Below are 127446 nucleotides of genomic sequence, written 5' to 3'. Positions count from 1 at the left end.
TACCCTTATTCCTATTGTTTTTTTTTATATCTTATACCTCTTCGATGTTATGCTTATCAACTTATTTTCGTTTCTCATAATTTTTTTCTCTTATCCATCTTTTTTTTAATTTACCAATACATTTATCGAAAATTTAAAATTGATAAATCACAACGACCTACATATTGTATTTTCTTTTCTTCCCTTTCATATCACTATGACCGACATAACACTCTAACTTTGGTCTTCTCGTGAATTTTTCTATCTAGTTTGAAAATTCACGACTAACATAACACTCTAATTTTGCTCGTTCTAAGAATTTCGCAATCTCATTTGCAAGTTCAATGAGTAATTTCATTTGAGCGCTTTTTCAATTTTTTGTTCGATTCATAAACTCAATTGCCATTTGTATTTTTTAAATGTATACGAGTCATAATTAATAAAAAGAACAATAGATATCAAGAGGTTTTCTTCAAATAGGTCACATACATCAATTTTAACATAAAATAAAAACAATTAGAAAGTTAAATTTTTTTTTTTTGAAAATTTACGATTTTTATTTCGAATTGTTGTGATTTATCAATTTTAAATTTTCGATAAATGTTGTTGGTAAATTAAAAAAAATAGACAAGAGAATTTTTTTTTTTTTTATGAGAAACGATAATAAGTTGATAAGCATAACATCGAAGAGGTATAAGATATCGAAGAAAAAAAAAATAATAAGAATAAGGGTAGTTTTGTACATTTAAGTACAAAAAAAGGGGATATCCCTAATATCTAATTAAAAAAAGGGGTATCTCTAATATCCAATTGAAAAAGGAGTATCCCTAATTGGACATTAGGGATGAGGGGGTATCGCTAAATACCCAGAAGCCTTTTTTTCACATCATACGAGGGCAACTTCACTTATTTCCAAGATATAGATTTCGAAAAGTAGTCATCATTATGATATGAAAAACTTATCTTATCTATTATCACAAAGCATCTTTAACCGTACATAGAGAGAGAGAAACGAATATCATTAGGAAAGAGACAATAACAGAGGGTATATTTTTAGTAGTATTCGATCAATCATCGAGCCAGTCCGATATAAATAATAGTATCATAGTCATAGAATCAGTGTCCCATGCATATAATTATAATGTGCTCTTAAATTCGCTAGTTTGAAATTGTAACGTTCTCTCTAGATTGGTTACATTTTTAGTAGTATTCGATCAATCAGTGAGAGAGTCTTATATAAATAACATCACAGTCCATTGAATTAGTGTCCAATACAAATAATTATAATGTGCTCTTAAATTTGCTAGTTTTTTTTTGTTGAAAGATTAAATTCGCTAGTTTGAAATTCTAACGTTTTGTAGACTAGTTACATTTTTAGTAGTATTTGATCAATTGCCGAACTGTGAGAGGCGGTTTAGGTGACTTGTGGCGGTTTGTCCAATGGCGGTTTATGGAGCCAATTTGTGGCAGTTTCCAATTGTGGCAGTTTCTAATTGTGAATTGGATTCACAAATTGGACCCGGCTTATATTATTATAAATAGGGGGTTAAGGGCCAATGTATAATCATCAACACAAGCAACAACAACTCTTCTTTAGAGAGAGCTAAAGAGAGAGAGAGCAAGTGAGAGAGAAATTTTTTGTTCATAGTTTTGAGCGGTGTTAAATTTCTCGGTCGTCGAAGATTTAGTATAGAAGGTTATTACTATACGGTACCATCTTGGGACGAACTTGCGGGTTGTGTGAGTCGTCTACATCTATCCTTCAATAAAGATTTCTTGTTCGCCCGAGGACGTAGGCTTTAAAGCCGAACCTCGTTAAATTCTGTTCGCATATTTGATTTTGGCTTAGCTTTTCGATTAATCTTCATAATCGGATCAATTTCTAGGATAGGTTCGAAGTAGTGGTGATGTTGTGGTGATGTTGGGTCTACTAAAGCTCAAGTAGTGGAAGTAGGAGCCGAAGACCAACGGGTTTCTAGGAATCATGATCAGGTGGAGCATTAGGATAATACTCAGGATGAGGAAATTGATGAACCCGATCATGAGGAGGTTCAAGGGGAAGGTACACAAGTTTTACAACAACAACAGCAGAATGTTTCGGTACACACTAGGCCGAAACGGTTATATAAGCCGGTACAGAGGTTAGGGTCAGACAAACCTCTTAGGCATTACGGGCAGGCAAATGTGGTTGAATATGCACTCTCGGTGGAAGACGACGAGCCGGTCACCTTCAAACAAGCTATTATCGCGGAGGAAAGAGAGAGTTGGTTGGTTGCTATGCAAGAAGAGATGAAGTCTCTTCACAAGAACAAGACATGGGAGGTTGTCCCATTGCCCGAAGGTAAGTCTGTTATTGGTTGTAAATGGGTGTACAAGAAGAAAGAGGATTCTTCCGAAATCAAGGGTACAAGGTATAAGGCAAGACTAGTGGCCAAGGGATACGCACAGAAAAAAGGGGTCGACTACAATGAGATTTTCTCACCGGTCGTGAAACATACTTCTATTCGGGTGCTATTGAGTATTGTTGCTCACAGGGATCTTGAGCTGGAACAACTCGATGTTAAAACCGCCTTCTTGCACGGAGATTTGGAAGAAGAAATTTATATGGCTCAACCTGAGGGATACAAGGTTGAGGGTAAAGAAAATCAAGTATGTCGTTTGAGGAAATCTCTTTACGGATTAAAACAATCCCCTCGCCAGTGGTACAAACAATTTGATTTTTTTCATGCTAAAGCATGGTTTTCGCAGAAGTGACTATGATTGTTGTGTATACATCAAGAAGCTTCGCGAAGGTGACTTTATTTATCTCCTTTTGTACGTGGATGACATGCTTATTGCTTCTGGAAGCATGGTGGAGATAAATAAGTTGAAATCTCAACTCAGTCAAGAGTTTGAGATGAAAGAAATGGGCGCTGCAAAGAAGATACTGGGAATGGAGATTAAGAGATAGCGATCAAGTAAGAAACTGTACTTGAATCAGAAAGGTTACATCGAACGAGTAGTTTCTCGATTTAGGATGCAGAATGTGAAGGCGGTGTCAACACCTTTGGCACCACACTTCAGGGTCTCGGGAAAACAATCTCCCACTACTACGGTGGAGAAGGATCATATGGATCGTGTACCGTATGCTAGTGCAGTTGGCAGTTTGATGTATGCTATGGTGTGTACTCGTCCGGATATTTCACAGGCGGTCAGTGTGGTTAGTAGGTTTATGGCAAACCCGGGGAAGACACATTGGGAAGCTGTGAAGTGGGTCTTGAGGTACTTGAAGGGTACCGTTGATACGGGGTTGTGCTTTGGTGGAGACACATGTCAGGTAAGCGGTTATGTTGACTCGGATTATGCTGGCGATCTAGATAGAAGACGATCTACTACTAGTTATGTATTTAAGGTACATGGTGCTCCAGTTAGTTGGCGATCGATGTTACAATCTACAGTTGCGTTATCTACTACGGAGGCCGAGTATATGGCTATGGCCGAGGGTGTGAAGGAAGCATTGTGGTTGTGGGGTCTTCTGGATGATCTAGGGATTAAGCAAGAGTGCGTGGATGTATGGTGTGATAGTCAAAGTGCGATCCACTTGGCGAAGAATCAGGTTCACCATGCTCGCACTAAGCATATCGATGTCAGGTATCACTTTGTACGAGATGTCATAGAGGAAGGTGATGTTTCTCTCATGAAGGTACACACAGATGAGAATCCCGCGGACATGTTGACTAAAGTGGTGACGTGTAGCAAGTTTCAGCATTGTCTGGAATTGCTGCAAATCGGCTCGTGTTAAGTTGCCCGAAAGGGCGTAATGGCGACAAGGTAATCTTTATGTGAAGGGTTGGTAGAACTACGGTAGGCTTGATCCTGTAAAAGGGTACGTAGGCAGCCATGGTCATATGGTGCAGTCGGATGAAGTTACAAGAAGCAGATATATCTTACAAGGAGTATCCTGGTGTTCGTCCAAAATTTGAAGTGTATCAAATTGTGAACGAGGTGGAGAATTGTGAGAGGCGGTTTAGGTGACTTGTGGCGGTTTGTCCAATGGCGGTTTATGGAGCCAATTTGTGGCAGTTTCCAATTGTGGCAGTTTCTAATTGTGAATTGGATTCACAAATTGGACCCGGCTTATATTATTATAAATAGGGGGTTAAGGGCCAATGTATAATCATCAACACAAGCAACAACAACTCTTCTTTAGAGAGAGCTTTTTTTGTTCATAGTTTTGAGCGGTGTTAAATTTCTCGGTCGTCGAAGATTTAGTATAGAAGGTTATTACTATACGGTACCATCTTGGGACGAACTTGCGGGTTGTGTGAGTCGTCTACATCTATCCTTCAATAAAGATTTCTTGTTCGCCCGAGGATGTAGGCTTTAAAGCCGAACCTCGTTAAATTCTGTTCGCATATTTGATTTTGGCTTAGCTTTTCGATTAATCTTCATAATCGGATCAATTTCTAGGATAGGTTCGATAGCTTCCGCGACTTTTAGTTATAACACGAACTAAGTCCTACATAAATAAATCACAGTCCATGCAATCAATGTTCTATACTGCTATACATATAAGTCTAATGTACTCTTAAATTCGTTGGATTATTGAGTGAAAAATTAGAAACTTAGTATTTTTTTTGTTGTAATGAAAAATGACAAGAGTGGGACGGGATAATTTTTGCAAAAAGAAGAAAAACACAGCGAATTTACGAAAATGAAAAGACATTAACCATCACCAAAATGATAGTAGTCAGCTAACCTAGGGATCCCAATAATGTAAGTCCATTTATAAATTACTCTCCCTATATCTTCTAAGACCTCTCCTTCTATCTCCTTCCTCTGTCTATCATTCGTACCACCACAGCAGAGCATCTTTTTCGTTAGGAAAGAGACAAGAATAGAGGGTACCTTGCTCGTAATCTGAATTTATCTCTATATAGGCTAGGGTTTCATACTCTCCCTCTCTACTATATATATATATACACATAGGGGTAGATATATCACTGGCTTAACCTTTTTCCTTCTCTCTCTCTCTCTTTATACTGTATTCATCATCTTCTTCTTCAAGCTATGGTACTTTTCCATTTTTTTTTTTGAAGTTGTCTTCATTTCTTTTCTCTCTACTCTCTGTTTCTACTCTATGTATAGGGTTTCTTCTCTCTCTGTTTCTACTCTATGTTTTTTTAATGTGTATTTAGAGTTTCTTTTATTGTTGGTTTCGAAATAAAATAAACTAACTTAGATTTCTTTTATTGTAGGTTGACACAAGACATGCAGCTGTTGTTCGTGTGTTTAGAGTTTTATTCGTATTTTTTCCACCCGGTTGCTGTTATGCTTTTCTTAAGCTGATACCGAAATACAAGACACTCTTAGCTCTTTTTGGCGTATATGATCGCGTATTGGAAGTAGGCCTTCCTCTTGTAATTAGTATCTTTCTCTTGTCATTTGTATGCTTGTTTAAGCTAGCTCCTCTTCCAAATACTATGGATTTTTTGGGTTGGTTTGGTACTTGTGTTGTTTATTGGTCTAATATCCTCAATGGCGTTATTGTTTATAAGATCTGGAATTTCACCATCGCATCTACATCATATGTAGGTGTGATGGTCTGTCTCATCGGAATCTATTTTAATTCCGATGGGTCCGGTTTTATCAATGCCGGTATAATGAGCTCTGTAATGACAATGGGTGTTGCTCTCATTCCGTTCGTATGGCAGGAGTTTGTATTGGGGTTGGTAGTGATTATACTTTGTGGAGTAAGGATTAGTAGTATTATGTTCAGGGTGTTAAGTTTATATTTTAAATGTTAATTTTTTTTTTAAGGAAATAGAAATAAGGATGGTTAATTTCTTAATTTTGGTGTAATAGGAGTAAGGATTAGTAGTATTATGTTTAGGGTGTTCAGTTTATATTTTAAATGTTGGTTTTTTTTTTAGTTAAATAGAAGTAAGGATGGTTAATTTCTTAATTTTGGTGTAATAGGAGTAAAGATTAGTAGTATTATGTTTAGGGTGTTAAGTTTATATTTTAAATGTTCTTTATCAAAAAAAAAATTTATATTTTAAATGTTTTTTTTTTTTTTTTTTTTTAATGAAATAGAAATAAGGATGGTTAATTTTGGTGTAATAGGAGTAAAGATTAGTGGTATTATGTTTAGGGTGTTAAGTTTATATTTTAAAATGTTGGTTTTTTTTTGTTTGTTTTAGTGAAATAAAAGTAAGGATAGCTAATTTCTTAATTTTGGTGTAATAGGAGTAAGGATTAGTAGTATTATGTTTAGGGTGTTAAGTTTATATTTTAAATGTTGGTTTTTTTTTTAGTGAAATAGAAGTAAGGATGGTTAATTTCTTAATTTTAGTGTAATAGGAGTAAGGATTAGTAGTATTATGTTTAGGGTGTTAAGTTTATATTTTAAAATGTTGGTTTTTTTTTTGTTTGTTTTAGTGAAATAGAAGTAAGGATAGTTAATTTCTTAATTTTGGTGTAATAGGAGTAAGGATTAGTAGTATTATGTTTAGGGTGTTAAGTTTATATTTTAAATGTTGGTTTTTTTTTAGTAAAATAGAAGTAAGGATGGTTAATTTCTTAATTTTGGTTTAATAGGAGTAAGGATTAGTAGTATTATGTTTAGGGTGTTAAGTTTATATTTTAAATGTTGGTTTTTTTTTTTGTTTTAGTGAAATAGAAGTAAGGATGGTTAATTTCTTAATTTTGGTGTAATAGGAGTAAGGATTAGTAGTATTATGTTTAGGGTGTTAAGTTTATATTTTAAATGTTAGTTTTTTATTTTACTTTTTTAGTCAAATAGAAGTAAGGATGGTAAATTTCTTAATTTTGGTGTAATAGGAGTAAGGATTAGTACTATTATGTTTAGGGTGTTAAGTTTATATTTTAAATGTTAGTTTTTTATTTTACTTTTTTAGTCAAATAGAAGTAAGGATGGTAAATTTCTTAATTTTGGTGTAATAGGAGTAAGGATTAGTACTATTATGTTTAGGGTGTTAAGTTTATATTTTAAATGTTGTTTTTTTTTTTTGTTTTAGTGAAATAAAAGTAAGGATGGTTGATTTCTTAATTTTGGTGTAATAGGAGTAAGGATTAATAGTATTATGTTTAGGGTGTTACGTTTATATTTTAAATGTTGGATTTTTTGGGTTGATTTGGTAAATGTGTTGTTTATTGGTCTAATATCCTCAAAGGCGTTATTGTTTATAAGTTCCGGAATTTCACCATCGCATCTACATCATATGTAGGTGCGATGGTTTGTCTCATCGGAATCTATTTTGATTCCGATGGGTCCGGTTTTATCAATGCCGGTATAATGAGCTCTGTAATGACAATGGGTGTTGCTCTCATTCCGTTCGAATGGCAGGAGTTTGTATTGGGGTTGGTAGTGATTATACTTTTTGGAGTAAGGATTAATAGTATTATGTTTAGGGTGTTAAGTTTATATTTTAAATATTAGTTTTTTTTAAGGTAATAGAAATAAGGATGGTTAATTTCTTAATTTTGGTGTAATAGGAGTAAGGATTAGTAGTATTATGTTTAGGTGTTAAGTTTATATTTTAAATGTTGGTTTTTTTTTTTTAGTTAAATAGAAGTAAGGATGGTTAATTTCTTAATTTTGGTGTAATAGGAGTAAGGATTAGTAGTATTATGTTTAGGGTGTTAAGTTTATATTTTAAAATGTTGGTTTTTTTTTTTTTTTTTTTAGTGAAATAGAAGTAAGGATGGTTAATTTCTTAATTTTGGTTTAATAGGAGTAAGGATTAGTAGTATTATGTTTAGGGTGTTAAGTTTATATTTTAAAGGTTGGTTTTTTTAGTGAAATAGAAGTAAGGATGGTTCATTTCTTAATTTTGGTTTAATAGGAGTAAGGATTAGTAGTATTATGTTTAGGGTGTTAAGTTTATATTTTAAATGTTGGTTTTTTTTTTTAGTGAAATAGACTTGATGCTTATTTATTTAAGGATAAAAAGAAGGAGACTAACAAAAAGGACGATGACGAGGAAGGTAGGGTTCCATTTAGGTCTGAAGCTGCTTCACTCTCAGCTCCCACTATCATGCAAACTATGAATCCATAAGAAATGGTATAATCTTAAGGTTTTTTTTGTTTTAGTGAAATAGAAGTAACGATGGTTAATTTCTTAATTTTGGTGTAATAGGAATAAGGATTAGTAGTATTATGTTTAGGGTGTTAAGTTTATATTTTAAATGTTGGTTTTTTTTTCGTTTTAGTGAAATAGAAGTAAAGATGGTTAATTTCTTAATTTTGGTATAATAGGAGTATGGATTAGTAGTATTATGTTTAGGGTGTTAAGTTTATATTTTAAATGTGGTTTTTTTTTTTAGTGAAATAGAAGTAAGGATGGTTAATTTCTTAATTTTGGTGTAATAGGAGTAAGGATTAGTACTATTATGTTTAGGGTGTTAAGTTTATATTTTAAATGTTGGTTTTTTTTTTGTTTTAGTGAAATAAAAGTAAGGATGGTTAATTTCTTAGTTTTGGTGTAATAGGAGTAAGGATTAGTAGTATTATGTTTAGGGTGTTACGTTTATATTTTAAATGTTGGTTTTTAGTTACTAATTAATGAGTCGTTTTAGTTTTTTCTAATTGTTTTTTCCACACCACTTTGTATATTGGCTGACGTGTCTCGAAGGACGAAACAAACTGAGTGATACATACAACCGTTTAGTTAGCAATTGGTTCTAGAATGTAAAATTTGACAAAAGAAATGATGAGACAGACCTCTCCTACATGAGGAATTTATCAATGACTACACAAAACGTTGCTAGATAAGAATCACAAATAAGTTAAAATTAGGTACCAATACTCCTGGATTGCAACAAGTTCAAAATATTACAAACAATCCCGTAAGAATTCTAGTATCTTCTTCAACTGCAACAAGGCTAAAATCAATCAAATGAGGGAGGTCGTAAAATGAAGTTAAGAGTACAAATGTAGCTCAAATCATTGTGAAAGAATATTAACTCCAATCCATGCTTCTACAATGCCGGTGGCTCAAACCTTCCACCCTTTGTTTTGTGAATCCTCGACGACAATAAAGATAGTTAACATAATTACAAGCTTGAGTGATGCTAGAACAGTAAGTTCTTCATTTACTAAGCAAGTTACACTATTGAGAAACTAGGAAGAACGAAAAAGAAAAATGAAGTAAAAGTAAGCAAACCCACTACTGGAGAATTTTCTGCAAGCGATTGTTAGAACCCCTAGGACATTGAATTGTTAAACATAAGAATTTACGGTAGCTAAAAGCAGAAATGTAAGGGTATTATTATAAACAACATCGAGTATATTACTTAAATATTGAAATTTCATGACGAAGTTGTCTGATTACATAAAATATTTCCATGGCCACAACCTTTGGAGTTTTACATAGCCGACAAAACCCGTATTTACGATCGCAGTCTTTATACAAGCATAGATGCCTGCACGGCAACAAAAGAATGCAAACCTGATTGACTCGGCAGATATTACAAGGCGTTGACTGCTTTAAGTTCTTGTTTTCCTTCCCAATCATGTTAAAAAGGGTATCCCCCATGTTGCAGCAAGAGGCTGTATCATCCTCACTATCACCACACCCTTCTTTACTATTTCCATTATTTACTAATATTTGTTGAAGATGAATTTGGTTGTACGTCATTTTGACCCACTAATTCGACTAATTTTGAGTAAAAATTGTTTATCTTTAACCTAATGTGGTTTCAATATTAAAATAATAATAATATTCCACTTTCAACTTACCTGATACAATTAAAGATATTTTTATTTGACTCATGATATATTTCTTGTTAATAACATACAAATGCGTAATATGGTCCTTCTAATAAGCATTCAGTCATATCTTAATACATAATCATCATAATAAAAAACATTGTTTCGGAGTTGTCCAACTTGATAGTTCAAAACATTGTCTACCTTTTTGGATTGTGGACTCCCTTTCTCCTCTAGATTTCAGTTAATATTAGTACATAATCATCATAATAAAAATGCAAGAAGAAGTTGAGAAGTGTTGGGGACACCTACACACCAAAAGGAAGAAAAAGGAAGGGCCCAGATAAGGAAATTGTTAAATGCACTCACCATTTTTGACATATGCACTCACTTCTACTTTTGACTTGAACAAGAAATACCCTCTATTCTTGAGCCGGGCGGAGCGATTATTCCTCCCTGGTGGTGGCGCCTCCTGGTGGCGGTTACCGTCGAAGAACTTGGCAGTTCCTGACGGTTACCGTCGAAGAACTTGGCAGTTCCTGACGGTTACCGTCGAAGAACTTGGCAGTTCCTGACGGTTTCTTGGGCAATCTTCATCTGTTCCTTTTCGACTAGAATGGTAAGTTCTCGTCTTATTCTTCTTTTCCTTAACATACACTCTTATTCACATTATCTTCCTCTTCAGACTCAATTGAATCTTTAGAGTTCTTCCTTTTCTTGGATTTTGATAAACCTATGGCAGAAAGGTTTTGAAGTTTTTCAGATCCGGTGAGGTTTTGGTCGAATTCTTGAATATGTTTAGGGTCCATAGATCCGATCAAGACAATGAACCCAATTAGGATTTTGTATATGTTATCCATTGAAGATTAGAAGCCAACGTGAAGTCACATATCGGGTGAGGGATTAGTTTATGTAGGTTTGAATCTAATTGGGGCAGGGGTTTTGGTAACTCTTTTCTCCATGAAAGCAAACTCTTAGATCTGCAGAACGTATAAGAAATAACCTATAATGGAGAGGCACAAATTAGTTATTCATAGTCGATCTATTCACTGATGTGATTCGTGGAGAGAAAATGGAATTTGGTTCTGGATCGTGTATGAACAATAACGAAGATCTGAGTTCAAAGAATAAAATCTCAAAACGGGAATCGACATCGTAATCTCTATATCGGATGGTATAAATTCTAGTATTGTCATACTACTACTTCTATCTAGTATAATATTATTATTGTTGATCTTATAGGATCCTTAATTCGTGACCTTTAGGGTCCTTAATTCGTGACCTTTAGGGTCTTTTTATTTATTGTTGCTATCTTGTAATCCTTAGAATCTCCTTACTCTTCTTTCGAACTCCAAAACTCGGGGGAGTTTGGGTTTAGATTTAGCACAGGATCAAGGGATTCCACGAGATATAATGAAGTCTGATTTCAAAGCTTTGGTATCTTCATCCTCGAAAGGCCTATATGACATCCCTTGGAGACTAGGGAATGAAAACCAAGCGTCAGGAGAATCCAGACCATCGATGAACAAGGGCTCAACATGTGTCTTATTCTAGGTAGGCTTATACTCAAAATTCTTTTAGGGGTTATTACGTATTTTATCAAGTTTGCGTTACTGTGAACTCTATCATAACCATCCGTGACGAATACGTAAGTTTGTATGTGAATTCTCGTAAGGTTTTAACCAAAATCCTAGTATAGCCTCCTAAATGATCCAATCTTTTAGTTTACTTCTTGTTGCCTAATGGTTTGTTTAGATTTCATCCTTGAACCACTATTGATTACTCCTACTCGAATCATGATCTCATCATTCGATTCATCAATGGTTTTTATAGACCCTATATTCTAAGTATTATTCGAGCACATACTCGTTTATGCTTAGAAACAAGAATCGATAACTTATCTAAAGGCAATACTATTCTACTTATTCACATATATACATATACATACAAAATATATGACATTCATAAGATAAAGTATGTATTCTAGATACGTTTGTAGGTTTCGCTATGTTTCATATAGCTATTTGCGGGATATTGTGACATCTCTATGTCTAATGTGATTCTAAGTCTATTTTCGTAAAATTCAGACAAATGACCCATTTTGTTTCTTCCTTAATGATTTCTTAAATCAACTTTGGAAAAAACTCCGTTTTCAGCCCTCGGATGGCCTAGGTCTATGTTGGAAAAATATAGTTAGAATTCAAAGAAGATTGGAAAACTCCTACTCGAGTCGAGGCCCATTAAGAGCATGAGTCAAAATCGGAAGACCCGAGTCAAACTTGGTCAACCATCTATGAGCCACTCGCGGGCAAGCCCAATTGGGCTCATAGACAATGGTTTGGTACCTCTCGGACTAAGGGACAAAACGTTCCAAAACGTGTTGTTGCCCTCGGCCCGGACGCATCCTGCTCAGGCAGGTCGTGTCCTGGTGCAACAGACGCGTCTAGCACAAGTCTCTGCTCCATAGACGCGTCTCGATACCAAAAGGCGCATCCCTGATGCGTCTCGTAGACTCAGATGCATCTCGGACGCGTCTCGATGGCTCAGACCGTCCTAGACGCGTCTCGATTGAAGGATATATTCCCTCGGTCAGAAGGAATGGTATCCTTCCGAAGGAATGTCCTTCGATCAAGGTTGCAATGTGTACGATTTGGCGAATAGGATCTTAATGACCTTACTCGGAAGATCATTAGTCCGGTCCAATTAGGGGTCGTAATACTTAGCTAGAAGCCAACTACAATTGTCGGATAACTTCGGTCATCCGCGGCTAACATAGACCGGATCCTACAAGGGTTACACATAAGAGTAATGATTTGAGCAGAGAGAATTGACTAGAAAGAGAATGGCAAATAAGTGGATTGGATCCATTATTGGTAAGTCCAATTAGTGTGGAGAAGTCCGAAGAGAGATAAACATGTCCGGGGCCGAAAGGGAGGCCCGGAAAGGCTTTAGGTGGGCCGGCCATGTGATGGCCGACCAAGGCAAGGGGCCAGCCATTACATGGCCGGTTAGGCCCTAAGTGGGCCGGCCAAGGAAGCCCATAAAGGGCTATGTTGGCCGGCCACTCAAGGGAACCCTAAAAGTGTAACTTTAGAAGTTATCCTATAATTAGGTTTTAGGAATCCTAGTTTGGCTCTAATACCTTTTCTAGGGATTTCTATATATACCTAATTAGACGACCTAAAGAGAGAGATTGAATTCTCAAGAAAGACAATTCTCAAGAGGAGAAATTCACAACACAATTCAGTGTGTGAACTGTCAACTAAAAGAGTTCAGAATATACATCTTAGAGAGAGAGAGAAAAGGAGTTTTCTCAGCTATCTAGTCAAGAAGAAGGAGTTCTTCATCTCAACCTTCAAGAAGGTCCTAGCTGACTGAAAGGAGGGAGTTCAAGTTATATACTCGGTGTCTCAAGTAGAGGAGCTACACTTGGAGCTCTTATCTTCCGAATACTGGTCGGGATTTAGTTCGTGAGAAAGCGATTAAGAGGTAATCTTCTTTCCATTCTAGTTCATTGATATGTTCATGTATAGATCCTGGAAACTAGTGTTAAACATATAGATGTTTGAGATTCCGCTTACAACACTAGACAATTAGGTGTATTAGATACACTCATAACACTTCATCGATACCTCAGACGCGTCCTAGATGCGTCCGACCATCTCTCGGGTGGAGTTCATCTCGGACTATAGAGTCCGAGATTTTCAAGACTGTGACAGACTGGGACTCTCAATCGCGTCCTAGACGCGTCTAGAACGCGTCTGGAATGTCCGAGATGCTCGCATCTCGGACTCCCAGTCGTACTCGGATTGGGATTTCATCCCGACCCGAGTATTCCGCGTCTCGGGAAACTTCCCGAGACATGCGGTACCGGCCAGACGCGTCCTGGCCGGTCAGCACATGGACAATTTCCAAATTTTTAGAAACTGCCAATCCGAGTTGCTTCTTCTTCATCCAACCTACTGTTTTCATGGTGAAAAACTATTGTTTTTCACTATTCAACACCCAAAATTTATGATATTGAATCCCGTTTTTCAAAATCTATAATCCATTAAATCCGTTTTCGAAAACCCTTTTCAAGAACATCAAAAATCTAATGATTCTATGTATTGAAACTCTTTCAATTACGTGTTTGATTACGTCTAAATCTAATTCAAACTAATCAAGAATATGTCCGAATCTCTATTCAAACAAATCTATCTATCAATTTCAAGTTCGAATCTAATCGTTCTAGCCAAACAGAGTTTCATGCAAACGGCTCGTGATGCCACTGTTGGGAATTACATGTCTCTAAGACTACCCTGATCATCTAACTAGTATTCATAGCGGAATCTCAAACATCTAATGTTTAACACTAAGTTATCCAGAATCATATACATGAACTAACAATAAACTAGAAGGGAAGAAGAGTACCTTATTCGCTTTCCCACGAACTAAATTCCGACCAGTATTCGGAAGATAAAGAGCTTCAAGTTTAGCTCCTCTACTTGAGACGCCGAAATGCATAACTTGATCTCCCTCCTTTCAGTCAGCTAGGATCTTCTTGAAGGTTAAGATGAAGAACTCCTTCTTCTAGACTTGATATATAGAATGAAACCTTTTCTCTAAAATCTTCTTCTCTCTAGGATGTGTGAGAGAGATAATTTTCTTCTAGGAAAATTCCACACCTTTTCAGAACTCTTAACAGGTCCTTATACAGGCGTTACCTTAGTAGAACTCAAATAAGAAATCCTAAAAGTCCCTCAAAAAAGATAAGCTTCAGTTAGAGACAAAACCTAATTAGGGTTACCCCTCAATGTGGCAGGCCAGACTAGCCCTTAATAGGCTTAGTCTGCCCAGCCCACACCCCCTTTATGACCGGCCAAGGATCTCCCCTTAAGTGATTCCCTTATTGGCCCAAAAAGTGGGTTTTGCTCTTTTTTCGGGCTTCCCTTTCGAACCCGATTCTTTTCTATCTTTTAAGCGCTATTAGACAGGATCATATCCATCTATATGCTAGTTCCCATCAGTATATTCCCACTGTTCAAGTTACCATTCTTATGTGTATCCCGTTGTAGGATCCGACCTATGTTAGCCACGGATAACCAAAGTGATCCGACAATCGTAAGCGGCTTCTAGCTAAGCATTACGACTCTTAATTAAACTCGAGTGGTTGATCTTATTAATAAGGTCATCATATCCTATGAGTCAAATCGTACGCATTGCCATCTTTGTCGAAAGACATTCCTTTGGAAGGTCATACCTTCAGACCTTTAGGATATATAGACCTTTAGGATATATATCCTTCAACAACAATAGCTTGGTCTTAGAGACCGAGATAACTGCTGTGACTCGAACTTGACCAGACGCGTCTGGGTGTCCTAGGACATCTCGGTTTTACCCGAGATGTCGAAAAGAGGTCCGGTGTTTGACCAGACGCGTCTAGAGCAAAGACTCGCGACCTAGTGCATGCCCAAGACCTGACCTAGCCGAGATAGACCAGTGTCATGTTTGTTTATTTATTCTGCTAATTCACTGGTGTGTGTGATTTGAATTCTGTAATGACTTGCGGTTTATACTTACAATGTTTGCACCGAACTGAAAGAGAGTGTTCACCCAAATTTTCTTAATAAGAAAATACTTAGTCACTGGAAGTGGACACTTGTAAAAGCTTGGCTTTAAACAGGGTGTACCCTACCTTGAGACACAAGAACATTCTTCTCCTTTGGTGGATGTTACCTGTTAGGAGGTCTCTGTTCTTATAGCTTTGGGAGCCACCCAGATCACTTAATATTATTATAGGTCCATGCATATATTTGGGTATTCTTCGAATGGTTAATGAATTACCTTACGAGGGAGCGCCAGATATGGTCGGAGGTAGGACGCGCCTCAAAACGAGATAATTGTATCGTCGTGGGTATATGGTTCTGCTAAGCGACGATACTCTTATAGTTGTGGGTAAGTCATGACATATTCTAAGCGTATCATTGTTTGGGTGGGATTTACTATTCGATGCGTATTGAGATCACAAGCCAGCCCTATGGGCGATGATGACAGAGGGAGAGTTACGAAAGCTCTTACAGGGGTATTACGTGGATCCGTGTGTACACTGCAGTAGTCAAACGTTCGATACAACGCTGCCTGCCTACACACTAACAAAGACATACCGGTTCTTCCAATCCGAATAGTAGGTGACCCTGACTGAGGGCATATTCAGTCGTGATCTTGGTAAGCTAGAAGAATTATCTTGGTATATTCCTTTGCTTCGTGTGCATAATGATATTTCTGTGTATATACATATCGCCTATAACTATTGATATATGAAACTGTTGATGTGTGTGGTGCGGGTAGGATGTCTAAGTTTCCTACTGAGCTGACCTTCGGGTTATCTCATTCCTATTTGTTGTTGTTCAGTTGTAGGTATTGGTGACCCGGAATGATATAATTTACTTCGACGACTCGCATTATGTAAGAATAGAATTTCTATTATATTTTCAACTTACGATTTTATCACAACGTTAATATTATGTATGTATCATCTAGAACAGTGAGAATCGCTTTCTCACTTTGTGATTGTACACATGTAAATGTGATGCACATTATCACTTTGTATTTGATGTTATTGATATGTTATGAAAAATGTATGAATGTTTGACAGTTTTTTTTAGGTTTGATTTGTTTCGATTTATAGAGGAGATTCTGCCCAATTTCAGTCTCTTCTGTGAATTATTCAATTCAAATTGTCTTTATATGTATGAAAACTATTCTGCGTTATACGTTTTCCGAACATATTTTCAAAAGGTTTAAACTATATTTGATTTTCCGCTGCGTTTGTTCTTCATTTGTAACTCGTGATGACAGTTTTGGCTTGGATTTATATTTGAAACTGGTTTGAGTCAGTATTAGACTCGAATTTTTTTTATAAACTATCTACCAAACCGTGGTTCGGAACACGGGATGTCACAGTAGATGGATGCTGAAACCGGGTCATTAGGCTGCGTGGCACGGTGGTCGGTGAAACCGGGTCGATTGACCCAAAATACATATTGACAAATTGCCAACATCAGAGACATTAAATTGGATGAAAACCGTTCGAAACTTTCACTTTAAATACATCTTATAAATTCAAGATATTTTACTTATAATGCTAATAATGTACACAAATAGTATATGATCCATGATTATTAATATCATAACAAAATCGCTTTTTTTCTTTCGATTAATATCTAGGCAACCGTTGGTAACCAAGTGGTTCCAAGGTGTTGACATAAACTCTAGAAAGCCCTAGAGGTCCCAGGTTCAAATTTCAGAGAAAGTGGAATCTTTGGTCATTTGAATTGGGATTATGAAGGTATAAATATTGTTGTTGGGCTTCAGGCCATTGTCTTGTTGGGCTATAGGCCCATTGAGTGGACGGTTATCGAGCTTATCACATCTATGATGTATCAAATGCCAATATCACGACGTACGTAGATCGTAGTCGTCTTCCAAAAATAAAAATAAACAACATATCTAAACTGTCAAAGGAAATAAACTAGTACAATTTCACCAATTCCTTTTAAAATCTTATATCATATGATATATTACGGTAATACAACATTGGTTCCTGTTCAAATATGACATCATTATCACCGTTGCCACCATAACCTCCTTCACCACCATCGTGGTCACGTTTACCGCTGCCGCCACCAACACCACAACCACCCCCATTATTTGTAAAAAACATTCTCCAAAACCAGTGTTGCTTCCAAACTTTGGACGTTTCTTCAACGGATAAATCATTGTTTTCAGGCCAAAAGAAGACAATAAACACAATCAATCCGACAAATGAAAAAATTACACAGTAAATGCTCAAATTGAGACGGTTGATCATGAATAGGAAGACGAAAGACATGATCGAGTTTGCTATCAAATTAGCCGCAGCATTTTGACTCCATTGGATTGCCAAAGGTATTTTAAGGGTTCGGAGTATCACATTAGATACTAACCAAACTGAACCCCACGACCAAGCGTAGCATGAAATGTAGATGCACGTAGCTAGTATTATAGAGTTGGCGTACTCTTTGGTTGAGATTAGAGCTAAGATTCCAACGACTATCTGAAAAATAATATTTTAGCATTTGTTAGTTATATGAAGTAGTTAAAAAATTAAAAATGTGGTGAAGTTATAGACCTGACAGACAAACATCAAAGTTGTTCCAGTTCTGAGCTTGAACTTAGTCGGCCGTCTGTCCCCAAAGAGAACAAAAACAAAAGTGGCAATAACATTGACTCCTGCTACGAGAACGCCAGCCATTAGAGAGGCATTGGTATCAAACCCGATTGCCTTGAAGGTTGAAGGACCATAAAACAATATAACATTGGCTCCAGTTAGTTGTTGGAGTAGTGCAATCAGTAAAACCAGCATAAAAGGTCGTGGGTGCCCCGTTGATTCTTTCTCATTAGCATGAGACTGTACCAAATTAAAGAATTTATTGTCAACTTCGTAAACATTCTTCTTCCCATGAATTAACGAGAGTATGTCTCTAGCTTTTCCTGATTCACCCATCTCTATCATGTAAATGGGGGTATAAGGGAGTCGAAAATATCCGGTTGACATAATAGAAGCAGGGATGACGACTAAAAAGAAACTCCAATGGGACCAAATATTGTAGTTAACAAGATGTCCAAGAAAGATTCTGATGTAGACGCAGCGGAATAATTAAAGAACAATAAAATAAACTAAGAATAATTAAAGAAAACTGTAAGAAACGATAAAATAAACTTAAATTCTTAATAACTTCAATGGTTTTTCTCTTCAAGGTGAATAATAACATAGACTAGATCTCCTTTTATAAGATAATAAACCTTCCTAGATAGACTCAAACTAGGATTCCTAAAATAATAAACTACTCAAACATAGAAACTTTAAAAATAAAGAAATATCAAATTAAAGTAACTTCTCCTATACTAAATAAACTACTATTATAACCAAATAGGATGTGGGCACGCGTGGACGTGGGCCCACACGTTTATGCGCCTGCATCAGCACCCTGTTCCCCAGAAGGTTCGTCCTGAACCGATTTCGATGAAGAAAACAAGTTGATGCACCCGCAGACGATGAACTTTGACATGGCGATCCGTAATTCCCACTTCGAACGAAGTTTGTACTGGAATGGAAGGATACTAATGTGCAAGTAATCGTCAACCTCGTACCCAAACTCATATGCCAATGATTCTCGCAAAATTAACCTTAGTGAATAAATAATGTTCATCTCGCCATCTTCCCACGGTAGGCACAACCACTTAATCTTCAAGAAAGTGTGAAGTACTATGAGCAAGTGTGAAGTAAGAGTAATTGTAACAAATTTCCAAAATACTTCATCAATAGCCAAAGTATAAGCATAACCATCGCTAACTAAGATATCGATATGGAACCATGTAGTGTAGATATGCCACGCAAAATTGACTTTTCCAAGTTCATCTTCATGTAGTTTATGTACTCTAACGTGATCAATACCTGGAGCCCACTGTTTGTTTTCTTCAATTGATATGTGAAACCTAGATGGAAGTTGTTCAATTGGTATGTGATCTTTGACCATTGAGTATAGGTTCATTGTAAGAATTGGGAAATTGATCCTCTTTTGCTTAATTGTTTGAAGAAAATTTGGTAGGAAGAGATTTGATAGAGAAAGCGGCGATGTGGGACATAATTGATTCGAAAAATTCTGGGTTGTTTTTCTTGTTCCTCTTTTTCTTAATTGTTTCTCTTGTTGTTCTTCTTCTTGGTTGTGATGGGTTTTGATAATTGCTTTTTGTTCTTCTTTTCCTTCACTAAATTCTGGGTTTGTATATGTGTGGTGGAATGTTTGGTTGGAGAAGGGTTCCTGTAGAGAATGAGGAGAGAGATGATGTGAAGGTGCTTGTAGTTGTTGTTCCTCATTGTAAACTTGTGGGTGGTTATAAGAGTTGAATTGGGAGAAGCTGAGTTGGTTATGGGTTGAGTGGCCCAGGGTGGTTAATGATGTTGTAGGGTATGTGGCAGTGGGTAGTGGGTTTTCGAAAAAAGTAGGGTTTGGGGGCTGATGGTCGGGTATGTGATGGTATATTAGCATAGGTTGGCCAATTGTTCCAATGCTTGCGGAAGATTCGAGAAAGAGTGGGTTTGAGAATGGAGGGTAGGGTGCGGTTATGTGGGGGCTAGTAATGTTGTGTGGAGTTCTATTGGTGGTCTGAATTGGTGTAGATGTGGGTGGTATACTGTTGTAGGTAAAGTGGAATGGTGGGGGTGTTGTGGGACATGGGTTGTATATTGTAAAACCAAAGAGTGTGTGTGTAGTTGGATTAGTGGCATAAGTGTTGGAACTTCCTGGGATGTTGAAAGTGTTGGTGGGTACTGTTGGTGGACTAATGGAAGTCGGGTAAGAAGTGGGTTGTTGGGCGGTGGATGGTGGTGGTGTCGGTAGAGATGAGGGTTCGGGGTTGCGGTTTTGGTGGTGGGTTTCGAGTGGAATGGTGCTTGGTGAATAATATTGCCGAGGGGTCTGGAATGGGTATGGTTGGGTTATACTTGGGTTGGTAGTAGATTGGTGGTCGTTGAAGGAAAAAAGTGGTGTGGTTGGAGTGGTTGTAGGGTTTATGTATGTTAATGGGAAAACCGGGAAGAGTGGTGGTGTAGTGTTGATGTGAATCGGTGGGAGGAATGTGGTCGGGTATGGGTTAGTGATAGGTTGACCGAATAGGGGTATTGAAATTGGTGTGGTGGTTGCAACGGTTGAGTTTGTGGTGGTTGGAAGTGGTTGTGGTGATGATGTTTGAATGGAAGTAGTAGATGAAGGAGTGGTGGTAAAAGAGGGAGACTTACATATGCCTTCGAGTTGTTTAGATAACTTCATGATGGAATCATTGACTTGATCGAATTTTTCCATATTTTCCTTTTTGTAATTTTCGAAAGCTTCTTCCAATTTTGTAACCGAGGATAACTTCTTGTTGATGTTGTCCCATTCGGAGGCAAAAGTTGGTGTCTTCTCTTTGATTGTTGGAGTAGGAACGGTAGGATTAACCATTGTGATTGGTTAAAAAAAATGGCTCTGATACCACTTGATGTAGACGCAGCGGAATAATTAAAGAACAATAAAATAAACTAAGAATAATTAAAGAAAACTGTAAGAAACGATAAAATAAACTTAAATTCTTAATAACTTCAATGGTTTTTCTCTTCAAGGTGAATAATAACATAGACTAGATCTCCTTTTATAAGATAATAAACCTTCCTAGATAGACTCAAACTAGGATTCCTAAAATAATAAACTACTCAAACATAGAAACTTTAAAAATAAAGAAATATCAAATTAAAGTAACTTCTCCTATACTAAATAAACTACTATTATAACCAAATAGGATGTGGGCACGCGTGGACGTGGGCCCACACGTTTATGCGCCTGCATCAGATTCCCATTGGTATCATCAACTCGAAGCTGAGTATGAGAAAATGATGACAACTACTAGGAGCCATCTCACACATATACCTTGGCAATTCAAATGCAAAAAGAAAAGCTAGATAAATCAGACACCGTCCCATATGTAAAGGAAAATCATAGATGTGCCTACTCATATAAAACTTAGTCGACTCCCAATCAAAAAATATACCTCCTAGCACTGACGCAACATATAACACTTTATCATCTTTGTGAGGTTGTTTGGTTGAACAGTAGAGTAGAACTATGGTGTAGACAATACATAAGGGTAACCACACATTGACGAAGTGCTTCAGTTTTCAGAAGGACCTTAGGAACGGAAGCAAGACCACCATCTATAACAGCCACATACCCGATGATCAGACCACCACAAATACCCATCACCCAAGTCATAACCATATACCTGGTTAAGTACCGCCACAACGGTATGAAAATAGTCATTTCACCATCATCCCTCATTCTCATTGAGAAAAATGTCTTTTCATCGCGATATCTCATTCTCATTGTTCTTTTCTCACTACAAAGCATCAACAATAACAAACAACACTAAACCCCATTATAATCAACAAAACACAAAACAGTAGACTAATGAAAATTAAAATTAAAAAGGAAAGGAGGTAAATGAGGTCTGCTTCTTACCTCAAATAGATTATAGTACTCAAAGGAGAGAGAGAGAGAGAGATGTGAACAAACCTAATAATTTGTGTAATCAAGGTTTAATTTGATCAAGGGAAAAACTCCAAATTTCTAAAGAAAAATTAGTTTGTTCCTAAATACAGGGAAACCAACCCACTAACTCCAAATTAATAGGAATTTGGTGTATGTTATTGGAGACTTAGTCACTTGCTAAGACTTATTTAACCCTTCCCAACTAGACAGTGTCTCATCCTAGGTTAATTTGTTGCATTAGCCCGTTGCACTAAAATTCAACCCATTGAATGATACATTGTGTATACCTCACCCAAACTAAATGACTTCATAAAAGGGTGCGACCATACGAGTAGTCCTATGGTGAAAAGGATGTCACAGTGTATAAATTTTATAATAACATAGAGTGCTAATACACGACTATACGAGTAGTCCTTCAACACAACTCCCTTCTTGTACATATAGTTTTGTTATTTTAACAACCCTAGCTTCTGCTTATGAACATTTCTACCTCCAAAATCATTTAATTTATAAAGTTTCCCTTAAATGTTTAATGCCTTGTTCGATTTTTATGTTATAATATGAACAATGTATGATAGTACAAGAAGTTCTTACACTATTTCGACACTAGCTCTGTACTAATATATATAGATTAAGCTCAAAAGTCGTTAGTGCAAAAAACATGAATGAATAATCAAACATCTACAACCTTGAAGTTCAACCTTCTTAGCCAAATAGAATGAATGATCATATGGAAAACATCATATCTTTTAGGAGGTCCATTTATAACAAAATGTCTTTGAACTTGTTTCACCCTTCTCTGCAATTTTAGATACCTAGTTTGAGAAATTCCCATTAGAATTCTCTTTATGTTTGGTATATCACTGATAGAAATCTGAACCGAAAATGAATTCCAGTCAAGAACATCGCTAAACGGTGGGACGTAATTATCGGAAATTAGAACGGGAACGCATTCTGCATAAATTGCTTCAACAATTCTTGGACTAGCAACTTCATATCCACTAGGACAAAGACAATACATGGTATTCTTGTAATAGTCCCACATTGCTCACAAGAGTGTCCAGAGACTGGGCTATATGTGTAAGCTCAAGCTTAGTAAGTACCGAGGCCTTTTGGGTAGGCTTGTGGTGCCTTCGCCAAGGACAAAACCCCGTACCTGTGTGAGGTGGTTAAAGCGGGGACAATATCGGCAACTGCTAAGGCTTGGGGCGCTACAAAGTGGTATCAGAGCTCTAGGTTTAGTGGTCCTAGGGTTATATTGTGGGTTTGATTGTCGTCGTTAGACACGTCATTGTTATGAACACTTTAATTAGTGTCTTGCAGAACTGGTTGAATCTAGAATGTGCTTTTGGAATTGCTTTCTTGTGAAAACTTGAAAGAAGTTGTCTTTATATTTTGGGAATCTAAATTGTGATTGCAAATTTTCCATGGGAAGGATAATGGCTATTGATGTGATGTACTTTTTATTTGTGATGCGTGCGAGTAAATGTCTTATTTGACCGTGATGTCAAACCTAAGGTATGTGATTGTGATTGTAGCAATACATATATTTATGATATACATGAGGGTACTGAAAATCCCTACTTTTATGGGGTTTTGGGTTGTTTGAATGTGTGTTGTATGATAGGGTATCAGTTGATTATGAATCAACTTAAAAATTTGTTTCGATGAGAAAATGTTAACTGAGAATGGTTGGCTCGACATGTGGGTCGATGCAAACACGAATTTGTTGTCGTGATAGTGGACAACCTCGTGGACCATGATTTTAAGTTCTACTTATTGGATTGAACCAAGAATGGTTGGCTCGACATGTGGGTCGATTGCAAACACTAGTTACTAATGCGATATTGGATAACTTGGTGGACCATAATCTTGAGTTTCGTTAATGGATTGAACTAAGACTGGTTGGCTCGACATGTGGGTCGATTGCAAACACGGGCTTGTCAATTTGATATTGGACAACCCAGTGGACCAGGGGCTTGAGTTCTAATATGGATTGACGATTATAATCCATAAGTGATCGGTGGTTGGCTCGACAGGATGATCGATGCAAACACAAGTTCATTCTTGTGGACCACATACTTCTAGTTTGAGAAGTAATAAATTGAACTAAGACTGGTTGGCTCGACATGTGGGTCGATTGCAAACACGGGTTTGTCAATGTGATATTGGACAACCTAGTGGACCAGGGGCTTGGGTTCTAATATGGATTGACGGTTGTAATCCATAGGTGGTTGGCTCGACAGGATGATCGATGCAAACACAAGTTCATTCTTGTGGACCACATACTTCTAGTTTGAGAAGTAATTTACCAACTAGAGGTTGGCTCGCCTCCTGCTCATATGTAAAGTGCTCGTGTTGCACGGATCCCCTCTTTGGGAGGTATCAATGGTTTATTGAGAGGTTTAAGTCGATGCAAACACGGATGCTAAGTGAAGCTATCTTGTGGACCTCAAAAATTGGTTATGCCCCTCCAAAAGGGAAGTTGTATTGTATGAATCTTTTCAACCGTGTAACAGGTTGACTTCAGTTGTGTTGTATTTCTTGTGCTTGTATAACATTTATGTTCTAGCATTTGCTATACTTGATTGCATATTGTTTGTGATTGTGGTATGTTTGATTTCGAGGACGAAATCCTCTTTTTAGGGTGGAAGATTGTAACACCCCTATTTTCTTGATATACCAAATTGGGTGGAAATAATAAAAGTCTAGGTCAGTTTTGTTTAGATGAAATACTGGTGGGTTTAAAAACCCTATTTCTCTTCACTTTTGAGAAAACCCTATAGAAAAGAAAGAGGGTGCAGTCGCTCCTTAGTGATGGGAGGAAGAATAAAGAAGAAAAGTGATGGAAATAGAGTTCTCGAGTGAGAGAACAAGCCATGGTTGTGGTCTTAAAGTCATCTAACGCGAAAAGAGGTAGATTTCCTATCTCCTAATTTTTTTGTAGGCTCTTTCAATTTATTCCATGATAGGTATAGTATTGTTAATCACATGAAAGAACGATTAAATGGCTTAGAGACTAGTTTTATCTAGAATTTCATAAAACATATAGAGAGGACAGTATTTTGGTCTAAATTCAACTTACATCTGGTATTGATATATGAAGAATCTCGGTGTGATTCTTATATTTTTGGAAAGGTCTGTTTGTCTACTTTCTAGTAGTTCAAACGGTTTGTTAATCCGAGTTCCGAGTAAAGAGTTACGATAGTTTTCGTACAAGGTGTCAGAACAGTGTCTACTGCAGTCGGTTTATATTAAAATTAAATCTGGTGTAGATATATAACGAATCTAAGTGTCATTCTTATATGTTTGGAAAGGTATGTTTGTCTACTTTCTATTAATTCAAACGGTTCGTTAATCCGAGTTCCGAGTGAAGAGTTACGATAGTTTTCGTACAAGGTGTCAGAACAGTGTCTACTGCACGTCGGTTTATATTAAAATTAAATCTGGTGTAGATATATAATTAATCTAAGTTTGATTCTTATATGGTTGGAAAGTTCTGTTCGTCTACTTTTTAGTAGTTCAAACGGTTCATTAATCCGATTTTCGAGTGAGAAGTTATGATTGTTTTCGTACAAGGTGTCAGAACAGTCTCCGATGGACGAATTTATTGAGATAATTCACATGGTTTCTGTTCTTTAGGCAATGTATCTCCTAGGTAGATACCTTCTAATGGTGAGCCTATGTTTGTTAATTAATATTTTTATTTGTTTGTTTGAGATTGCGATCCACGTGAGGATCTACTATAAGCATCATCCCTTCTGACTTGTCATGTGTTGTTGACTTGAATTGTTCGGTGAGTTTGTTTGTAAGTCTTGATAAGAGTCTATGTTTGTTGTGTATTGGTCTGAGATACCTGAACAAGAGTTTGATGATTGTGTCTTTCGACATAATGTGGTTGTCGACGTACATGTCAAGTTTGTGGCCATAAAGGTTTACCTTAGTTAAAGGCATGATATTTTCTATCTGCTGAAAAAAAAAAAAAAAAAAAAAGATCGTTGTATTATCAGGGTTAGTATTAGATTAAAATAATACGAGAACCGAAAAACCTAATAATTAATCAAATGACATAAATTATTAGTTTCGAGAGAGATTGGATAAATCTGATATATTATGGTAGTATTCACGGTTAAATTTCAGATAATGCCAATAATGAATATGAATGCAATGCTTCCTTGATTGGGGATTGAGCTTGCCTACCCGAGACTTAGGTTTGAGGAAATCTACTGCAGTTGGGTTTTAACCCAGCTATTTTGTTTTTCAGGTAATTATTGTGCACTCATGGTAGGTGTTGCTCGTGGATCCAGTTTGAAGGTCTCAAATCTTTGATTTCAAGGCGGTTAGCTTGAGATTTGGGATTTGGGGCGCTACAAAGTGGTATCAGAGCCGAGGACGACTCTTCACTGAGGGTGGGGGATTGTAATAGTCCCACATTGCTTACAAGAGTGTCCAGAGACTGGGCTATATGTGTAAGCTCAAGCTTAGTAAGTACCGAGGCCTTTTGGGTAGGCTTGTGGTGCCTTCGCCAAGAACAAAATCCCGTACCCGTGTGGGCTTGGGCCTGGGTGGTTAAAGCGGGGACAATATCGGCAACTGCTAAGGCTTGGGGTGTTACAAAGTGGTATCAGAGCCGAGGACGGCTCTTCGCTGAGGGTGGGGGATTGTAATAGTCCCACATTGCTCACAAGAGTGTCCAGAGACTGGGCTATATGTGTAAGCTCAAGCTTAATAAGTACCGAGGCCTTTTGGGTAGGCTTGTGGTGCCTTCGCCAAGGACAAAACCCCGTACCTGTGTGAGGTGGTTAAAGCGGGGACAATATCGGCAACTGCTAAGGCTTGGGGCGTTACAAAGTGGTATCAGAGCCGAGGACAGCTCTTCGCTGAGGGTGGGAGATTGTAATAGTCCCACATTGCTCACAAGAGTGTCCAGAGACTGGGCTATATGTGTAAGCTCAAGCTTAATAAGTACCGAGGCCTCTTGGGAAGGTCTGTGGTGCCTTCGCCAAGACAAAACCTCACACCACCTGAGTGGTGGCTAAGTGAGGACAAAATCGTGTATGTGGAGGGTCCACGATGTCGCTGCGTGCTCTGATAGGTCGGGCGAATCGCGTGTCTTCGCCCAATACCGAGGCCTTTTGGGTAGGCTTGTGGTGCCTTCGCCAAGAACAAAATCCCGTACCCGTGTGGGCTTGGGCCTGGGTGGTTAAAGCGGGGACAATATCGGCAACTGCTAAGGCTTGGGGCGTTACAATTCTTCACCATTTTATCGCAAGACACTCCGTCTGGGAGATTTTCGTACACTTGAACATCTTGATCTTTGTTCTTCCATTGTCTAAGAAGTAGAAATCTTATATAACCACCCACAAAGAATGCAAGAACATAACGACGAGATGGGGAAGGACCACCTAAAAGACCTGTAATTTCTCCTGTTCTTAGATGAATTTCAGGAAAAGATACATCTTTTGAAGGTTTGAACCCTTCGGAAGTGTTTGCATTGCATAAAACCCGAATAGATTTATCAAATAGTTTTGGAACATAAGCCGATGCTCGAGGTCCCTGTGAATTATTGCAAAAAACATTGAGTCTTGATGTAAAAGACAGATGACAAATGAGTTTGTTAAGTTCAATTTAGTTACCCAATCATGGCAAGAAAGCATGAAATGATCAGCACCAAGGCTTCGATTCCAATACGGATATTTTGCCGCGAGGATATCTACGTACTCGAGAATAGTCCGACCGATGGCATCGATTTTATGGGAATCAGGCTCATAGAGATACTGAACTAGTTTAACAACACTAAAGGGAAGAAAAAAGACATGAGCTTGGTTAGGATCTCTAGTTCTAAATTTAGTTTCCATCTCCATTTGATGAATAAACATTCCTTCTGTTGAATATATACTTTTACATGGACCATCGTGGAATATCGGTGGCTCTCCCTCTTCATAAACGAATATCTTAAACCTCTTCTCCATCTCAAGATCATTATTAAGAACAGTTAACATGAATCTAGTCTTATTCGAGATGAACAAGAACGAATTTTACCGATGAAACGAGTTTGTATTTCTATAAATGGGTCCTTGAGGAACATTTTTTTGATCATCAACTTGGGTGAGTATTTTATTTTCATTCCTCTTAGTAGCTTCTCTCATTAAAGCTCTAGCCCTAACAAGACCAACTTCAATCCTCTGTTTTTTCACCTCCATTGTTGAGTTCCCACTAGTACTATAATCTTCATCAACACTTGAAACCTGTCATGAAACGAATTAAGTAAACTTAGTTGGGAATTCCCACTAGTACTATAATCTTCATCCACACTTGAAACCTGTCATGAAACGAATTAAGTAAAATTAAGTAAAACAGAACAGAATGTGAAGATGAAGAAGAGACAAAGGAAGTAGAGGTGGGAATGCAATATCTTTTCATCTCTCTCTCTCTAGAGTCTGAATTTCTTAACAATGATTTAAGTTGTTGTGATTATCGATAATGTAATTTTGCCATCCTTATGATTACATGGTACAATTTTATTTGGTAAGAGGCCTATAATTTTAGTTAAGGGGTAAAAGAAGCAATGGAGCGATAACAAATAAAACCAAACTCGTCAACAACCCATGGTTGGAGTGGTAGAGGTATATTCTTCCACCCTAGAGGTCAAGGGTTCGAGACACGCTGAACCATTCAAAAAAAATAAAATAAAATCAAACTCTACAACGAAAAGAAAATTATTAAAAGTGGACAAAGTTAATCTTCACACATTTACCGGCGGGATTTATTTATAAGGCTTATTTATTGAAAATCATATTTGAAGAAAACTCATATACTACCCTATAAACTTTAAAAGAAAATTCGTAACTCTCAGAATCACACGAAATTTGGACCAATAATATAAAATGACTTCACCCTCAACATCAGGGTCGTCATGTTTGAAGGTTAAGTTATAATACTTATTTCTTGAAAATCGCATTTTGAAGAAAACTCGTGTACTTCCCTATAAACTTTGAAAGAAAATTCTTAACTCTTGGAATCACACGAAATTTGGACCAGTAATATAAAATTACTTCCCCATCAACATCCATAGCTTCACCGTGTTTTAAGGCTAAGTTATAATGCTTATTTATTGAAAACGATGTTTTGAAGAAAACTCGTGTACACTCCTATGAACTTTGAAAGAAAATTCTTAACTCTCGGAATCACACAAAATTTGGACCAGTAATGTAAAATTAATCCCCCATCAACATCCATAGCTTCGCCGTATTTTAAGACTAAGTTACAACGCTTATTTATTGAAAATGGTGTTTTGAAGAAACTCGTGTACTATACCCCCTACGAACTTTGAAAGAAAATTCATAACTCTCTGAATCACATGAAATTTGGAGTAAAATTACTTCCCTATAAACATCCATAGCTTAGCCATGTTATAAGGCTAAGTTATAATGCTAAGTTATAATGCTTTTTCATTGAAACCCTTATTTTGCAGAAAACTCGTGTACAACCCCTACGAACTTTGAAAGAAAATTCGTAGCTCTCAGAATCACACGATATTTGGATCAGTACTGTAAAATTACTTCCCTATAAACATCCATACCTTAGCCATGTTTTAAGGCTAATTTACAGTGATTTTTCATTGAATCCCTTATTTTGAAGAAAACTCGTGTACGACCCCCTGTGAAATTTGAAAAAAATTCGTAATTCTCAGAATCACAAGAAATTTGGACCAATACTGCAAAATGACTTTTCCATAAACATCTATAGCTCCGCCACGTTTTAAGGCTAAGTTATAATGCTTATTTCTTGAAAATCATATTTTGAAGAAAACTCGTGTACTACCCCGTATTAACTTTGAAAGAAAATGCGTAACTCTCAGAATCACACGAAATTTAGACCAATACTGTAAAATTACTTCCCCATAAACATCCTTATCTTCGCCACGTTTTAAGCCTAAGTTATAAGGGTTAATTATTGAAAACCGTATTTTGAAAAAAACTTGTGGACTACCCCCCTATGCCCTTTGAAAGAAAATTCGTAACTCTCAGAATCACATGAAATTTAGACCGGTAACGTAAAATGACTTCCCCGTCAACATCCATAGGTTCGCCAAGTTTTAAGACTAAGTTATAATGCTTATTTCTTGAAAATCGTGTTTAAAGAAAACTCGTGTACAACTCCCAATGAACTTTGAAAGAAAATTCTAAACTCTCGGAATCACACGAAATTTGGACCAATAATGTAAAATTAGTTCCCCATCAACATCCATAGCTTCGACGTGTTTTAAGGCTAAGTTATAATGCTTATTTATTGAAAATTATATTTTGAAGAAAACTCGTGTGCTATCCCCCTACGAACTTTGAAAGAAAATTCGTAACTCTCTTAAATAACATGAAATTTGGATTGGTACTGTAAAATTACTTCCCTTTAAACATCCATAGTTTAGCCATGTTTTAAGGCTAAGTTATAATGCTTTTTCATTGAAACCCTTATTTTGAAGAAAACTCGTGTACTACCCCTTACGAACTAGGAAAGAAAATTTGTAGCTCTTAGAATCACACGAAGTTTGAATGAGTACAGTAAAATTACTTCCCCATAAACATCCCTAGCTTAGCCATGTTTTAAGGCTACCCTATGAACTTTGAAAGAAAGTTCATAACTCTCGGAATCATACGAAATTTAAACCAATAACGTAAAATGACTTCCCCGTAAACCTCCATAGGTTCGCCAAGTTTTAAGGCTAAGTTATAATGTTTATTTCTTGAAAATCGTGTTTAAAGAAAACTCGAGTAGAACTACTCCTAATGAACTTTGAAAGAAAATTCTAAACTCTCGGAATCACGCGAAATTTGGACCAATAATGTAAAATTAGTTCCCCATCAACATCCATAGCTTCGACGTGTTTTAAGGCTAAGTTATAATACTTATTTATTGAAAATGATATTTTGAAGAAAACTCGTGTACTACCCTTAAATAACTCTCTTAAATAACATGAAATTTGGTTCGGTACTGTAAAATTACTTCCCTTTAAACATCCATAGCTTAGCCATGTTTTAAGGCTAAGTTATAATGCTTTTTCATTGAAACCCTTATTTTGAAGAAAACTCGTGTACTACCCCTTACGAACTGTGAAAGAAAATTTGTAGCTCTTAGAATCACACGAAGTTTGAATGAGTACAGTAAAATTACTTCCCCATAAACATCCCTAGCTTAGCCATGTTTTAAGGCTACCCTATGAACTTTGAAAGAAAGTTCATAACTCTCGGAATCATACGAATCTTAGACCAATAACGTAAAATGACTTCCCCATAAACATCCATAGGTTCGCCAAATTTTAAGGCTAAGTTATAATGCTTATTTCTTGAAAATCGTGTTTAAAGAAAACTCGTGTACAACTCCCAATGAACTTTGAAAGAAAATTCTAAACTCTCGGAATCACACGAAATTTGGACCAATAATGTTAAATTACTTCCTCACAAACATCCATATCTTCACCACGTTTTAAGGTTAAGTTATAATGCTTATTTAATAAAAACGGTATTCTGAAGAAAACTCGTGTACTATACCTAGGGGTGTACTCGAGTCGAGCCGAGCCGAGTAGTAAGATGTTCAAGCTCGGTTCGTGTATTTGACTGTCGAGCTCGTTCGAGTAATTGTCCACTTGTTCAAGCTCGGTTCGTATAAGTTTGAAAGAGCTCGAGCTCGAACTCGAGCTCGCATTGTTTTAAGCTCGTTTATCAAAATACTTCAAATTAAAACTTTCTAAATCATCAAAATACTTCAATGATCATTTGTCACATACAATAATAATGATTAATGATTCATATTCCGATAATTTTTTAATGGTTGATATTTCATGTACAAGTTTCAATACTAATACGTAATTATGTACTATACTATTATAAGAGTATGTTAAACAAGTTTTTCACGAGTAGCTCGTGATACACTAAAGAATGTTCAAGCTCGGCTCGTTTATGTAAACGAGCTTGATTTTGAGCTCGTGTTAAGCTCAGGGTCGTTAATATTCGAGTCGAGCACGAGCAATAGTCGAGCCGAGCTCGAGCAGCTCGTTAAGAGCTCGGCTCGTGTACACCCCTAACTATACCCCTTACGAACTTTGAAAGAAAATTCCTTACTCTCGGAATCACACGAAATTTGGATCAGTACGGTAAAATTACTTCCCAATATATATCCATAGCTTAGCCATGTTTTAAGGCTAAGTTATAATGCTTTTTCATTGAAACCCCTATTTTGAAGAAAACTCGTGTACGGGTCCCCCTACGAACTTTGAAAGAAAATTCGTAGCTCTCAGAATCACACGAAATTTGGATCAGTACTGTAAAATTACTTCCTCATACACACCCCTAGCTTAGCCATGTTTTGAAGCTAAGTTATAATGTTTTTTTATTGAAAACCTTATGTTGAAGAAAACTCGTGTATTACCCCCTATGAACTTTGAAAGAAAACTTGTAACTCTCAGAATCACACGAAATTTGGGCCAATCTGTAAAATGACTTCCCCATAAACATCCCTATGCCCTTTGAGAGAAAAATTTTAATTCTCGGAATCACATGAAATTTAGACGAGTAATGTAAAATGACTTCCCCGTCAACATCCACAGGTTCGCCTAACTTTAAGGCTAAGTTATAATGCTTATTTCTTGAAAATCGTATTTTGAAGAAAACTCGTGTACTACTCCTTATGAACTTTGAAAGAATATTCTTAACTCTCGGAATCACCCGAAATTTGGACCAGTAATGTAAAATTACTTCCCCATCAACATCCATAGCTTCACCTTGTGTTAAGGCTACGTTATAATGCTTATTTATTAAAATGATATTTTGAAGAAATCTCGTGTACTATATACCCCTGCGAACTTTGAAAGAAAATTCGTAACTCTCTGAATCACATGAAATTTGGATCGGTGTTGTAAAATTATTTCCCCATAAACATCCCTAGCTTAGCCTTGTTTTAAGGCTAAGTTATAATACTTTGTTTTATTGAAAACCTTATTTTGAAGAAAACTCGTGTACTACACCCTATGTACTTTGAAAGAAAATTCGTAACTCTCGGAATCACAAGAAATTTGGACCAATACTGTGAAAGAACTTCCCCATAAACATCTATAGCTTCGCCATGTTTTAAAGCCAAGTTATAGTGCTTATTTATTGAAAACCGTATTTAAAAAAAAAAACTCATGTACCCTATGAAATTTGAAAGAAAATTAGTAACTCTCGGAATCACACGAAATTTAGACCACTAACGTGAAATGACTTCCCCGTCAACATCCATAGGTTCGCCAAGTTTTAAGGCTATGTTATAATGCTTATTTCCCGAAAATCGTATTTTGAAATAAACTCGTGTCCCTATGAACTTTAAAAGAAAATTCTTAACTCTCAGAATCACACGAAATTTGGACATGTAATGTAAAACACTTCCCCATCAACATTCATAGCTTTGTCGTGCCTTAAAGCTAAGTTAGAATGCTTATTTATTGAAAATTGTATTTTGAAGAAAATCGTGTACTATACCCCTACGAACTTTGAAAGAAAATTCGTAACTCTCTCAATCGCATGAAAATTGGATCAGTACTGTAAAATTACTTCCCTATAAACATCCATAGCGGAGGCGTGTTTTAAGGCAAAATTATAATGGTTTTTCATTTAAAACCTTATTTTGAAGAAAACTCGTGTACTACCCCTATGAACTTTCAAAGAAAGCTTGTAACTCTTGGGCTCACACGAAATTTGGACCAATAATGTAAAATGACTTCCCTATAAACATCCATAGCTTGGCCAGGTTTTAAGGCTAAGTTATAATGCTTATTTATTGTAAACCGTATTTAGAAAAAAAAAACTCGTGTACTACCCCCATGCCCTTTAAGAGAGACTTCTTAACTCCCAGATTAACATGAACTGTGGATCGGTACTGTAAAATTATTTCCCTATAAACATCCCTAGCTTAGCCTTGTTATAAGGCTAAGTTATAATACTTTTTTTTATTGAAAACCTTATTTTGAAGAAAACTCGTGTACTACCTCCTATGTACTTTGAAAGAAAATTCGTAACTCTTAGAATCACAAGAAATTTGGACTAATACTGTAATAGGACTTCCCCATAAATATCCATAGCTTCGCCATGTTTTAAGCCTAAGTTATAATGCTTATTTATTGAAAACCGTATTTTTTTAAAAAACTCGTGTACCCTATGAACTTTGAAAGCAAATTAGTAACTCTCGGAATCACACGAAATTTTGACCTGTAACGTGAAATGACTTCCCCGTCAACATCCATAGGTTCGCCAAGTTTTAAGACTAAGTTATGATGCTCATTTCTTGAAAATCGTATTTTGAAATAAACTCGTGTCCCTATGAACTTTAAACAAAATTCTTAACTCTCGGAATCACACGAAATTTGAACCTGTAATGTAAAATTACTTCCCCATCAACATCCATAGCTTCGCAGTGTTTTAAGGCTAAGTTATAACGCTTATTTATTGAAAATTGTATTTTGAAGGAACTCGTGTACTAGATCCCTACGAACTTTTGAAAGAAAATTCGTAACTCTCTCAATCGCACGAAATTCGTTTCAGTACTGTAAAATTACTTCTCTATAAACATTCATAGTTGAGTCATGTTTTAAGGCCAAGTTATAATGCTTTTTCATTGAAACTCTTATTTTGAAGAAAACTCAAGTACTACCCTATGAACTTCCAAGAAACTTTGTAACTCTCAGAGTCACACGAAATTTGGACAAATAATGTAAAATGACTTTCTCGTCAACATCCATAGCTTCGCGAAGTATTAATGCTAAGTTATAATGCTTATTTATTGAAAACCAGGTTTTGAAGAAAACTCGTGTACTATATGAACTTTGAAAGAAAAATCATAACTCTATGAATCACACGAAATTTGGACTAATAATGTAAAATGACTTTCCCATCAGCATCCATAGGTTCGCCATGTTTTAGGGCTAAGTTATAATGCTTATTTAGTGAAAACCGTATTTTGAAGAAAACTCGTGTACTTCCCCTATGAACTTTGAAATAAAATTCGTAATTGTTAGAAGGACACGAAATTTGGACCAGTAATGTAATATGTTTTTCTCATAAGCATTTGTAGGTTCGCCATGTTTTAAGGCTAAGTTATAATGCTTGTTTATTGAAAATCTTATTTTGAGGAAAACTCGTGTACGATCCCCAATGAACTTTGAAAGGAAATTCGTAACTCTTGGAATCATAGAGATATGGACCAGTAATGTAAAATGACTTCCCCATCAACATCCATAGCTTCGCCATGTTTTAGGGCTAAGTTATAATGCTTATTTAGTGAAAACCGTATTTTGAAGAAAACTCGTGTACTTCTTCCCCTATGAACTTTGACATAAAATTCGTAATTCTTAGAAGGACACGAAATTTGGACCAGTAATGTAATATGTTTTTCTCATAAGCATCTGTAGGTTCGCCATGTTTTAAGGCTAAGTTATAATGCTTATTTCTCGAAAATCGTAATTGGAAGAAAAACATATTTAGATTAATAGGACACGAACTTTGAAATAAATTTCGTAACTCTCAGAATCACACGAAATTTAGATCAATACTCTAATGGTGTGTTTGGTTGCAGGATTCCTAAGTAGGATTCCTATCAAAAGTGGGATTTGGTAGGAATCATGAATCCTTGGTCTGTTTGGCTACCAAGAATCCTAGGACTCTTGAATCCCAAGGATTCCTAATTCCAAAATTTGTATTGAACCAAAATCCCACCCTACCCCCTAGGATTTGTTAGGATTTTAGATTAATAAACCTAAATTTCAAACTTAAAATCAACAAAAATTTATTTCCTTTCTACAAAATAATTATTTTTAAAATCATTATTTTTTCAAACATCATTATTTTTTTAAAAAATCATTATTTTTTTCAAAAATCATTATTTTTTTTTAAAAATCATTATTTTTTTCAAAAATCATTATTTTTTTCAAAAATCGTTGTTGTTTTTAAAAATCAATATTTTATTCAAATTTTTTTTTCAAAAATCATTATTTTTTTTCAAAATCTTTTATTTTTCAAAAAATCATTATTTTTGAAAAATAATTATTTTGTAGAAGGAATAACTATTTTTTGAAAAAAATAATGTTTTTTGAAAAAAAATATAATGATTTTTGAAAAAAATAATAATTTTTGAAAAAAATAATAATTTTTGAAAAAAATAATAATTTTTGAAAAAATAACTATTTTTGAAATTTTCTTGAAAAAAATAGGTTTCATGAAATTTCAGTTACCGGAAAAAAATAGGTTTCATGAAATTTCAGTTACCTAGAGACAATATTTAGATAAAATTTTGTTTTTGGGATATTATTCATGAATTTGAAGGCTATTATTTTAATTAGAATCTTATTTTATAAGAATCCAAATATAATAGACAAACAAACCAAAAGATTTTAAATGAAGGAATCAAGAATCCTAGAATTCTTATTGGTTACCAAAAAAACCAAAAGAAATCATTTGGATTCATGAATCCGTAGAATCATGAATCCCAAGGACTCATGAATCCACATGAATCCTGCAACCAAACGCACCATAAAATGACTTCCCGATAAACATCCATAGATTCTCCCTGTTTTTCATTTCCTTTTATATCATCTATACTAACTTATTTCTCTCTCTAATAAAATGGTATTTCTCGTCTGATTTTCTCTCTTTAGTTTTTCCTTGTTATACTTCTACTTCGACAGAACTTGGAGCGACAGAAAAATACAAAAACCCTAATTTTTTCATTTTCCTTCAATGGCGTGAACGCCATATCTTCTTACAATTTTCTTCAATGGCGAAGAAAACACCTACAGGGAGAGAACTATTGGATCGGTGGAGAGGTATTGAAGAAGATGATGACGACGTTTGGTCTGATCCTACGAAGGATCGTCAGATTCTCCAGACAAAGGAAGAATGGTTGTCTATCTACTTCATCTCTCTATTTATTCATTTATTGGAACAATAATACCTAGAAAATTTGAAGTTTGAGATTTTCATTTTAGGGCTTTTAGAGATCACCAGTTTATTGTTGGAAATGCAATGCATTAAGTGAATTGAATGCAAATAAACTAGTTTGTTTTTTTTGCTATGGAGTTTATTATTTGTATAGTGGTCAATATTGTGTTCTTAATGAAATGCATTAGTAAAATAGGGTTTAGTGTTACATCCCTAAAGCAGGGTTTAGTGTTAACAGTGTTATAATGCAATTGTCTCATGATTTATCCGATAGTTTAACGGTTGAGTACTTCTGATTACTTCCACCACATGTTCTCTCTTCTTTCTCGCTCTACCTGTTGATTGGTGGCTTCACAATTCTCTTATTTACTGGGAAAATTTGAAATTAGGTCTTCCATTTTAGGGTGTTTCCGAAATCATCAATTTAAGTTGAATGTAGCTTATCTAAATCAACTAAATTTTAGATAAGCTACTAGGTTTCCTAAATGATATAAGGTTTGTCTACAGAGCTTATTTTGTTACGTTCCTTTGATCATTTCAGTGTTTAAGTCGTAGCTTTTCTCGAATAGGCTACTATGTTTCTCAGACTTCTAGGTGAAATTTTTTTGTTGTCAAAAAGGATGGGAGTGTATATAGGCCAGGGGTGGCCATGACCATCCCTGACCTACCTGCTCTCCAACTCGGTAAGAAGTAAATTTTGGCACCCACCCTCACTCGAATAGAACTGCCCAACTAAGCCTTCCATAGCCCAACTAAGCCTTTGACTTTTCCAATCTCCTGAAAACTAAACCCAGATAACCCCAATCCTACAAGCCTTAGAACAAACAATGTCCTTTTGTGCATTAAACAAATAAAACTGGTATGAATGAACCTTTTCCTTTGTGCTACCTGTTTTGTTTTCAGATTTTTGTAATGTTTAGTAGCATTATTTTTGTTAAAAACTCTGATCACCCCATACTTCTCCCCCATCTCGTAGTCTGATATAGCGCGACTACATCAGGTGGAGAACACCGGGGTATACATTGTTATAATCTAAATAGAGTTTTCACAATATTGTCTAATAAGTCCTCCCAATTATGTTAAAATTACTCCGCCATCCCTCATGATTTATGATAAAATTGTTGCGTGTCCCTTATGTTTTAATCTGGATCGCCAATCATCAATGGATGGTACATACTAGAACAAATAAAAGGTGATGAAGCAATTTTATCATAATTCCGCAATGGTGGCGGAACACTTTAATAACAACCGGAAGAACTTATTACGAATATGCTATTCAGCTTCCGACGAGGCAATACACCAACCATCTTCAAACGCACCACGTCAGACGCCATGATTCGGTCGGAGTAGCATCAGGATGATTACTATTTTCAAATGTTTATATTTTTGGTAATAAGTTTTACTTTTTATGACTCGGAGTTTCTCGCTTCCCTCAAACAAAAATCCACATCACGCCCCTGGTCGTCAATTTTGTGTCTTGATGGGGAGGATGCACACAATCATGTCTAAACATCTACTGGATTTAGTCTCATCTGATTGTGTATCTGTTTTATGATTTATTTGTCAATCCATTGTTGAGATGAAAAGGTCCTATTCGCTGCTTTTATCTGAAAGTTCGTTTTTTGTTTCTACAACTTGTTTATCAATTTTGTTCCCAAATCAATTTGTAATTGTTCTTATGTTAATTTTGTAACCGAGTTCAAATATCAAAATTATGGCCTAGGTTTCATAGAAGACGCATTCATTTATTTCTTAACTAGCGATTCCAGTTTTTATATAATAAAGTCACTTTTTGCCGCTTTAGAATACTGAGAAGCCAAACGTGGCCAGGAATCAGATAATCTTTAGCTAAAATTCTCGAAAACTTCCAGAAGAACCCTTAGGTCATTCAGGAAATGCAGACGAGTGCTGTGGGTGATATTGACTTCCCATGGTCTAGGAGATGTGTCATTTAGCTGCTAGCTAACAGTTTCACAGGGGCCTTCATGTTTTGCAATGTCTTCTCTCATTTACTTGTATGACTAGGATTCTTATATTCAATTTTCTGCTTATTAAAATGCCAAAAATAAAGTTCTTGCCTGCTTATGTATTTCATGTAAAAGTGAAAAGATTGTATACCGTTGACACAACATGGACAAAGACAATTCTTATGCCTCTGATCCGACGGTGTTTGGGGAAAGTTACAGACTGTGGGGCTATGGCATGACCTGGACCACTCCAATATTAGTATACCAATTGGTCATCCATGAGATAACTGGCATTAACAGGTCATTTCAGTATTACTTGTTGGACTTTGTAATTAACTATGCATACATGTGTGTTCATAAAGTTTCACACAATCATTAATGCTTTTCATGTTCGGATATTTTGTTTTTAGAAGGAAACTCGGTATAATAAACTAACCTGTAGGCTACTTGTTCTGACTTCTCTCTTGATCCAGGTTTGCAGACACCTTCATGTTTTTGATTAATTTGCCAAAGGATACCCATATTTGGTGCAGCTCATGGGATTTGATGAGTCCTCTTCTGGAAACTTTTTACAATTATTACAAGGATAAGCGTGATGATTCTCCTGTTAAGCTTTTGTGGAAAAGAATATCCCAGGAAATGCGTCTGTGCAAACAGTGCATTACTCAGCACCATCAAGCTCAAGAGATGTATTCTACGGAGTACGAGTCTAGTATTATTGGCCCTCTTATTAAAGTATTACGAAGTCTTGATGAGGAAAGAGTGACTGAGCACCTTAAGGAGATAAATTCAAAAATAGCTCAAGGGGACACTGATTCTGAGCTTCACAATTCCGAAGTTGTTAGTGTCATGTTTGAGGTATGGACTCTTCTAAGATGCAAATTAGGGCAAATGTGATGTAAACACTTAGGCAGATGCTAGTGTAGAGGAGTGCATTTCTAAGCAATATACTTGTTCCGCAACTAGAACTAACAAAAGAACCATACCAAATTTGAAATAACTGAGTCAACTTACATAGTTACATGAACTATGAACGATCTTTTTAGACCTGAAAACAAGAAACAATAATTGAAACTAGGCTATTTAGGCTACTCCAGAGTAAGATCTATTGATAGAGAGGACATTCCTTTCTTCTATCTACATTCAAATTACTAAATCCAATTGGGAAAGGAGACTTAATGCAACGGGGCCACTGATAATCTATGAAAGTTGAACAAGTAAACGAATAAAAAAAATAAAAGAAGTTTCAAAAAGAAAAAGAAAGAAGTAAACCTAAATAAAATCAGCTAATATTAGCCCTGCGTGTCTGAGCTTGGTCTATGGCCTGCACTTGAGCTGCTTTGTTCACATCAGACTCACAGTTCTGTTTGCAAGTGGTTCTTTCCGGTGGCTTTAGTGTTCCTTTTAAAAATATGAGGATTTTTTTTTCTATTTCAGGTGTTAAAGTATCCTGTTCTGTTAGATGATCAATTGTTGGTTTCCGAGTTTCAAATATTTATTGAAGCGGTCGACAATTCTCACGAACTGGCGTTGGCTGGACACCAAAAATATCCGGTAACCATGTTCAAGCATTGGGTATTTTTGGAGCTTTTGATAGCTCAGGGATGTACTTTTTATTAGCTTTCGATCTTGCTGACTTTCAGTACCACTCTCTCCCATCAGGGTGTATATGCATTACTCTTCCTTAAAAGTAGAAGTGCTCGTTTTATTGGTCTGCGCCTGGCCGGACATATTGGAAAATTGAGGTACTGCTTATGTGAATCTTTCATCGTTAACAGCAATTTCTTGTTTCACATTATTGATGCTGCAGTGCAATTAACTATATTGGACTGATACATTACTTGGAAAATTTGGTTCGTAATTACACTGGTATAATGGCTAAAATTGCATTTTACGTATTTATTGTATTGCAATTGTCAATTATGTGCAAAAAGTCATGGATATAATTAGCTTTTTCTCGGCTATTTTGTACTACACTACTACTTGATTGTAAATCACAGTGTCCAGGAAAGGTCACAGATGCAATTTCCTTCGCTGAAACTTAAAATGAAGTGGCTCATTTGGTACCACTTGCAGTATTTGTTCAAGCTCACTGCTGTTTTTCATACTTGTCGGGTCTTCTGCAGTCCGGTGTTGGTTACTGATAGGCCAATGCCTGTATCTGTGTCTATTTACAAGTTGTGCTGTCAAGTTTGTTAACCCTATTTCTCTTGATAGCCTCTTTACTATTTTCTGTGATCGGTCTTTGATCAAATCTCGTTTCTTTTTCTTTTATTTTTGTATGTCATTGATGTAGGAGAGCAGCAGACTTAGAACCATTGCAGCCACTGATTAAGAAATGCATTGGCTATTTAGAGACAGAAGTTCTACCATCAACATCGGAGACTTCAAGGCCTAGACTTCAACTCGAGCGGATAACTGTATGGCTTGGAATCAAAGCATTGTAGGGAAATAGTCGTCTTAAAACTCAACCTACATTTTATTTTATTTTCAGGTTCTCCATGTTTTCACTGCTTATGTCACGCCCGTTATCTTTATCTTGAAGGCTTGGGTTCTTAGAGCCTCCAGCATTTGAAGAAGGGATATTGGAGAGATACCCAATTCTTCTCAGTATCGTACTCAACCATGTTAGTGACGATTCACTTGAGTTCACTTATGCAGTTAATTGCCTGAGGATGATGTTTGAGATGCTTGGTAGGTTCTATGTAGTGTTTGTTAAAGAAAGATGTTTCGGTTTGGCTAACAGAATTTTCCTCTTATTTTCTGTTTAATTGTTTACCACTGTGCTTCCAGGATGCAAGCTATGGTTGAGGACCGCACTTTCGCCAAGTGTGATGCGCAACACTCTACTTGGACAATGTTTTCATACTCGTAACGAGAAAAGCCATAAAGAAATTTTTGATCTTTTTCAGCCATTTTTGCGGGTATGAGTATGAAATCATCCTGGGGGTTTATTGTGTAGTTCCATCACACAATTCTGTTCCGTGCATTCTCTTCCTCGTTTCTGAATGTCTTAATTTTATGTCTAGATCTATGTATTTTTCATAAACTGCAAAACATTTATGAAATGCTGAATTATACATGACTTGTTCGTGTAGTCTCTTGAAGCTTTGCAAGATGGGGAGCATGAAAAACAGCGCAGGCACTTCCTTTATTTTCTGCTCCATCAAGTAAATATGAGTAGTAACTTCAGTGTTCTAATGAGGAAAAAGGCTTGTCAGGTTAGCTCATCTCTTAGTCAGTAGATACTTGTGCATACTTTCATTATAGTTTGCATACTTTCAAAATAGTTTGCATACTTTCATTATAGTTTGCATAATAAATATAGAGAAATATTGCGGTGTATACCGAGGGTAACAGTTAACAGGCAAATGATATATAAATATTTGTTCAATTGTTTCATTACTTATGCTATTAATTGTCATCCTTTGGCTTGTTTTACTTGCTGTTAATTCCAAGATTGTTTTTGTCAGATAGCTCTTCGTATCATACAACGAGGTTATAAGATGGATCCTCCTTGTCCGCCTTTTGAGTGCTCACATATGTGGTATGCTGAATTACTTCTATATACCTTCTTGACAACAACCTATGAGCCTCCTCCAACTACATAGGATAGTTTGCACTACTCATCATATCTCTACAACTTCATTTGGGACCTTCAAAATTTCTATTCATAATTTCATTGCCTCATTGGTAGATGATATAAATAGCTTATGTTCCACGGATTTCTTATTTCACAGGGGTCCTTCTTTAATATGTTTTCTGAAAGATTCATCCCTTCATAGTTCGCTGCGTCAGCCCGCCTTTGATCTTATCCATACTATAATAGTTTCTGATGCTGCTGCCTTGATAAGCTCTATGTTGCATTATGATTTCAATGATGATGATGAAGAAAGGATACTATTTTCTCACGATGTTGAAGAGAAGGATACCAGTTGTTGGGGTGACTTTACTGCCCAGAGTAAGCTTACTTCTCGGGAATGTAGAGATTGGATGTGCATTCCAATGTTATGGTTTGATGTTTTGGTTGAAATTCAGCCCTCTGCCCTTCCGTTGTCATTCTCGAAGGCCGTAGTCTGGGCTTTATCTCGATTTTCTCTGGTAGAGCCTGAAAGCGGCACGGAAATAGCTCTCTCAGTGAGAGAGTGGCTACAGAACTATGCTGGAAAGATATCAGCATCTTTCGGGTGGGAGGTTCCAACTGGCTCTGATGATGGAGCAGATGGAAAGGAGTCAAAAAATTCGATTAGTGTATCAAAGATGGGTCTCCCTTTAGTAAAAATATTTAAGAGGTTTGCACTACTATCTTGGTTTTCCTCATAATTTCTTAGTTCATCTGGTACTTTCTTACAGTTTAATAAGTTTTGTAGCTTCTGTTGGATGGGTTTTCACTTACTGGGAAAATTTTCAGGTGTGCTGCTCATTATGTTGTTCAAATGGAACAAGGCGAACTCTGGAAACAATGGACATGGGAGCCAAGTATGTCTGAGAGTTTGATTCTTTTGCTGCTAGATCCGAATGATGTAAGGATAATATACAAATTTTTTTATAATTAGTTTCTAGAAATTGTTATTTAACTTTCACTGTGGAACACTGGAACATGCTTGTTCTGGCATTAGTTTGTTTTATATCATATAATGCTTTCTGTTTGGTGTAGAATGTGAGGCAAGTTGACAGACTTATCCTTGAACACGTTTCAAATACACGAGGCCTTGCTCCTGGACTGCAGTTTCTTTGCTCCACTGGCACGTCTCTATATGCAATGTATTTAGGTTTGGTACACGCGCTCAAATTGGTAATTCCTGCAACTCTTACATCCAAAACCAATAATCTCATATTAGTTACTTAGTATACGCGAATTGGAGTTGAAATTCATTAACACAACTTCTATATTGTATTTTCCAGGTTCAACTGGAGAATACTTTATCTAATTTTCATTGCTTGCATCATTTCTTGTTTGTTCTACGCAAGCTTATGAAAGAAACAACCCCATCTTCTGAAAAGAAACCAGGCAATCCCATTGATAATACAACTACGTCAACATTCTCATCACAAGGGGGATTTTTGCGGCAGCCTGTTTTTAATGCTTCACCAGTTAATACTCTTGGTACATCAATTGTTGTGGACTTAGAATCTTGGGAGAGTTTCAGTAGCTTACTATCGGAAAATTTATGGCCTCCTATAAAGAAGTGCCTGAAAGCAGGGAAGAAGTACATTGATGATAAAACCTCCCTGGTACGGTCTTCTAGAGAAACCTTTTCGTATCATTGTCATTGTCGTCCATATTCTGTTTCTCTGAAAACAACATCTAGCCATACTTTTGCTGGCTTCGCTCAGTTTAATTGTTTCTTGTGACTGCTGAGTGGGGTAAGAAATATAGGTATATGTTTATTCTTTTGCCCTCCTAATGGAAACTCTTAGACTGAAAATTGCTGGAGAGCTTTTCAATTGGTTTCCACCTTTCCTTCTTTGGCGGGCTAGGCCAATAAAAGTCTGTTGAAGCTTACCTTCTGATTTAGAGGGAGCACTTATGCTCCTTAAAGTGAATGTGGATAGAAGTTTCCAGACTACCGGATAAAGTTTTGCTCATAGTAGTCTAATTCAATACGCCAGTGACTGGAAGTTCCAGAATAGGAATTTAGTGGCATGACACTCATAAATAGCAGGGCATTGATTGGTGCTCTTTAGTATTTCAGCTCAGGCAGATATCCTGTCCCTTTTCGGTCTTCCGTTTTCTAATCCTATGAGCCTATGAGGCATTCGTCCCGCTACTTAAGTTTATGGACTTTTTTTTTTCAGATGGCGTGTTTACGTTTACTCGAGCTCCTTCCTATTGTTTTTGAGAGGACGAATCCATTTCTTCCTAGGGTCTCAGGAACTAAGACCATTGGATGTGTTTCTGTTGACATAAATTGGCTTCATGATTTGGTCGATTGGGGAAAATCATCACTTGCAGTGATAAGCAGATATTGGAAGCAGTCTCTCATTTCATTGCTACATTTTCTTGAAGGTTCACTTGATGGTGATTCTGCAAAGATTATTCGCTCAGCTGAAGCACTCATTTTAGTTGGTGACTTCTTATTTTCCTTACTAATCTTCAATGATGTTTTTTTGCTTATGTACAGTTTATATTTTTTTACATTTCTGTTTTCCAACTTTAGTTGCCACGGCATGAATTTTTTGTTGCAGATAACTTTGAAATGGATGAACTAAAGAACCAAGTCTCACACCTTTCTCTTTCGTTATCTTGTACCACTTCTTTTCCTCTTGGGGCCAAATCCTTGAAAACAGAAGACTCTTTATTGAAAAGTTCACTAAAGGAAAACTGTGCTTTAGATAAAGAGTGTGGATCCCATGAGGATGTAGATGTGGAGGTCGTGGGTTCACTGCGCCGAGACAAAATTAAGTCTAAGGATAAAGTTATTATTCTTTCCGACGATGAATCAGAGACAAAGATCTCTCGTGATGCAACTGTTTCACCACCAGATTACTCTATAATGGATGGGAAGACTTCAGCTTTTACTGCTGATAAAAGCACTTTTCGTCACAACCTTGGAGGGAAACCAGGTTCTACAGGTATTTCGAGACATTTACAAGAAAATTTTCATTTGAAAGATGTTGCGAAGAATACTGGGCTTGCTGCACAAAAGCATGGAGCTAGTTCTTTCAGATTAAAAAATGCACCTGCATCAATAGCTCAATCAAAAGGTACGGATGAAATGAAAAAGGATATATGTTCCAAAAGTTTGAACGAGGCTTGTCCGATGGGGGCAGTTATCGATTCAGGAAAGAGGAATTTGGTCGTAAAGGATGTAGTACGTGATACCAATGATCCATGGGAGAAGGCCCTTAAATCTGGAGCGATGAGGTCTTCTGGTACTAAGGCAACCGAAACTAGGCCTAAGACAACCGTTACCAGGCCCAAGGAAACCGAGATTAGGCCTAAGGAAACTGAAAAAAGGCCCACCGTTTTAAGAAGTCTAATATTTGACGACGATGATGATCCATGGGAGAAAGCTGTTAAAGCAGCTAGCCGCCCCCAATCATTATTAACGAAGTCAAGCGCTTCCGTGCCTAAACGGCAAGTCATTCAACTCAATATGTCAATCGAAAATAAATCTTGTTATTCCCGTAAAATGGATGCTGTTAAAAGATTGAAGCCTGCAAGACTGGATGACTGGTATAGGCGTATTTTAGAGATAGATTACTTTTCCACAGTTGGTCTATCATCTGGAGAGGAAGACGAGAGTGCAGCTATAACGAAGCTGAAGGAGGTCCCTGTGCGTTTTGAATCACCTGAACATTATGTGGAAATTTTCCGACCATTGGTTTTGGAGGAGTTCAAAGCTCAATTACGTACTTCCTTCACCGAGTCATCTTCATCAGATGAGATATACTCTGATTGCCTATCGGTTCTATCAGTTGATAGGGTCGATGATTTTCATCTTGTCCGCTGTGTCCCCGGAGAAGGTGATTATACTGAATCTAGAGGTTTTTCAGAAAATGACCTGGTTTTGCTAACTAAACAGCCGCTGCGGAAATCTGCTCATGATCTTCATATGGTTGGAAAGGTAAGTGAATTAGTTCTTTCGAGAAGTAGCTACTCAGTCGCATATGGCGATTCTTTGGTGCATTTTCTTTTGCTATATATCTCTGCCCACTTTTATGTCTCTCTTTTAGTTAATGAACTACTCCAGAGCAATTAGTTATTAATTAGCCAATTTTCCTTAAACCGATGAAACAGCCTTGTCATTTCGCGATGATAATAGATAAAATGAATGGGATGGCTGACCTCATCTAATATAACTGTTAATTTTCATTTGAAGCTGGACTGTAAAAGTAATTGTCTAACCTGGAGGTACGTATGCTTTTAGCTACTTGGCCTAGCTGATTGAATTAATCAGACTATGGCATCACTCTCCTATCGAGATTGTCGAAAGCGTCTGATTACATGGCATTTGGCTTTGGTATTTTATCTTGCTGATCTCATGCTTCCTGTTGTATCAGGTGGATAGACGCGAGAAGGACAACAAAAGAAGGTCAAGTATATTAGTTATTCGGTTGCATCTCCTTAACGGCTCTGTACGTTTTAATAAAGCAAAAAAGCTTCTAACTGAACGAAGCAAATGGTATGTAAGTAGGATTATGAGTATTACTTCTCAAGTTCGAGAGTTCCAGGCTTTGTCATCCTTAAGAGACGTACCTGTACTTCCAGTAGTTTTGGACCCAACTGCTCATTCTCATGGTTATAATGAATCTCGCAAACTTGGATTGAGTAAACTATCAGATTCCCTACAAGGAGTGCTCAAGTCATCATTTAATGACAGTCAGCTTCGAGCTATAAGTGTTGCCGTTGGAAGTCGTGAACCAAGGAGAGAATTTGAACTGTCTCTTATTCAGGGGCCCCCAGGTTTTCTTACTCACCCAAATCTTAATTCTCGTGTTTTTCATGGAGAAGTTAAACAATCTGTGGTACCAAAATTTTTACTCATTGATTTAATGTGCAGGTACAGGGAAAACTAGAACAATTCTTGCTATTGTTAGCGGGTTGCTTGCTTTACCCTCCCAGCGAAGGACTGCTGCATCGACAGATAGTTATTTGAGACCAAGCAATAATATGGGCACCAGTCTTAGAACGAAGATCAGCCAGTCTGCGGCCATTTCAAGGGCTTGGCAGGATGCAGCTGTGGCTAGACAGTTAAATGAAGGAGAAGAGAATCCTAAGTCAATGGAAAATTATGGAAGAGGAAGGGTACTAATCTGTGCTCAATCAAATGCCGCCGTGGATGAGCTAGTAGCAAGAATATCTAATGAAGGTCTTTATGGAAATGATGGGAAGACATACAAACCCTATATGGTGAGAGTTGGAAATCCAAAAACCGTCCATCCATGTTCAGTACCCTTCTTTATAGATACACTGGTTGATCAACGCTTGGCAGAAGAGAAGATGAACGAAGGTGATTTGAAGAATGACGCAAATGAGGATTCTTCAATGGCAATGCGTTCTAATCTCGAAAAGTTAGTAGATCGCATTAGGTATTATGAAACAAAGCGTGCTAACTTACGGGATGGGACTTTGGATACAAAGAGTTTGGCAGAAGCTGGGGGCCCGAAAGAGGACGAGGATGATGTGCAAGAAATGTCAGATGCAGTAGTTGGGGCCAAGCTAAATAAACTGTATGAACAAAAGAGAGAACTTTGTAGAGATCTTTCTGCTGCTCAATCTCGTGAAAGAAAAACTTCTGAAGAAACTAGGGCTCTCAAAAATAACATACGGAAGTCTATACTTAGGGAAGCAAAGATAGTTGTGACTACTCTAAGCGGTTGTGGTGGAGATTTATATGGTGTCTGCTCTGAATCTATATCAAACTATAAGTATGGAAGTTCCTCGGAACATACTTTGTTTGATGCTGTTGTGATTGATGAATCTGCTCAAGTATATCGCTTCTCCTCTCTCCTCGTTTTACTGTTGCTCTACTTGTGTTTACATCCAAGTAACCGACTACCTTTTTTCCTTCTGACATTTTTGTTTTTATTGTTCTCACCATTTTAGGCTCTGGAACCAGCTACTCTGATTCCGCTTCAGCTTCTTAAATCAAGTGGAACTAAGTGTATTATGGTAAGATTATGAATCAAACAGCTGGAATGTTTGAAGGACCACTCTGAAGCTTATATAACTTAAAAGTCAACATTCTAAAGCGTATGTTTTTTAACTTTTCTGTTTAAAGGTAGGCGATCCAAAGCAACTTCCTGCAACAGTTCTCTCTCAAGTTGCGAGCAAATATCTTTATGAATGCAGCATGTTTGAGCGTTTGCAAAGGGCTGGTCACCCTGTCATTATGCTTACTAAACAGGTGAGGGGTCATTTTGGAAAATCTTAAGGTAGCTCTGATTCTTGTAATGTGTGATCAATTTCATATATGCTGCATTTCTTGTTCACCAAAGAATGAGCTACAAATTGCTTGATCCTCAACAAACTGGTCCGAAAAGGTACCAATGTTGATGTGCATAACTGTGTTCATTATTCAATGAAGACATGAATCAGCCTTTAAGTAAATAGTGGTACATAAACTTTAATATGCTGCAGGCATTAGAGACTTGATAGTTCTTCAGAAACCTGTCACGATCGTGTGGTGATATGGCTGAATAGGACAAATGGTAAAGGATTGAATGATTGAACTCTTAAACCAGTGGGTTGACCACTGTTGTTGTAAAATATGAAGTTGTAAATGGCAGTTATGCCTTAGCTTCTGAGCATGTTCCCATTCTTTTAATCTTACTAGAATGCCATGGCACATTTGCTTCAGAATCTCAGATCTACGCTCTATTTTGTTGATTGATATATTTGTTTATTCTGTCTCAAATTTACCCTCTATTTTGTAGGCAGTCACTTATGTGAAGTTACTCCAAATAAACAGAAATGGTTTTTATTGTTTTGCAGTATAGGATGCACCCTGAGATATGCCAGTTTCCTTCCTTGCATTTTTACGATAGCAAATTACTAAACGGGGATCAAATGGCAAGTAAATTAGCACCATTTCACGAGGAAAAGTATCTGGGACCCTATGTATTTTTTGATGTCACTGAGGGTCAAGAATGTCAAGGGAGGAATTCTAATTCACTTTCCCTGTGCAACGAATACGAGGCTGATGCTGCTGTTGAAGTACTTAGGTTTTTCCAAAAGAGGTATACCCAAGTACCTAATTGTTTTCTTTGAAGTGGTGCGGGATGTATACTTTTACACAGTGCCCAATTGTCACATTTCCAACATGAAGATGATCCCAAGAGGACTTTTCCGAGGATTAGCAGTTTAGCACATCACAACTTACATCATCTACGAAAAAGTTGATAATTTGAAACATTTATGGCAATGTGACGTTAGTCACTCGTGGTGAACAACTCACTCTACATTTAGATTTCACCATTGGTAAGAATAAAATTTAGAGTGACATTCTCTTATGAGAATAAAATTTGCATGCTAATGAATGGCCCGGCACTCAATGCTGGTCGAAGCATATGGTTGCCTGTTTGGTTAATCTATTAATGAGAATAGTAATTTACTATTCTTAACAATAGGACCCAGAGATTTCTTGGTTCATCATGCTATTGCTCTAGGTTTACATAATGATACAACTACATTGATTTTACTTAAAGGTGCTTTAGACGAGAGTCCTGCACAGTCCTGCACAGTCCTACACTCCTACCATTTGTTATCGTAAATGTGAATCCTCATTTCTATGGAAAATCAAATAATTAGTAATTTTCATCAGAAGGTAGTTAAGTAATGGTGTTCATTTTTCTAAAGGTACCCGACAGAGTTTGTTGGTGGGCGTATAGGCATTATCTCTCCTTACAAGAGTCAAGTTTCATTGTTGCGTTCAAGATTTTCAAATGCATTTGGATCCAGTGCCGCGGCTGATATGGAATTCAACACTGTAGATGGTTTTCAAGGTCGAGAGGTAGATATATTGATACTTTCTACAGTGAGAGCTTCCGATCAAAATTCTTCGGCGCATGGGTTTAACACAAGTGGAATTGGATTTGTTGCTGATGTAAGACGAATGAATGTTGCACTTACAAGGGCCAAGCTTTCCTTATGGATATTTGGTAATGCATTTACGTTGAGAAGAAACCAAAATTGGGCAGCTCTAGTTAACAATGCTCAAAAAAGAAATTTGATCATTTCAATAGCCAAGCCGTATGGGTCAATGTTTAAGCAGCCACGTATTTCAGATCCCAATAGAAAACCACGCATATCATCTGATTTTCATCCAAAACATCCGAAGCTACATGAAGTAGTCAAAGATGCGACAAGAAAAGCTCATGAAATTAAGGGGGGTGGTAAAGAAGCAAACGAAAGGGCTGGAGAAAATGTAGGCAATGTTTCCGAAAGACATAATAGTAGAAGTCGAGTTGAAGAGAAAAGGAAACTAGATAATGTAGGAAATACTTCGCACACTGGAAAAAGAAAATCCATATCTGATAATCAAGCAAATCCAGCTCATCAGCAAGAATTAGATTCTGGTAATAAAACTTTGAAGACCAAAAATCCCGAGAAACCAAAGGCATCTTCTGAGCATGAGATTATTCAAAAAAAGTCAGGCGTTTCACTTCCCTCGACAGAAATTAAGAGACATGAGAAAGAGGTAAATGATGAAGGTAGGGATTCAGACAATACACCAAAAGATTTAATTGCGAAAAGGAAGCAACAACGTGATGCTGTTGAAGCTTTATTACCTTCAGCTCTCATATCTTCGAAAAAAAATGAAACTAGAGTGAAATCTGGATCAGTAAAAAGGCCTCCTCCCACAGGAACTGCAAGAGGAGACATTAGACCATCTAAATCAAAGAAAGGTAAGCTTCTTTCTCATATTATCTGTGTCTTTATGCCTCGTTTTCTGGGGTGTCAATGATTACTGTTTACTCACCATGCAAATTGAGCCAGATATGTTTTTCTTGTTGTGGGGATGGTTATTACTTTCATAGGTGGTCTAATGTCAAGCTTAAACATTGCTTTCATGATTAGTTTAAAGATCTTTCACATTCTAAAGTGATTTGCTCTTGCGCAGAACTGAAATAAGAATCTATCAGAGAGAATGGGATTATCCCTATTCTATTTCTACTTATACGACAACCAGAACCCAGCTAAAGTAGGAAGTTCCATACCATCACACTTCTAATTAATACTTCCATATATCTGTAGAAGTGCAGATGAGTCGATATAACAATCTCGATTTTCTGTTCTTTAAGGCTTTCATTTTTCTGAAGCTCAATTTCTTTGAAATTCATTTTTCCAGAATTCCAATTTTTTATATTTCTCTTTTTCTCGTTACTTTCTTTCTTTTCTTTATCACCCATTTAATGTAGTTCTATCTTATTACAGGCGCATCAACGTCCTCAATACATCATGAGAGAGGCTAACCATACAAGTTCGTCCCAAAAGGTAGTTCTTCAATTTGAATCCACTTGGAAAAACAATGGAAGTCTCTGTGAAGGATCTTATTTAAAATACAAAAGAAGGCTAGCCATGATTTTGAATTCCCAAGATCGGTGATAACCATTAGGTAACTTACAGAAGGTTTAGTATTTTGGTCAATCGAGTAAACAATTAAACCTCAACACCTCAACTTACAGAAATGGTAACGAGCCTTTTCGGCAGTTTTGCTTAATTTTTGTGCAATATTTTGGTTTACCTCGGCCTTTGGTTGAGTTTGTTGCTTAATCTGTAAAAGCTTAAGCTGAGGTATTCCTATAGTCCATTTGTACATACCATCTCATGTAAATTTTCTCCTGCTCCTTTTATAAAATATATGATTTCTTTCTCTAGAGCTCATCTTATTGTAGATTATGTGTATATGAAATTTAATCTGCAGCTTTCCTTGCCACTCTGAAGTTTCCAAGCATATGGATGACATACCTCGATGTTCATCATATTTCGGTTGATCCTTAGTTTTTTAGGTATGTTTATAATCGTTGCGTAAATATTTTCTTCGACACTCGCTACTATGTACATACTAACATGCAAGCCTCTGTGCCGCCAATCTGTTACTGGTAAGTTTTAGACTGTTTCATCTTTTTTCATGACTTCTGAAATCTCGTCTCCTTCGAAAACTAAAATTTAATCGGTACATCCCGAAAATCGCTCTTTTATATTTGATTTCTTACTTGGAATATGCACAATTTTTGTTAATATGGTTTTTTTGGGTAGTCAGATATGTTGGTACGATGCCCATGTGTACACTAAATTGGAGTCATAGATCATTGATCTTTGGTAGAAGACATCTTCCAAGCTTTGCCACCATTCAAGTTGAATTTCTTTAGTCTTCCAAATAGCATAACAATGATGAGTATAACCTTCCCTGTGTTGCTCCATCTTCCTACAAACCCAAAAGCCATGTCTTTGCAATGCCCGTCTGGTTTCAGTTGTTTTTTGCAATTGTAACCCATTGTATATCCTACATTCCCATATGCCCTGCACAAACCATTCATATCCTCAGTTTCAAATCTATAATTGTAGTTTCACCCCTTTAAACCAAATCTATATTTGACAATAATGAGGGGGTTGAGAATGTGAGATAGATTGATCTTTTAAGCAATCCTAGTGTGGGACGACTAATACAATTATCACCTTGAGTTTGTTCATTACGCCTTGAATTCAACAGACGAAAGGTTTTGTTTTGGGGGAATGTTTTCAACATAGTATGAAGTTCTCTACATTTACTAAGTTTGAGTTCACATGTTTACTTTCCAGGCACACTTGTGATATGGTATTACGCGGCCGCCTGACATGGACAGTTCTAGAAAATTTTTTGAAATTAAAAATAGTAAGATGATTGAGTTTGGGCTTCGTAAAAACACTGCCTGACATGGACAGTTCTATGCAATTTTGAAATTGAAAAGAGTAGTAAGATGATTGAGTTTGGGCGGGATTTCGTAAAAGTAAAGAAGGTATTTAGTAAATTTGAAGATAAGTTTGGGAAGTATAATCTCAAAACCTGAAATTACTTTGGGAGGTATGTTATCTTAGTCAATTATGAAAGGGGTATATTCTGAAAAAGATATTTTCCTCACTTGTTATATATATATAATATATATTTATAAGATGTTATTTTCTTCTAGACAAGTCTGAATATGAATTAAGGTAGTCCACTATACTAGTCCTTCAGGCATTTTTTTTGGCTTATATATATATATATATATATATATATATATATATATATATATATATATATATTGTTGAAAGGCTTTTATATTGGTAAGAGTTTGTCAATTCATAGGATTTATTTCTCTTCAACAAAAGAAATTTTTTATGACCCATTAGGGCAGCTATTTTCGTTGGAACCAACATGGTTAACTGGTTACTACTAGTTCTCCTCTTTCATTATCACTAAAAGTAAAGGAAGAAAATCTTACGCAATAACTTCTATGGTGATATTGAATACATTGAAGTTGAGAGGATCGTCTTCAATATTCTTCCTTTCTACTAAGCAAATGAGTATGATAAATATAGCTAAATAAGATAGCTGCGAAAATAAGAGGTTATCAACTACCCGATCTTTCTTTTCCTGCCGACCTTCTAATGATTGTTCATCATTTTTAAGTGGGAAAAACGACATATAAGGCGGGAAAAACCTGTAAATAGAACAAATAAAATTATTACTCGCTCTACCTTTGAAACATTGCTACACATTGATTGTAAAATATGACAAGTAGTTCATTAAATTTATATTATTATTATTATATTTAATATTTGGAATTATAAATTGTTATTTTTAGGATACATGGTTAAGTACATATGTGGTACAAGTATGTAAATTAGTAGGATGATTGATCATGAATAATGTTGTTAAATAATGGCATTATTGAATTGAATTGGCTAGTTAATGTTTCAATGATTGGTCAACTCTCTCTATTTTTCTAATCCTAATTATTCTCATTTGAATTTGTAATATTCAAATAAAGTCATAACAATTTCATGATATATATTATTCTATTTTTTTTGAGAAGGTTAATTATTCTATTTTGTTCTTGATTTTAAGGGAAATAATTCATTTCATTAATACCATTATATGACTATGATGATTATAATTGAAATGAACCATTATAATAATGAATATAGATAGAAACTACTAATATAGTTATTTACCAATTTCAATAATGCAAAATAACAAAATAGCTAGTGAAGTTAACAAATTAAGTAATTTCATTTAAGATTCCATAGATTGGACCTTAATTTGAATTTGGATTGTGAAACGTTTCACAACTTGTAAATTAGTCTTTCCCTTTCATTTGTGACACCAACAAGTGACCTCCTCTATTTGAAAGGGTTGGGTTAGAACATGGTATCCCATGATCTTAACCTTTTACAATATTATTGCCATTATTGAACACATTAATATAAGAAGACCTAGGTTAATCTTCATTCAAATATTAAAATCTAAAATATTGGTACAACAAGATTTTGTTCCTTTCTATAAGATTTTTTTTTTCTAGAAACCTTATTTATTATAACTCTTTCCCTAAAACAATACAACAAGATTTATTTTTCGCAAAATTTATCCTTTTGCAATACTTGTTTAGTGTATTTAATCATTAATTCGAAAGCAGCATTTAGTTGTATAATTGTTGTAAGTTTGTAATATCAAGTAACTATGACTATATTAGTAGAACTGAACACCCAAATTCTCGAGCCAAAGCAATTCGAGACAAAGTTATCTAGATTTTCCTAGTACACAGAAATGTACTTGTTAAAATCCAATCACTAAAACCAGTTGTAGAATAATAAATGGAAATGTTAAACGGAAATGTTATGTGTAAAAAAGTTTTAACTTAATTTGTGATTGGTCGACCTATTTTCAGTAAAAGAACGGTTTAGATCATAATCAAACTTTCAACTCCTTTGTCTTTCAGTAAAAGTGAGTGGTAAGTCGCTAATTAAGTCAATGTTTTGCGGAAAATTGGCGTGATAAAAAAAGCCAACATATATATATATATATAGAGAGAGACTAACATCATAATGACGAATATCACCAAAATAGCAGGCGAGAGAGTCGAAAGATCAATGATGTTTTCACCAGAATGCCTTGTATTAACAGTCTGAAACAATGCAGCAACAATTTTCTGATAAGGGTTCATCCTATCCAAACCTTCTGAATTCCATTCCAATGTACAAAACAGTATGAATTGTACTAAGATGAAACCCATCACAGTTCCAACCAAATTTAGACATTGCTTAGTAGAAATCAACATATCATTAGCTGGGTACCCAAGATTGTTATCAGTTTTACTCATATACTTGAGTTCATCTCTCTTGCTAAACCTCCCTAAAAACCACAAAATAACCTTCAAACATGCTGGAAATAACGTGTTACCGAAGAGAACTTGAGGAATTAGAAGTAGTAGGAGACCTGAATTGTTTCGAAAAATAACCATGTTTTCATTAGTCGGAATGAAACCACAATTGGCGAATGTCGATACTATCGTGAACACAGAGAAGGTTTGGATGTTAAGACCTTTATCCTTTAGTACCTTGTTTGCATTTGGAGCAAGGTTCATGTAAATTGAAACTAATGTTGAACCAAGAATGAGAACCACTAAAAGATACACAAGGACAACATAACCTAAGTACTTAAAAGTTTTGTACTTTAACTCTAGTTCTGTACTTCTAGAGCTCTGTTGATTAACTCTAACTATAGTCGACTCAAACGAAGATAATCCATTACTTCTTAACCCTCCTAACTCGATTTCATCATCATAATCAACAATGACATTTTCCTGTTTTTGTTTCTTGATTAGTAACTTAGATTTCTCTAGTTGAATCTCAAGCATGTAAACAAAGACTTCACTTCCTAGTAACATTATAATGGTTAAAATAACAAGTTGGGTATTTGAGAAAACCTCCATTTCGACAGTGGACATGCTCGAAACAGTCGTTGCAGACATCGACGTGAAGAAAACATTAAGATCGTTAGGCCGATAAGAAGCTGGATAATCACTACTAGACCTTGGTTCTATAAGCCTTAAAACTAAGAAACCTAAGGTGGAAACAGACATGAAATAACAAAATTGAACCCAAAATGGGTTCAAATGAAAGACTAAGTATCCATATAGAGATTCCATTGAAGAAGCAACTGATTTACTTAGACAAGCTACTTTGATGCATGAACAGCTACAAAGATACTGGAATTTATTTCCAAAACAGTGTATGAGGTTCATCTTTCCTACTATATTTTAACACTAACCAATGAAAGAATAAGATGAAGTGAATTTGATTCTCAGGTTGAAGGGTTTTATAAAGGATTCTTAGAGCATAAAAGGGTTGTTTGAAGGATCTTTTTTAAGAAGAGGTGAAACCTAGCTAATTGTTTAAGTGTATTATTGTTTCTTATATTTATATATTTTGACTCCATCTTGTTTACGTGGCTTTGCATTACACGCTCACAGTTTTTTATGATCAGGAAATTAGGCCGAAGATCTAATTTTAAATTGTTTAAAATTAAAACAACTAGGGTATACCCAGGGGCGGATCTAGGATTTCCACTTAGGGGGTGCGGATTTATATACCTAAATATTTTTTTTTGCAAACACAATAATTAATAAAATACCTATATTCATTAATTATATTGACACATCAACGATTACAAACGCAATTGACCTCTACGAGAGTTCATATTTTGAAATGTTCGCATAATCGACTCATAGTCAATTTCTCTAAAAACTTTTTTTTCAATAAAGACTACTAAACTATCATTTAGCCACACATCACTCATCCCGTTTCTTAAGTGTGTTTTAACTAGCTTCATAGCTGAAAAAACTCTTTCAACAACGACAGTTGCAACTGATAAAGTTAGTGCTAAAGTGATAAGCAAATAAACTAAATGGTATGATTTATCCCTCTTAGTTTCCACCAATGTTCTAGCAAGAACTCCAATTCCATCTAAATTTGAGAAATCATCATTTTGCCTCATATGGTAAATGTAATTATCAAGCTGAGAAATAAGTAGCATAGTGTCAAGACTACTGAAATTTGACGGATAAAATTCAGCAAGACGCATCAACTTACTTTTGTCGAAAAAGACAAAATCTCTAGATGGACTCAAACATGCCATATAACAGAGCAACTCGGTATTCTTCTCAGTGAAACGACATTTAATTCTTGAAGTTGCATATCAATGTCGTTGTAATGTGTTGTTGATTCATCAAATTTATACAACTAATCCGAGCATCATAATGTTGACTTTTCATTTTGCCAACATGTTTCATTAACCGGTCAGGTTTTCTCCAACTATTCCAACCTCCATTAACAAAGGTATCTCGACCAACATTACCTTTTTCAGAAACATAACAAAACAAACAAAATGCAGCACCTTTTTCAACACTATATTCTAACCACTCTTGATGATCATTAAACCAAGACGGAATGAAACGCCTTCCATTATTGTCTTTTGGAAAATTATGGTCCTTTGGTTGAAATGGACCACGTTGTAACTAGTGTTTACGAATTTCATCTCTATATTTGGATTCATAACTTGAAATTGGTAGTCTAAGCCCCTGATCAATTGGTAAAGATGATAAATTAAATTCAAGAGAACTTACCAATGTCGGAGTCGGTTCTACTGTTGGAGTCGGTCCCTGTGTTAGAATGGAAAATAACGTTGGAGTCGAGTTCGGAACTTCTGGTGTTGAACTTGGTGAACCTGAAGAAAATTTTCTTTTAAAATACCTTTCCATAGTAGCTAGTTGAACTTGAATACTTGATTAGATGAATAAGAAGAAGAAGTAGTGTAGCAGAGAAGAAGTGATTTTGATGTGGTTTGAGATGAAAAATGAGATATATATATATATATATATTTGTAGAAAATTGTGTAGTTGAATGGTTGGGTAGATGAATTGAAGTTTTTAGGGGTTTTTTAGGGTAGATGAATTGAAATTTGTGGGAGTTTAGGGTATTTGAATTGATTTTATATAGGTTGGTAGTTGAATTTATTATATTTCAAAAATAAAACAAAAGATGTGGGAGGCTAGTTTCGAACCCTTGCCATTCATGTACCCTTCCGTCCAAAACACCATCCATGTCTCTATTAGGCCACACTCTAATTTTGTTATGTCCATACACGCTCGGTTTGACATACACTTAAAGACGCATCCATTTCAAGAAAAAATTATTACTACTACTACATTTTTTTTCGGGAGGATCGAGGGGGTGCCGTCGCACCCCCATGGCTCCGCTGAATACCCAAATTTTGAGTCAACCAGTCAGACCTGCGGGGCCGATGACATAGGTTTGGGTGATGAGGGTTTACGAAAGAGAAGACTATATTTTAGTTCAATAATAGATTCTAGCTGTCCTTTTCTTTAATTGTTAATCGACCCAAATTACCATAACTATTTAAAAGAAATGGGATATAGGAATTTATAAATGGCTGGCCATTTTTTCTAGAAAGCAATTCGTCTTATGTATACATTACAATTGAGTTCGTTTGTAACAAAATACTCCGGAACCGTTTTTATACTTTATTTTTAACTTAAAAAATGTTTAACTCTTATCTTACAAGTCTGATTTCGACAAAACTTTTATGTTAATCACTAAATTTTTATTATCTTTCACGCAATATCTACTTTTTTTTTTACTTTTGCAGAATAGCTATTTGCAGAAGTTTCTTTAGCAAAACTTTTAATTTTGCAAATGATAGTTTGCAGATTTTTTTTTGCAAACACCAACATTGGAGAACTATTATTATTTGCAAGGAGATAGGTTGCGACCGTTCTTCATTGAAAATAAATATTTGCAAGCACTTTACTTTTGCAAATAATTATTTGTAGAAATCATAAAGACGATAAAGAAAAACAATTGAATTCTTGAAAAATTATTTCTACAAATATAAACTGGGCGTTGCTAAAAGCAAATAGGAAGAGGGGTCTTAGTGGTTGGGGCTATAAGTCCACAAGACGAAAATATCAAATCCGAAGGCGTCAGAAACTAATAAAGCATCTGGCTACATAACGGAAAACCCTTAATGCTGATAAGTCAAAACTCTATAGGTCTGGAATGTGTCAAAAGAAAAAAAAAAGACACCAGACTTCTGTACAAACAGGCTGGACAGTTCGAAACTTGTCAGGTGCAGATGGGGACCAGTTCGAATACGTAACCCAAATTCTGTTTTTTGTACACGACAATATACATTACCTATTTAAACGTCAAATATTGGGTTGGGGAATATTTATATACCTCATTACAATCTTCTCCTTGTGCGAAAAATCGCTTAGGAAATGTCACTCTAATGTAGATCCAATATTTTTGAAACCCCATTATCCATGGTTATTTTCTTGTTAAAGTATGTTAAAACACAACTTAATATTGATTATTCCGTGTAGACTGTAGTTGAGTTGTCGCCGATGAGTGTAGGTGCCGGAGAATATCGGTGGTAATGGACCTTTACTTAAGGATTTGAAAAGAAATGTTGTATAGGTTTTTCTTGGAAGAAGAAATTAAAAGATAAAATAAAATAAATAGTTAACAAAATCTTTTGTTTCTATTCGATTTTGTACATGTCATTAGACGAATCTAATTTAAAGATATTTTTGTTCCTGATTTTATGATAGGAAACATTTATGTCTTCATCTTTTTAGCTATTTCAGCAAGGTCGATATTTTGGGGGAAAAAAATTTTGGGTACAAAATTTTATAAGGTGGAGAAATCAGATTTTCAACCAAACACACCCTTCTTCTAACGTCGTTTAGAATCGTCACCGACCGACTCTCTGCCGACGACCCCCGCCGGGTTTTTTCTCTTTTATCTCTTCTCATCTTCATCTTTCACTCTCTCCACCCCTTTATATGTCTTTCTCTCTCCCTCTAAGTTCAGACAAAGGGGAGGGCCCCTTCACTAGAATATATAGAAGAATGAGAAGAAAAAAGAGAGAGATGTGAGAAAAGAAAAAGGGAATTAAGAAGAGAGAGAGAGCGAAAAGAAATTACAGAGGGAGAGAGAGAGAGTGAGTGAGTGAGAGAAAGAGATAAGAGAATGTGGTGATGGCCGAAGTTGGTGGTGGTGGGAGGGAAAGAAGAAACTGGAAAATATTAAGATTGGGTGGGTGTTTGGAGTAGAACAAAAGAGTACAAACCTTTTTTCGCTTAAAAGTTTGTGCCCCCAAAAATTTCTTTGGTTCCCCGAAGCTGTGGCCTTTAGCATTTGGTTCTATGTTACACTCGTTTTCGCCTCTAATTTGTGATCAACTCACCGTTTTGGTCCCAATAAGTGTCTATCATCTCTATTTGACCCTTTTGAGCATTTTTTTTTAAATTTTCCCTAGAAATATCCCTTAGGGGCCAAAATGGAATTAATTCTAAATAGAAAAATCTTAAAACATCTATTTCTACCTCATCTCTCTCTATCTCTCTCTATCTCTCCCTATCTCTTCTATCTCCCCCATTTCATTACTTCTCACCTCCACTTCATCTCTCCCTCTTGCCACCTCATCCTTCTTCTCCGACAAAGACTCGCCGACCGGTAATTTCAAGCAGGTGACCTGCAACCCAACAAAAATGCATCATCTATTACTAGGGGGACCAATCTTGTGATCTAATTGTTGTTCCTCTGGTTATGGGTTGAGTTCACTTGATCTCAGCCTTGTCTTGATTAAGACAGAGTTTGGGTTGAAGTAGGGAACTTTCTTTCTCTAAGTTTTAGATAAATAAACGATAAGCGAATACTGACTTTATCAGTAATTCATTCTTTCGGATTAACCGAGATAGAAAAAGGATAATGGAGTCGAGTCGAGAATAAATTCTCTTTCCTTAAGACATTTTACATCCCCGTAGCAGTACCAATCGTTAGGGTGTATGCCTTCGGTATACAACGACAATCCTTTTAGAATTTAAGACGGTACTTCTATATTCTAAAAGCGGGCGAACCTACGTAAATATTATGAGCTTTTGATTGAGGCGAATAGATCTTCTAGACACTCGAATACTTCTCTCTTCATTTTCCATATATATTAGAATACTTCCCAATCAGATTATATTCCAGATACCCCAGAATACTGATTGTTAGAAGAGAAGAGAAGAAGAGAATGACTTGGATCTTCTAGACGCTTTAAGATTATCACTTCACTCTAAACTTCTTTCTTCCTTTTTCTAGATATACTAGAGTACTTCCCAATCAGATACTGTTTGTTTGAAGAGTTTTTAGATATACTAGAATACTTCCCAATCAGATACTGATTGTTAGAAGAGAAGAGAAGAAGAGAATGAATTGATTGAGAATTGGAATGGTTTTGGGTTGTTTATATAGGAATCGAATAGGCATAAATGTTATTTGGGATCAAGAGACACGACTGTTCAAAGTGAAGGACTAAATCTGAATTTTTGGGCCAAGTTATAGTCGGTTAAAGTCTGAGCCGTTAGATCGAGCTAATAAACACGGAGGGAACGCCCACCCTAGGATCATGCTCGAATCCTTCCCAACACACACGCTTGATGGCCGTTAGATGAAGATCTCAACCTATCCCGAATTGTGACCGATGCGGAGGTGATGCAGACCGTTGGATCTCGCGGATCTAACGCTTTTGGTCGCGTCCCACCTTTGTCCCGAAGCATAGCAACTGCGACCGTTAGATCTAGCGTATTCCCGCGGAATGAACGCCATCCGTCTGATGAGGACGTGCTTGCTTCGCCCAGATGGCCCCAATCTAACTTGTCCTCTTTACCGTTTACTCTCTAAATTAACCGAATTACGTACAAACTTCAAACTTAATTTCTCATTTACCCGGAATCGGATTCAAGTGATTCTTGGCTCTAAGTTTAAGAGCTCGACGAGACGAACGCAATGACACATTCCGTTTCTGAGTTTGACGAGTCAGGTCGAGCCAAAATCGACTCTAATTCCAACAATAATTTGGTGATCATGTACGATTTTTATGTAACATAGACGGTGTAGTCTCTAAAAAAGTCTTCCAAGATGCCTAGCTCGATAGGAAGCTAGTATCCAATAGATACTCCTTGTTTCGGTATTCTATACATCTCTATTATGGAATTTACAAAGAAAATCAACACCCCAGAGTTGAAGTGATTACTAATTTGGTTTCCACCCTTGACATCCTAAGTTCTAGACACGGCATCATACTTCTTAAAATAAGCAATTACTAAAAGTATTGAATTTGATGCATCTAGTATTTTTTTTTTTTGAAAGAAACCATTTTTCATTCATAAGTGATTATATCACAATGTTACATGGATGATCATAATTATTTCTCTCCTCTGAAAACTTAGTATTCTAATAATATATTGGATACAACGTAACACTACACAATCATACCCTTTTGATGTTCAACAAAATACTGTTTTTAATGCAAGCCTATTACATGCTATGTTTTATGATACATAGACACAACACGTAATGAACTTCAATAATCAACAATTAGAAATTCTCAATCCTATAATAATTATTGGAAGAATATGTTGGTTAGGTTAAAGGGACTTAATGACCAAATTAGATTATCCAAACACGGATCATACGCGCAATGCATTAAAATAGTTTTGATGAGAGAGAGTACGAAAAAATTATGGATTTTTCTATCAATTTATTAAGCTTAAACTCTCAATAAAGAGAGGATTAAGACATTGAATTAGAAAATACCCAATCATGTTGGGGCAAAGAATGATTAGTAGCATCAAACAAGCTTGTCCTGTCACTCTTTTTTTTGTTCATTACCTCTTTAGGTACCACGTGGGGCGGTATTGTACCGTAATGCATTATTCCGTGCATAGTGCATTTAGGAGTACTTTAAAAAGAGGGAGAGACATATAATTTCAGTTGATAAATCTTCAACTTCGAAAAAATAATAAGAAAATTGCTGAATAACTTAATTAACTAAATTAATTAAATAAATACAATTTGTAGAGAAACGTCAAATTTCCTAAACCTAAACTGTTAATATTAGAATTTGTAAATAAAACAAAAGACACTTGAGCCTAGAATCCATATAGGGTTTTGTCAACAACTGATATCTTAGTCGGTAGTGTTGTTCTTCTGTATTATGAAAAACCAAAAATCTGGTATTTCTGTTTTAATAAAAACAGGGATACAATTTTAGAGTGTTTTTTTTTTTATGAAGTTAATTCAGAGATAATTTTATGTCTAAAATTATGACTGTTCCTGCAATTGATTAGAAGGAAAAAAAATATAATTTAAAACAGAGATTAGAAGGTTAGAGAGAGAAAGCCGAGTCCAGTTGTCTCTTTCCCTAAGACGGTTTTTTTTTTGGAATTTTTCCCTAAGACAGTTAACACCCTAGTATTAGTACCAAAACCAGTAAGATGTTCGTCTCCTAGGATACAACGGCTATACCTTTCAGGATGACGACTAAGAGTATTTCGTTTTTCTGAAAGTGTGCGAACTTCGAACAAGCAGTAAGAATGACAGATGAAATTTGTAACAAAAAAACGTATAAATTCTGTGAGCAACAATTGAACTGAACGTTCCAAAGGCATCTTGCAGGAATCGAACCTACGTGCCGATTTTAAAAATTTGTAACAAAAAAATGAATATTGTAAGTTATATAATAACATAACATAAATAAACATACCCTATATATCAAATATACGGAGAGAAGTGGGGATGAGGTGAGAGAGAGTGGACGAGTGGTGGTCGCTGATGGGATGAGCGGTTGTGGCCTTGTAAGGTAGATCTTGGCTTCTGGCTGTCTGGGCCTCTTTCACGGTGGTGGGTTGTTGATAAAGATTTGGGAAGAAATAGAAGGAGAGGGAAATAGAACTTGGGAACTGGGAGCCTAATACTAAAATTAAGTTATAAATGGTCAACAACAGGTGGGTTGGACTGGTGTGAGGGCCTTTAAACTCTTGTTTTAAAATGTGACCTCTCTCGTCTTGTTTTAAAACTTTTGGAGACCCTTAAAGTCTATCTGCAAGAGTTACATGACGTGAAAGACCTTTAAAATCTATCACTAAAATGTAGCCCCTACCATGTGGTGGTCCAAAAAAAATGTGGTGGTCCAAAAGGAGGTTTTGTCTTGGGCTCAGGGCTGCCCTGACCAAAATTATGATGCTGCCGCAAAACTTGAAAGCTAAAGTTTATATAATTCTTATAGAAATGATTAGCAAACTGGTTAAATAGTTTTACACTCTAATACTAGCATAATTGTACAAGAAAACTTAAAGATTTGCACTCATATTCTATACAAATTATGAGAACTTCTCTTGGACCACAAGTATTTAATCACATATTTTGGTAGAGTTCCTCCAAGCTTTGCCTCCATTGATGTTAAACTTCTTAAGTCTCCCAAAAAACATGACCAAGATTAGCATTACCTTCCCCATGTTGCTCCATTTCCCAACAAATCCATACATCATATCTTCACACTTACTATCACTCTTCAGTCGCCTCTTACAGCTGTAACCTGCCGTGAACCCTACGTTTCCATATGCACTACAAATACAACATCAATGTCTCAAATATTAGAATTAGGGTTATAATTTTGTGACTTAAATTACTAGATATTACAATAACTAGGGTTAGGGGTTCAAATTTTCGATAGTTGTTCGTGTAGAAAATAAGGAGGTTGTCTTTTTTTTGTTGAAGACGAGGTTGTTTGAATAGGAACACTTCTTTTTTTAATTGTTTTTGTGGATCCATCAGTAAAATAAAATAGATCTTTCCTCTAGAAAGAGCTAATAAAAGAATTTCATTATATCCTTTCTAAGATCGTTCTATTTTGTCTAGTCCTTCGTATTGTAGGCGTAAACAGTACATGAATACAGTACATTGTATTTCTCTTTTTGCTATTCAAATGCAAAAAAAAAAAAAAAATCTTTGAATTATCGTATGAATTATCTTGGATGACTATGTGGACTAAATTTCAATTAGTCCCAAGAGTCCGCACCTTCATATGGAGAATCTTACACGATGCTCTACCAACAAAAATGCGAACTTTAAAGTTTAACCCACAAATATCCATGAAGTACTCAATTTGTGAGGAGGAGGATGAAAATATCGATCACTTATTCCGTACATGTAGAAAGGCAAGGGAGACATGGATGTGTTCTCCATTATGTGTAAGGATTGATGGAGATGATGATGTTAAAACACTACTATGCAAGTGAATGATGAGTAATGAAGATGAGAAGGTTATCGTATTGAGATTATATGTTATGTGGGCTTTATGGAAAGCACGTAACAAATGTACCTTTGAGAAGATACAACCGGACAGCTATAGAATAATACAAGATGCTCAAACAATGCTGCATGATTTCTCGATTTATAACCCCACTAGAGATATACAAGAAGAGACGTTACCAAGACAACAAGAACGGTTTTGGTCTCCTCCCAACTCAGACTTACTTAAAATAAATTGTGATGCAGCTTTTGAGAATGGAAAAGCAAGGGTGGCAGCTATATGTCGAAATAGCAAAGGAGAGTTTGTAATGGCTGCTGTGAGAAGTTGTATAGCTTCAATGGCAATGGAGGCTGAAGCTAGGGGAACACAGTTGGCTGTATATTTGGCGAAACAAATTCCTGAGTATGGATGTATCATTGAAGGAGATGCCTTAACTATTATAAAAGCTTGTCTGGATCACCCGGATAACGCACCATGGAGAACCCGAGCTATTATTACTGATATTCAAGATGATTCGGCGGAACTTCAAAAAGTGGAATTCAAGTATTGTCCTCGAGAAGAAAATAATGTCGCTCATTCATTAGCGAAATTCAATTTTAAGCTCAATTTAAATCAAACTATGGAGACGTATGAGACTCCGAATTGCATTGTAAGCTTGTTGGCGGCAGATTTAGCCAACACTAATTTTTGCTCGAGTAGTTAATATATAAGGCAATGGCCTCAATTCATCAAAAAAAAAAGTACCTCTTATTAATGACTGTTCCGGTGACCTGAAATAGAGTAATACTAACACGTTCCATATAAGAAATGAAATAGTTACATCTAGACAATTATAATTACTTTTTCTAGATATCAAATGAGAAGTAGGAAGAGATAGGACACGTTTAAAAATGAGAGTAAAGATAGTCATGAAGTCATGTTGACACGTGATTTTGTGGATAACACCATGACATCCACTAATGTCAAACAAAATAGACAATCTCTAATTTTCCGTCTAAGAAATAGAATCTCAGATGTGACTTAATGCGGGACTCTGGTGCATAGGCCTCACTTGTCTCTAAATGGTCGTCGACCTATCTCACCCCCAAGAGCTAGCTAAACAGGTGAGACTTTCTCTCAAAATTACGAAGTGAAACAAATGTGGGATTGAGACCGTCAATCTTTCTCTCACAGATTATCTTCTCCTCTATAATGTACCTGAAAGACGTCTGTGAACAGGGCTCTGATACATTTCGTGGACGTGCCCAAGTGGTGTCATGTTTATGTCACCTCAACAGACAGGTCAAGGGTTGAGGTTTTCCTCACACTTATAAAGTGATGACCACTCCTCTACATCCAATGTGGGACTAAAAACAACACTCAGTCACACAAGATAATGGAAATTTTTGTGTGAATGATGCTCTCAGACGTTTTTTGGCGATCTTTAAATTAAGAACTAAATCAAAGAGAGAAAGCTGGTTAAAGAAAATCTCACCTAATTACTTCAATGGTGATATTTAAAAGGTTGAAGTTGAGAGGATCATCCTTGAGCTTCTTCCTCTCTATGATGCAAATCACAGTTATAAAGATAACCAGATAACTTAACTGTGATAATAGAAGATTTTGAATGACTAGTTCTCCTCTTTTCATCTTCCCTTTGTCACTTTTATATGGAGACTGTTCATCATTTTCCAGTGGCAGAAATGTAAAAGAAGGTGGTAGGTACCTGTAAATCAACCAATATTATGTACATGGAGAGTTAAGCTCATTCCAAATGGTAAAATGTAAGGATGGAAAAAAAAGCCAAGAATCTGAAAAATGGAGACCCGAATTCACTATAATCCAACGACACCAGAATCCCGAGACAGGTTCAACCTGACCGACCTAATGTAATAAACGAGTTAGGTTCGGGTTTGGAAATGGTACATGGCATCTCTCCCAATCCCAAGTTGTTAGTAACCCTATTGTCGATTAGAAGAACTTTACTACACATTTTTACGAAATTAATGAGCAAAACTAGCTATATTCTAAGTCAATGTGAGATAAAAGTTTTTTCAATTTTAACCTAAAAGTAAGTCGTAAGTCAAAAAAATCCTAGATTGAGCTAATTCTGGGTTAAAGATAGGTCATTTTGACTGAAGTTGGTCAAAATAGCCAACAAACAAATGTTGTCAAGATTTGTGTCACGCTGTGAAAAGAAAAATTCCTCTGTTGTGTAGTGAATTGGGCATTAGTTTCTTCGTAAATTTTTGACTCCCCGAATTGATAGTTGTTTGTGCCTTATTGGTTTGGGAGCGCTAAATTTTGGTGACATGAGGGTGCTGGACACCAATTTTTTATAAACTACCCGTCTAAGTCCGCCTGATAATTTTAATGGATGTAGACTTGGGAAAATCCGACCGCCGTGTCCCGATAAGAGAGTAAATCCACGGTCACCCGACCTGCCGCGATTCCTACCCACAAAAATATATATGGTTCTCCACTAGAGGGAATAAGATTCTCATTATTTGCAAAAAAAAAGTGTAGCTATGGCTCTCCACAAGAGAGAATAAGGTTCTCATTTAATGGACGTAGACTTTCAAAATACGAGCGCCCTCTCCCGATTAGGGAGTAAATCGACGATCACCTGATCTGCCCCCCGATTCCTACCCACAAAAAATATATATGGTTCTCCACCTCAGAGAAAAAAATTCTCATTATTTGCACAAAGATGTATATTGGTAAGAAAAATCGATCAGGGAATTTAACACACACTAAGGCTATATGATATCACAAGTACACCTAACAATACCATGTGGTTTGTATAACTTACAAAACACATGTATATGTCAACATCTTTTGATGTAGTGGTTGGGCACCTGCTCTGAAACTCGAAGATCCAGATTCACTTCTCAATGGAAGTAGAAAATCATGATTTATCAAACTTACTTCCTTAAAGATATAATAAACCAAAGATAGGAATAAATGGACTTTACTCTCCACACAATACCTATAAAGTCTTTAGATGGCCTTTAGGCCAAATGTCTTTAGGCCAAAATCTCTTTAGGTGAGTATATATATATATATATATATATATATAATATCTTTATGCATGGCTGGGAGAAGTACTAAGTGACAGTGAGGGAAAATATAAACTACCTATCTAGGGGCACCTCTATTCATGGCCAATTGATTCTAAGGTTGGATATTCATGAACTTAATATTGTGGTACGAAAATTAGAGTCATACTAACATCGTAACAACGTATATCACCAAAATAGCTGTCGAGAGGGTCGAAAGATCGACGATGTTTTCACCGGAATGCCTAGAATTAACCGTTTGAAACAAGGCAGCAACAATTTTCTGATAAGGATTCATCCCATCCAAACCTTCTGAATTCCACTCCAATGAACAAAACAGTATGAATTGTACTAATATGAACCCAATTACAGTTGCAACCAAATATAGAGATTGCCTAGCAGAAATCAGCATATCATTAGATGGGTACCCAAGATTGTGATCAGTTTTACTCATATACTTGAGTTGATCTCTCTTGCTAAACCTCTCTAAAAACCACAAAATAACCTTCAAACACGCCGGAAATAACGTGTTACCGAAGAGAACTTGAGGAATTAGAAGTAGTACGAGACCCGAATTATTCCGAAAAATAACCATGTTTTCATTAGTGGGAACGAAACCACAATTGGCGAATGTCGAAATTATTATAAATGCAGAGAATGTTTCGAGCTTAATACCTTTCTTCTTGAGTACCTCATTTGCACTTGGAACAACACTCATGTAAATCCAAACCAATGTAAAACCAAGAACAAGAACTACTAAAAGATACCCTAAAACTACATAACCTAAGTACCTTACTGAATTGTACTTAAGATCCTCATGACTACTAATACTTTTATTGTGGTTACCGCCTACCGAGTCGATCGCTTCATATGCACTAACAGTAAGATTCATTGTTCTATTAGTATTTTGGGACGAAAACGATGTAATATCTTTGGGCAAGTCTCCTAACTCAATTTGATAGTCTCCTAGCTCAGTTTGATCATTATGGAGGACAACGTCAAAGGGTTCGTTTACATGTTTTTTTCTCCTAATGAAGAACAACTTACCCTTTTCTAATTGAAGTTCAATCATAGACAAGAACACTTCACCACCTAATAACATTAGAATGGTTAGAACCCAAAGTTGGGTATCAGAAAATACTTCCATCTCCACTGTGGACATGCTCGAAACCGTCGTTGCAGACACTGATGTAAAGAAACTGTCAAGCAAGCTAGGCTTAACATGATTAGGTTTTGGTTTTAAAACAATTAAAAAAACAAAACCTATGACTGAGACAAACATGAAATAACAAAGTTGAAACCAAAATGGTTTCACCCTAAAACTTAGATACTCTAGGGTTTGACTACAAAGATGTTCTAGTTTCTTCCCAACCACTTGCAAATGCTTCTCCATAACTCTTACTAGATGATGAAGGTACTCATAAGTAAGAGATATAATATAAAGGTGTATATAAAGGGGAGGTAGGTTCTTATTCCTGTTGAAGCGCATAAAGTTTTCTATAGCATTATACTTCTGATGTGAGAGGCATCAGTGTACAGACAGATAGATCCCAACACTTGGAATTAATTTTTGTTATGGGGATAATCTTTTGCAAATCTTCTCTCAGAAGAAATAGTAAGAGCTACTAAGAGATAAACTAAGAGAATAGAGGGGGAAGAGAGAGAGAGAGAGAAAAAAAAAAACTTGCATGAAAAGATAGATTAGGTTAATTAGTATATCTTCCAGCATGTAGTGCTACAAAATCTACTTTAGAGAGACCAGTTAATTAATTAGTCTAGATTTAAAGTTCATGTAAGTGTGGCTTATCTAATAAACAAATAACATTTTCAATATCTTGATATCTTTTGAGTCCATGGGAAGGGGGTATTTGACATTAGGTCAATGGATCAAAAGGTGAGTTTATGTTTGATATCACATAAATAATTCCATGAAAATAAAAGATTTTCATGAAAGTCTTTCATGGAAGGTCTTCCTGGAATATATTCGGTGAAAATAAGAGTTCCTTCATTTGGTTGTCATTTATTATTCCGTGGAATTATAAATTCTATTATTTGATTGAAACCTAAATTCCACGAATATAATATTCAATTAAAATTTTTATTTGCCCCTTGTGTAGTCAAAATGACATTCTTACCCTATGTGGTCAAAATGACATTCTTACCCTATGTACCCTATGTGGTCAAAATGACAATGTTTTTATAAGTCAAATAACATTGTTACCCTATCTTGCAAAAATGACATTACCCTTACGTCGCCAAAATGATATTTTTACTTTACGATGTCCAAAAATGAGATTACCATTATGCCTCAAAATGACAATTTTATCGTTATGTTGTCATTTCTGTACTATAAGAGGATAACAATGTCATTTTCAAAATATTAGTGTAAACTATCAATTTGGTATCATAGAAGGGTAACATTGTAATTTTGAAAAATACTAAAATGTCATTCTGACAACATAGGGGTAAACATGTCATTTTGGTATTATATGATGACAAAAATATCATTTGCCAACCTATTATATAAAACAGGATGGTGAGCGCTGACTGGGACAAAACCAACTACACACTAATAGACAAACATCGAGAAATCTGATCGTTCGTTTCGATTTAGCACGATCTCATCCTTTACACAAACAAAAAGATAAATTCAACCGTCCGTTTTGGACCAGATCGATCAGATTAAATCTTAACCATTTAATAATAATTGACTATAATCTTTAATGTTAGGTCGGTTTTAACTTTTAGCATTAAATCATATATAATAACTCAAATACAAACCGTTCTAATCCTTGCATTTATAGGTGTGTCATGGGTTACATTGTTCTATCTTTGGATTCTTTTTCATTACCATTTACAACATCATTTTATTGTATTATTTGGCCATTAAACCATGGGTATTTCTAAGCAAGAAACTTCAACCAAAGGGCTCAAAATAGAGGATCTTCCTTCACCAACAAAGAAAGATGGTGTTCTATTATGTTGTATTCATTTTTCTTTTTCTATGGTGTTTCTTGAATGCTTTCGGTTAATTTACTTTGAATATTTTTCGTTCTATATGCTTATCAATTTAGTCTGTCTAGGTGCTTCTGAGTGAGGAAAGACCAAAAGATGAATACTTTTATGGAGTTTGATGATATTGGTTTAAGAACCAAGTTCCTTAAACGAATTCCTATAGTAAATGGAATTTTGAAATCCTCACTGTATTTTGGGATCATGGCTCAATTCCACTCGAACCCTTCCGACGACGCTCTATTTTGCCGCTTCTTCCATTGTAGTCAGGGTAAAATTCCCCAGGGATCCCGCCAAACGATTTAGTAGTATTGAGGTGTCCGAGAGGGATGACATGTAGTTGGATCCAGAACCATGGCGTATCAAAAGTATGTTCCTTCTGTGAGATATCACTTCTACGTTTCTGTAAAATAAGTAATTCCTCTCGAATGACCCACAGAGAACTCTCAATGGCTAAATTTAGCTTCTTAGAGGTCATTAACTTGAGAAGAAATGTATTGTCTTTAACTTTTGTAAAGTTAAACTTGTTTGGTTCATGAATTACTCGAAAAAATCGCATCATTGTCTGGCCTATTTCAACCTTCTTAGAATTCTGGACAAATGCTACGCCGTTCTTGATTATATCGTCCGTCCAAGGTATCAGATCTTCTCCTTCCACCACCATCGATGGCGGATCATCCGTAGTAATGCAGCAAACTGACTGAGAAACTAATTGTTGGCTTTCTCCATGTGGTAAAACGATCAAAAAACACTTCCAATAACAAATGAAGAGAAACAAAGCTCGTGATGAAAGTTCCTTTAGAGCGACAAGAGAAAGAATTCAGGCCTAAGTAGCCTGATTCCGACCAGTAACTGTACCTAGAACTGTTTGTTGGGTATTTTTTAGAGTTAATTCCTATATGGCCCCCTACTTTGTGACCAGCTTCAAATATGGCTCCCAAAATTCTGTAAATTCAAATATGACCCCCTTTTTTGATGTAATTGTCCTAACTACCCTTCCTTTAAATCCTTTTTCAAAATTAAAAATAAAAATAAAATCTTAATTCCACCTCATTTCCCTCTCCGCCACACATCTCTCTCCATGTCAACTCTCTCTCTCCACACCACCTCTCTTTCCAACTCACCCCTCTCTCTCTCCAACTCACCTTCATCTTCTGCGATTGAAGTCGCCGGCCGAAAATTTTTCCGGCCGGCGAGCTAAAAAAAAAAAAATTCTCTCATCTCTCTAAAAACTCCGGCGAAGCGAGTTTCCCTTCGCGGGAGTTTTTAGAGAGAGAGAGAGATGAGAGAATTTTTTTTTTTGAGCTCGCCGGCCGGAAAATTTTCCGGCCGGCGACTTCAATCGCAGAAGATGAGTTGGAGTGAGAGAGGAGTGAGTTGGAGAGAGAAAGAGAGGTGATGTGGAGAGAGAGAGTTGACATGGAGAGAGATGTGTGGTGGAGAGGGAAATGAGGTGGAATTAAGATTTTATTTTTAATTTTGAAAAAAGATTTAAAAGAAGGGTAGTTAGGGCATTAACTTAAAAATAGGGAGCCATATTTGAATTTACAGAAATTTGGGGGCCATATTTGAAGCTGGTCACAAAGTAGGGGACCATATAGGAATTAACTCTATTTTTTAAAGCTGGAAACGGAGGGAAGTTGATGTTGGAAATGAAGGGATGCATCACTTTGTTTTGGCATGCAATGCCAGACTTGGTTAATGGGTATAATACCCACTTGATGGATGCAAGTTTCCATCAAATAGACACATCCCATGTGAATGGATATATATCCATTAAGAGGGCATCTCTTGATGCCTTAAATGAGTTGTTCACCAACCCCACAATATATACAGACATATAATCCAACGAAATTCTCTGACTTTCCCTTGCGCTCATTTTTCTAGTTTTTGTTTTTGTTATTAACAAAGAAGATAATTTTGGATTTTCATATTATAAGTTATCGAATTTCAGAGTCTAGTCTTTTGGCATTATCAGTTTATTCTCGGAATGTTCTTGATCTTGGTCAAAGCGTACATACTTTGAACCGAGATAGTTGTAAAGACTTCATCCTATCCTGAAGGCATAATTCCATACCCGTTGTGTACTTGTGGTTTTTCCAGAAGAGGGCGAATTACTGTTTAAAAGAATCGATATAATCGAGCTTTGAAGTTTCGTGTACAACATCATATATTTCTGATTTTCCATTTCAATTATTAGCAATATATTCCAACACTGTAGTAACTGTTGGAAACCAACTCGAAACTACCGAAAGGAAAATAACCGTACTATAATTTGAAAATAAACTACCAGAAGTGGTGGAGTCGGAAACTGTCTAAAATAGTTCAGCTCGGGAGCAAATAATTTAGTTGTTGCTGGTGGTGGCACCTTGATATTTCATTGAATTGCTTTTGATGGTAGTGTTGGGATCCATATTCAATTTTTAGAGTAGAAATCTGAAACAACAAATCAGGTTCAAACCAAGATATTTTTGAATTTCAATCTTACATTTGATGCAAAAAACCAATTATTTGTGTGGATCCCCAATTTTTTTGACAGACCCAACATCCATATTCTTGGTTTTATGATAGTAATGATAAAGCTACATATCACTATCATCAGCAGACAAGATGTATCCATACAAGATGTATCCATAAATTGCATTAATTTCTTGAACATCTGACCACAATCTTTCGTGGTGGCTTATTAATTTCCTCCAACACCTTCACATGCTGGGCGTTTCAAATTTAGATTCATCATTTTAGTTCAGATATACAAAACCAATATCATCAACAGGGATGATGTATTTATATAGTTCATCTATTTCTTGCAGATCCGACCACAATAATTCATCGTGGCTTATTAATTTCCTTTACCACCTTTAGATGCTGGGTGTTTCAGATCTTGCTTTGAAGTTATCATCTTTGCTTTCTTCATTGCGAGGAAGATGACAGATTGTGGACGGGAGAATATGAAGAAGAAGAAGGAAGATGGAAGAAGAGAGAGAAAGAAAAAAAAGTCAATTAAAATCGCTGACCGTCGATGACCTAATGGCAGCTGGCGCCACTAGGTCAAACATTGGTAGAGACATTGCCTCTTAAACACATATTGTCTTTAACCAAATAAAAAATTCCCTTTAACGAGATTGCCAACAACGACTTTGGACATTGCTTATAAAATCTCCCATATATCAGTAGTACATATTTCTTCCACATTCATATATTCTGATAAATAAAATAATCCAATATATTCTAAGTGCGTTTTCTCCATTATTATAGTTATGCGTACATTATTGCATTTTTAACATCACAATGACATTTCTAAGTGCCTTTTACTTTTTTATTTTGCTCTAATTAAACAAATGAAAGGCATCAACTTTAATACCCAAATAATTGATCTTGCAATCACCATCAAATTTCACATTTCTTTCTTGTGGTTAATTTCTCATATATATTGAATATATAAACGACCAATCAAATTAACACTGAGTGCAAATTCCAACGAAATATAATAATAAGTCGGTTGTATTATATGATTAATATTTCCTTCTAAGTGAGAGCATATACGAACCATAAAGGATCTCATTAGTAGCACTCAATTTTGAAAATCACATAGGATTTTTTGAATTTTTCTTAACAACTCTCTCTATTGTAAAACTAATTCAATAAGTCTAGGGAGCCCGTCATTTGGGGACTCTCTAGAACCTGTCTAACCAAACTAAACAAAAGGACAAGGAAAATTCTAGAGAGAGAAAGTGGGATTTTCCTTGTCCTTTTGTTTAATATGGTTAGACGGGTTTTAGGGAGTCCTCAAATGGCGGGCTCCATAGACTTTTTGAACTTAATTTAGATCTCTAAAAGAATGTGGTGGTAGTTAAATAGAGATATCGTAAGAATACACTCTATTTCTAGAGTGTTATATATTTTGAGATATCTCTGATTGTTTAACTCATAAATAGTTGAATTTAAACAAAAATTCCTAATTAATTCTTTACAAAAATAATCACTCACATAATTAAACAAAGCAACTTCAGATATTTGCATTAAAAACATAAAAGAATTGATGATTTCTATCTTCGTCTTCTAGGAGTGAAAATCCCACTTGAGACTTGACACATAAGGCTAATAAAGAATACATCCATAGATCTTTTATTGAAGAAATCGCGATCGTAAAAACAAAAATCAAAGTCCACATCCAGATTTATTACAAAAGAAATTATAAAATTACGGGAATGTCCACTGGAAAGGGAAAAAAGAATAACAAAAGAAGAGGGAGTCTTATAAAGAAGCAAACAGTCCCGCTTGAACTCCAACGGGGATGAGTAGAAGAAATAAGACGTTAACCATCAGATTTGCAGCAGGAGCTGATCTCATGTGTTCCACGGCCAACAACGACAACGGAAGCATGGTGAGCTCCGACCGTTAACATAGTGTGCTTGAGCAACCCTCCATTTTACCCCGTCCAAGATCAAACCAAAAGATTTTGGAATGCACACCAACACTCGAACCATTCCCACCCCTAGCCCCAACATTAAAGTGTCATTTTCACCTTCAATTATCATCTTAAATTTGTGAGAATGTAAGAAGAGATACCATACTAGCCAGACGAATCATATTCTATGAATTATTATTGAATTATTCATATAAAATGTTTTTAAGTCCACCACTATCCATTTTCATGTCCATCCATATTTCCATCTCCAACATCTTCTTTTATTAGTAAGGGACGGGACAGATTTTAAACGGTATGGATATTTTAAAGGCACCTCCTATATGTGATGAACGTGCCTCTTTCAAGACAAACACAGTAGAAAGGTGTCTTTAACACTTTTGGGGAGTGTGAGGGGATTAAATAGCAAGTCAAAAAGTCAAAGGAGCCTAGCTATTGACCGGAAGTCAAACCGTCACTCGCAATTATTTCATGTGCACCGGTAACGTTCTTGCGCCTAACCTGCGACAAGAAACAGGACACACATGAAAGATGCACACTTATCACATAGATCAATATGTCAACTCACCCGACGTTCACGTGTATCTTGTTTCTTGTCGCAGGGATTGCCAGATTTGTTTGGAGAGAACAATTATGGTTGCTTGTTTGTCGCTTCCTAATAGTGAATATATATGAAAGAGAAAGTAAGGTTTATGACTTCAACTTAATTAAGTTATTTCAGGTCAAGGTCATCTTTCTTGATAAAGTAAGGAGATATCAGTAGCACAATCTCACGAAATCTCTTGTGTAATGTCGGTTGTAGAGAGAAAGTAGGTGAGGCGGTGGAATTAGGGTTTAGTGGCTATATAAACTAAACCCTAAGGAGATATCAGTAGCACAATCTCACGAAATATCTTGTGTAAACTTGTTTGCTAATCATAGTAGAAATTATCGCGCCGTTGTCGCCGTGGAGTAGGTCTCACCAACCGAACCACGTAAATCTCTGTGTTCTGTTATTGATTGTTCTTTACTATTCCTATTGCTTCTGTTTGATTACTCGTATTGATCACATTAAACCTCGATTGACATAACAGTATCTATGAGAGAGAAAGTAGGATCGTCCTCCTTGATAAAGTAAGGTCGCCCTCCTTCCTGATATGTATGAGAGAAAAAGTAAGTAGTAGGTTAGTCATTAGAGAATGGGATGAGCTTCTGCGCTCGTCGTCTCTCCCCCTTTTATAGCGTTTAAAGGTTAGTTGTCATCTTGTGGTCAACTGTCCTCTTGAATATGGTCAGCCGTAACGAATGGAGCTGTCATCTTGAATATCGATTGTGTAACGCTTCCAACGTATATATTGGCTAGAGAGGATCGCGGTGAACGGTCTCCCTACTTAAGCAACCGACCTCCTTATGCGCAGGTGCGGACACAAACATTCTTCAGTTATTCTGGGTGCCCAGAGGAGAGTGGGTCAGACCCATTTGTCATTTAGTCGATGGACTTAGCTACAAAAAAACATTAATATTTTTATGGGCCCTCCTCATAAAGAATTTTGGCCTCTACAGACTTACAGAGGCGTCTGTGAAACTCCCCCAAATGGTATTATGGGTGGTTGAAGTTTGAAAGGCGCCCCCTTTACTCACAAAACTCTCAAACTTTTCCTTGAGGGAGGCGCGCCCTTAACACGTTGGGGGCATCTCTAAAACACCCTCGTTGGTGGGGCGGGCGCCTTAGAGAAGTGTTCATTTTAGCAATAACGAGCAGTGCCTATAAAACTTTCATTGGGTACATAGTAGAAAGAGTGTTTGGACAAGTGAAACACATCCTAGTTCCCAATTCAATACCCTCTGGACTTCTGCAATTTTCAGACCTTCCAAACCCTTACCCCTCTCTCTCTCTCTCTCTCTCTCTCTCTAACCCCCAGTAGCTGTTTCAATCATGTTCAAACATAAACTATCACAAGTTGCATCTTTGATGGTCAAAGAGTTCACTGGAGGAGGTAATTAATTAAAGCTCTTCATATGATTTACTTATCTCTCTTTCTACATTTCATTCAAGTATATAATTTGTTGGGAACTTTCTGTTAATGGGTTTTTTTTTCCATTTTGTAATGTTTGCTTCTATCTAGTGATCTAGGGTTTTGAATGAGAATAGATTTCATGTCTTAGGGTTATAAAAGTTTTCAATTTGATTGTCCACACCACCAATACTCTGCTTCTAGGGCTAAAAACATAGGAATTAGGAATCATATTCTAAGCTACAAGCCATAAAAATTACATGAGGATAACAAAACTAGTTGGAAACAGAAGGGCATAATGATCATTATGACATTTGTATTTGATAAATGCTGTCCTGTATAATTCGAAAATTTTGGTTAAAGTTATTTAAGTGGTCGAAAATTTTGGTTAAAGTTATTTAAGTGGTCTATCTGGATTTTGGATAGTGTATTGATAATTTAATTTCTACCCAAGACCAAAATTTTCTTCCTCTTCAATTGTTCTTTTTTCTCCAGGTCAGTTGAGTAACTTAAGTAGAAGGAGCTATTTGAGCGGACCTTGCCATCGTTATTCTCCAACTCCGGTTTGCATTCTATGTTATGACTTCAAGCTAATATTATGTACTTTACCTTTATCATATATTTATTAGACAAAATCTTTTCGCTGAAGTTTCTGTTCTACATTTATATTCTCATTTGTCATGACCAGAGGAGACATTTAAGCGCACCTACAATATTTCCCGTTTTAACTTTTGATAATGTAAAACATAGTCATCTTTATGCGTGGATATACTGTACAGATTCACTTAATTTTTACAGTTCGGATTATATTACTATTTCGGCGTAAACACTTTTCTTTTCTGTATTTTTATTTTTGTGTGGCCATTGTATAAATTACAATTTAATCTTATGTTACCAAATTCTCCTTTTTGATTTTGCAACTTAAAAAATTTCTATAGTTTGTAACTATTTTTAAACGTTTTTAGAGTAGAAGTACTTATTCTTCTTCTTCTTCTTCTTCTTCTTCTTTAGGATGGTAATATCAACTTTGAACACCAATATAGAAATCTAAAATTTTCTCTATGCTACTTTTCAGAAGTTTCGCTCTTTTGCAAGTTCAGCTGCCGATAGTGCTCATGGGGAAGTAAATGGACAACAAGAGAAGTACATTCTTGCTCATATTTTGAGTTCTGCAATCTTCTTTATTTTATAATATTTGTATCCCTTAAAAACTAACATGTTGCCACTATCAGTATTAGGATGGAATATAGATTTATGGGTTATGATAATGTTATATGGATTAGTTTACTTACACTAAAGTTGTATTTCTCTGACCCTCTAATGTCTGAGAGGACATATAAGTTGTTTACAAACCAAACGTTAATGTAACCTGGTTTTTGTTTCTATCGAAGAGACCAACTTACATAGATGCTTGTTTTTATTTATGTAACTCTGCAGAATATCCGTTACATTTGTTGATAAGGATGGAGAGGAAAAGGAAATCAAGGTTCCCATTGGAATGTCCATGTTAGAAGCTGCCCATGAAAATGACATCGAACTCGAAGGTAACTACTCACCTCTCTGATTTTTTTCCAACCCATTTATAATACTTTTTGCAGTAATCGATTCATAAATAAAACAAATCTTACCATCCATGCATTTGATTTGTTTATAGGAGCATGTGAAGGCTCACTTGCTTGCTCGACATGCCATGTGATTGTGATGGTACGTTGTTGGCACAATTTTTTTTGGAGAATTAGTATACTTGAACAAAATGCTTGCCCAAAGCCCAAACACTGTGTGGCTAGCAACCAGACAGTTCATTTTTCTCATCTTATTTTTGCACATCTCAAAGAGGTAGTAACTCGTCAAAAAATGCCGTTGGAACAGTGTTCGGCCCATGTCGGGCATGTTGTTCGGGTTTCACCTTAGTGTATTATGGTTCTAAGCTGCAGACTAAATCTTTTTTTCAGGATGTGAACTACTACAATAAACTTGAAGACCCGACAGATGAGGAGAATGACATGCTAGATCTTGCCTTTGGATTAACTGAAACGTGGGTTCCAATCACTACTACCATGCTACAATTATAAAGTCTTCGTATGATTAATTTTGCTAACTGATGCTCCAAGAATCACATTCTTGGAAATCGTCCTGACAAATTCGTGTAAATAGGCAATTCTGAATTGTTTGATTTGGTTTTGAGCAGGTCTCGTCTTGGATGCCAAGTAATTGCAAAACCCGAACTAGATGGAGTCCGCTTAGCATTGCCTGCTGCAACTCGGAATTTTGCTGTTGATGGGTATGTTCCAAAACCACACTAAAGACGATTATTTAGCAGCTTCCTTTTCAGCAAAGCCCATCACCGTAGAGGACTCTTGAGTAGATTATTTCTTTACATACGTAAATGCACGAACGAGTCTCAGTTTTGTAGCTTTTCCCCGATATAATGTCAAGTAGATACTCTCTCTATCTCCTTAATCATTATTTTGTATAATACTGATACAATTTCTGATCACATTTGTTGAATAATTTACCTTCTCCCCTTACTGAAATGTTATTGATCGTACTTATAAATGTTATTGTTTGTACTTCTAGTAACTAAATTAAAATCTAGGTTTTCAAATAATTTTAGCTTGTAAAAAGTCACTGGCGTGATTCCTTGTTGTAATCTCTCATATGAAGCTCTGACCAAGAGCTTTAACAAGCAGAAGGTCTTTGCGGCGGGTTTGGTCACGTGTTCGCTCTGCCGCAACCCATAGCCAACCTGCAAAAGAGACACTGTCTGAGAAGTCTCTATATACAGATGGGTAACTGCATGGCATAAACCTAATACATTGTTTCATAGGGGATAGGGGTGAGACCGGTCCGGGTGGACTGGTTTTTTGACATATAAAAAAATCCGACGAAAAATCGGTAGAGAAAAAAAATTGACCACCCATTAAAAATCGGATTTTGGTTTAAACCTAATTTAAACTTTATTTAACTAAATATTAACCATCAAAAGATCATATTGAGGCTAATATTGTGCGCAAGAGAACAAATGAATATAATCCAACAATCACAACAATTTTGTTAACTTTTTTTTTCACTCATTAGTGTATCGAAACAAGGAGAACAAAACAATTCCATTATAAGATAGAATATTTAGTTATCCATTAATATTTTACCATTAATTGTATGGTACGGATAATATACATATATCATTTAATCCGGTCCGGTTTGGGGTTTACGGGCTTGACAGAAAAAAGAGCGAACCGGACTTAAAGACCAATTAAAAAAAAAAAAAGCGGCTATTATAGACCGGGCTTTTTTGGTTCGATTTTTTATGGTCCAGTCTGATTTGGTTTTCACCCGTCTTCGGAGTCTTTAATTTCACCCCTAATAAGGGATATGAAAATGATTCCGGTGAGTGGAATTTCACTTGGATTTTAAGTTTGGGGAGATGGATTTATGAATCAGATTATATTATTAATATTCTTATCAGGATAAGCATCAAATCAGAATTAATCGAGGGTTTATATTAATCCTAGGTTGATCATTTTAAAGGTACGACTTTGAAGGCAAAGATAACTCTTTCACCATTACAATAAGGTTTCTCACCTAACATTTCCTTTCTTTTTCTTTCGGAAAGAGGTGACACAATCACAATAAGACGACATACTTAGTAAGATAGTCTATAAATTGTTAGAGAAGAGAGGTGTAAACCAAGTGTTATAGAGGTGTAAACCAAGTTATCCCTAGTTGGTGTAATAGGAGTGTCATTTTAATATTTGTTTTTGATTTTCTGTTTAGGTAGTTATGAAAGTCTGTTACTTGATTCACAAGTAACGACTTCCTCTAACTAACCTCTCTCATCTCATGTATAAGTATGAGATTTCATCTCATTTACAAAATAACAGAAACTACACTTTCTCTCTCTTATTTCTTCTAAATTCACTAAAGCTAACATGGTATCAGAGCTCTAGGGTTTCAATTTGGTCTTCCGCCATTAGAATGCAATTTTAGAGAGAGAAAGAAGCTGTCTGCTCATGGATTCGTCTTCGCAATTAGGTAATTCGCAATCTTCATCTTCTACAACTCAATCTCTCACTTTGAACATCACGAATTATATATCAGAGAAGCTTGATGAAAGCAATTTTTTGCTTTGGCGAGATCAATTCGAATCAATCCTGATTAGCAATGAATTAATCGGTTATGTTGATGGATCAATTTCACAACCTGATATCACTGATCCAGCTTATCATGATTGGAGAAAACATGATCACTTTGTAAAATCATGTCTCAAAGCAACATTTTCTCGATCAATTTCGTCGGATGTATTAGGTCTTCAAACTTCACATCAGATTTGGAATTATTTGAACAAAATTTATGCTGAAGAGTTCGAAGCTAAACAAGATCTACTTCGAAAGCAACTTCATTATATTCAAAGAGGTAATGCTTCAATTTCTGATTATCTTCGTAAAATCAAATCACTTGCTGATTCATTAGCTTCTGTTGATGATAAAGTTACTGATCGAGAGATGATTAGAATTACACTATCTGGTTTAGGAAAGAGATTTAGTCAATTTGTGATTGCTATTGATAATAGAACAGATCGAATAACTTTTCCTGAGTTAAGATCAAAATTGCTTCATCATGAGCAGTGGTTAATGTCTCAAGAAGTTGATGAACAAAAGGCATATTATGTTAATCATAATCAAAATTACAGTAAGAATTCAAGGTCTTACAACAGAAATCAATCTAAGTCAAATCAAAATTACAAATCAAGTGGTTCAAAATCTGTGCAGACTTCAAGTCTTAATAATCAGATGGAACCTAAACAATCATATACAAATCAAAACCAACAGAAGACTCCTCTGACAAACCAGAAGGCAGTGAACTTTGATTTCACTACCATACCCTGTGGAATTTGTCATAAATGGGGACATAAGGCTTCTAAGTGTCGATTCAGGTATACACCATCAAATGAATCTGACTTACAAAATTTTGCTGGTCTTCATATTGCTGAATCTTCTGATTCAATACCCAATAATGAAGAAAACAATGATCCAGCTCAAGAGGAATGCAATTTTGCTGTTCATGAAGAATGTAATCTTGTTATACAAGAAGAATGTCATATAGCTACTATTCCACAAGCTTCTCACACTTGGTTAGCTGATTCAGGTGCATCTAGCCATATGACCAATAATCCTCAGGTATTAACTCATCAAAATCCTTATATAGGTACAGAATCTGTTATGGTTGGTAGTGGTAGTTCCATTCCTATAACCAGTACTGGTCATACTCAATTGATAACCCCAACTCAAACTTTTGATTTGAACAATATTCTAGTGGTTCCTAACTTGAAGAAAAATCTGTTGTCAATTGCCAAGTTTACTAAGGACAATGATTGTTCAGTCGAATTTTACCCATGGGGTTATAGCATAAAAGATTTAGTTTCAAGTGATATTCTTACTGAAGGTCCTATGATAAACAACCTATATCCTATTGAGTTCTTACCTGACACAGACCAAGAGATTCATCATACTATTATTCAGGCTTCTCCTACTCTTTGGCATAGCAGATTAGGCCATACTGCCAAAGGAGTCTTAGGAAAATTGAATATGAGAAAGCTTATTCAGCTAGACTCTAAGGAGTTTGTCAAGCTTTGTCATTCATGTCAAATAGCTAAAAGTAAATGTCAGCCTTTTACTGTGTCTGCCAGTAGTACCACCACCCCTCTTCACATGATTCATTGTGATGTTTGGGGTCCTGCACCAGTTGAAACAGCAAATGGTACAAGATATTACATTCTTTTTATGGATGATTTTAGTAAATTCTTTTGGCTATATCCTATGAGACTAAGGTCAGAGGCATTGAACTGTTTCAAAAAGTTCAAAGTTGCCTATGAGAAGCTTCTCTCCACCTCTATCAAAGTATTTCAAACTGATGGAGCTCCTGAATTGTCTAAAGGAGAGTTCAAGGAGTTCTTAGATGCTAATGGTATATTACTTAGATGTTCTTGTCCTTATACTCCTCAGCAGAATGGAGCTGCTGAGAGAAAGAACAGACAAATTACAGAAATGGGAAATACCTTGTGCTTTCAAGCTTCTCTTCCAAAACAATTTTGGTATGATGCTTTTGAAGCAGCAGCTTATGTGATAAACAGACTTCCTTCTAAGGTACTTGATCATAAATCTCCTTATGAGGTCTTATTTGGGAAGCTTCCAGATTATTCTTTCCTAAAGGTCTTTGGATGCACTTGTTATCCTCACCTAGCTTCTATTAGACAGGATAAGCTATCTCCCAAGTCCACTAAATGTGTTTTTCTGGGTTATAGCTTACTTCATAAGGGGTATAAGTGTTTTGATCCTCAAACAACAAGGACTTATATCTCAAGACATGTTGTTTTTGATGAAGAGACATTTCCATTTGCTGAGGAAGCTCCTTCCTCCACTACTTTGCCTGTTTCATCTCAGGTTGTACTTCCTATTATATCTGAGACACATCCTATATTGGTGCCTGAGCTTTCAAATTCAACATCTACCCAATCTCCATTCTTAAATTCAATACCCACAGAAGGGCAATCAAGCTCCTCTGCCTCATCCTCATCTTCTCAAGAGCTTGTTTCCACTCATCATATGGCAACCAGATCAAAGACAGGCAACCTGAGACCTAAATATTTGCCTGATTTTGTGACTAACTATTCAGTTTGCCATCCTCTTCCTCAATGCTATCTGTCTATACTTGATCTTCCTTCTGATCCTACTTGTTACACTCAAGCTATCAAGTATCCAGAATGGAAGACTGCTATGCAAGAAGAGCTTGAGGCTTTACATCATAATGCCACATGGTCTCTGGTCCCTCCATCTGATTCTATGAATATTTTGGGATGCAAATGGGTGTTTAAAACAAAGCTCAAAGCTGATGGAACAGTTGAGAGGTATAAGGCACGCTTGGTAGCTAAAGGATTTCATCAGCTTGATGGTCTTGACTACTCAGAGACATTCAGTCCAGTAGTTAATTCTTCCACCATTAGAGTTGTTCTCACATTAGCAGTTACTAACAAATGGCAGATCCAACAATTGGATGTTAGTAATGCTTTTCTTCATGGGGTTTTGGATGAGGATGTTTATATGGTCCAGCCTCCTAGATTTGTGGATGTCTCAAGGAAGAATTGGGTCTGTCATCTACACAAATCCTTATATGGCCTTAAACAGGCTCCAAGAGCCTGGTTCACAAGGTTTGCTACATTTTTATTAGATTGGGGTTTTCAAAAGAGTGCCACAGATCACTCTATGTTTGTGTTTCAAGCTCATGGTGCTACTCTAGTATTACTCCTTTATGTTGATGATATTATCTTGACTGGCTCTTCCACTGATTTGATTCAATCTTTAGTTCAGTCTCTTCAACAGGAGTTTGCTATGAAGGATTTGGGCTTCCTTCACTATTTTCTGGGAATTGAAGTGTCTCCTCTTACTTCAGATGGTCTTCTTCTCACTCAGAATAAGTATACATTAGAGTTGTTACAGAAGGCTGAGCTGCTTGATACTAAGCCTATTTCTACTCCTATTCCATTTGGTAAGAGGTTGTCTAAAGAAGATGGTATATTGCTAAGTGATCCAACTCTTTACAGAAGTCTTGTGGGTGGACTTCAATACTTAACAATGACAAGGCCAGATATCTCTTTTGGTGTTAACTATGCTGCACAATTTATGCAAGCTCCAAGAGATTCACATTTTCAACTTGTCAAGAGAATTTTTCGATATCTCAAAGGGACTCTTGGTGCAGGTATTACTATTACACCAGGGGATGTCTCTCAATTAACTGCTTATAGTGACTCTGATTGGGCTGGCTGCCCTGATTCGAGGAAATCCACCACTGGGTACTGTGTCTTCTTAGGTTCAACCTTAGTGGCTTGGTGTTCAAAGAAGCAATCGACAGTAGCTAGGTCTAGTACAGAAGCAGAGTACAAGGCTCTAGCAATAGCCTCTTCTGAGCTTCTTTGGCTCTCTTATGTTCTCACTGAATTGGGGATTTCTACTGAATCTCCATTTATTCTCAAATGTGATAATGTGGGTGCTCGACAACTTGCAACTAATCCAGTCTTCCATGCTCGAACTAAACATGTGGAGATTGATTATCACTTTGTAAGAGATCTTGTTTCCTCAGGAAGACTCATTCTTGAGTTTGTGCCTTCTCTTCACCAACTTGCTGATGTGTTCACCAAAGGGTTATCTGATCCTCTTTACCATTCTCTTCTTGTCAATCTGATGCAGTTTCTCCCTGCTTCAGCTTGAGAGGTAATGTTAGAGAAGAGAGGTGTAAACCAAGTGTTATAGAGGTGTAAACCAAGTTATCCCTAGTTGGTGTAATAGGAGTGTCATTTTAATATTTGTTTTTGATTTTCTGTTTAGGTAGTTATGAAAGTCTGTTACTTGATTCACAAGTAACGACTTCCTCTAACTAACCTCTCTCATCTCATGTATAAGTATGAGATTTCATTTCATTTACAAAATAACAGAAACTACACTTTCTCTCTCTTATTTCTTCTAAATTCACTAAAGCTAACATAAATAATTATTTAAAAGTTAAATCGTTTTTTTACGTGTTTGTGTCTTGTTGCTAACCCAAAAGAGTACTAGTTCTTTAATGTCAAAGAGGCAGGCTTAATTGTTCTTTATTGTGAAGAGACAATTTAGGTGGTAGTAGTTAACAATTAAAAGACACCAGAGCTTTACTTCACTTCATATTTGATTATTATTATTTTTTTTTTTTGTTGAAGTCATATTTGATTATTTGGTGAATATTTACTAAATCGGAAAGCTTATACTATAGACCCCACTCTAACACTTGTTTTGCTGGTAATAGCATTAGAGGAACAGTCTACACGGCAAAGCTACTATGCCCGGACACTCTCTCGGCTGAATCTCAGACTAGATGACGTGTTCGGCGAGATTCAGATAGAAACATCGAAAAATCTTTTTCACTTTAGATGAATGGTTGATTCCTATTGAGGTCGTGAATATTTCTAGTTAACCCATTATGCATAAAATAGGAGTTTTACATGACACTTTTCAAAAGCTTACTCTAGTTGATGATGAGTCATATAGCCGTCATGCCATTCATTCATATATGAAAAAGTTATGTTTACATGATTGTTTTTTTCTTCAAATATTGTTGATCTCCATTTTCCTTCTCATTACATCATCATTACACCCTCTACCAAAAATGAAATCAAGATTGTACAAAATTGGAATCAAAGTCATTGAGCACAAGAAAACTAAAATAGGTCCAAATATCCAAAGCAAAAGTGGTAACCCTGAATAGAAAAATCTATTCCCAACTGTGTTCAAAGTAAACCCTTTCTCAAGTAACTCTGAGACATAGTCTGGAGTCACCACTGACAAGCAATCTTGAGGACAATTTATCAAGAAATTCACTTGGTTAATAAACCTAATAGATAAAGAATAACAAAGAAAGGCAAATAGAAATATCATTAAAAGGCTGACATATTTTAATGCCACCATGAATTCTCCATGTCCTCCGTATATCGTCTCATTTAACGGTTTCTTTACGCTGTATGTACTACTTATAACAGCCGCTAATCCGGTACATAATAATATTGATGTTGTTGCCATTAGGGTTGAACCCATTATAGCGTTTCGAAGTGTTTGTACCGCTAATATGTTCTTCTTTTCGTTATCCTGCATTTATCAATTATCAAGTTCATTTAGAAATATTGTAAGAAACATGAAGAAATGAATTATTAGATGAGAAGAATTAACGTTTCATTATCGTTATGAACTTGGTTGGTTACACACTCACATGATAAATTTTTATTTATTCTCATTCGTCACGTTTCAAGCACTTGTCATATTTTTGTATCATGTTTTTTTATTTTATGCATCTATATTTCGGTTACTAAGTACTCACACTAGACAAATGATTCTTCTTGCACTAAAAACCAAAACAACAAAAACTTAAACCGTATGTGGCCGAGAAAAAACTTCGGTGACATACTGTTTTTGTTCACACTACTTAATTTGATAACATAATTACTACCTTGGTGACTACTATATGCTTGAACATAAACATGACAAGATGAATGCACAAAAAGTTTGGTCTTCTAAAGTTTTAAGTAGGGTCTTGTGTAGTGATTGAAAGCCTAAACCCTCTTTGGTAATTGAATTCCAAAAGATATTACTTTGTTAGATTAATTGTTTGAGAAAGACAGGTAGTACTTATCTATCATTTTACAAATCCAAAGAATGAAGTAGTAGTAAGTATTGACGACCCGCTTCTTAGACAAACTATATCATTATCATGTATATATGGAGACATTGTGTGTTTACGACACGTACCTTCATTATAGCAGAGACCCATAAACGTCTTCCAGACGCATTCATTCCAATCACAGTGCAGTAGGGTTGTGTTCGAACCTTATGCCATAAATAAATATGGTAACAAATGGTTGCTATGAATCCTAAAGGAACCAACATAATATCCAAGTAACTCTTTCTCCATTCCATCTCTTTCTTCCTAACTTTTCTCTGATCTCCCTCTTCAAGTTCTCCTTTCCTTTTCTTGTTTTCTCTTAATTATTTTCTGTCCCTCAAGTTTCCTTTCTATTCATTTGGTTCTTTAGCTCCAAGACTTTGATCTCCTATATGTACCCCAATAACACGTGCCACACACATTTTTATTTTTTTGTTGACAGAGCCACACACATTTAGTATGACAATATTTGTTAACATTATTAGCAAAGTCTTAGCTTCCTTTTTCATTTGTTTATACTTCTTTTCTTTATCAAATGAGAATCCAGGTCAGTTTTTCTGTTTATAAAGGTAGAAAAATGTGAGTCTTTGCCACATTTTAACCCTTGTCAACATATGCTAATGAGAATTGTGATAATAATTACTAAAATACCACTCTAGTATTATGAACACCACAAATTGGGTTAAGTTCAGAAGGCAAGTTATATTTTGTTTTGTTAAAAACTCAAAAATTTGTATTTCGTTTAGTTAAACACTCAAAAACTTGTATTTTGTTTAGTTAATTAAAAACTCAATAGTTTTTGTAATCATGTTGCAAACCAGTTGCAAATCTTTTGCAAGCAGTTGCAATCTTTTTGCAAGTTGTTGCAAGCGTCTTACAAATTGTTGTAAATTATGAAAATACCGAGAGAACTAAAGACTAGAAAAGAATTTAAAGTGATTTTTTTTATCAAAACAAAAAATTTATGGAGAGTTTTGAAAGAATTACAAAGAAATTGGTCCCCTGATTACTATATAATCGGGAAGAAGAAGAAGAAAGAATTTGATGATTAGAGGTGGAAGAACAATTTGGCAGGAAAAAAATAACCTAATTAACTTGTTCAGGAATATGAAGATAAACGATGCGAAAGTAAAAGCAGATACACCAAGATTATTTAACGTGGCAAAAACCCCTCCAAGATAGAAGGTCAAAAACCACGGGACCTAGTCTAGAAATCTTCCACTATGTTTAAATAATGGGTTACACAATTCTCCCCTAAAGCAATAGGGGATTAACCAATTCATCAAGATGTGTAAAAACACACTTGGATAACAACTCTTCACCAAAATTATATGGTGGGTAAACTGAACAAAGAAACGAAGAAATAGAAATCTCTTACTCCTTAGGATTTGAACAAATCCTAGATTACCAAAGGCTTAAGAAGATAACCACAAACTAAATTGCTTCACAAGATTAATAATCTTCTTTTCTCCAAACCAATATTCTTCTCTTTCAATCTCTCTTGAAAGAATTACTCCAGAAATCTCTCTTTCTCTAACTTCTCTTTGTTCTGAAAGTTGTATATAATCTCTTCCCTTTCATTCTCTTTTATAATGATAAATAGGGAGGTTTACCAATAGAAATAGGAATTCCTTTTTAGGCTTGAAGAAATAGAATTTTTATTTTATTTTTTCCCCAAATAAGGAATAAGGGAAATCCTATTTCAACTAGAGTACTTTTATTATAAGGAGTGACCCCAACAAACTCCCCCTCCCGACTTATGAAGAAGGACCTACCACACCCAAACTTGCAACACTGCTACACAGCTCATTCTTGCCTTTAGGTAATGGTTTTGTCATCATATCTGAACCATTGTCGTCAGTATGGATTTTTCTCGATCTTCAACACCTTTTCTTCAAGAACATCTTGAATCCACTGGTATGTAACATTTATATGCTTAGACTTGGAATGGAAACTGGAATTCTTACTGAGGTGGATGACACTTTGACTGTCGCAATGAATAACATAATTATCATGTTTCATACCAAGTTCTTCTAACAACCTCTTCATCCATAACATCTCCTTGCAACATTCTGTAATGGCAATATATTCTGCCTCCGTAGTAGATAAAGCTACACACTTTTATAATTTAGATTGCCATGACACTACTCCCCCTGAAAATGTAAATAGGTAGCCTGTTGTGGACCTTTTGGAGTCTACATCTTCTACCATGTCTGCATCTGTGTAACCGACTAATACTGGCTTATCATTATAAAACATATACAAGCTTTAGACGTACCTCTAAGTTACTTCAGAATCTACTTCACTGCTAACCAATGCTCTTTGCCTGGATTGGTAAGAAATCTGCTTACTAGTCCAACTGCAAATGCAATGTCCGGTCTCGTACACACCATTGCATACATCAACCTTCCTACAACTGAAGCATAAGGAATTTCCTCCATTTCTTCTTTCTCAACTTCTCGTTGATGGACACTAATCACGAGTCAATTTGAAGTGACTGGCTAAAGGACAACTCAGTGGTTTTGTCTTGTCCATATTGAACCTTTCTAGAACCTTCTCAATGTATCTTTCTTGTGATACCCAAAGTTTTCCAGCTTTTCTATCACGAGAGATATGCATGCCAAGAATTTGTTTTACTGGACCCAAGTCTTTCATATCGAAATACTTGTTTAGTTTTTCTTTAACCTGCTAATTTTATTAGTAGCATCCTGACCAACAATCAACACATCATCAACATAAAGCAGAAGTATAATCAAATCTCCATCAGGAAATTTATGAGCGAAAACACAATGATCTGAAGCCGTCCTGTGATACTCTTGATCCTTCATGAATGATTCAAACTATTATAAGAAGGGACCCCAACACAATTATTGTCTAAAGGATTTCCATTTGAGTTTATTGTTGTGACCCCATTACCAGATCGACCCCCACAAATTTGAGCCGTTTGGATACGTCCACCATCAATCAATGTAATCAGTGAAGAAAACCAATGAAGTGCTCTTGCTTTCAGACACCGGCTGCCCATTTTATTTTACTTCTAATTCACAATTTCTAAAACACTTTTATATGTTCTTTCGACGAGGAGGACAAGTTTATGTACTCTAATAACTTTTATGTTGTATTCTTGAATTTTTGAATGTTTATGAAAATTCTAGAGTTAGAGAAGCCACTTTAGAAAGAGAGAATTGCCGCAATGAAACACATGAAATGCCTCAACGAGAAGATAAATATGATTGTTAGGTTTGAGGTGGTTTTTCACAAAAAATTGCACTGGATTCAGCTCATCCACACCTGTATTGCTACTCCATCGATGGCCGTCTTAATGAACGGACGTCGGGGCCCTTCCTTCAACGTGTCCAAAGGTATCAGGCAAGGTGATTCTCTCTCTCCTTTTCTTTTCACCTTAGCTATGGAAGGCCTTAGCCGTCTGCTAGACTCTCAGAATAGCCCTCATAAATTCACAGGATTCAACATCCCCCGTTCCAATATATCCATCAACCACCTTCTCTTCGCAGATGACTGCCTCATCTTTGGTTTGAATTCTCTGGATAACATCAGCAACCTTATTCAAATTCTTACCACATTTAGTGAAGCTTCATGCCAGGTAATCAACTACAACAAGTCCACCATTTTCTTCTCTAAGAACACTCATCCCAAATTTAAACGCATGATTATCAAATCTCTCAAAGTCCATCAATCTTCGTCGCTAGATAAATATCTAGGCACTCACCTTTTCATCGGTGTCAATAAAAAACAAGCCTTCTCTACCCTCATCGACCAAATTCAGCATAAACTCTCGAAATGGAAAACTAACCTTCTATCCCAAGCTGGCCGCTCCATAGTTATTTCGACTATTGCAGCGACCGTCCCCCGATACCAAATGCAATGCTTTGCCATTCCAAAAGGCATAAGTCAACGCATTGAGACTATCCAAAGGTCTTTTTGGTGGGAAAAATCCAAAACCATCCACACCATCAACAGGGCGGCGATTTGTCGGCCTCGTAAATTCGGCGGTCTGGGTTTCAGAAACCCACTCATTGACAATGAAGCTTTCCTCAGGAAATTGACTTGGCGTTTACTCAAGTACCCAGAGGCTCCCTGGGCGCAACTTCTCAAAGCCAAGTATTTCCCGAATAGGCCTAAGCCTACTTCGGCTAAATCTACACATTCCTGGTTTTGGAAATCGATCGCCACGAAGTTTGACACGGTTAACAATTTAATTTTCTGGGATGTTAACAAAGGCACCAATATTAATATTTGGGACGATTTTTGGATCCCTAATCATAAACCCCCTTTACATAACCACTACAACTGCCCCTTCAATAAGGTGGTGCAGCTTATATCTAATGATGAATGGAACATAAACATGTTAACACTTTATTTTGATAGTGACATATGCAGATCTATTCTCAGCATTAACCTTCAACCCAATGAAGACGACTCGATGAAATGGACTCTAACCAAATCAGGTAATTATACCATTAAATTCATGTACTATCACTTGAGAACTAGTAACTTTGAGTACGAAACAACGGATTGGAATTTTATATGGACGATACCAACTCTCCCGAGAATAAAACTATTCCTCTAGAAATGTTGTACAAACAGTCTCCCGGTAAGGGATAAAATTGGTAAATATATAGGTAACTCCCATAAGTGTCTTTTCTGTGATAATAATGAAACGCTTACGCATATTCTGCTTCACTACCACTTTTCTCGTACTATTTGGCTCTACTTTAATATCATTTTAAATAACTTTACTACCATCCATGATTGGATAATTTTTTGGAAGAACCTGGATACGGACAAGATGACTATGTTTGCTAAAATCATGTGGTTTATTTGGAAAGTGAGATGCGAAAAATGTTTTTCTTCGAAAGAACAATCCCCCATGCAGGTTATCAGGATGATTCAGGGAACGACAACCAATACCACGGTGGCACAACGAAACAAAGATATGAAACCACTAGCTAAATGGTACCCTCCGGAAGCACCATTTCTCAAGATCAATGTCGATGCTTCATTCACCATGTTTACAGCGTCTGCGGGATTTGGCTGCATAATTCATGATGAGAACGCGGAATTTATCGCAGCTTTGGCCGACAACATCAGGGGACAAACGGCAGAAGAATGTGAATGTTTGGCAATCCTACATGCCATACAATGGGCCATTAACCTCAACATCTCCCACCTTCAAATTGAAAGCGACAACCTCAACTTAATCAACTTTCTCAATGACCAAAGACAAGCGATCGACTGGCAATCGGAAAAGCATATGAAACTCATAGAATCATACAAACCAAGATTCGAGGAAATCGGATTCTCCCAAGTTCCTAGATCTCTTAATAAACTTACAGATTGGCGAAATGGGGAAGAATCATAACATTTAGGCGCACATGCCACTCGATTACTTCTCTGCATCTCGACTTGGCCTTTTAGTTCTGTTCTTGTTGGTTGTTTTATTCAACAAAAAAAAAATGTGTTATTTTAAAAAGTATTTGCTTTTCTTGCATTGCATTTGGTTTTTACCTAAACAATATACAAATATTGGTGTTTTTAAGTAAATAAAATACAAATGCGAGGACCAAACAAAATATAACTTGTCTTTTTAACTAATTCATTTTTAAGAATTACAAAAATAAGAAATACAGTTGTAGAAAAAGTAATATCGGTATACATGTTGTAAAAGTCCCATAACTTTAATGAACCAATATTTTTCTGACAAATTAAATTAGTAAACAAACTAAAAGACTTGTGTGAATCGAAACAAAAAAAAAGATGATTTTCTATGTGTAAGTTGAAGATGCAAAATGCAAGACACACATGCTAGAGTAAATATCATATTGGCTGCCAAAATGAGGAGAAAGTTATATATTTCTATCTATTTTTCTTAACTTGTTAGAATATAAAATGTGCATAATGTAAATCTCCAACTAATTTGAAATTCAATTTAGGTAGCTGGTAACATAAAATCATATATAATATAGTGGAAAAGAAAACAATCAAAGCCATGCTACTAAAACCTAACTAACCAAGTGAAACTCACATTAAGTAGTACTATATGTCTCTCCAATGGAGAGACCATGTGTTCAAATCTCTTGATAGATTGTCTTCCACCATACATTAGGTCACAGTTTTGTTAAAGGAAATAGTCTTTGAAGTGCCTTTGTAGCAGGACTCCAATAGAATGAAAAGATTGTCCACCATAGTTGTGTCTGTACGATTTGTAGCTTGCATGTTTGCCATATATTGAAAGGATCACTAAAATATAAAGTAAATTAAGAATAAAGAAGAGTTGTATTTACAACCATAAAGGGTTGTAAAGGGATAATAAATGTTTTATGATCTTTTACTTAAATATTACATCTCAAAGACTTGAAACTCAATTTCTTTTTATTTGTCTAATCTTCTACGTTAGTTCCAATTGTTTTTTCGTCGTAATCATAGTCAATATCGAAAGATTATTCTTTATTTACCCCTTCGTAAAAATGTGTAACTGAAGGTGCCTCTTTTTTTAAATTGGTAACGGGTGATACTCTTTCTAACTAATTGCTTTTCTTTCTAAGGATTTTAGCTATTTGAGTCATAAGATCCGGTGACCACAAATATCTGTTGGTACCCGTTGAAATTGTTGTATATGGATCGACCCATCTGAAATTCTAAGCAAAGGTTCGGACTCGGACCAATCCGACAAGTTTCAGACTGACCAGTCCGAGCCCTTTCTTTAGGGTTGGGACTGACCAGTCCGAGTCCTTTCTTTGGGGCTGGGACTGGAGACTGACCAGTCCGAGCCCGTGCTATGAGGGTTAGGACTGGTCTGAGACCAGTCTGTGATTAGGATTCCCGGGAATATTTTAATGGTGGTTTTGGATTTAGGTTCTTTCTTTCTCTAACGCCTCACCACACTTGATCGGTTTGAAATCAAAGTTCTTCCCACAATAGTTTTACTCTCTTTCTCTCTCTAAAATAAGGTGATTTACCTCTCTAACTCCTCATTGCTGATTGATAATGATGGGTTTAGAACCAAAGTTTTACCTTGATAAAGTGTTGATTATGATCCGAGAAGAAGAAAGAGAAGAAGGAAAAGAACAACAACAAGAGGAAACAAAAGGGGGATGGGCGGGTGCCTCCCTAGTACCTAGTCCATACCGGGTGCCTACAGAGGTCAGAGGCTAACAACACTTTTAACGGGTGCCATTAGCCGTTCCAAGTCATAAATCATAATAGTATCCAAAATAAATAAAAAGGACAAAATATATTTCAAAATTACTAGAAAAGTTTTACAAGGGCCTCTCATAAGTGTTATAGGCGCCTCCGTCCTTCACAAACTCACTCTCAAATTTGCCTTGAGGGAGGTGCCTATAACACTTATAGGGGGCGCCTTTAAAACTATCCTAATTATTATTCAAGTCAAAATATTTAGAAAGCCGGAATTATTCTTTTATGTAACTAATTTTTTAAGCTTCTTTGTTACTTTGAATACACATATGGTGTGTTTGGATGAAGAAATCATGATTCCACGAATTCATGAATCCAATTGATATTTTTTTGGTAAATGTTTTTTCGAAAAGCGTTTTTCAGTAAGTCGTATTTTGAAATAAATTTTTGAAAAATTAAATTTTGTAAACGTCTTTCTCAAAAACAACTTTTACTGCAAATCATTTTTTCAAGCTACTCTATTTTCTTTTTATCCAAAACAGTTTTCTAAAAATCTTATTCTTCTTCTACTGAAATCAGTTTTTTCGAAAAATCGACATTTTTTTCTGAAAACTCTGAGGCCGGTGCAGCAACCCATTGATCCACCGAAAAAAAGGCAGCAACATTTAAACAACAAAAGCGATTCACTTGGTTCCAACAGTAGATCAAAATCGAGGAGCAGAGCGCCAAGATATGGCTCAGGACCAAAAAAAGTCGTAACGCACCGTCAGCTGTTTCGAAAACCTTTATCTTTTTCGAACTCCGTTTTTCTCGAAATTCTATTTTTTTCAAACACCCATTTATTTTTATTGAAAACCTTTTCTTTTAAAAAATCCCCAGCTTTTCAAAAATTGTCACCTCTTTCAAGAACTTTTATTTTTTTCAGAAAAACAGAAAAATTTATTTTTGAGAATAGTGATTTTCAGAAAAAATCAAAAAGATGATTTTCACAATAATTATTTTTTGGAAAAAATTGGTTATAAAGAAACATTTTTTGGATTGATGTTAAGTTTGAAACTTGGATCTGGTTGTCTAAAATCTTAACAAATCTTAAGGGGTAGGGTGTAGATTTTGGTCTAATTCAAATTTAGGACTTAGGAATCCTTAGGATTAAAGAGTCCTAGTATATTTGCTCACCAAATAGACCAAGAAATCTTGATTCCTACCAAATCCAATTTATGGTAGGAATCCTACTTAAACATCTTGCATCCAAACACACCAATAACTTTTTCATTAGAAGTGAGATTTCGATAACACTTATATATTTAGCAAAGATTTTTCATTATCTTTTCAATGCTTTTTTTCATAAAATCTAGAAAAAATGACGTTTTTTTTTTTGTCTATTTCTTTTCGCAAACTGGGTTTACATGCAAATTTCTCAATTTTAATTATAGAATGCGAACTCAAATTGCAGATCTTGCAAACTCAGTTTGAAAAATGCAAACCTGACCTATAGATTTTGGAACCTCCATTTGCACGATGCAAAGTTTTGTCCTATTTGCAAAATTTAAACTCGAGTTGAAGATCTTACAAGCTCAATTTGAAGATCTTCCAAGCTCAATTTATAAATCTTACAATCTTTATTGCTCAAACGTAAACTTGGTTTGCAGATCTTGTAAACGTGGTTTGCATATTCAGGGTCTCAAATTTTGAGTTTTCTATATCACTTTCGAAAACAATAACTATATTCGCAATAGCTTTGTAACATGGGTTAAGTTGTAGCTTAGTGGTTGATAGTTCATATTCTTTGTAAGTGGTTCAACCGTCAAAGTACCACTATTAGGAATTTTATTAAGTTTTTTTCTAACAAATTATAGTGTCCAGATAGTTCAACAAAAAAAAATTATAGTGTCCAGATTTTTAACTGTTGTTGGGTCTCCAAAAATTTTTGGGCCGACTCTAGTGTAAAGGGTGAGATATCTTTCTCAATAAACCCTACACAAACATCTTTCATCGTCTACAAGTAACTGATTGAAAAAAATGAGGGAATGGTCCAAATTTTGCCCCATCAATACGCGTTCAGCCCAAACTCGGACCGAAATGCGTTTTAGGTCCAAATGTCAAGGACAGCTAAGAGTTTTCTGTTTTTCAAAAAAATTATACATGTTTTGCCCCTCCAATGGAAACGCTCTTGTTTCCTGTTGTTTTCTGACGTGTTGTCAGCGTGATGGAGAGGGAGCATTTAATTCCCAGGCTGGATTTGACGTTAATTAAACCCCCAAATCTCTCAAAATCTTTATAAATATCTCTAAATCCCACAAAATACTCAGTTTCCTTTTGTTTATCTCTCTAAAACCTTCTCAAAACTGATGATTCTTCCCTATTTCGTCCAAATTTTTAAAAGATTTTTGAAAATTAAGCATCCCGCTGATTATTCTTCTATATCTCTCTAAATTAATTAAGCCTCCCTCTCTCTCTAAAAATTCTCCCCTTCTCTGTCTAAACTAATCTTAGGAAGTTGATTATCTTCTTCCTCTCTCTCTCTTTCTAAAATTTTATCAACTTCTAATATCTCTCTCTAAAAAAAATTCTGTAAATATTTTTAGAAAAACAGAGGAAGAAGATATGTGAATTTTCTGTAAATTTTCTATCTCTATATAAATATTTCGAAATTGATTATATTCTCACCTCTTATATTTTTGCCATCTCTATCTTTTTGAGAAAAAGAAAGTAGTAAGATTGGAGAGAGAAAATTCTGGAGAGAAAATATGAAAAATGAATAAAATTTAGAGAGAGGGAAAATATGAAAAATCTAAAGAGAAATTCGAAAAGTGTCTAGTACACAAGAATATCCCCAGTAAATTAAACAGTTTCTGGTAAACCAGAAAATTCCCAACACAAAAGTGTCTAAGTCACAAGAAATTCTTAGTAAATTAAACAGTTTCCGGTAAACCAGAAAATTCGCTGTACAAAAGTGTCTAGTACACAAGAAAATTCCCAGTAAATTAAACAGTTTCCGGTAAACCAGAAAATTCGTAGTACAAAAGTGTCTAGTACACAAGAAAATCCCCAGTAAATTAAACAGTTTCTGAACCAGAAAATTCCCAACACAAAAGTGTCTAAGTCACAAGAAATTCTTAGTAAATTAAACAGTTTTCGGTAAACCAAAAAATTCGCAGTACAAAAGTGTCTAGTACACAAGAAAGTTTCCAGTAAATTAAACAGTTTCCGGTAAATTTTTTGTAAATTTTCTCTTTCTATATAAATATTTCGAAATCGATTATATTCTCACCTCTTATATTTTTGTCATCTCTATCTTTTTGAGAAAAAGAAAGTAGTAAGATTGGAGAGAGAAAATTCTGGAGAGAATATATGAAAAAGGAATAAAATTTAGAGAGAGGGAAAATATGAAAAATCTAAAGAGCAATTCGAAAAGTGTCTAGTACACAAGAATATCCCTAGTAAATTAAACAGTTTCTGGTAAACCAGAAAATTCCCAACACAAAAGTGTCTAGTACACAAGAAATTCTTAGTAAATTAAACAGTTTCCAGTAAACCAGAAAATTCGCCGTACATAAGTGTCTAGTACACAAGAAAATTCCCAGTAAATTAAACAGTTTCCGGTAAACAAGAAAATTCGTAGTACAAAGGTGTCTAGTGCACAAGAAAATTCCTAGTAAATTAAACAGTTTCCGGAAAACTAGAAAATTTCCAGCACAAAAGTTTTTAGTACACAAGAGAAATTCCCAGTAAATTAAATAATTTCCGGTACACAAGAAAATTCTCACTACAAAAGTGTTTACTAGATAACCAAGAAAAATCGAAATTAGCTAGAAACTTGTTAAAAATTGAGAGAAATTAGGAATTGGTTGAATTAATAAATATGAAAAGTTGGAGTGAAAAAATAGAAATTTGAACCAATCTGGAAACTGTTATTAACAGGCTTTGGACTGGGTTTACATATTTACTCGGTAATGGACTGGGTTTATATTTTGGGCCTAACACTCATTCCCTCTAATTGATTTTGGTGGTGTTGCTAAAAGCACCTGCCTAAACTGTTATTAACGGGCGGGACTTTGTTTGACTTGGGTCAATGATCATTCACCCGAACACTCTAGAAGCACCTAGCCAACTAACTTGGATGTTAAAAGTGAACTCTCGTTATTTCTTCTACCTTCTTCCCGAAAAAACCTTGACAACCTTCCTTTTTAAAACCCTAAATAAAGGTCCACTACCACTGATATTCTCCAGTACTGACTTATTATTAGATGTTTGTAATGAAAAATACAAATATTTTCCAACCCATTATCTAATGTTTGAATACGTGATTCAGTTTGGTGCACAACAAAATATGGATTTGGTCTACGTACATGGACTAGACAGGTCCGAGAAGCACGTAAAGGGATCAACTGATCGGTTTGGTCACGAATTGACCAGTTCGTGTAGGCTCCAAAATCTTTATTCCTTCTCGCAGACTGTTTAGTCCATATATATATGAGTGATGAACGGATCAGACCAGTCCATCTGATCAGGGGCGGATCCAGGATTAAAATTCAAGATATGCCGAAAATATTATAGAACGAAAAACAAATAAAAATATCCGAGTATTAAATAATCAAATATTCTAATGTTTTAATTACAACTCAAAATAAAAATCTCTTTCTAGTCCAAGCGTAAATTCATTCTCCTTTTACTCATTCCTTGATAATATTTTGATCGTCGATTGTAGCAAACACATCTTTCTCCACAAACGTCACTAAACAATCATTAAGCCATGGGTTAGACATTCGATTTCTCAACTCATTCTTCACATATTTCATAACAGAAAATACTCGTTCAAAACTTGCGGTAGCCACCGGTAATGACAAAAATAGCTTCAAAAGAGTGTACACCTATCCAAATGTCTTGTGGGTTTTTTGTACGAACGAGTCTTACATAGATCTAAAATACCTTTCAAGTTCGAAAAATTATCGTCCGTCTTGACACACTCAGTGTAAGTCTCAAGTTGACTAGATAACTCCTTATCACTAACATCCTTAAAGTCATTTGGGTAGAATTTTGCTATTCTCAACTATTTATTGGAGAATTTTGCTATTCTCAACTATTTACTCCTTATCACTATATATAAGAACCTGAATTATTTAATTATTCAATTCTAAATTCGAATTATTCAATTCCTATTCTCAACTATTTATTTATTCAACTCTAAATTCGAATTGGAGAATTCTAATTCAAACAACTATCAAAACAATTATTCCTATTTTGGAGATCGAATTTAATTGTTGGAGAAAATAAAAAATATTATTACCTGTGACAATTTGGAGAAGGAAATGGTCAGATGGAGATGATATTTTGGAGAGGTAGAGACAATTTTGGGAGGGATATAGAAATTTTGGAGAGGGTTGGAGAGGGAGAAACAATAGAGGGTTTAATTTGTTTTAGAAAGAAATAGAGGGAATAAGTAGGTTTTGGGGTCTGGGGATAAGTAGGGTTTCGAGGGGAAAATTAGAGAGAAAAAATAGAAGAGGAAAAAGTGACTTTAAGTGTGACACATGGGTTTCGAACCCAGGACCTGTCGCATAAATTTCGGCACCCTTACCACTAAACAAAGTTTGTTTTTGGATTTGAGGGTTGTCCATGGCATATATGGCAACCCTCTAAATCCGCCCCTGCATCTGATAGGTTTTTAGGGAGAACTTTTCTTTCATATTCCATCATTATAAATACTCCAAATTTATTAGAAAGCTTATAAAAAAAAAAAAAGCATGCTCGACATGATTTAATGTGTTTTTGACCCTTTAAATCATTCAAACAACAAATTAAAAGATAAGTTTGGACATTTTTAGACCAAGCTTCACACAAGCAAATGTAGATTTTTTTCCAATCTTTCTTGGCCAATTTATTCAAGTATACAAGTCTTGGGTGTTGGAATCAGGAAGGAAGAATGAGAGCAAGAATGCACGAGAGAATTGAGAGAGATGATAAGTAAGAGAGATTAAGAAGCAAAAACAGACTGGTTAGAAAAAGAAAGCCAGGAAAAGGTTTAGACAGTAACGGTTTCAAAATTCCTTCAATTAAGGGGCTACTTGAAAAGAAACGGTCGCCTATAAAATTTCTAAATTTTGGGTCACCTACTAATTGCTCGGCTCCACTTATTGCTGTTTTGACGGGTGCATTTAGAAGGGCCCATGATTTTTTATGTGAAAAAATTTGATGATTCGTGTTAACCAGATGATAGGCCTAAAATAGGTCTATTCCCGCAAGTATACGGGGTCCAGTTATAGTATTGAAAATAAGATCGAGTATCGTCCCAAGAGATAGGTAGGTAACTTCAGATATTGAATGCGGGTTTAACCCAATAATCAAAATGTCAATAGCTAACTTAGACTAACACACACACACACACACACCCCACTTCATAGATTTGATGATTGATATGTAAGAAATAAGAAAACGAAAAGAACTAACTAAACTATCTAAGTGAGAGGTAAGAGGATATCTAAGGTTATAAAATCCACTGCATAATTTCACTTTATAAACAAACACTTAATTACTTAAATCTCTTTTGTATTTACTCGGGATCCAATATAATGAACTATTTGGATTCCGGATGATGTTCTAGATAAAACAATTTTATAATTACTAATTCTAATTGTCTTCCTTATATAGATTCGGATCACTTAACTATTATTCATCATCTAAAAAGCATACTCCATCTAACAATTTAATGAAAGTATGAAATATCTAATTATGAGGCATGAGCAATGGAAAGAAAATCCAATCCATATAGATAAACAATCAATAGACATTAAAGCACATCAAAGGATTTAATTAATCAAGAACAAGTATTATAAAGATCCAAAATGGGTTTCATTTACAACCTTAGATGACTAAATTAACTATACATGGAATCTAGAATAACATTCATTGACATTGTAAAATAAATGAAAATACTAAGAAATTAATGGAAAGAAATCACCAAGAATGTTCAAACTCCATATTCCCATGTATCTCCATTTTATCCAAGATTTGCTCCATTTGTGTTCAAGAATTGTACTCCAAGAATTCCAAGTAATAGCTATTTTATTGCACCCAAATAAGAAAAAGAAAGAGAAGGAAGAAATTAGATGTAGAAAGAAGTTGGAAAGAAGAGATGAAAGGGGATAAAGATGATAGAAGAATATGGAAGAAAGAAGGAGATGACTATTAATAATAGTGGTAGAGAGGAAGTAGTAGTAGAGAAAGATAGATAAAGAATGGAAAAGATGGGTTAGGTTGGAGAAAGAAATAGGTAAGAGGGGATTGAGAGGATGATTTTAGGTTAGAGAAAGAAAAGTAGAGAAAAGAAGGTAAGGGAATAGAGAAAGAAGAAGGATATTGAGAAGAGGGATTGAAAGAGGAGAAGGATATGGTAAGGGAATAGAGAAAGAAGAAGGATATTAGGTAAGAAGAGGTATGGGAATAGAGAAGAGGGATAAAAATAGAGAAGATAAGGTAAGGGAATAGAGAAAGAAGAAGGATATTAGGTAAGAAGAGGTATTGAGAGGGTTTGCAAGTCTAGGTTCTAATGGAGGAGAAAGGGATTTATTTAAAGGGTTAGGGTTTTGGTTGGGTTAAATGGTAAAAAGATTTAAAAGATAGGGTCATTTTGGGAATTAATGGGTTAAATATGAAGAAAGGACAAGTCTGGGCGGCTAGGTTAGGGTTTGGAAATTCGTTTGATAAGGTGCTTCTCGGCCGAGCAATTAACGTGCGGCAGCAAACAGTAGCCGTCAGATCAAAGGACGCGCGGATCTGGAGGGCCGGTATATGGCCACGTATCCGGGAGTACTTTAATTAGGCAGCTTCGGGTAACACGGGATTAGAACAACGAGCAGACCATCCGAAGCCGTCAGATCTTGAAAACGCGGAAGCGAGAGGCTGAGATTAAAATGTGGGATTGGGTGCACGGAGTTAAGTTGCAACGGGCTACACAGAAGCATTAGATTGAGAAGGACGCTCAGCAACCGTCGATCTGGGACCCGCGGATAAGAACGGTCAAGATTAAAACGTTGAAGTAGGACTACGGAAGAAAGTTACTGCGCGCTCCACCGGATCAGGCCTATAGGGTCTACTTCGATGCTTAGCGGAAACACGGGATTTAGATGCACCAGCCTCCATAGCGCGCCACGTTTCTTCCTCCATACCGCGTGCCCGAATGTCCACCGAAAGTCTCCCACCTAGTCAACAACATTTGACTAAACTTTGACTTTGATTTATTCCTTTGTCCGGACTCCGATTTGACTTCCGTTTTCTCCTACAGGCTCGTCTCGACCTCTACTTTTCAACCACGCACTGACCTTGACCAAATTACCAGAATGTCCTTGACTCAAAATGACCAAAATACCCTTCATGCATCTTTTCCTCGTTTTTAACCGTTTTTCACACCTAACTCTGCAAAAGACACCTAATCAAGAAAACCAACCATTTTATTATAATAAAGACTCGAAACCGACTAACTTTGCTAAATTAAACGACTCAGATGGGGCATTTTCATGACCCATCAAACATCCCCAAACTTAGATTTTGCTAGTCCTCGAGCAAAACAAAATAAAAGAAAAGACCTAACTCACTTTCGAAGGAATCCCGGTTGCATTTAGCGTATGCAACAAGCCGTTAAACCCCTAGGTTGCCCTAGTGGACGAGTGTGGTCTCGTGAGGGTTTCCATAGATGATACCCACAAACATCATAGTTTCAAATACACAAGGGTCCAAAATCCAAATCGTAGATAAGCATGATTGATATAGTAAAGGGTTTAAGCATGTCAACACATAATGAATCAAGTAAATAAGCTCTTGTAAAAGCTAAAGGCCCCTTCACTAATGATCTTACCCTAAAATGCAAGTGTCATACCATAATGAGTACATCTATGTTCCGAAGTCACAAAACCTTGATTCCCAAGTTAGTACATTTCGCCTCGACTTCGGCCTCACGGACATACACTCCAAAAATGAAATCACTCAAGAATGGTTCGCTCGTATGTGTGAGTGTGATCACTTAACTAGGACTCAACACATAAAAAGGGGTGAGGACAACATTTTGTAACGAATGATCTTCGAAAAGGAATTAGCCACTATATAGAGTGGGGAAGCTCACTCGCCCTTCTCACCCATTCTACCCTCTAAAAATGTCTTCTAAAGGTTAGCGGATACAATAGATGATGTGATGGTGGTGGATTCCCGAGAATTTCGACCTCTTCATGATGGTAGAACCTCTTAAGCATCTCAACATTTTTTTTCTTGCTTCGAATACTTATTCATGAACAAAAACACCAACACATATATACAATCACATCACTCACACAAAAGAGCTAACACATGCTCAAACATACACAAAAAATCACTTTATTTCACTTTTTTTTTCTTTCTTTTTCTTTTTTTTCATATCACTTTTTTTTTCATTTTTCTTTTTTTTCTCATTCTTTTTTTCTTTTTTTTCTCATAAGACAAATTCAATCAACCAAAATAAAATACTACACACATAACTCTATTCTTGCAATCAACTGTTCATTTCATACTTGCTTTTGACATTCTTCATTCTTCTATCTCATGTCTTCATTCTCGGGATATAAGAAGATGGATGGTGATGGAGTATCCGCTTTCCTCTAGTTGGCATTTTCATTGGGTTTCATGGACTACAAGGGCAAGGTTAATTCGCTATCCTAATGTCACTCCTAGTGGCTAAGGAAATTGAGCACACGAGATCAAATGAGCTCTTTTACAAGTTACGAGGTTGAGTAGCTCTTCATTCTACTCGGAGTTAGCGCGGAAGAGTACACTCGAATGTCAATTTAGGCTTTGAGCTCTCACATGGGTTAAGTCTCCACTAATGACTACTTTAGGTCTCTTAGAAATGTTTCTTCTTCACTAAGATGTCACTCACATGGCACGACACAAACACTAAAAGACTCGACTTTCATGCAAAGGCCATTAGCAATCACAAAACTCATCAACTCGACACATATGCATCAAAATTCTTAAAACTATCACTAGAATCACATGCAAATCTACTTAAAATGTTCAAAATTTTCAAATTTTGGCTACTTTGAACCCTTTTGTCTTTGAAACCCATGGTCATGCATTGGTTATGGTCATATCCCGCATCCCCAAACTTAAAACTAACATTGTCCTCAATGTTCTAAGCATATACTCACCAAAAGATAAAGAGGCTCGTCAATCTAAAGAGAAGAGTGGAGAGATATTACCATAACCGAAGGAGATAAAAGATGATACTACCAAGGCCCATGTATAAAGAGGTTCCAAGTTGATGCCAAGCTCGCGCCATCCCCAAACTTGGAACAAACAACGCCTTAGAAGTAAAACATATAAGAATTGCTCCTAAAATATCAACAAATATCATGAGAATGAATCACATAAAAGACATGACCACATACAAAGCTACCACTAACGTGGGTATACACGATTGCATTGAGCTATGCAGTTAGCCTTTAGTTCTCTTGATTTCACACAAGAACACGAGTTATGTCTCGTGGAGGGTTTCCAGAGATGATACCCACAAACATCAAGACCCATCAATCGGCCTAACGATCATAAAGCAAAAGACGGAATATTTGGGGGTCAACCCAAAGAAAGCTATATACAAATGATAATCGTCTCACAACTATGTATAAACTATAAAGTGCAAGTAAGACGATTGAAGAAAATAAGCCATCCCCAAACTTAGTGGATGCACGATCCACTAAGTAAGCATAAACGCTAGGGGTGACGACTAAGAAGTCGTCAAAAGGATCGACATACAAGTGAAGGGCTAAGAGGTCAGTCGAAGGCAAAAAGTCATCTGGAAGCTTAGTGGATAGAACATCCACTATGTCCATAGACATCTTCGGGAAGACGACTGAAATGTCCCAAAAGGGATCAATAACCGAGTTTGAGATCATGTGGAAAGTCGAACTAGACTCTAAGGGTAAGGCAATAGGCTCGGGGACCAAGTCAAGGTCCATGGTTTCCTTAGGTAAATAGTCTGACAAACTATCCAACATGTCACTAAGTACTACGTCATCAATATCCTCAAAGGCATCTGGAGCTTCATAATCAATTATAACATCATGTACAGCATCTAAGACTAACTCCTTACAAGTATCGAAAATTGGAAAGTTCAAAATAGTGTCATTCCCAAAATTGTTCGTAGAGCAACCATCTTGAATTTCAAAGTCTAATATAGTTCTATCATGATGAGATGACACACGTTGAGGAAACGAGACAACAAGGTTATCAGTTTGTTCAAGCTCTTGGGTCCTCTCAGTTGATTCGTCGACATTTAACTTAGTACTAGGGTTAGACGTATTACCCTCGCCATCGGACTAGTACCCTCTTGAGTTTGGGGTGGTGAAACCCCTTCCTCGTCGGCTAACAACTGTGACATCATCATCTCTAATGGATGATTTAGAGATTCTAATTGATGATTTAGAGACTCAAACCTCTGACGTAACTCTTGTTGCATTTGAATCTGCGTCTGTTCAAATCGATCTTGTGTCTCTTCAAGTTGTAACATCATTTCAGTCAGACGACTCACAAACTCTAATTGAGAACTATCTTCAAAAGTCTCTTCATGATAAGGCTCACTAGTGTAACGAGATGAAGACTCTTGTTGATAGTTCCCACCATACACGCTAGGATGATACCTACCTCTAAAATCATTTGTCTCAGAAAAGTGTGAAATGTAAGATCTCTCATACATATTTGATGTCGGACCATATCTATCACTAATCTGATCGTCTCTACACATCCATCGGTATTCTCCTAGGGTCATACGAGATCGGTCAGGCTCAAATGGTCTATTCCCCTCACTAATCGGAGCATCTCTACACATCCTTTGGTATTCACCTAAGGTCATATCAGGTCGGTTAGTGCGGGGAATCCTCGAAATAAGCTCATCATCATCAACATCAAATGGCCAACCGTTATAAGAACGGGCCATGATCTCACAATGCTCAAGGAACTAACACACAAGCTATCAATGCAAATCAAAACTTATCCAACCAATCACACACAAGTAAGAAAGAAAGAGATAGAATACGATACTAGCGGATGCTCCTCCCGTTTCGTTCTTCCTTCTGATTCCTTTCTGATTCTTTTATTCCCCTTCGCTCCTATGTTCCTGTTTTTTGGCTTTCCTCTTAAAGTGGTACCTGAAAAAAAGAAAAGATAAGAAACTACGAAAATAAAGAAAGAAAAACGTGTAAGTTAACAAATAACACTAAACTAATGAACAAAACAAGCAAACAATATCCGAACTACTAAACCTATCCCCGGCAGCGGCGCCAACAACTTGATAGGCCTAAAATAGGTCTATTCCCGCAAGTATACGGGGTCCAGTTATAGTATTGAAAATAAGATCGAGTATCGTCCCAAGAGATAGGTAGGTAACTTCAGATATTGAATGCGGGTTTAACCCAATAATCAAAATGTCAATAGCTAACTTAGACTAACACACACACACCACTTCATAGATTTGATGATTGATATGTAAGAAATAAGAAAACGAAAAGAACTAACTAAACTATCTAAGTGAGACGTAAGAGGATATCTAAGGTTATAAAATCCACCGCATAATTTCACTTTATAAACAAACACTTAATTACTTAAATCTCTTTTGTATTTACTCGGGATCCAATATAATGAACTATTTGGATTCCGGATGATGTTCTAGATAAAACAATTTTATAATTACTAATTCTAATTGTCTTCCTTATATAGATTCGGATCACTTAACTATTATTCATCACCAAAAAAGCATACTCCATCTAACAACTTAATGAAAGTATGAAATATCTAATTATGAGGCATGAGCAATGGAAAGAAAATCCAATCCATATAGATAAACAATCAATAGACATTAAAGCACATCAAAGGATTTAATTAATCAAGAACAAGTATTATGAAGATCCAAAATGAGTTTTATTTACAACCTTAGATGACTAAATTAACTATACATGGAATCTAGAATAACATTCATTGACATTGTAAAATAAATGAAAATACTAAGAAATTAATGGAAAGAAATCACCAAGAATGTTCAAACTCCATATTCCCATGTATCTCCATTTTATCCAAGATTTGCTCCATTTGTGTTCAAGAATTGTACTCCAAGAATTCCAAGTAATAGCTATTTTATTGCACCCAAATAAGAAAAAGAAAGAGAAGGAAGAAATTAGATGTAGAAAGAAGTTGGAAAGAAGAGATGAAAGGGGATAAAGATGATAGAAGAATATGGAAGAAAGAAGGAGATGACTATTAATAATAGTGGTAGAGAGGAAGTAGTAGTAGAGAAAGATAGATAAAGAATGGAAAAGATGGGTTAGGTTGGAGAAAGAAATAGGTAAGAGGGGATTGAGAGGATGATTTTAGGTTAGAGAAAGAAAAGTAGAGAAAAGAAGGTAAGGGAATAGAGAAAGAAGAAGGATATTGAGAAGAGGGATTGAAAGAGGAGAAGGATATGGTAAGGGAATAGAGAAAGAAGAAGGATATTAGGTAAGAAGAGGTATGGGAATAGAGAAGAGGGATAAAAATAGAGAAGAGAAGGTAAGGGAATAGAGAAAGAAGAAGGATATTAGGTAAGAAGAGGTATTGAGAGGGTTTGCAAGTCTAGGTTCTAATGGAGGAGAAAGGGATTTATTTAAAGGGTTAGGGTTTTGGTTGGGTTAAATGGTAAAAAGATTTAAAAGATAGGGTCATTTTGGGAATTAATGGGTTAAATATGAAGAAAGGACAAGTCTGGGCGGCTAGGTTAGGGTTTGGAAATTCGTTTGATAAGGTGCTTCTCGGCCGAGCAATTAACGTGCGGCAGCAAACAGTAGCTGTCGGATCAAAGGACGCGCGGATCTGGAGGGACGGTATATGGCCACGTATCCGGGAGTACTTTAATTAGGCAGCTTCGGGTAACACGGGATTAGAACAACGAGCAGACCATCCGAAGCCGTCAGATCTTGAAAACGCGGAAGCGAGAGGCTGAGATTAAAACGTGGGATTGGGTGCACGGAGTTAAGTTGCAACGGACTACACAGAAGCATTAGATTGAGAAGGACGCTCAGCAACCGTCGATCTGGGACACGCGGATAAGAACGGTCAAGATTAAAACGTTGAAGTGGGACTACCGAAGAAAGTTACTGCGCGCTCCACCGGATCAGGCCTATAGGGTCTACTTCGATGCTTAGTGGAAACACCGGATTTAGATGCACCAGCCTCCATAGCGTGCCACGTTTCTTCCTCCATACCGCGTGCCCGAATGTCCACCGAAAGTCTCCCACCTATTCAACAACATTTGACTAAACTTTGACTTTGATTTATTCCTTTGTTCGGACTCCGATTTGACTTCCGTTTTCTCCTACGGGCTCGTCTCGACCTCTACTTTTCAACCACGCACTGACCTTGACCAAATTACCAGAATGTCCTTGACTCAAAATGACCAAAATACCCTTCATGCATCTTTTCCTCGTTTTTAACCGTTTTTCACACCTAACTCTGCAAAAGACACCTAATCAAGAAAACCAACCATTTTATTATAATAAAGACTCGAAACCGACTAACTTGGCTAAATTAAACGACTCAGATGGGGCATTTTCATGACCCATCACTAGACAACGAATTAAGACAAGCCACATAGGATGTATGTCTAGAGTATGTCTGGATTTTCTTGTTCTCTATCATTTCTAAAAAAACTTTTGTTGTATTTCTCTTCTTTATCAAATTGGAAACTATTTTTTAGACTATTGATGGGGCCAAATGAACAACTTGCATTGATCACTTAATGCACATCACGTATATCAAGTTGTTGTACAAATCATTGTCCAATCATAACCCTTACCAACCCATATCTCTGCATTCCTCCATTTAATAATAAATCCAACAAAAAGATACTAGTTCCTAAAGAAAAATAGAAAAACAAATAAATAGTTATTAATAATTGATTTCTCGCCCATAAAAAAAATAAGGAAAATAATATGAGTAATACTAATACCCATTTATAAGGTAAATATTGAAGTGGTCGGTGGACTTTATTAGGGGTACCAGATGGATCATCCTGATTGATATGATTCCTTAATTAAACAACACTGTTTTGGTTCAGAGATTTACTAATTCTCTTTCTCTCTCTCTCTCTCTAGACCTTATACCCCCCTTACTGCATTATTGCTGTTTCAAGTTAAAGGCTTCTAATATGGACCCGGTTCCATTCATTTGCTACTTCATCATCAAATAACTCTCTCTCCCTCCCTCTCTCTTGTCTATTTTAGTTTCTCTCTCTACTATAATGCTCCTCATACTACTACTACTACTACTACTTGATTTGAGTGCTACCACAGAATCCTGACACTATTAATCATCATCATCTTCTTTGATTCCACCCATTAAATAGATAGGGGCTAAAATTCCAGCCATTAAATAGATAGGGCTAAGATTCCAGTTGATGCATGCATGCAACCATCATGGTTGCAGAACTTAATCAGTCCACCACTATACATAATTACATATTGGGCATATGAGGGTTGATGGAACTTTTGGTCCAATTATCAACCTGCATGTGCTAAGGGGAAGTACGCTATCTTTGAAAAGAGATCGGTTATGTTTGATAATGGGAGACTTTTGTTTTCTTTACGCGCCGACAGAGACAGATCCAAGGGGGTGCGAGGGGGTGCGGTCGCACTCCCCGGATCCTCTCGAAAAAAAAAATTAGTAGTAGTAATTTTTTAATATATAATATATATATATATATATATATATATATATATATATATATATATGTTCTGATGTATTTATTGAGTAGAAAGAAGTCTCCGACTTAGTGGTTAAAGTGTGGGTTGTAGTGTGGTTGTGATTGTGAGGACATGAGTTTGAGTCCCTCTGCAAGTATTTTAAGTATTTATATATATATGTGTGTGTCTCTACCTATATATATCTAATCGTGTGTTTAGATGACATTAATTAGAGCTTGGTTGAGTGGTTTAAGCATTTTGTTGTCGGCGAGTGGGAGCTTGAGGTTTTGGGTTCGAGACCCCCACTATAAGCAATTTTGTAGTATTTTTACTTTTATATATTGAAATTATTCAATTACTATATCTTAAATTCCTATAAAATTTAATTCAACTATCCTACGCCCTACAAAATTCAATTTATCTACCCTAAATCCTATAAACGTCAACTCATCTGCCATAAACGACACTAGATAGACATCCCGAGCAAACTCAAATATCATACTACACCTATTTACTAAAAAGGTTGCTCGGTATCTATTGGAATAATTTTGTAGTATTTTTACTTCTATATATTGAAATTATTCAATTACTATATCTTAAGTTCCTATAAAGTTCAATTCAACTATCCTACACCCTATACAATTCAATTTATCTACCCTAAACCCTATAAACGTCAACTCATCTGCCATAAACGACATTAGATAGATATTCGGATCAATCTCAAATATCATACGACACCCATTTACTAAAAAGGTTGTTTGGTATCTATTGGAACAAGATTGGCGTTTCGCGGAAATAATGAATATGAAACTTTACAAAATCAAAGTAATTTCATTAAATTACTAAAGCTTCTTGCTCGAACTTGTCTAGAAACTGATGCAGTTACATTTGATAATATTAATGGAAATTTAAAATGTGTTGCTCCTAATATTCAAAAAGATATTGCTTACTCATGTGCATATGAAACTATTAAGTGGATTATTAGTGATCTTAAATTTTTGGTGATGTTCCCTTCTCTATTTTCATTTAGTTTATTTGCTTATCACTTTGACACTAACTTTGTCGGTTGTAACTGCCTCCGTTAAAAGAGTTTTTTCAGCTATAAAGCTAGTTAAAACATGCTTAAGAAACAAAATATTTAAGTATTAATGAATATAAGAACTCTCATAGAGGTCAATTGCGTTTGTAATCATTGATGTATTAATGAATATAAATATTTTGTTAATTCTTGTGTTTGCAATAAAAAATTGAAGTATATAAATCCGCACCCCCCTAAGTGAAAATCATGAATCTGTCAAAACTATTATTTCCAGTTCTCGTTGTGATCCGCACCCCCTAATTCTAAACAAAGGTTGCTCGGTATGATATTTGAGTTGTAGCCTCGGTGTGATATAATGATGGTGTTCTTTAGTTCTCATCAGATGTTGAAGGTAAAACCAAAAAAAAGATGACCTAACATTGAATTCAGTTTCAATAGTTTGTAAACCATTTGCAATGCTTTGGAGTGGGCTTTTCAATGTCTTGCAAAGTTTTGCAAATAAGGTTATAATGATCTGCAAACCATTTTGCAATACTTTGTAGTAGGAGTTGCAATTGTTTGCAATGCTTTGCACATTATTTACAATTCGTTGCGACAGAGTTACAATGGTCTGCAAGTTAGTCCCAATGTTTTTGCATTGCTGAAATGGTTTGAAGACCATTTGTAATGCTTTTTAGTAGGGAATGCTAAGGTTAGCAATGTTTCGTAAACAAGGTTATAATGGTTTTAAAATTATTTGCAATATTTGTAGTCGGGTTTGTAATTGTTTATAATGATTTGCATTTATTTCAATCCTTTGTTACAGGATTGCAATGGTTTGCAAATAGGTTACAACAATGTTGCAATTTTTTAAATAGGTTGTAACAAATTGTGACAAAGTTATAATGATTTGAAATAGGTGGCAACAATTTGAAACAATTTGCAACAGAGTTGCAATGGTTTGGAAATAGCTCGCAATAGAGATGCAATAAGTTGCAGTAGTTTGTAGTTTAGAATTATTTGCAATAGATTGCAATAGTTTGCAGTGATTTGCAAATGAGTTAAGGACTGACATGGTTTACAATGGTTTCCATAAGAATACCAATAGTTTAATAGTTTTACACGAAAGTTAAAACAAAGTATAAATATATACTCAAATTAAATATACTAAGCTAAGAATAGCACTAATGATGCAAACCATAATTACACGGAAGTCTTCCTTATTCTCATTGTACCATTTATGTCGTCCAAAGTCCCATCTTGGTCAATATCATCCTATATAAATTGAGTTACATTTATTAAGGTTATTGTTTTTTGAAGTAATTTGTTACTTTATTGTCTGCCATCTCTAAGTGTAGTGGTTATGTTTCAGATTCAATTCTATATATAGAAGTGGAAATTTATAATTTGTTGAATTCGGATATAAACAATTAAAGTAACACTAGATAAGATGATAAAGCCTATAGGATGACTGATATATGACCTTTAAGGGCTAGAGATGTTTCAAAATCAGATTGTTACGACCCTTATTCAATTTATAGTTTTGGTTTATTTTTATATCATCTCTTTCACATTTATCAATACTTTATAAAAACTTTTTTTTTAAGATCGGCTACATGGTCATAACAAAGGCATTGATATATCGATACGATGTGATAAACACAATAACTGTCGAATTACTAATGGTCTAAAGTTCGACGAAATTAAATGGCCTAAAGCCTATAAAAATTACTTTATTTATACCCAAGTTCAATATTCCTTGATTTGCACTTTCATGTATCGAACTTGGGACATCCGCATTGCAGAGGAGATGCGCTGACTAACTGGGCTACCAGTTGGTTCGCACCTTATAAAGACTCTTGTAACTTTATTACGGGTTATATATTTGCACATGTAGTACCTAAAATCGAGCTGTATATATATCAATGACTCAATGAGTTTCAATTTAGAATGTGAAAGTGATTGGTTTAGTCCATAATTCATGAAGTCAATGGGTACCAATATTCCAAAGGAGTAAAAGTACATGCATGTTATCATTAATAAATGCCATTAATTTTTTGTAAATCATATGGTCTTCAATTGTAATCTATCAAGTCTTACCTGAACAAAGTTTCATAAAATAATTATCTCCAAACTCTACCATGTGCACCCACTCAATCACACATGGAAAAACTACCCGTACATTTAGAGAGAGAAGAGGATTTAGTGATCATTTGGAGATAATTGTTGTTGTTTAATAGACTTTTAAGAACATGATAATTTGGCAGAAACCAAGACTCCCTTAAGTTGAGAAGTACATTGGTTACAATATTCAATATATGTTTAGAGAAATAATGCAAAAACAAATTACATAGAGAAAATGAGATACTCCTCTCAAGTTTATTATCGTCATTTCCATTTCTCTTAATGAATATATGTGTTATTAGGGCCCTTAGATAACTAGTTTCCGGAGCGGAGAAAAACCCCAAATTATTTATGGCGGAGTTTCAAAGGCGTAACAAAGTACGTTATGTAATTTCACGAAACTTTATACACCAAATTTAGATAACTTACTCAACGGTTGAATTTAATCAAATTTAATTATTCGATTATGCAACAAGTACGTCCAACTGGCCATGCAACCAATATATGCGCCAATCGCCATCAATCAAGTTGTTTAGACAACAAATATATAATTGCATTTTTTTTTTAAATTATGGTTTTCTATCTGTCAATGGAGAGAAGAGAGGGGTCGCATTGTACTTCACACCCAACTCCTCTCAATCATCAACTAATAATACACCTTTTTAGTCAAATCTTTCTTATTTAGAGAGGAGTGCTTCATCATATAGACATTAATAAACAAATATATGTTCATCTACCAATTTGAGCTTTACTAATGGTCAGGGTAGCCAACAAATGTCTGGCCAATTGGTTGTGCCTACCCCCAAAACTCTTGAATCCATGAAAAAAAAAAGTCAAGTTCTATAGACACTTCACGTAACTGCAATAGACATTCTTTAAGAACTTAATTTTTGAAAGGAATACTTTATATGGGTGCCTAAAACAACAAGATTGGACGCCTTTAAAACTACCCCAATAATTATTGTTCGGAAATCTTAAAATTAGTCAAATAAATAAGTGATGATAACTTATAATTGAATAATCCTTCTCTTTTTTATTATTTTTTATTCTTCTTTATTATTTTTTATATTTCAATTCTTGATGCATGTGGGGGATAGAGATTGTAGAGAGTGAGCACTAACCAACCATTTTATTAACAACATAATAAGTTTGTAGAGAGGGAATCAAACTTCAAAATGCATTGACAAACTATGTATACATACATATTACTTTGTCAAGAGTCTGTTCTCCAACGATTAAACTAATTAGTTTTCTAAATTTGTAATTTTAAATATTTTTATTTAACAATTGTTCTAACTAGTTCTCAAATTTTGTTATTTAAAATATATTTTTTTTAAAGAGTGTTTAATTGACCTTTTTATTTGAATGGACTCACTGATTATGAAGAACTGCATTTCCGAATCAAATGACATCGATAGAGCTTTGACTGCTAAGGTAGTAGTTAGTCAATATTTTGCAAACCCTAGATATCTAATGACTTAATTTAGGCATTTAGCTTAAGAGATCCAACCCCCCTTTTGAGTTCAAATATACCTTTGGCAGGTGGGCCGTGGGCAGATATCATAGTACACCTAATTGCATATAATGAAATACTTATAGGGTTTGCCAAAAACATTACGTTCCACTAAAAGTTAACTCTTACTTACATTAACACCTACTTTCCTCACTTTAGGGGACCAAACTTTGATTTGAGCTTACCCCTCAATACTAATTACTGATTGAGTTTACCCCTAATTAATAATTTAGCTTACCCCTTAAGTTTAGAATTTTTGGCAAAACTACTAAGGACATGTCTAGTATGGGATAACAAAATCATAAATTAAATAATGTACAAACAAAATCCATCTTTGTTAATCATATTACCGACGAAAGAAAACAATAAAGTAAGGCGGAATAACTACGAGTGATCATATTGAAGGATAATTGCTCTTGGTAGTCACCTTTATTTCACATACGCCTAACACAACCTCTGTGACTTTGTCAAAAATAGTAAATCTAAGAGGGTAAGCTCAATTACCCATTATTGAGGGGGGGTAAACTCAATTAGCAATTAGTGATGAGGGGGTAAGTTCAAAAAACCCTTTCTTGTATTGATCTAACTAATACTGTGCGATAAGGTTCAATTTGAAATAAAATAGAAGTAAGAAGACGATTTTTACTTAAGTACTTAATGGATTTTATCTTGGAATCAGAGTCGATTTTGGTTTGATCCTACTCGTCAAACTCAGTAACGAAGCGCGTCACTGCGTTCGTCTCGTCTAGCTTTTCAATTTAGAGCCAAGAATCACTCGAATCCGATTCCGGATAAATGAGAAATTCAAGTTAAAGTTTGGACGAAGTTCAGTTAAATGGATGCTAAATGACAAAAAACAAAATTCCATTTGGGGGCATTCGGGCAAAGCAAGCACGTCTAAATCTAGACGGCTCGCGTTCAACCCGAGCCTTAGAAGGAAATGGAAATATAACGATCGCGCTCAGACTCCTTCGAGACGCCCATTTGGGCTAAGCAAGCACGTCCAAATCTGGACAGCTCGCGTTCAACCAGCGTCTTAGAAGGAAATCTAATGGTCACTCTCAGACTCCTTCGAGATAGCATTGGGACGCGACCAAAGGAGTTGGATCCGCTAGGATCCAACGACTCGCGTCACCCTCGAGTGGGTAACAAGGTGGGATAGCCCAAGTCCTTCATCTAAGTGCTTATTTCCTAATTTGTTGGGTGTCATTTGGTGTTCATCTAATGGATGGCATCCTTTTCAGAAGATTGAGCCAATCTGACGCTCCAGAAGATTGTCAACCAAGATATGATTATAAGTCTCTTTTTTCAAGAATTGTCCCTGAAAATGTGCATATTCGATTCCTATATAGACAACCCAAATCCATTTCATTTTCATTCAATTCATTCTCTTGGTTTCTTCTAAAAGAAGTATTCCAAGTGTGTCCAGAATAAAATTCTGATTTCAGAAATATTTTAGTGTGTCTATAATTTGAAGAAAAAAGTATTTGAGTTAATTCATAAGCATCCAAGAGTCTAGAAGATCAAGTCGCATAAGTCAGTGAGCTCATATTACTTCTGAAGGTTCGCCCGCTTTCGGAACATTGAAGTACCATCATAACTCTGAAAGGATAATCGTTGTATTCCGAAGACATACACCCTAATTGTTGATATTGTTATAGGGGTGTAAAATTTCTTAAGGGAAGAAAATTTGTTCTCGGATCGAGTACTATTTCTTCTTCTTATCCTCTGATTTGTTCTTTTTCTTTCTCGTATAACTCGATTGAACCGAAAGAATGACTATTGAAAAGTCTGTACTCACATACCATTTATCTCTCTGGAAATCAAAGAAAGAAACTATTCTATTTTTAGAATAAACCGAGACTCTATTAATCAAGACAAGAGAGAGAGAGAGCTTGAATCACGACTCTAACCAAAGAAACAACATTTTATTCATCACAATAATGATTATTTATAATTGTCTTATACTTTAAAGGCCAGAAACAACTGCTAAAATATTAGGATTTACTAATCATGCTAAAGACAAGTTCCATGTTTCTAGACTTCTAGTTAGTATCCACTAACCAACTATTGTCTAAGATTATTAACTAAGCCTAAGTCCTAGTACGCTATTGACAGAGTATCATTCTCGTGAACAAATTTCTATGCAAATCTGTCACTTGATAGCTTTCTCGATCTCGGATACAATCAAAACATCGTTTTCCACGGCGTTATCATAAACGAAAAATAACACGTCTCAGCCATTTGAACTACGATTATCTTAGGTACCTCGCTTTATTGTTCCCTGGCCATCGTCGTCATCGCAACCATTGTTTGCCCGTGGGCTTCCTTTTCTTGTTCTTTCTTCATCATTCTCATCTTTTGAGTTTGCTCCGACCGAACCTTCTGTAAGTGATATTAATATCCACCATTGGATCGTGAAGACATGAACCACATCTACCGTTAGATGATGAAGATTTTACATTATATTATTTATTTATCTTTCAAATATATTATTCTCTATTGTATCTGTGAAAGATATACTGTAATATTAAGAATATATCTTAGTTAGTCTTCTTACCTAATAGAGTGACTCTAAGACTCTATATATATTTTGGTTGTAATCAACAATGAGTAATGGAATAAAAATTATCTCTTTTCTCTCAAATTCTAGCATGGTATCTAGAGCCTAAAAACTCTAACGAGTATTGAATTAGATCCTAGCGAGCTTCCGCAAAATCGGCGGCGGTAGCCAATATCAATGACTACCGTCCGTCAGAGTATTGTCTATTAATTATTATTTTTTTACTGATTTCTAAATTTGTGTTTTTTTTTCAAACATTTTGTTTAGAAAAAGAATAATAAACTTCTTGATCTAGAATTGTTCCTACTTTTCCATAGTAGAAGAATGTTTAAGATCTAAAGGAGATAAAGAGAGAACGAGTTTTGGATGTCTTACATTACAAAGATACTCCTTCCTTGCAAGTGTCAACAATTTAATCTCATCTGTCAACTAAGTTCATCAAGATATAAACATCAAAACCTTGCCTAACTACCTTTTATCTTTCATTTCTCAAATCTCTCACTTTTAAATTTACCTTCCTGCTCTTTAGAGGACATGTGAATTCAATTTTTAATGATTAGATCTTAATCGATGTAAATTAAATAAATTCTTCCAAAATTTTCGTTCTTTTCAATCTCATTACAGTAACTGGATTCTATTCTACAGTTACAATTTTCTTGGATCCTAATATTCTCTCTTTTATTAATCCATATAACTCTAACTCTTACGTGGGGTTTTCAACTACCTGATTGCTTTCTTGCTGAAATCCTCTTTCTTTCTCATTTTCTAAAAAAAAAGAGTTTGACTAATCCATATAACTTTATCTCTCTCGTGGGGTTTTCAACGACCTCATTGCTTTCTCGCTAAAATCCTCTTTCTCTCTCATTTAAAAAAAAAAGAGTTTTACTAAGATTTTCTAAACTCCAGGCTTGGCTCATATTTTCTATTTCTTTTCTTCTAATTCGATTTTCTTTTTAACAATGAAGGGAAAAATTGTGCTAAAAAAAAGAGAAGTTGATCTAGCTCTGGTTCTCCACTTCTTCTGTCATTGGTATTCAAAGAAATCGGCATCCACTATTTCAAAAAAAAAAAGAGTTTAAAGACAGGAATCAAACTTTGAAGAAGACTCGACAAATTGCAAAAAGTGTAATTTATATGGCAAGCTAAACAAGTCTAACGACCAGCTTAGCTTGAGGAGGGATGTAAGTGATATTAATATCCACCATTGGATCGTGAAGACATGAACCACATCTACCGTTAGATGATGAAGATTTTACATTATATTATTTATATATCTTTCAAATATATTATTCTCTATTGTATCTGTGAAGATATATTGTAATATTAAGAATATATCTTAGTTAGTCTTCTTACCTAATAGAGTGACACTAAGACTATATATATTTTGGTTGTAATCAACAATGAGTAATGGAATAAAAATTATCTCTTCTCTCTAATTCTATCACCTTCATCCTCAACTGAATCTTTACCATTAATCCGTCTCACTTTCACGGATCCAATATTCGACATCATGACGGCTACTTCTTCGGCTCCAGTTCATCGAGACAATCCCAACACTTTCTCTTAGAAAGATCTCGTTGTCCGTCAATTAAAAAACTCAATCCGTGATGATTTTGAGTTGGTTTGTCCTTCCACAAATACGGTATCTTCGTGGAGTGTTGAACCATTTTAGATTGTTGGCTTATCAGCTCAATCCCAAAGTTGTGGTCATTATAATGACCTTCATTAATTGTTGCATGCAAGCTGAAGCCCCGGCTAGACCCTAATCTCTATGTCTTCACACAGCTTTACCACATGAAGCATGTCAGGATCAATTCCTCTTGGTATTATCTAGCTGCCAAATGGTGACCTTCAATTTATTGTTGCCAGGACTACATGGAAGGATTACAAACGCAAGTACTTCTTCCTGTCCTACAAGGATGCCAACAAGGACTTTGGCATTCCTCCTATGTATGTTGTTGTTGATGTCGAGAAGGTTCCCAAACTTTTGCCTGGTTCCAACAATGGGATATCGTTTGATGTTTCCAGCAGACTTATGTGTCCTTAGAGCTTAATCTAGACTATGACCCTTTTTTTTTGCTATTAATCGAGACTAAGACCCTGCTCTTTATTGTACTTCCTTCGTCTCATATTCATAGTCTCTTATCGAAACTCACCTGATTTATTTTCGTTTTGTGTGTTCCCATATTGTTCTTATTAAATAAGGAAGCTATCATTTATTGTAATTCAATCTAGTGAATTTTATTGGACAAAAGTAGTGCGTGCATCATCTTTCCTAATAAATGCACTTGATATTGATAGAATTAAGGAGGGGTATATTTGCTAAAATATTGGATATTATAGGCTATATATGGTATGAGACTTTGATTTTGAGACAACCCAAAAAGGAATAATGGACTTTCATTTTGAGACGGAGGGAGTAAATAGTTTTTCTCTTACAACTTTCAAAGTTTCCAAAAACACAAAGGCAAAATAACTTTTGGAGTCTTTGCGCCCCAAATGTCCAAAACTAAGACCTTAACTTTTAAGTCGGATGGCATTTCTACTCAAGCTCCCGACAAACCTGCGGCCCTTAATCGATTGGTACTTGCAGATCTTCTGTCTGATATTCAGGTAGAGAACATCTCGCCAATTTATGTAATTCTCCTAGAAAATCCATTTGGTTCTAAGAACTATTCTACCACCTCTCATAAATTTTCACAGAGTTGTCTGGAAAAAATTAATGTTTTCGATGAGGTTCTCTCGACAAATTCAACGATGGGTCTCTTCAAGAACACACCTTGCCAGACTGTCGTAGTTGTTGGGAGTTACACGTATCTAATACATAACCTAATCATGTCACTATTGCTGGTACGGAATCTCAATCATCCTATGATTAGCACTAGGTTGTCCAGGATCTGTACCTGAACATATCAACGAACTAGAATGAAGAAGAATACCCGGATTCGCTTTCCCACGAACTAAATTCCGACCAGTATTTAGAATATAAAGAGCTTCAAGTGGAGCTCCTCTACTTGAGACACCGAATTGTATAACTCGAACTCCCTTCTTTTGAGTCAGCTAGCTAGGACCTTCTTGAAGGTTGAGATGAAGAACTGCTTCTTCTAGACTTGATAGAAAGAATGGGAACCTTTTCTCTAAAATCTTCTTCTCTCTAAGATGTGTGAGAGAGATGATTTTCTTCTGAGAAAATTCCACACCTTTTCTGAACTCATAATGGGGCTTTATATATGCATTACCTTAGTAGAGTCCTACTCAAATAAGGAATCCTAAAAGTCCCTTCAGAAAAGATAAGCACAAGTTAGTGTTTAAACTATCCAGGACTCTTTAATATGGGAAAAATCCTAATTAGGGTTGCCCACCAGCATGGCTGGCCGGAGCAGCCCTTAATGGGCTTGCTCTGTCCGGCCCACTCTTTAGTTAGGCCGGCCAGGGATCTACCCTTAAGGGAATCCCTGTTTGCCCCTTAAAAGTGGGTTTTTACCTTTGCGAACCTCTCTTTCGAGCCCGATTCTTTCTATCTTTTAGACTGGATCATATCCATCTATTTACAAATTCCCATCAATCTATTCTCATTATTCAAGTTACCAATTCTTATGTGTAACCCGTTGTAGGATCCGGTCTATGTTAGCCGCGGATAACCGAAGTGATCCGACAATCGTAAGCGGCTTCTAGCTAAGCATTACGACTCCTAATTGAACCAGATTGATTGATCTTCCAATAAAGTCATCATTATCCTATGAGCCAAATCATACGCATTGCCATCTTGGTCGAAGGACATTCATTTAGAAGGATATACCTTCAGACTCTAAGAACATATATCCTTCAGTAGTGTCTTCTCCCCCTCCAACCAAGCCATTTATTAAAGTAGATCATGTTGAAGTAGATACATAAGAGTTGTTTAATCATGGAGCGAAATGGCATATGAAAGACTTCGTGGAGAAAACCTTAAGAGTGTCACCTGACTCCCTTGGCTCTATGGTTAATCAATCTATTTCCTGCTTCGCAAGTGCTGACACTCTATTCTTGTTTCAGCTTCTGGAATAAGTAGATTAAAGGAAGATAACTTATCTCTTTTGGTTGAATCGTTTGGAGGTACGGAAATGAGTCGGATGCACATTGGACTAATATGATTAGGAAGAGATACAGTTGTAATAGAAACAAATGCTTTCTTAAAGATATTAGTATGCATAACGTAGGTGGTCCATGGAAACAAATCCAAACCATCTCCAAGAAAGTAAGAAGGTTGCTTTGTTGTTATTAACATAGGCTCCAAAACTTTATTTTGGGAGGATGCTTGGGTAGGGTCAGTTCCACTTAAAGAATATTCAATTGTATTTGGAAATTCTCAAAGACAAAAGATGCCTCTGTCGAAGAAGTGATGTCAAGTAACTTCTCTTCTCAAATTTAAGATCTAAAACTTTCCAGAAGATGTTATGATACTGAAGCAGATGTGGCATCAGAACTCCTTCACAAACTCTCTAATATCTCTATTATAGATAGTACAACTACTTCAACCAGAACATGGAACCCAAGCAAAGAACGTGAGTTTATCACCGTCATTTTAAATTTCTTGTCCGTAAATAACAAAGCTAACATCCAGCCTGAATTGTCTAGCAAGAATATTTGGAATAACATCGTTCCTCCGAAGATCTCTTTGGTTTTATAGGCTTTGTATCTCAAAGTTGTTCCTACTCTTGATATCCTTAGACGAAAGAGGTTCATCTTCCCAAACAGGTGTACTCTTTATAAACAGGAGGAAGAAACTCAAGACCATTTATTTTTTATTTCTTTTTCTTGCTCCTTCTCAAGTCAGATCCGGAATTCTCTTACTCCGTCTTTCACCAAGCTCACAACCTCGGTGAATCGTATTAAAGAAAGGAAGTAAAAGAGTAGAAGCCCAAGGGAGATTAACTCTACTGAAAATCACATTTCAGTCAACTAAAGCTTTAAATACATGCATCACCTTTTTAAGTTATGATTCATGTAATAGTTATAGCAGCAAACTGATCAACATAATAAATATATGTCAGAGAGAGAAACATGATACAAAAATCAAGAAACCCTAATGTAATATAAAATCTATATAGAACCTACTGATTAATTTAAATAAGAAATCAACAAACAAATTTGATGGGGTTTTGATCTATAAGGCAGTTACAGCAGCAACTGGTAGATAGTATAATTAAGGTGAATATTATAAAGAAAAATACAGATATTACAGGGAAAAAAACAAATAAAAATGTACTCCATTAAAATATTAATAATATTCAGACTCACCAAGAATCTCTCAACTTCTATAAATACCAAAACCCATTTTCATATTTATACAACACAAACATCTCAAGAAAGCAAAAGAAAAAAATTAGGGTTTCCTTCAATCTTTTTATTGTACACATCATTTAATGGATTCTAAGAGGTCTAACAAGATTAGTGATATAGTTAGACTCCAACAGATCCTAAAAAAGTGGAGAAAAATTGCAAATGCACCAAAAAACAGCACCTCCACCACCACAACCACCACCTCCACCACCACCAACACCACAAAGAGATTTCTCAAAAAGACTTTGTCTTTCAAAGATAGTAGCTATATTTCGGTGACAAGCGAGGTTGTGCCGAAGGGATTTCTTGCAGTTTGTGTAGGAAAAGAGATGAAAAGGTTTTTGATAAAGACAGAATATTTGGGTCATAGAGCATTTGAGATTTTATTAAGAGAAGCTGAAGAAGAATTTGGGTTTCAACATGAAGGAGTATTAAGGATTCCATGTGAAGTCTCAGTTTTTCAAAGAGTCTTAAAAATGGTAGAAGAGAAAAAAGAAGTTTTCTTCATAAATGAGTTTGGGTTTAATGGAGAGAAGGAAATGAATAATGTTGGTTGTTGTTCATCTCAAGCTGATGAGTTGACTTACTCTCTCCATTCTCACCCTATGTGTAGATAGATAATAAGTATAGCTATTTATTCTTCTTCTTTATTTTTGTTTCTTTTCTTACTTTATTTTTGTGAAGGTGATTTAGGAGAAAGACCCACAAAAGAATTGTAGGAGAAAGGAAGGAAATAAGGTAAGATTGATCTTGTAGAGAGGGAGAGAGAGTTGTAGTGATGATTTGGAAATTTGTTAAATGATCCAAATGTTCTTATATTGTATCCTCAATTCTCTCTTTTTTTTAATGTTATAAGAAGATTTTTATTTAAATTTGTAATGATGATTTATTTATATTTCGTTTTGATTTCTATCTTACTTGATCTAGTTTTGGTTACTCGTCGGCATCCTAATAAATTATCGTGTCGGAAAAGATTCTGGTAAAGAAAACGTTATATATTCTGAAACATGACAATGCGTAGTACAAGCTCTTGCCATTGCACCATATTTAATCATCAAGCGGATACATAGTCAAATATATAACAATCTCTCATATAGGAAGAACATAGACATATATTAGTCTCTTCAACCAGACAAGTTTGATAAGCTGTTTGCTTCACAAAGCTTATGCAGTTTGATATTTTTCCATTTTCAGTTTTTATCTTTTTATTTTTTGGGGATACGAAATTTTTTATTAATGATATCCGTTTTGCGTGGGTGACATTTAATTGCAATTGTACATTAGGAGTGGCATTTGAAGGTTCCTATCTTTTAGACAGAAATCAGGTACAACTAGTTCGGCAGCATTTCCTCTGTGGGTCGAATTTGTTGTACCTGTAACTTGTTTTAGCTCATATCTATACATATAACTACATTCTAAAAACAAGCTAGCGCAAGCAAGCAACCTACCATTAAACCATAACAAAATTCGACTACGGGAACTATTTACACACCTTGTATAACTTCACAACGTGTTGTGTGATACTCCCACATTACTCGTGGAAGTGTTTGAAGCCTAAGCTATAGGTGTACACTCAAGTTTAGGGATGCAGCTGACAAAATAACATTAGAATTTTATGTTAAGTGGGGTCGTGACAAGTCAGGGATTGGATGGCCTAGAGGAAGATTTTCTATTTTTAGTATTTTCGAATTCTATATTTTCTTAGTTTTAGTAGTTTCAGAATATTAGTTGCTTTCGAGAAGATTTCCTAGTTTTTAGAAGTTTCAGTTTTGGTTATTTTCTTAGTTTTTAGCAGTTTCTAGATTCTAGATATTTTAGAGTTTTAGTAATTTTAGATTTCTATTATTTTAGGGTTTCAAGCCTATAAATAGGCCTTTTATGTTCATTATTAAGGGAGCTTCCTTTATTTAAATAAAGTTTTGTTTGATTTAATCAATCATATAGGAGCGATCTCTATACTTTTAATCTCTTGCCTACTATGCGTTGCATCAGTTGGTATCAGAGCTTGCGTCGATCTTTAACAATGTCACCGAGAAGACAACCTGCTAGAGGTAGGGAGGATCCCATGAATATTGTTAATGAAAGAGTTGAAGCTATAAATCAACGATTAGACGGTGTTGACGAATGACGGCAACAGATGATTCGAATGATGCAAGAATTTACGCTTTGGTTAGATGCCTACATTATTCATCAAAGGGAACTGACTTCACCATATCGTCACTCGATAAGGGATGATGAATCTACTGAAGATGATTTTGATAATCCTTTTCCAAGGGACGTCCGGGGAAGAAGGAACCAAACCAATCACGGTTCTCGGAGATGGGAAGCGGGATTGAGGATTGATATCGCAAAATTCAGAGGGCGTAGTCAACTTGAAGAATTCCTCGACTGGCTAACTGCGGTTGACGATATTCTAGAGTTTAAGGGGATACCTCAAGATATAACGGTTCCTCTTGTGGCTACTAGACTTCGTGACAGGGCTGTTGCATAGTGACAGAAACACAAGTTAATGTGGCCTTGGACAGGGAAATCAAAAGTAACTTCGTGGGAGAAGATGAAGAAATATATGCGTGCAACTTTTCTTCCACATAACTACACCAATTTAATGTATCAAAAATCGCAACAAGTGAAGTAAAGAAAAAACACTTATAGTTTTCAATTCGACAAGAAGAAAATTGTGTTGCTACCTAGTAGAGAGATTCCTCCTCCAACTAACAAAGGTGTCACTTCAAATTTGTTATCTAGTGATTATTGATTGAGGAGGTTGAACAAATCGATGTTCCAACAACTAACAAAGGTGACACTTCAAATTTGTTATCTCATGGGTTGTTCATTGAGCAAGTTGAAAAAACTGATGTTGAATATATGATGATTAGTAAGGAAAGTAGTATTGTGGATGAGATAATTTCATATTCTGTTTCCCCGACATTGGAAGGAATCGTGAATGTTTTTCCTGCAGATTATCTGACGGTTTACCACCGCTATGGGATGCTCAACATCAAATAAATTAATTTCCTAGTGCGACTTTACCGAATATAGTTCATTATAGGGCGAGCCGAGAGGAACACGTGGAGTATGAGGAGCGCGAGTATGTTTGGGTTGGATTAACCAAAAAAAAATTCCTAGTGGGTGAAAATAACAAGTTATCAACAAGGAAAATCAGATCACTATAGATACTTGAAAAAATTAATCCGAATTATTGTCTGAAATTGCTAAGTCATGTGCACTCCTCGGATGTTTTTAATGTCAAAGACTTAATACCATATCCAGGAGATGAATCGGACGAGAACGATTCAAATTCAATGTCGAATTCTATCCAACCTGGTGAGGCTGATGCAGCTGACAAAATAACATTAGAATTTTATGCTAACTGGGGTCGTGACAAGTTAGGGATTGGATGACCTAGAGGAAGATATTCAATTCTTAGTATTTTTCGATTTCTATATTTTCTTAGTTTTAGTAGTTTCAGAATATTAGTTGTTTTGGAGAAGATTTCTTAGTTTTTAGTAGTTTTTCAGTTTTGGTTATTTTTTTAGTTTTTAGCTGTTCCTAGATTCTAGATATTTTAGAGTTTTAGTAATTTTAGACTTCTATTATTTTAGGGTTTCAAGCCTATAAATAGGTCTTTTATATTCGTTGTTAAGGGAACTTAGTTTATTTGAATAAAGTTTTGTTTGATTTAATCAATCATAGAGGAGCGATCTCTATACTTTTAATCTCTTGCCTACTACGCTCTGCATTACTTAGTAATTGCCAAAGCCTTTTGGGTGCGTTCGTGAAGCCTTCACCAATAACAAAAGCATGTGCCTCGGCGAAAGGTGGCAAAAGCGGGATAATATCAGTAACTGCTAAGGCTTGGGGCGTCACAAGTGGTATCAGAGCTGATGACTGCTCTTTACTTAGAGTGGAGAATTGTGAGTCTCCCATCACCCGCGTGTCCGGAGTTTGGG

At 35.8% G+C, this 127446-nt stretch overlaps 8 protein-coding genes and 1 long non-coding RNA gene across 18 annotated transcripts; 4 read left to right on the top strand and 5 right to left on the bottom strand.

Annotated features, from left to right (window-relative positions):
• Nucleotides 1-18418: 18418 nt before the first annotated feature.
• Nucleotides 18419-21844, bottom strand: LOC147556302 (uncharacterized). The gene is made up of 2 exons (XR_015234969.1): nucleotides 21766-21844; nucleotides 18419-21643 (listed from the first exon to the last, which is right to left on the bottom strand). It is a non-coding gene; the product is annotated as an uncharacterized LOC147556302 (long non-coding RNA).
• A 624-nt stretch (nucleotides 21845-22468) lies between these two features.
• On the bottom strand, nucleotides 22469-29386 carry LOC147556301 (putative glycosyltransferase At5g03795). The gene is made up of 5 exons (XM_086658606.1): nucleotides 29378-29386; nucleotides 28044-28117; nucleotides 27432-27801; nucleotides 27055-27351; nucleotides 22469-22822 (listed from the first exon to the last, which is right to left on the bottom strand). The coding sequence occupies exons 1-5, from the start codon at nucleotides 29384-29386 to the stop codon at nucleotides 22469-22471; spliced, it is 1104 nt and encodes a 367-aa protein (XP_086514732.1).
• Nucleotides 29387-36384: 6998 nt separating this feature from the next.
• Nucleotides 36385-52051, top strand: LOC147556300 (P-loop containing nucleoside triphosphate hydrolases superfamily protein). Of its 8 annotated transcripts, none has more exons than XR_015235296.1 (23): nucleotides 36585-36719; nucleotides 38861-39025; nucleotides 39199-39583; nucleotides 40163-40279; nucleotides 40388-40470; nucleotides 41022-41168; nucleotides 41271-41419; nucleotides 41519-41649; nucleotides 41824-41946; nucleotides 42199-42272; nucleotides 42466-43017; nucleotides 43137-43248; nucleotides 43383-43520; nucleotides 43631-43960; nucleotides 44525-44795; nucleotides 44915-46296; nucleotides 46733-47135; nucleotides 47233-48161; nucleotides 48279-48344; nucleotides 48458-48579; nucleotides 49167-49411; nucleotides 50031-51079; nucleotides 51609-52051. XR_015235296.1 is itself a non-coding variant. In XM_086664144.1 (23 exons), the coding sequence occupies exons 2-23, from the start codon at nucleotides 38889-38891 to the stop codon at nucleotides 51644-51646; spliced, it is 6978 nt and encodes a 2325-aa protein (XP_086520270.1). In that variant the 5' UTR covers nucleotides 36585-36719; nucleotides 38861-38888; the 3' UTR covers nucleotides 51647-52051. The 8 variants fall into 8 exon arrangements, 4 of the variants coding, with proteins under 4 accessions (XP_086520271.1, XP_086520272.1, XP_086520270.1 ...); XR_015235298.1 differs by having other exon boundaries at nucleotides 48454-48579; nucleotides 49172-49411; XM_086664144.1 differs by having other exon boundaries at nucleotides 49172-49411.
• Nucleotides 52052-52446: 395 nt separating this feature from the next.
• Nucleotides 52447-56440, bottom strand: HKT1 (high-affinity K+ transporter 1). The gene is made up of 3 exons (XM_086664148.1): nucleotides 55236-56440; nucleotides 53639-53857; nucleotides 52447-52697 (listed from the first exon to the last, which is right to left on the bottom strand). Exons 1-3 carry the CDS (start codon nucleotides 56438-56440, stop codon nucleotides 52484-52486), a joined length of 1638 nt encoding a protein of 545 aa, XP_086520274.1. The 3' UTR covers nucleotides 52447-52483.
• A 7861-nt stretch (nucleotides 56441-64301) lies between these two features.
• LOC147556298 (cation transporter HKT1;3-like) lies at nucleotides 64302-70086 on the bottom strand. 3 transcript variants are annotated; one of them, XM_086664247.1, is made up of 4 exons: nucleotides 68570-69778; nucleotides 68150-68224; nucleotides 66833-67063; nucleotides 64302-64670 (listed from the first exon to the last, which is right to left on the bottom strand). In XM_086664247.1, exons 1-4 carry the CDS (start codon nucleotides 69676-69678, stop codon nucleotides 64457-64459), a joined length of 1629 nt encoding a protein of 542 aa, XP_086520373.1. In that variant the 5' UTR covers nucleotides 69679-69778; the 3' UTR covers nucleotides 64302-64456. The 3 variants fall into 3 exon arrangements, with proteins under 3 accessions (XP_086520373.1, XP_086520371.1, XP_086520372.1); XM_086664245.1 differs by lacking the exon at nucleotides 68150-68224 and having other exon boundaries at nucleotides 68570-70086; XM_086664246.1 differs by lacking the exons at nucleotides 64302-64670; nucleotides 68150-68224 and adding an exon at nucleotides 65373-66128 and having other exon boundaries at nucleotides 68570-70086.
• Nucleotides 70087-77592: 7506 nt separating this feature from the next.
• LOC147556297 (uncharacterized) lies at nucleotides 77593-80387 on the top strand. The gene is made up of 7 exons (XM_086664142.1): nucleotides 77593-77813; nucleotides 78327-78394; nucleotides 78907-78974; nucleotides 79269-79375; nucleotides 79486-79535; nucleotides 79784-79866; nucleotides 80020-80387. Exons 1-7 carry the CDS (start codon nucleotides 77753-77755, stop codon nucleotides 80132-80134), a joined length of 552 nt encoding a protein of 183 aa, XP_086520268.1. The 5' UTR covers nucleotides 77593-77752; the 3' UTR covers nucleotides 80135-80387.
• A 6575-nt stretch (nucleotides 80388-86962) lies between these two features.
• Nucleotides 86963-88389, bottom strand: LOC147556296 (uncharacterized). The gene is made up of 2 exons (XM_086658605.1): nucleotides 88157-88389; nucleotides 86963-87499 (listed from the first exon to the last, which is right to left on the bottom strand). Exons 1-2 carry the CDS (start codon nucleotides 88322-88324, stop codon nucleotides 86963-86965), a joined length of 705 nt encoding a protein of 234 aa, XP_086514731.1. The 5' UTR covers nucleotides 88325-88389.
• Nucleotides 88390-92976: 4587 nt separating this feature from the next.
• Nucleotides 92977-93453, top strand: LOC147556295 (uncharacterized). Its single transcript, XM_086658604.1, has one exon. The coding sequence runs from the start codon at nucleotides 92977-92979 to the stop codon at nucleotides 93451-93453; it is 477 nt and encodes a 158-aa protein (XP_086514730.1).
• A 30020-nt stretch (nucleotides 93454-123473) lies between these two features.
• On the top strand, nucleotides 123474-124113 carry LOC147556294 (auxin-responsive protein SAUR32-like). Its single transcript, XM_086663605.1, has one exon. It carries the CDS (start codon nucleotides 123580-123582, stop codon nucleotides 124111-124113), a length of 534 nt encoding a protein of 177 aa, XP_086519731.1. The 5' UTR covers nucleotides 123474-123579.
• The last annotated feature ends 3333 nt before the right edge of the window (nucleotides 124114-127446 follow it).

This window comes from Eschscholzia californica, unplaced genomic scaffold (assembly GCF_041429995.1).
Source record: "Eschscholzia californica isolate CP2 unplaced genomic scaffold, dmEscCali1.0.p SCAF_2, whole genome shotgun sequence".
Classification (NCBI taxonomy): domain Eukaryota; kingdom Viridiplantae; phylum Streptophyta; class Magnoliopsida; order Ranunculales; family Papaveraceae; genus Eschscholzia; species Eschscholzia californica.
This window is presented reverse-complemented; position numbering and strand designations above follow the sequence as displayed.

Bases quoted from the DNA above. Each gene is read 5' to 3' on its own strand.
- LOC147556294 (XM_086663605.1), top strand. From the start codon at position 123,580: ATGGATTCTAAGAGGTCTAACAAGATTAGTGATATAGTTAGACTCCAA.
- LOC147556301 (XM_086658606.1), bottom strand. The intron at 27,352-27,431 runs GTAACTAAATTG...AATAATTCACAG, and splicing joins TGCTTTCTTGCCATGATTGG to GGACCTCGAGCATCGGCTTA. The intron at 22,823-27,054 runs GTGAAGAATTGT...GACTATTACAAG, and splicing joins GAGTGTCTTGCGATAAAATG to AATACCATGTATTGTCTTTG.
- LOC147556296 (XM_086658605.1), bottom strand. From the start codon at position 88,324: ATGGAATGGAGAAAGAGTTACTTGGATATTATGTTGGTTCCTTTAGGA. The intron at 87,500-88,156 runs GTACGTGTCGTA...TGATAAATGCAG, and splicing joins GGGTCTCTGCTATAATGAAG to GATAACGAAAAGAAGAACAT.
- LOC147556295 (XM_086658604.1), top strand. From the start codon at position 92,977: ATGATTCAGGGAACGACAACCAATACCACGGTGGCACAACGAAACAAA.
- HKT1 (XM_086664148.1), bottom strand. From the start codon at position 56,440: ATGAACCTCATACACTGTTTTGGAAATAAATTCCAGTATCTTTGTAGC. The intron at 53,858-55,235 runs GTTAGTCTCTCT...TTCTATTTACAG, and splicing joins GTGATATTCGTCATTATGAT to GTTTTTCCCGCCTTATATGT. The intron at 52,698-53,638 runs GTAAGATTTTCT...TGGTTTGTGCAG, and splicing joins ATCACCATAGAAGTTATTGC to GGCATATGGGAATGTAGGAT.
- LOC147556297 (XM_086664142.1), top strand. From the start codon at position 77,753: ATGTTCAAACATAAACTATCACAAGTTGCATCTTTGATGGTCAAAGAG. The intron at 78,395-78,906 runs GTTTGCATTCTA...GCTACTTTTCAG, and splicing joins ATCGTTATTCTCCAACTCCG to AAGTTTCGCTCTTTTGCAAG. The intron at 79,867-80,019 runs GTGGGTTCCAAT...GGTTTTGAGCAG, and splicing joins GCCTTTGGATTAACTGAAAC to GTCTCGTCTTGGATGCCAAG.
- LOC147556300 (XM_086664143.1), top strand. From the start codon at position 38,889: ATGGACAAAGACAATTCTTATGCCTCTGATCCGACGGTGTTTGGGGAA. The intron at 39,026-39,198 runs GTCATTTCAGTA...CTCTTGATCCAG, and splicing joins GAGATAACTGGCATTAACAG to GTTTGCAGACACCTTCATGT. The intron at 43,521-43,630 runs GTAATTCCTGCA...TGTATTTTCCAG, and splicing joins TGGTACACGCGCTCAAATTG to GTTCAACTGGAGAATACTTT.
- LOC147556298 (XM_086664245.1), bottom strand. From the start codon at position 69,885: ATGCGCTTCAACAGGAATAAGAACCTACCTCCCCTTTATATACACCTT. The intron at 67,064-68,569 runs GTTAGTATGACT...GTTGATTTACAG, and splicing joins GTGATATACGTTGTTACGAT to GTACCTACCACCTTCTTTTA. The intron at 64,671-66,832 runs GTGAGATTTTCT...TTGTATTTGTAG, and splicing joins ATCACCATTGAAGTAATTAG to TGCATATGGAAACGTAGGGT.